This window comes from Lissotriton helveticus (genome assembly GCF_964261635.1).
Source record: "Lissotriton helveticus chromosome 1_1 unlocalized genomic scaffold, aLisHel1.1 SUPER_1_unloc_31, whole genome shotgun sequence".
Classification (NCBI taxonomy): Eukaryota; Metazoa; Chordata; class Amphibia; order Caudata; family Salamandridae; genus Lissotriton; species Lissotriton helveticus.
In genome coordinates this window covers 2,124,544-2,267,786 of record NW_027611672.1, presented here as the reverse complement: position 1 = coordinate 2,267,786, position 143,243 = coordinate 2,124,544, and the positions used below count along the sequence as shown (strand labels likewise).

The following is a 143,243-nucleotide window of genomic DNA, read 5'->3' as shown; positions in this document are numbered from 1 at the left end:
GCTCTTTGAGAGAGGGGAACAGGTTGTCAAGTAGTTCCAAGTTCCTGTCTGTCGCTTGAATTAGGACAATCCCGTTGTTGTAAATAGTGATGGTGGCTCTGCCTGGGAGGAGTTGGGACGATGTGATGGCGAGTGTTAGTCCATGTGCGGATTTCCTGGTGGTGGAGACGGTAAATAGGGTGAGGAACACTTTTTTCCATTGAGCTCTGCGTGTGGTGTGGAAAATGATGTCGGTGTTCAAGGGTCCATTGACCGATGAGAAGTAGGTGTCGGCAAAGGGTGTTTCTGGGTGGGACCTAAGGAAGTCGTGTTTAAAGCGTTTAGCAGCTTTTTTGGTGAGCACGGAAGGGTAGTTTATTTTATATGTGTGTTTGCCGATGAGCTCCATGTTGGTATGGTAGCAATGTAGCGTGAGGGGGGGTGAACAATAATGATATGCAGGAGCAAGATGCACATGCAAACACAACACGTGCTGGATGCATGCTGCCAATGCCAACCCCAGGTTACGCGGATCAGAAATGACCCTAGGGAGCAGAGGTATCACTAGTGAGCGACTGCATTATATATATGAGGTAGGTAGCAGTCAGTAAATTACAGGAGAGAAAAACTGAGAAATGGGTGCAGGTTGCAGAATTGTGTAGAGTAGTAGTGCAGAGTACAATTGGAGGAATAGTTCTGAAAAACTATAGACCTAAAATAAATGCGGTAGCATAACAGGAGATATTGTGCAGAGTAGTGCAGTGTAGAATTGGGGGAAAAGTTCTGTTAACAAGTAAACCTATAAATAATATATAATGAATATAATACTTGTAAAGCAGAATGCAAATGCAGGCAGTCGGTTACATGACACAGATAGGTGTGCATCAGAGTACAGTAGATCGAAGATCCGTAGTTCAAAGTACAGTAGTGGTAGTAGTAGTTGGGCTTAGCCTAAAGAGGTGAGATCTTAGTGCAGCTCCGATAGTGAAATAATTGATAGCCCAGCAACAATGACTAGTCCAAGATGGTGGTCCGAGAGAGAGACTGTACAAAAATGGCCGCCACATAGGGGGAAAGAGACATTAGTCCTCTCTTTATTGTTCATGCTTTGTGAGCAGGGAGAGCAGTTTCGTTTTCACACTGTGAGGGAGTCTCATCCCGAGGGAGCCTCGTGGGCACCGAAGGTGATTTATGGCCTTAGTTTTTTGTTTTTCAGACCCCCGCCATTTTGTACAATACAGTTTTTGGAATGACAACCGGGAAATGCACATAAATACCTTCTTTTGTTGTTAAGGCTGTGCTTAGCTCTCGCGGGTCCGCTGCACGCTAATGTGACTCCCCAGTGTCTGCATCTGATTAACAAGCCGGCGTCCCCAGCCCCTCTCAGCCCTCCAGTCCGCTAGGGTTCCTCTACTGTGGAGCGGGCGGGAGAGGGGGGGTGTTCCAATGTCATGGCCTCGTCCCGGTGCTGCGACCGGTGTCTTCTGAGGGGGGGGGGGTCGCTGCTTCAACTCGTGAGTGGAGGCGGGGTCCGGAGTTCGTCCTGGTGCCGGCTATCCCGCGGTGCTCCGCTGCTGCGAGTGTTGTCCGTTGTTGTTGCCTCGTTCCCGAGTAGCGGCCAGCATCTGCCTTTGTTCGGGAGTGGGGGAGGGGTCCGGTGCTCGTTCCGCTTTGGTCCCGGTGCTGCTGGGGTGATCTGTTGATTGCTGGTCCCAGAGCTTCCACTGCGCCGCGAAGGGGGTGTCTGGAGTCCTCTGCTGAGGAGGTGCGAGCCGAGCGCGGGACAATCTGCAGAGCCGACTCAGCAGGCTCCCCGGAGCTTCAGCTGCGCCGCGATGGGGTGTCTGGAGGCACGCATCCAGTGGCAGGTTGCGGGGCTCCGCAGTCGACAATCACCGATGAAGAGTGCCGGCTCAGCGGGCTCCCAGTTCCTCAGGGTCTGACCTCCTTCATCAGGTCAGTCTCTGTCACGGTGGGTGCGCGAGGGCTTGTGTCCAGTGGCGGTTCAGCCGGCTCCCGCAGCATCAGGCTCCAACCTCCGTGAGCGGACCCCTCGGGCAATCCAGTTACTTGCGAATCCAATTACTTTTGCTCCAGTTACTTTTCTGCTTCTCGTTCCAGCGAGCTGGTGTGTGCTAACAGGGATAAAGCCCAGTATGGGATCCCCAGCACTAGGAGATCTTCACGGGAGCTCCGTCCAGGCGGCCATCTTGCCACACTATAATCACCATAATGGCTACACTGAAGACTTGGAAGTTTGGTAACAAACTTCTCAGCACATTAAACCCACACTGATGCCAGTGTGGGATTTGATGTAAAAGGCACAACAGAAGGCATCTTAGAGATGCCCCCTGAAACTCGACCAACTCCTAGTGACTTGACTGAGTGGCTGCTTAGGCTGCCACCACTAGACATGTTTCTGGACCCCTGGGTCGAGAGCTTGCTGCTCTCGGGGGCCTGAAACAATGCACATCCTGGGAAGAGGTGCCAAGCCTCCTCCCCCAGGATAGGCAGGGTTCACGAAGGGGAAGCTTCAAAGGCATGCCGCCTTTGTGAGATTCTCCAGACCATTTGCCGCTTTCAGCAATGGGTCCCCACTGGTTCTACCCCCCACTTTGGGTGGGAGAACCGGCGGGAAAAATAAGTGCGGAAGAGACGTGTGCCCACCTCTGCCAACTCCACCCCTACGGTGGGGGAGGTGAGGTGAAGCACAACCTCGAATCCCCACCATCTTGAGGATGGGGTACCCAGCCAACCAGGGACAGGCTCCTGCCCCCTCCCACTGGAGAGTGACAGAATAGGGAGTGTACCCACCCCAGGGAAGCGACCCATTGGTCCCTGCCCTTTACCTACCTCTAACGCCCCTAAATTTAGTATTTAGTGGCAACCTGAACCTTCCTTCCTCAGATCCAGCAACAACAAGAAAAGAAGAGGACGAGAAGCCGTGCAGAGCTAATAAGAGGACGACGCCCACTGACTTGGCCTCAGCCCTACCGGCCTGTCTCCCCTCGAACCTGCTCCTGCGAAAACCCCGGCCTTTCCAGCAGCCAGCAACCTCACAAACCCCGGAGGACCTGCCTGCCTTCATTTTCAAGACTGTTTCTCCTGTGAACACCGGACATGTTTAAACTGCAGCTTCTGGTGCCAGCCAGAAATCGAGAATCCAGCCCACTCCACACCCGCCGCACCCGACCCGAGCTCGAGTGGAAAAACACCACAAGGAGGTCCCCCCGGTGATCCTGACCCGAGATCCGGCGACCCATGACTTGCCTCAAGCCTCCAGAAGATGTCTGTAGCCTCAATCCAGAGGACCCGACGTCCAAAGGCACCCCTACATCCGACGCCCCACGGCCATGTGTGCCCAACCCAGCGGTGCCTAACCAACCTACAAGATCCCAACTTACCACTCGCAGTGGTGGTCGCTCCTGGAAGATCCTCGTCCACAAGTCTGCAGTGTTTCTTTGTCCCTGGGAATATCCATTGAAATCAACAGGGCACCCGACCTCAAAACAGCCCCTGCGCCCGTCCGCCCTAGTGCCGCTGAGGGTGCACCTTTGGTCCCCAACTTTCCCAGAGCTAAACCCTAGGAGCTGTGCTCCCACAATCCTGTGGCCTGCTTGCCAGCCGCCACCAAACGAATCCCCCCTATCCTCCTTTTTTTTATTTGCAAGCTGATGAGGAAGACATAACAAAATACATAAAATGAGATACAAAGTATAGGTAGCATGGTCATGACAAAAGCTATTTTCATTTTCCACTTGGAACACATTGCAAAGTAATTCATCTTGTACATATATGAATGATAATAACGGAGCCACAAAAAAAATGTATATCAGTAAATCAAAAAAAAAACATTTTTTTTTTTTAATTGTCCGCTGAAGAAAAGAGAAAAGAGACATGTATATCCCTTTTCTCCTCTTCTCCGCCTTTAAGCAAACACAGGGCCTTCGATAAAGTCGCCCCATATTTTCTCAAATTTTTTTTGTGAGCGAGCACCTCTAAGGTTAGCTAACCCGAGTTCCAAGGAGCGAATTTCGGCAACTAATGACCACCATTCCAAGATGTTAGGAGGTTTGGGACAGATCCAAGCTCTAGCCAATGTAAGTTTAGCACAGGATATAAGAATTGGTATCAGAGCAGGTTGGGGTAGGGAAATAGGATATAAATCAAGTAGTACAGTTGATGCGGTAAGAGTAGGTAGAGATATCTTTTTGATTTTTAAAACTTTAATTATTTCCCCCCAAAAGTCCTTTAGCATTGGACAGGAAAACAGCATATGTTCTAGGTCTGCTGCGTAAGCAAGGCATTTGGGACATTTAGTGCGGTCCCCTTGAATGTTGTTGTGGTACCACTTTGAGATCTTTTCCGGTGTATAATATAGCATACAAACTGTGCGAAACTGTTGTAGTCTTAAGCTAGATGAACGTACAGCATTGTTGATGTTAGCTAAAGAGCATATAATTTGCTTAGACGTTATGTTTAAGCCAATTTTACTGCTCCATTTTTGAGCTAATTTTGAGCAATTGTCAATTTTAACAGCACAGAAGTATTTGTATGCCTCGCTTATCACTGATTTGTTTTTAGTGGAGTATAAACAGTTCCAAATATCAGAGTCTAGGATATTAAGTAGCTGTTTCTTTCTGATTAGGAAATCGTATATTTGTATATATTTGAACCTCATGTTTTCCGTCAGATTGTAAAGGGTTTGTAGAGTATGAAAGTCTAGAAACCCTTGTACACCATATAAGTCCCCCAAAGTATTAATAACATGGGTTGACCATCTGCAGGCCATTCCATCGTTGAATATTCCCAGAAGACCAGGATTGTCCCAAAGCTGTAGTTTCGGATGGTAAAAAGAAGTCTTGCAGTAGACCAGAATGTTAGCCCATATCCTGATACTGTCTTTGGCGGTCTTAAATTTCACCCTTTTATAATAATTAGGGTCGTTAGCTCGCAGTAAAAACATATTAGACTCATATTTTATCATAAATACATGAAAAAAGGAAGTGTCTTCCCTATATAGCAGAGATCGAAGGCGCCTAATAAATGAGGACCAAAAGTATAATTTAACATCTGGAAAGTTTAAGCCGCCTTTGTCTGTGCTATTTTTAAGGAGCTTCAGCGATCTTCTGGCTTTTTTGTATCCCCAAATGAAACTACTAAAAATCCCGTCAAGCTGTTTAAAAAAGGAGTTGTTTAGAGCAAGTGGGATAGAACGAAATAAGTACAAGAATTTGGGAAGTATCTTCATTTTAATGAGGTTAATTCTGCCGATTAAGTTCAAAGGTAATCTATGCCACTTTTTTAATGTGGCGGTGGTATATTTAATTAGTTCATTGCAGTTAAGATTGTTTATTTCTCGTATTTTCGAGGTAATTTTTACACCTAAATAAGTAGCAGTCTTACATATCTCAGGGACATTTGCTGTTGGTGAGTAATTAGCTATAATTTGTGTTTTGTTTGAGTTTAATTTATACCCAGATACTTTGCAAAATTTAAGAGCCTCTGTGTTAATTCCTTCTAGAGTCTGGATAATGTCAGAAGAATATATGGCAATGTCGTCAGCATATGCCGTTATTTTTAACACCTGTTCATTAGATTTAAACGGTATAATTTTGGGTTGTATTTGAAGGGAGTGTAAAAATGGTTCAAGTGAAAGGGCAAATAATAACGGTGATAGAGGGTAGCCTTGACGGGTACCCCGCAATATCAGAAAATCTGTAGAGGTCAATCCCCCATAGCTAATACAGACTGAGGGGTTATCATATAGCGCCTTTATCCATTTTAGAAAATGTCCATTAAACCCCATTTAAGTCATAACACGCCATAAGTAGTCCCACCCCACTCGGTCAAAGGCCTTCTCGGCATCCAGTAATATCATACCGAGTGGGGTGGACTCGATCTCAGCCACGTCAAACGCTGTGATAGCCATATTGACGTGTGTGGTAGTGTCCCTCCCAGTAACAAACCCTTGTTGCTGTGGGTTAACCATTTTGGGCATAAGGGGAGCCAGCCTGGTAGCTAAAATTTTGGCAAATATTCTTGCGTCCGTATTGATCAGGGAAATGGGTCTATATGACCCTCTTTCCTCTTTTGGTTTGCCTTTTTTAAGAAAGAATATTATTTTGGCTCTGTTCCAAGACTTGGGGGCCTTTCCGGTTTCCCCAATCAATTGCATTACCCGTAATAGTAGAGGTGCGATTTCCTCTAAGCAGATTTTGTAAATCTCTAAAGGGATTGTGTCTTCTCCTGAAGCCTTTCCTGAGGGTAGAGCAGCGATAGCTTGACATAGTTCTTGTCCAGTAATGTTTTCCGACAAGAGACCTGATTCTGATTGACTAAGTAGGGCTAAAGGGAGCTCATCTAGGTAATTCTGTATTATAATTTCGTTTGGAGTGGATTCTGGAGTATATAAAGTCCTATAAAAATCTGCAAATTGTTCCAGTATGTCATAAGGTTGATCATGTAATAGATTGTCAGAGCCCCGAATGTTAGCAATTATAGTACAGGCTCTATCGTCCGCTGCTTTATATGCCAAGATTTTCCCAATTTTGTCCCCGCCCTCATATTGTTCGATCTTATATTTGTGTATGGTAATACTGTTTTTTTTAATAAGTTTTGCTTTTATTTCTGATTTCAATTGATTTAATTTAAGGCCTATTTCTACTGCCGTTGGCAAATTGAGCTGTAGTGCAGTAGACAGCTGTGCTTCTTGAGCAGAGATACTAAAGATCAAAGACTCGTTAAGTTTTTGACGTTCAAAATTTTGTCTGAGCACATATCCCTGCGTGAATCCCCTGATGCTTGCCTTACAGGCGTCCCAAACTGTGTTACATGAAGCAGAATCTTGGTTGATTTCTATAAAATCAGTAAAATGGGTTCTTAGCTGTGAAATATAAGCAAGATCTGTTGTCAGATGTCTAGGAAAAGAAAATGATCTGGGGCAATTGTTTATATGTGAAGTGTCAAAAGTCAGCATTATAGGATTATGGTCGGATGAGATTCGGGGGCAGACCTCCATTAGACAAGTGTTTAAAAAATTTGAGTTTGCGAAAGCCATGTCCAGCCGGGAGCAGAGTTTATGAGGTGAAGAGTAATATGTATAGCCTGGAGAGTTTGAGTGTAAATATCGCCATGCATCTTTGATGTTATGAGTGCGGAATAGGTCTAAAATTGAGGGTCTAGTTTTGCGCATCCGTTGGAAACTTCCTGGCCTAGTAGTGTCTAATTGGTAATCCATGATGCAATTAAAATCCCCCATTATAATAAGTTCCCCATCCCAGTCCAAGAGTTTTATATTCAAGTCTTCAAAGACCCTAGGTTCATCTTGGTTCGAAGCATACACCGCGCAAATGACATGTTTGTGATTTTCAATATTTATTTGAGCTATAACCCATCTGCCATCTTTGTCGTAGGCAGTTTGTAGAATTTCGGCCTTAAATCGTTTGTCTTTGAGAATCGCAACCCCTCTTATTGATGCCCCAAATGTGGTACAACAAACACTATCATAGCCTAGTTGACAAAGTAGTTTTTTATCTTTGCCAGCTATGTGCGTTTCAGAAAGCAGTGTGAGATGGGGATTGTGTATTCTTAGTTCTTCAGACACCAGACGTCGCTTATTTTTGCTATTTAGCCCCGCAACATTCCAGGCAAGACATTTTATTTTATACATTGTGAATAAAACAAACCAACATAATAGTAAACCAAGTGGTATTTTCCAGTTCTAAAGCCATGCATGAGTGAATATTTACTTAGATTTTTGACATCTGTAGCAAGTCTCCCTCTCAGGTTGCAAACACATTTTTTCAGTTTTTTACCCCCCGACCCCTCGGAGAGTCGAAGAATCCCACCCTCCACCCCCCTGTCGCCCACCCGCAACGGGAAGGGACCACCCTTCAGGTTCTGCTGCCGTTGAAGAGGCAGCTTCTGCGGCAGACTGCCTGAAGAGTCCTACCACCACCCCCTCCGAAAAACATTACATCTCCTAGAGCTTAATTTCCTTAACTATAGTCTATTAAATCAACAAAATCAGAACAAGAAAAACAAGTATAGACATAGTATTTTTAGCTGAGTAGTTAGGTCTCTAAGGTTTTAAGGTTTTAACTTTTACTTAGCTTTTACTTAGTCCAGAAAGATAATGTTCAACTTCTCTAGGATCGTTAAAGAAATGAGTAAGCCCGCCTTTCATGACTTTCAGGCGCGCTGGTTCGTGAAGAAAAACTTGCCCCCCCACAGATTTGATTGGGTCAATCAATTTGCGCAGTTCCCAGCGTCTATCCATTGTAGCTTTGCTAAGATCAGACCTGACAAATAGGGATTGGTTGCCTATAGCCATGGGAGTACTAGGACGAGCTTTCTGCCATATGGCCTGTCTCAGCAAAAAGTTACCAAAAAAAATAAGAAAAGGACGTGGGAATTTGCTCTCTTTGTTTTTTTGAATTAGGGGTAAACGGTGTGCTTGTTGGATTTGGGAATCCCAGTCCCAATCGGCTAAGTCCGGGAAAGCTTTTTGTAGTAGGCCAACAAGAAACGCTCTGGAGTCTGACCCCTCTGAACCTTCCGGCACCCCAAAGAGTCTAAAATTTGATCTTCTCTGTCTATTTTCTAAATCCTCAACTTTGAATTGAAGTGCAGTTATCTGAGTGTCATGTTGGTTTACTACTGAGTGTGTACATGTTGTCGCTTCTTCTACCCCTGCTACTCTGTGCTGCAGCTCTTCGATGTCCTGCGAAACCCCACAGAACTTGGAGGTTAGTTCTGATAAAGAAGACCGGAGTTTATTGTTATCTTCACGCAATTGTAGATATTGCTCTTGTGCTTCAGCGTGTTGATTAGTTAGTATTTGAAGTATTGTGTCAAGCTGGGTGTCTTCCTCTTCTGGGTTTTTAGAGAGGATATTATTTGTGGTCGTGGAGAGGGGTGCAGTGGCCGAGGTTGAGGCGGTAAACAGAGCTAGGGTGTTGTCATCAGTTAAGTCTGTAGTGTTACCTCTCCTCTCTCCATCTGTAGCTGGCAACCTTTCCTTGGTAGATGTCAGAATAGCTAATATAGTTGCTGGAGTAGGTTGTAACAGAGATGGACACGTATCTTGTTCAGCTATGACCTTAGCAGAAGCGTTGAGTGGTTCACTTATAGTATTGTTATCTAAGAGAATTGATCCACCTAACAGACCGGTGGTTGGATCAGGGTCCGTGGGGCTTGTCCCCGATAGTCTTAATGTCATATTTTTTACCAGCCCCTTAGCCTCTATCCATTTCCTAAGAGGGCTTTTGTCGACGGAATTTTCTTGGCAGACGCTATGTTGTTAATAACAGTTCGGTTTAAGGTGGTACTAGCTTTCACCCCTTTCTTAGTCTTGAATTTGCTTTTTGTTTTACGTCTTCTAGTCGCCAAGGGTTTTGTTGCGTTTTCAGATGGGTCAGCCGATTCTTCTTCCGTCTCAATTTCATATTCGTCGTGGGAGCCCAAGTCTGCACTTTCTTCACCTGTCACCACTAAAGAATTATTGTTTTCCTTTTGTTGTAATCTTATACTGCTGTGTCCTGTATCAGCTAAGTCAAGTGTTGGCTCGGTATCAAAAATTAGTGGTAGTTCTGTGAATTGCGTGAGGTTAGGGTTAGATACCTTAGCCTCATCAATAGTTTGTATGTTTAAATTAGTATTTTCCTTTGTAGTTTCCTTTAGTGATTTGTTTGCTGCTGTCTCTTGATCTTTTGGTGATGTATCATTTAGGCCACTATTTACATCTGTGACTTCCGGGGTTATTTTTCCAGACAAATTAGACACATCAGCTGGGCTAGCGGGGGTGTTTGTATTATTAGGTACATCAGTTTTGACCCCATCGTTTCCTATCAAAGACCCCACTAGAGCCCCCATCTTAGCTTTTTGTTTGGCAGCATTTTTAACGGTTTTTTTTAATGGGGAAGTGTTCATATCAGTCATATCAGTCTGCATTGGGGGACATATTGAAGGCTTACCGGGAGCTGGTTTTTCAATGCCTTTACGCCGCCGCCGTAGAGAAGGTTTCTTTGAAGCTGTGAAGCGCTGTCTCTCCCCCTGAAGTCTTAGAGACCGGGAAAACTGCAAAATCCAGAGGCTTGGATGGCGGGTCCGTGGCTCCCTTTGTCAGTATGAGGTTAGAAATTGAAGGCGCCAAAGCGTCATTTGGTGCGGTTGCTGCAATTGCGGTCCCCGCCCCGTACCCGTTCCTGTTGGAGGTAGGGACGGTGCTGCCGTGGCTGCCGAGGTTATTGTGCTTGCAGCCCCCGTATCCGTGGAGGAAAGAGCGGCGGTAGCTTTGGTGTTCCGCGTGATACGCGGCGGGTTCTTAGGAGACATTTCGTGTAACCACCAGGTGCGGACAGGTTGAAGACCTATCCAGCCGACCTCCGATCCGGAGAGCAGGCTATGGATCTGTGTGATTGAATGCCTAACGGTCCGGGAGAGATTCGAGAGCCAGTGCATCGGTGAGCGTTTTCTTTTTTTAAGAAGCCGATTTACTATCCGCAGTGCAATCTGTATTTCTTGTTCATACTCTGTAGTTTTAATTCAGAAACAGCTGTTTTTCTATCTCATTCGGAGGGGGTGAGGAGCTCCAGGATTAGCTGCCGCCGGCTCGCGTCCTCACTCCGCCATCTTGGACCGAAATCCGCCCCCCTATCCTCCATAGGATAACATTGGGCCTCAACACTATGCACCCGGCCGTCCTAGTGCTGCTGAGGGTGCAACAACAGTGCATCACTGACCCTAGGAGATCCCCTGAGTCTAACCCCAGAACCTTAACTCCCACAGTCAATTACTTACCTGAGAACCGTTAACCTGTTTTCCCTCCATAGGATAACATGGACACTTTTTCTCCAAAATGTTTCGAAGTGTGGAGTTTTGAAATCTAAAAATATTACTTTAAATTGCACAAATAACCAAAACGTGTTTACTTACCTGTTTCAAGGGAATGTCCCAGTGATGAATCTAGGTATCCAAAGCGATACAAAAGGGGATGATGGACGGAGCGTTTGAGCAAATCAAGCACTCACCCCCAGTCATTTGATGTGGGTTTTATCCATCACCATTCTTTTGCTCACTACGTCACCCCAGTTCAGACATGGCCATATGCAAATCAGTCTGAACCTGTGCCTCATGGGAACAGTCCAGCCCAAACTGCCAAGCCATGTCTTCCCTGGACCGAAAAACAAGCATCCTGGGACGGGATTCGGGTTCATAACCCTCATCAGCCAGGCTATCTTGAATCCAGTGGCAAAGTGAGAAAGGGATTCACGTCTGAGCATACCCTGCCAACTTAGGGCGAACAAAGCGATACAAAAGGGGATGATGGACGGAATCTAGGTATCCAGCAATGAGTTAGAAAAGTTACACGAAAAGTAACTTACCTGCAATTTATTGTAGAAGCCCATTCATTTCAATGTACTGCTCCAAAAAGTTTACAAGTGTGGAGTTTTGAAAACTGAAAATATTCTTTAACCCCTTCCATGCTCATGACAAGGTCAGCTCGTCATGAGGCACACTGGAGCTGTGCTAATGACGAGCTGACCTTGTCATGAACAAGGCAAATCTGGAGAGTTCAGCACCCAGCGGGAATTGCCTTAGCACCCATGTCGTTAAAAATCATGCGAATAACCAAAACTTAATTACATAGCTGTTTCTAGGAAATGTACCAGTGCTGAATCTAGGTATCCAGCACTGAGTTAGAAAAGTAAAGCAAAAAGTAACTTGCCTGCAATTTAGTGAAAAAGCCTATTCATATCAATGTACTGTGTTGCATACTACTTCTCCCCTGTAAATCAAACAAAGTACAATTTCTACTGCATAATTGAACTGTGTTCATACAAGTAAATGATTACCGCAAAGTATTTTTATGCTTACCTGTACCAGGCTTGCTTGGTTCTAGAAATAAAACAACAGTACATTTTGTTATACAAAAACAATTGGCCTAGAGTTCAGTTCTTGAGTGTGTGAATTCATTTGCTGACTGAGTGTGTACATCAAGTGTACATCAAATGCTTAACACTGTCCTCTTATACTGCCCTACTGCTCGACCAAGCTACCACTTTAGAGAGTAAGGTTCTATCTAACTTTAACCTCTGCCTACCTCTGGAGACCCTTGGACTCTATACACACTATACCTCACTTTGGTGCAGTATACAGAGCCAGTTTCGTACAATACCTCACTGTATGTCTCTCTCAATTTACATGTGATGTTGCCCAGTGGAAGGAGCAAGCTGCTCTGGTAACTTTGTCAACTCTGGAGTCACACACCCGGATGAGGGAAATATAACTCTGCCGGGGTCTGTACTTCAGCATAGCATCTTGAAAGGTCAGAGTTATCACTACATTTTTTTAACAGGGGATTTTAACACTCATGTGTAGGGACATCATGCAAGGAGGAGTGGAAGCTATGGGCTGTGCACGACAAGCAGGCTTACACACGAAACATACTCCCAAGGGTATTGAGCTTAACTCCATCTTGCTTGAATTTGATCTAACATCTGTAATAAATAAGCTGCCTCCGGGGAAAACAGACATTATTCCCACTTTTATTGCGAGAGGGTGTGAGGCCGTTATTGATTTCACCTTTGTATATATCCCCTTTTACTCTCTGGTTACCGATTTTTCTGTGCAGGCGAGTGAATGCAGTGACCACAACCCATGTGTGTCTCAACTGGCTGGACCCGAACATTCGGATTCACCAAGGTGGGCGGGGGGGCTGGTGTCCCCCTTAAAGAGGTGGAAGCGGGAAGGAGTGTAAAGTGGGGGTGTATTGTCCCAGAGCTACTTCACGAGTCACTTTTAACTCGGTGTCGCAGCGAGTTTGCCACCTGTCTCGACGATGAGGCAAGTGCTCCGGACATCATGGGTGCATTTGGATCCATGTCTACTGTCATAAGGAAGTTACTACGGGCCCCGGGTGGGGGCCGTAAGCAACCAGGTCCACGATGGCTTTACTCACGTGCTCCCAGGCTTCCAGGAACCTGAGACAGGCCTTAGGTGTTAAGCCCCGAGACCGGGTGGCGGTCAACGGACTACGAAGAGCATATAAGGCTGCTCTAGCAACTCGCGAGTCTGTCCTGAAGGAGGAGGCCTGGATCAATTTAGTGGAGGCTAGTACACTGTGTAATAGCTCATATCTGGGGCAATATTAACAGCCCATTTATATCTCGAAATAATGCTAATTTACTGGATGCCTAAATCACAGAGGACGATTGGGTAAATAATTTCGAGGGTATCTTCCAGTCGGATACTCCTCCAATTGAGGGGCAGGAAAGGGTAGAAGGCAAGTCGGAACGTATTTTCACCACGCAAGAGGTGAGAGCCAGTATTCTGGGTCTATCTAAAAACAAGGCCCCCGCGCCAGATGGGATCCCACCAGATCTCTACATCGCCCACGTAGAAACCTGGGTGCCTGTCCTCACAGCTGTTATCAATGCTGCAGTCCAGGTTGGCCGGACAGATTCTTGGGCTTTATCGATTATAGTCCCGGCATTTAAAAAGGGATAACGGGACAGTGCCTATTGTTATAGGCCCATTTCTCTGCTGGACTCTGTGGTGAAGGTGGTGGGCCGCATGGTACTTGACACACTTGTATCATGGGTTGAGGAAAACAACTTTTTGTCTGATATCCAAAACGGCATTCACCCAGGTCGTTCCACTGTGGAAGTGTTTAAACCTGTACATGGTTCTGAACAAATACACTGTGGCTCGTTCCAGCCCCATATACCTAGCCTTCATGGACCAGTTCTCAGCATTCGACTGTATCAATAGGTCCAAGCTGTGGCAGGTGATGTCCTCCATTGGCATTGACAGTAACATAATTTTATTCACCGTGATTAAACTGTGGTTGTCCGCTATTCAAAGGACCTGAAAGTGTCCAGTCAGCTTGACATCAAGAGAGGGGTGTGTCAGGGGTGGATTTTAGCATCCTTTCTTTTTAACCTATTTATTAATTCTTTAGAGAAGGCCCTCTTGGTCACAAATGCGGATTGTCCCCAGGTAGGCAAGCGTAGCCTGCCAGTCCTCCTAAACACGGACGACGCAATCCTCTTGGCGATAGCTAGGTGCCTACATCTTCTTCTGAATTCTTTTAACCTGTTTATGAAGGACTTGGACCTTTCGTTTAATCATTCCAAGTCGTTCATTATGCAGGTGGGACCTCGTAAAGCTAAGCAGTTCACTTTTAAACTCTGACTTTCATCAATACCGAAGACCAATGTTTTCTCTTATTTGGGAGTTGTGTTTGACAATTCCTTGAGTTGGTGTCCTTTGCTTACTTGGAAAGGGGATATAGTGAACGCTTTTGCAGCTGTTTTTAACTTTGCCAGCAGAGTGGGAGAGAAGCCAATAGCGGCTCTTTTGAAGATATATGAAGCCAAATATATTTCAAAGGTTAGTTATGAGAGTGAGATATGGGGCCACATTGGGGTAGGGGCAGTGCAAAGTGCTGAAAACTCTTTACTGCGATGGGCTCTTCCTGTCCCACAAAGCACCCCGTTATATGTCGTGCAGGATGAGTTGGGGATGCCTTTCCTCTCAGATGTACTGGCTTTCCGTCCCCTGGCGTTGTGGCTTAATATTTGGGCTAATTAAGAAAATATACTTAGCAAAGATGTCCTACGGGAATGCCTTTCACTTGACCATGTTTCAAGCATCCGATGGCTCCAGTATATAAGAGTTGGTCTCTCCAGGGTAGGTAGGAACTATTCGCTAACCCTGAGAGCATATGTAAGAGAGACCTTTCTCTGGTCAAAGAGTGTTTTTTAAGAATGAGCTGCTGTGACAGAGAGGGAAATGAGCTGTGTAAGCCTAGTGTGCGTAAGTACATTGTGTTAAAAACTGTACCAACCAACAAACCTTATCTTCTAGGGCTTAAAAGCATCCATGATCTTTTTCTATTGACCCGGTTTCGGCTCAACCTCTTCCATTACCTCATGGCACACCCTCGCGGCTTCCACAGAGGCCTGTGTCTCATGCCTTGTGGCTGCAACGGTGAGTGGCCTCAGGACATGATGCACTTTATAATGTTTTGTAGTTTTTCTGCTGTCCCTAGATAGTTATTTATTATTCCCATTCTCAAAAAAGCGGGTGTTAGGAGGGTGAGACCAGCTCTTATCTTTTTACAACTCCTCTCTAAAGACACTGGTTTGCATACGCTTAACTTTTTACGGGTCGCTGTTCAGGTCAAGCTGCGATTAACTTCTGTACTGTAATTCATGAATTTTTATCTTGTGTTCTGATTAACTTGGACATAAATATATTTGTCAATCTGTAACTTGGAAGATGTTTTTCTTTTATAAAACCGAATAAAGTTTGTTGATAATAATCACTAGGGGATTCATTTACAGGGTAGCATGGTATCCCTCACAATAACTCCAGGAGTCACAGTCCACACAATGTACATGCGTTGTTCCCCCTACTTCCAACCTTACATGTACCCCTAATCACCTGTTCAAACCTCTCCCTGCTGATGCCAATGTGGTCCTCCGTCATCCCACAGACCATATTTTTGGCCCCTTTGAAACTGCCCATACAATAAAAATACTGCAGTTGTAAATACATATCAACTACCATTTGTTGTGTTTGAAACATTTTATTGAATAATAAAACCTAATAAACATAAGCTGATTATTAAAGCAAAACAAAACATCAGTTGCCATACACATAATAGACAAAAGTTGTACATAAAGATCAACATACTGTAACACAGCAAAGTTATCTAGAGCATAATTCCTAATTTCGGGAAATCTTTAAAGTTCAACAATAGAAACGTTCATAAAGAACAGGAAAGGAAACAAAGAAGGTGGGTTACAGTGATTTCATTAATGGAATACTTCCTACATATAGAAAAATAAATACAAATTATTTTCCTTAAGAAATAACGTCCTCACATTAAGATACTAAGAGATATATATTGAACAATTAACATTTCATATGTAATTCAAATTCAATTTGAATATTTTAACCTCCTCAGCATTATTTGACTCATGATTACAACCTGAATGCTTTCTGGAAAGGAACCACCTCATGGCGTTCAAAATCACATCTTTTCCAACAATAGGATTCAAATGATTAACATGAATTTCAATTCAATTTATTGATTCAAGCCATTTTGGAGATCAACAATTTTAAATATATACAAAATCCATACACTTTTGTAAAATTGTCAGCTAAACTTGAATTCAATCCACCTTTTGATTAAACACTTCCTATTCCAGCAAGCATCATAGGACCACTTGTTGTTATCTTCGCAATTAGTGATAATGTTTCGGTTGGCAACAACAATAAATATGTTTAGAATTTTACCTCCAAAAGCAAACACATGCCATTTCTGAATCATGGTGCACAATAAAATGTAGGAACAGAAGGGCATCTTTAGGTATAGCATTCATTACGGTTTGACCAGGCTTGAAACTAGAGTTCCTGAACTTTTGGACATTTAAATGTCATATTTTAAAAGAGTTCAAACACCCAGCACGAGCTCCATGAAAAATAGAAGACGAGTGAAAATGTTATGATAAGTAATCTATTGATGTAAAATACAGTGGTCAGGCAATGCTTGTTGATCTACTCTATTCAGATTTTAACTCCATGGTTTGTTCAATAAATTGACTGAGCATAATACTTGAAGGTCCATCTCTCAGATCAGTTCTATTACAGTTTTAGTTTCGATAACACTAATGGAGATCAATGATAAATAGATTTTAAAAGCCATGGGTGAAATTGATCCTTGGTCTAAATCTAGATGTGAAATAATTTCTATTAAAAAAAAGACTATAAACTAACTAAGCTAGACGTGACTTTATAACTGGTTAATTAAAAGTTTCTGGAGGTTTAGTATATATAAACAACTCCTTTTTTCTATGGTGTGTCATAAAATTGATTCTCAAAATTTGGGTAAGAGTACACAACGTCAACAAATTCAATACTGCTTTTAGATCAATTTATTTTTGAAAGCTTGAAGTGAAAGACAATTCTAAGTGGCATTTGCTTATGAGTAGGCGATAATGACTATTGCTGGATGACAATGTAATTAGCATTTTTTGTATAAGATGTGTTAAAAGTATGGGTAGGGAAAATGGCTATTTTGGCCAAAGGCTGCCCTTTCTATATGCATGCTAGTTTTAATTTGTAAACAGAATCACAATTTTTTATGTGGTACACTGTACTGTTAGATTAATCTATTTTACCCTTCTGATAAGCAAGGGATGACGATGAACCGTTTTTTCGTCCCTGGTTTTAAATGGATTCAGGTTGGAACAGACGAGGTGTTGGTTGACTTCACCTCAAAAAATGGTTGTTTCCCGCATGCTGCTTTCATGTGACTTAAATCCCTTCAGAGGAAGAGGCGGCTGCATGCCTGCATATGGTTCTCCAGTGGGGCTAGAATAGAAGCTGTTAAGGGCAGGGGCTTAGCTTCCCATTGGTGCAGCAGGTGCAGTGGCACCAGGTCCCAGATGCCTTAAAGGCCCACTGAACACTGATAACTGCTGTTTGTCACAGTTCAAACAGAGGCCTGAGGGGCCCACAGAACAATGATTATTGCTGTTTTCCACAGTCCAAATAAATGGCAGAGGTCACATTTCCTTTCTTGCCTTGGGGCCCAAGGCACACAGGCTAGGCCACTGGTTAAGGATGCAGTGGGGAAGAAGTGGCGAGACAGGTGGATTATCTAAACAGCTCGACGATGACTTCATGCCTGGGTATTAAAGTATTCATTACAATTAAAGACTTAAGCAGGAATAGATATCATAATATAGGACGGCTTATGTACAAATGCAGCTCGATTAGCGGCTGCCTTTAACTTCTCAGTTATCACCTCTCCTAATTTACAGTTTTATATTAGATGCAGACATAAATCGTGACCTATGAATATGTTTATCTATCTTTAGGTTCAAATGACCCATCTTTTCCATATGCAAGTATCAGACAGGTCGGAAACGCCTAATGGCTTTAAACTTGATAAAGCCACATTAATCACTGGCCTTGAAATACAAATGGCAGCATTAGGCACGCAGAGGTGTATTCTACGTAATCTCATTATGTTCAGGGTACGGGAGAGTATTTAGGGCATAAAGCACATTGACAAAAACATTTCTGCCACCATAGAAATTCAATCTTCCTTGTCCTGCCCTAGTATACAAGTAGCACCCCATTCTTTGTATACCTGAATTAAATAGGCACACAAAATAGTACCGTATTTAAAGGCCCAGTTCAGAATTACATGGAAGGTGCACTGTCCCAGACCACACAACGGTGCAGTTTTCAGTGGGTGCTATCATCCCACACAGGGGCGAGCACACCAGATTATGCTGGAAAAAACATGTGGTGCCCCAACGTAGGCGCAGTTGTAAACCACCAGTCTGCTTACATAGTAAAGCGTCTAGCAGCTATTAAGTTAGGTGGCACGTTTCCCCTGCAGGTGGTTGGGGTCTGTCACCATCCTGTCAGGTGGGGGGTATACAATCAGTGCGCCTCCTGACTGCTTGTTTGCCTTTTCGCCCGTGTCAATAATACAGTGCAGTCCTTGGAGGAGTAGTCAATTTGTATTCATGAAAGACACTTGTGTTTCTCGGATGTGTAATCCCCAGATGATGCCTAAACTGTTCCCCAATGGGCTATTTGTACATGGTATTGAATTGTATGGTCTTATGAGCACTGTTAATAATAAAAAAAAATTAGTGGAGAGTTTATTGCCCTCTATGTCACTCTACTTCTAAGCACCTAATACAGCTTGTACAGTGCTTACTGTCATCTGCTCACTTGTATTATGCTTATTATGCTTAATATAAATAGTGCACAATTTAGGCGTTTGTGTCTGCCTACAACGTGGACCTGATATAAATAGCAGTACCTACAAGGTGGATGGTACAATTCAACAAGAGTCTAAGATACTCCAGCACAGATGACTTTGCATCAACATTACGGGGCATCAGTCTTGATGGCAAGCCAACTTAAAACTTATCAGTATTGTATACATTATTATCAGAGACTATACTTGCCTCTTGGATACAACTTTACAACGGAATTTTATTAATTTGTGTACAGTTGTGTGTATACAATAAAACAACCTCCCCACCATAATTGATCTGTCTATTCATCTATGTGGGATCTGGAGTAGCATGCTACTCGCCGAAAAGCACTTCAACACTTCATCAGGGGTAGCAAGCGCTATATAAATGCAAAACCTTCCCTCTTCCATCCCCCCACAATCTTTTTTAACCCAACTAACAGATCAACATGTCCAGCTCTCATATACATTTTATATTTCCCTATACTAATTCACCACTAATCATTTTTGGATCCTAGAGTAGTGCGCTACTCGCCGAAAAAGCGCTTCAAAGTTCGTATGGGGTAGTAAGTGTTATGTAAATCTAAATACATTAAAATTACTGTTTACATCGGGCTGCACTAACACGAGGATAGAATTAGAGTGGGGATTAGAGTTTATCTGCCCAGAACGAAGCATACTACAGAAAGTGTGTGAATAGTCTATATGTTATGCGCCTGGCAGAGAAAAACACAGCAGAGGTGGGAAGAAGGTAGGTAATGTGATGGTCAGACCTATGTGGAAAGAGGCAATCACTTTGGGCAGAAAAGAGGGCTTACACGGAGGACTACTTTGTTCGGATGGACAGCAAGAAAGGGAGGTCTGGAAGATAAGCCTGAAGCTCACTCATCCTGCAAGCAGAGGTGATGGCAAGCAAAAAAGCAGTCTTCTAAGGAGGCGAAGATAACAATTATGTAGGTGCTCAAAGGGAGCACACATAAGAATAAGTGAGGTCAACTTCCACTAGGGCATTACGAAAGGAGAAGGAGGAAAGAGATGAGTAATGCACTTCAGAAATCTGTTAACAATAGGATCGATGGCCATGCTCAAGAGCTCGCGGTACCAGACTTGGGACTGACCGCGTTTGATCTTCTTCAGCAATCTTTGCAGAAGTGGTACAGGAGGCCACAACTCCACTCGCAACGAAAAGGGTCGCCGAGCGAGAGCCGCTTTGGAAACTCTAACACACAGAACTGCTGACATTGAGCGTTCTCTTCGGTGGCGAATAGATCTAACCAAGGCTCTCCCCACTACTGAAAGAGACCTAGCACGACCTTCGAGTGAAGATGGCATTTGTGATCCATCATGCACTGGCGGCTGAGTTTGTCCGTCCTTGCGTTCAGTGAACCTGTTAAGTGTTGAACCACCAGAGATATGCCCTGATGTTCCAGCCATGTCCAAAGGCGAAGAGCCTCTTGACATAGGGTCCACGACCCCACCCTGCCCTGTTTGTTGCAGTACTACATGGCGGTGGTGTTGTCGGTGAACACCTGCACCACTCTTCCTTTGACAGAAGGAAGGAATGCCTTCAGTGCAAGACGAATCGCCCAGAGCTCCAGAGGGTTGATGTGGTGCCTGGACTTCGCCGGAGACCAGAGGCCTCTGATCTCCGCCTCTCCCATATGGCCGCCCCATCCCAGGAGCGACGCATCCGTCACTACTGTGAACTCAGGTTGGGGAAGGTAGAGGGATCTGCTGTAGACCCAATCCTGATTCGTGAACCACCACTGCAACTGACTTGCAGTCCCCTCCGAAATCTGAACGTCATCGGAAAGATTCCCCTGGTGCTGCGCCCACTTAAACTTCAGGTCCCACTGCAGAGCACGTATATGCCATCTGGCATGATGCACCAGCAGGATGCAGGAGGCCATGAGGCCCAGCAGCCTCAGGGTCATTCTCACAGAACACCGGGATGGAGGCTGAAACATCGGTATCATAGCCCCAATATCCTGGACTTGCTGCTAGGGAGGATAGACCCAAAACTGTGCTGTGTCCAGAACCGCTCTGATGAAAAGGAGCTTATCGGTTGGAATCAGGTGCGACTTCAGCACGTTAACTGAGAACCCCAGCAAATGCAGGAAGTCCGTTGTAGTCTGGAGGTGGGAGCCTTCAACAGCCAGTCGTCAAGATAGGGGAAGACTGGAACCCCTGATCTGCGCAGATGAGCTGCGACCACCACCATCACTTTCGTGAACACCCGGGGGAGGGGGGACTGGTAAGGTCAAAGGGGAGCGTGGTAAACTGAAAATGTGTGTGGCCTACCGTGAACCGTAGGTATTGCCGGTGGGCAGGCAAGACGGGGATGTGAAAGTAAGTGTCCTGCAAGTCCAACGCTACCATCAAATCTCCAGGGTCGAAGGCAGACAAGACCTGAGCCAAGGTTAACATCTTGAACTTCTTCTTTCGGAGGAAGCAGTTGATGTCCCTGAGGACTAAGCTAGGATGCAGGCCTTTGTCCTTCTTGGGTACCAAGAAGTAGTGGGAGTAGCAACCCCGACCTACTTCTGGCACAGGGACGCTTTTGACAAAGAGATCCATAACTTCCTGGAAGAGAAGGGCCAAATGATCCTCCGACATGGGATGAAATCACCACAAACTGCATGACCCTTATGCACTCCGCTGCTTGCGGAACTCCGCGTAGACCCAAGAGTTTTTTTGTCACTTTGCGGAGTTCTTCACTGAGGAACTCCCCATAGGCTTAATCTTATCATGAAAAAATAGATATCAGTCATTTGTTAAGAAACAAGGGTGAGTAGAAACCTTTTGGGTGGAGTAAAATTTAAGACATTATTATTGTGATTTTTTGGGCAATTAGTTGATCCTGGTGTGGATGTATTTCTCATATTTAGTGATATCTCCTTTCTGAGTATAACGTTTCTGGCTTTCCCCTCCTGTATATGGCTTTAGTCCAGTGTGAATTCTCTCATGTGAAATGACATTGTATTCAAGACTAAACCTTATCTGACATTCAGAACACACATAAGGCTTTTTTCCCCCGTGTGAGTTCGCTCATGTCAAGTGAGAAGTGATTTGTACCCAAAACATTGCTTGCATTTCGAGCACTCATAAGGTTTTTCCCCAGAGTGAGATCGCTCATGAAGCATAACACTGTCTTTCAGATTCAACCTTTTTTGGCATAAGGATTTTCTCTAGTGTGGAGTTTCTCATGGTGAAATAGCGTTTTTTTCTGCAGCTTTTCTGCCATTCAGAGCACTCATCAGTATGGAGTCGCTTATGGTTAGTGAGGCTGTGCCTATCAAATAGGAATTTCTGGCATTCACAGAAATTGGTAATGTTTTCCCCCTGTGTGCGTCTGCCCATGTAGAGTGAGATTGAGTTTAAAATGTATGCTTTTCTGGCATTCGGAGAACTGATTATTTTGATGGTGTGTTTTCTTATGGCACTTGTAACCATCTCTACCTCTGAATCTTTTCTGACATTTAGAGCACTGATCATTTTATTCACCAGTGTGGATTCTCATATGTTCAGTGAGATGAGATTTTTGTCTGAAACATTTTTGGCATTCGGAGCACTGATAAGGTTTTTCCCCAGTGTGGGTTCTTATATGCTGAGTGAGACGGCTTTTTACTCTGAAACATATCTGGCATTCGGAGCACTGATAAGGTTTTTCCCCAGTGTGGATTCTTATATGCTTAGTGAGACTGCTTTTTTGAATGAAACATATCTGGCATTCAGGGCACTGATAAGGTTTTTCCCCAGTGTGGGTTCTTATATGCTGAGTGAGACTGCTTTTTTCACTGAAACATATGTGGCATTCAGAGCACTGATAAGGTTTTTCCCCAGTGTGGATTCTTATATGCTCAGTGAGATTGCTTTTTTGACTGAAACATAGCTGGCATTCAGAGCACTGATAAGGTTTTTCCCCAGTGTGGATTCTTATATGCTCAGTGAGATTGCTTTTTTGACTGAAACATTTGTGGCATTCAGAGCACTGATAAGGTTTTTCCCCAGTGTGGAATCTCACATGTGCAGTTAGAAGTGATTTAAGTTTGAAATGTTTTGGGCATTCGGAGCACTGATAAGGTTTTTCCCCAGTGTGGGTTCTTATATGCAGCGTGAGATGTCTTTTTTCATTGAAACATTTCTGGCATTCAGAGCACTGATAAGGTTTTTCCCCAGTGTGTAATCTCACATGTGCAATTATAAGTGATTTAAGTTTGAAATGTTTTGGGCATTCAGAGCACTGATAACGTTTTTCCACAGAGTGGGTTAATTCATGTCGATATAGACTCGGTTTGATACTAAACCTTTTCTGACATTCAGAGCACTGAAAAGGTTTTTCCCCAGTGTGGATTCTCATATGCTCAGTGAGATAAGATTTACGCCTGAAACTTTTTTGGCATACTTTGCACGGAGAGTGTTTTCCCCCAGTGTGGATTTTCATATGCTCAGTGAGATAAGATTTACGCTTGAAACTTTTTTGGCATACTTTGCACTGAGAGTGGTTTCCCCCTGTGTGCATTCTGTCAAATTCTGTGAGATAAGATTTATAGCTGTATCTTTTTGGGCACAGGTAACTTTTTTCCCTAACTTCGGTTATTTTGCCTCGATTTTAGAGTCAGGCTTGTTTAGATAATGTTCAGCACTTATCTCTAAAAGAAATTGTGTGTAATCTTCTCAACACTTGAATTGAGCAAAAAATGTCGGGAAGCAGTCCTGTAACACCTGTTGAAATGTTTCTAACAGATAATAGTCTTTAGGTAATAACCTCTCCGGCAGCAACTTAATTTGTGACTGAAGTTTTTCTCAAATCTATTTGTATAGGATCTTAGCAATGCAGTAATAAGGTGTTAGTCTGATATTTAATGATTAAACTGATAAGTACCTTTTTGCACTGGTGTAATGGCAGTAACTGAGGGCGTTAGAACGTGCACAGTACTATTGTGGATCACGAGTCTCAGAACATCAGTTCCTTCTACCCTTTCTATGTTTGGTGTAAGGTTAAGGTTTGTAGTTCTGAGGATGAGGATATTATTTACATTAGATATAGCGCAACGGTGCTCCTTTAACCCATTTTTATATTTAACAGTTTTACATATCACTCCTGCACAACAGATAATGTTGAGGCGATTTACATAGAATTACAGAACAGTACACAATAAAAAGGAAACAATCTGAGATGGTCATGAACACAATATAGTGGTGAATTTTTAAGGTTTTCGCAAGAGTGAGCAGAGTGGGTCAAGGTGCCATATCCCGAGGCAGATAGTCTCAAACTTGGGTAACTGGTTAAAAATGGTTGTTGCACAAAGGTGATTTTCCAATCTTTTGGTTGTTAACGTGTCAGCTTCGGAGTCTTCTTTCAGCGTCTTTTCTTTGATGGTATCCAAAAGAAACCTTTAGTTGTAACTTTCTTTTATGTAGTGTGTGCTTCCTCTCTAGAATTACATGATGCTTTAGATTAACGTTATTCTGTCATGCTGAGGCAATTTGTCTTTCTGATAATATTTCAGAAGAGGATGCTGAAGTGGTCTTTCTACATTATTTCTGATGCTGTGTGCACAGATATGGCTTTGCTCTGGGTTAATGAAATGCAAAATTAGAGACTTCACTTACAAGTATAGTACTTTCCTCGCCACACTTAGATTTTTGGAAATTGTTTAAACGTAGAATGCTGGATGTCCTTCAGTTTTTCAAAATAATCCTTCTTATGGTGCTGACATTCAGTTGCTTAGTGCTAAATCTTGCTTTCTTCATCCGTAATTTCAATCACCTATAGTATTAAAATTAAATAGTTAATACATGTACATTTCCAAAAATATAATTTACAAGCCAAATCAATGCAGAATTTTGAAAATGTTGAGCTGTTTTTCAGACAGAGCAGAGTGTAGAATGGTAGCATGAGAGTACTTGGATGGAAGAAAACAAGTTACTTACCTGTAACTTTGGTTCCCCAGTATTGGTAACTTTCATAGAGTCCCATGCTTTGTATCATTCCCCGTCGTCGGAATGGGAGTCTCGGTAACAAAAATACCATAGCTGTAGGTACAAAAGACCAAGGAAAAAGGCCTAGGCCTCATTCCCTTTTGTAGCATATCACCCTCTTTGTGTAAAAGAGACCAAACTCAGGCCTCAGCCAATCAGAAGTGCCTCACCCCCTAGAACCTTCCTGAAGGAACCTCAGAGCCTCAGATTTTCGTAGCCGTTGTGTACTTAGACACCATATCTGTTGTAGGCTGAGCTTTCCTCGGGGAGGTGGGCGGGTGCATGGGTATTTATGAAAGTTACCAATACTGGGGAACCAAAGTTACAGGTAAGTAACTTGTTTTCTTACCCCAGTATTGGAACTTTCATAGATTCCCATGCTTTGTATCAGAGTAGCAAGCAGTTAGTAACAGAACCACATTTTGCATCATCACAATATAGCAATAGGCAACATGACAAAGATACAAAATGTGAAAGACGGAAGGTGGGAAAGAATGGAAAGCTCACAACTCATTGGAAGAGGTTCCTCAGGACAGCCTGTCCTACTGCCACATCACCTTGTTGTAGGGACTCCAAGCTGTAATGCCTGGTAAATGTGTGAACTCTGCTCCAGGTAGCAGCTCTGCAAATGTCTTTGATCTGTACCCCTGCGAAGAGGGCTGTAGAAGAAGCCACAGATCTCGTGGAATGCGCTCGAACCTTTCCAGTCAGAGGTTTTCCTGCAGCAGTGTGACAATGCAGAATGGCACTCGTGATCCACCTGGAAATGCCCTGCTTGGAAAGAGGAAGGCCCTTGCTTGGACCTCCGAAGGCAACAAATAACTGAGAGGTTTTCCGAAAACTCTTAGTACGCTCCAAGTAGAATTTCAAACACCGTTGCACATCGAGGGAATGTAATGCCCTCTCTGCTGGTGTAGCCGGTTGAGGAAAGAACGCCTTCAGAATGACCGGCTCATTCAAATGGAAGTCTGAGGGGACTTTAGGCATAAACCTCGGGTTAGTTCTCATGATGACAGTGTTTCTCTTGAATTGAAGGAAAGGTTATTGGATAGTCAAGGCTTGTAATTCACCAACACGCCTAGCCGACGTGAGAGCGAGGAGGAGAGCCAATTTCCATAAAAGGTATTTCATGTCAGAACGATGGATTGGTTCAAACGGGCCCTTCATGAGTTGAGAAAGGACTAGATTCAGATGCCATGTTGGAGGCGGTGGTCTCACTGATGGATAAACTCTGAACAATCCCTTTAGAAATTGTTTGACAATTCTGGATGACCACAAGGAGGGTCCAGAGCCAGTCCTCCTGAACCTCGACATTGCCGCCAAGTGGACCTTAATTGATGAATCGGCTAGTCCCGATTTGGCCAAGGACAGCAGATAAGGAAGGATCTGATGAGGCTTGGAAGCGAAAGGATCAATGCCTTCTTTCTTGCACCAGCAACAGAATCTCTTCCACTTAAGACGGTCAAGTCAAGTCAAGTCAAGTCAAGTCAAGTCCTGTTCGTAGAAGGAGCTCTTGCCTGAGAAAGGACCTCCTTAATCTCACTAGAAATGGGTAGGTTCATAAATTCTCGCTGCTCAGGAGTCATGCAGTCAGGTGTAGGGACTGCGGATCCGGGTGCCAAACTTGTCCCTCGGACATCGTGAGCAGATGGAGTTCCGTGAACCAGAACTGCCTCGGCCAAGATGAGGGTTATAAGGATCATCCTGCACGGCTCCACCTTGATCTTCCTGATGAGTGGGATCAGAGGTATGGGAGGAAAAGTGTAGACAAATGTCCTCAACCATGCTATCGAAAGCGCACTCCCCAGAGAACCTCGATAGGGAAGCCTGCTTACATAAGACCGGCATTTCTTGTTGGTCGGAGTGGCAAAAAGATCGATCTCTGGTCTGCCCCACTGGCTGAAGACCTCCTCCAAGACTCTCTGATTCAATTCCCATTCGTGGCTGACTGAGGATGACCTGCTCAGTCTGTCGGCGTTTTCGTTGAGGACGCCTGGTAAGTGTTCTGCTCTCAGCGAAACCCTCTGAAGGATCGCCCATTCCCAGATCTGCTGCGCTTCTTGCGACAATGAACGAGATCTGGTTCCCCCTTCCTTGTTCACATAGTGCATGGCCGTGGTGTTGTCCGTCCTGATAAGCACATGTGAACCTTGCAGGCGAGGAAGAAAAGCTTGCAGAGCCAGTCGTATTGCCCGTAGTTCTAACAGGTTGATGTGGAGGCGTTTCTCCTGGGGCGACCAATGACCGCTGACATGCAGGTCTTGCATCACTGCCCCCCAACCCTCCAATGACGCGTCCGTTGTTATCACTTGCGGAGACGGGTCGCTTGCGAAGGATAGACCTTGGGACAAGTTGTCTTGATTTGCCCACCATAAAGCTGCTTCCTTCATGCTTGGAGTGATCATCACTCTGTCTTCGAATGAACCGTGAACCTGCTGCTACTGGTTGTCTAGTTGCTCCTGCAGAGGACGCATCCTTAGTCTGCAATGGGGAATTAGTGGGATACACGATGAAATCACCCCCACCAGAGACTTGTAGCGGCGATCTGAAAGACACTTTTTTGTGCGCAAGTCCTGAGCCAGGGTTTGTAATTTGTCTCTCCTTTCCTGAGTAGGGAAGGCTCTTGAGAGCTTGGAATCTATGATGGCTCCCAGGAACCGAGCCTTCCTGGACGGGAGCAGGGAAGACTTCTCGTTGTTCAGAGTGAGCCCCAGATTCTGAAACAAATTGGTACAAGCTTGAACAGCCTCCAGCGCTGCCTCTCTGGACGGAGCTTTCAGTAACCAGTCGTCCAGGTAGGGGAAGACCTGGAAATGGTTCCTTCGCAGGAAAGCTGCTACTGGCGCCAGCACCTTTGTGAAAATTCTTGGGGCTGAACGGAGTCCAAGGGGTAAGACCCTGAACTGAAAATGTCTCTTGGCTATTGTGAATCGCAGAAACCTTCTGTGTGCTGGGTGAATCGGAACGTGGAAATACGCATCTTCGAGATCGAGCGTGGCCATGAAATCCCCCGGGTTGATGAGCTTCAAGATGTCCTGGAGAGAGACCATCCGGAAGAACAGGGAGATGAGATAGGTGTTTAGCTCCCTGAGGTCTAAAATGGGGCGCCACTTTCCTTGCGTCTTCTTCACCAGGAAAAACCTGGAATAAAATCCTTGTCCTCTTTGGTTTGCAGGGACCGGCTCTATCGCTCCTTTCCGGAGCATCTGTTGGACCTCGAGCCGCAGGAGACGCTGGTGTTGCGATGGAATGGCTGCCGGGGGCTTGGGTGGAGGGACTTGCGTGAATTCCAGGGTATGCCCTTTCCGAATGATGTTGAGCACCCAACAGTCCGATGTTATCCTGGACCAGTTGTGAAGGTATTTGGTGACCCTGCCTCCAACTGATGATCTCTTGAAGGAGGGTCCAGTAGGAAGAGCCAGGAGGCCGCTATTGGCGTTTGGACGAATCTCGTCCTCGTCCAGCCTGTTTCCCCTCATTGTAAGGCCTGGAGTAGTTGGTAGACTGGCCTTGCCGCTGTTTATTTATTTATTTATTTATTTTTTAAGACGTTTATTAAAGTTTCACAATGTAGTACACGTGGCGCAGCCTACAACCCATAGGGCCGGCCGCAACTGGAGGAGGCAATTATAAGACAGTGAAGCACAATTAACATGTATGTAGTCGCGTACCGGTTACCAAGCATTACTTGTCGTGAGCAATAACCTTCACGCTATAGTTGCCCCTGTGCACAATATATTCATAAATGACGTCATTTTTATTTTTTAAGTAAACATGAGAAAAAAATTAAAAAAGAACATTTCAACTCTGTAAACTGGACAGTTCTCATCGGTATGTCCCATTTGGCAGGTGTGTCATCAGAGAACCATTCCGCAACCTTGTTTTTGAGCCCAGGGAGAGCACTCGCTGACCTCAGTTACGTGACAAGAATGTGGGTGTAAATGTGACACGTGTGTGGCCTGCGTATGCTACGAATCGCTCCACCCACTGAGGGACAGTTCAATCTCACTTCCCATCTCTGCATCCTGTAGCGATTCGTACGGGTGGTTCTATATATCTACAGTGAGCTGGAGATAGAGACGTGGCCTGTGCCAGTCTCCTCGCCCAAGTTGGTATTCGTGTGTGCTTCCTGGTGGACAAGCCACTTGTGGGAGAGAAGAATCCAGAACTTATAAACGGGGGTGGTGGTATTGGGGGGAGGGGGTTCGCCGGGGGGGAGAGTGCATCGAAGGAGTCAATCTTCGGAGGGCAGGCGGCTAGACACCAGAACAGGCCCGTGTGTTTCCATGTCTGGGGGTGAATGCCTATCGTCGGGGGGGGGCACCATTCATTCACCTAACGCACCTTCCTCCATTTTGGTCGTGTCATTGCATGTGTTGTGGACCCTATATGAGTCCCCTGCTCGCACCTTCTCTCTGGAGGGATCTCACAAAGCCGTCCCAGAGCTGCGCAATGGGGAACTGTCGTAGGCCCGCGACCTCCTCCCGGTGTAAAGCAGTGCTTTCTGCCCTGGCCCAGTTGGTGAAGGAAGCGCACCAGTACTTAGGGACTGGCGGCTCCCTCCTCTTCCAATGTTTGGTGATCAGCCGTTTGGCCGTGATGAGGCCTAAATCCCAGAACCTGGCGTGTGCCTTGTTTAGTTTGGTCCTCCTATATAAACCTAGCATGCATGCCTCCCAAGTGTGTGGTAGTCCCGGGCCAGCGCTGCGCGTTAGGAGGGACGTCACCTCCCTCCAGTATGTGTCTAGTGAGGGGCAATTCCAGAGCATGTGTAAAATGTCCGCGCCTATCAGGTTGCATCTGGGGCAGGCCGCGGTGTTGGTCATGAAGTACTTGTTGATCCTATCTGGCGACAAGTATGCCTGGTGAATTATATACAATTGGATGGTGCGGAAGCGAGTATTGCGCGGGATGTTCATAGGGCAGGCTAGGATCATGGACCATTCCTTATCCGTCCATTCCCTCTGTCGATGGGCCGGCCACTTGTCCCGCGCCGGCTGTGTGGATCGTTGTGTGTGTAGGAGGAGAGCCTGTGCCAGCCAGTGGATGATGTGTGTACCGTTGCCCATTACATGGAGGTATTGCATTACATGGTGCATCTGCGGCTCCTCCCTAATGTCTCCCCAAGAGTCCGTATAGGCCCTTAGTATGGACGCATGAGTCAGGAACTGCCCCGCCGGTAGGCCCGTGCTCTCCACCAGCTCCCCATATGGAAGCATTGCGCCTTCCGCATACAGGTCTCCCATTGTCTCCACTCCAGCCTCCGACCAACACTCCAGAATGCGCTCTGTTACTGGTCCGTTTCTCCTGGGTGTGCCCAATAATGGAATCGCAGGGGCATACGGCTTGACTTCCCGCGTCAGTTTTAAACAGCGGAGGAAACACTTGCGGGCCACTGCCACATGCAGGGGCAGCGGGCGCGGGCCTTTGGTCAAGGGATGGAACAGTGCGCATATCTGCACGTGCGTCCATGTGTGCGTAGTGGTGGCCGTATCATCCAGGTGCGCGCCACTTAGCCAGTGCGTCACCCATTGCAGCTGCGCAGCTAGATAGTACAGTTCCATATTAGGAACTGCCAGTCCACCCTCTGTTGCTGGGGAGTATAGTTTTGCCAGGGCCACACGGGGCCGCCCCCCATTCCATATCAGGCTGCGGGCCATTGTTTCTAGGTCTCGGAAGAATTTAGCTGGGACGTATGACGGGATGTTGGCAAAGTGATAGAGCAGTCTGGGCAGCGCTATCATTTTGATTAGAGCAATCCTGCTCGGTACGTTTAGGGGCAACGTCTTCCAGAAAGCCATCTGTGCTCGTAAAGGCACGTCCCAGGTTGCCTTCCAATATGCTCTCCAAGTCCCTATATACGTGCATTCCAAGGTACTTAAAGGAGGTGGGGTACCAGGTCAGTCGGACACCTCCAAGGGTCACATCACATTCCTGTGTTTCATGACTGAAAGAGTACACTCCGGACTTTGCCCAGTTGACCCTAAGTCCTGATACTGTTTCGAATGTCTGGAAAATATCCGACAATTCATCTGGCACTGCTGCGAGGTCTCGGACGTACAGAAGCAGATCGTCTGCGTACAGTGAGATCACGTGTGTACCATCAGCCAGTGGGATTCCCCATCTCTCTCCCCGCGACCGTAGTAGTGCTGCTAGGGGTTCAATTGCCAGAGAAAAGAGTAGGGGCGATAGTGGGCAACCCTGTCTGGTGCCTCTGCGCACCCGCACCGCCTCAGAGAGTAGCCCGCCCGTTCGTATTCTGACACTCGGCTGTTGGTAAATGAGGTCCACCATCTCCTCGAACGCACCTCCCAGGTCAAATTTTTCTAGCACTGCCCCCAAGTAGGGCCACTCCACCGAGTCGAAGGCCTTCTCGAGGTCTAAGACCAGACAGCCCGATCTCGGCCATCGTGACACCGCTTCTGCCTGTACCCGGAAGAGACGGCGGATATTGCGCGAGGTGCTCCTCGCTGGCACAAAACCGTTTTGGTCAGTGTGGACCAAGGCAGGGACCTCCGTGGCTAGGCGACGAGCCAGCAGTGAGGTGAAGATTTTATAGTCAGTGTTCAACATAGCCAGAGGCCTGTAGGAGCCCATGTTGGTACCGTCTCTGCCTGGTTTCAGAAGAGAGACCAGGTTAGCTTCGTTGAGCGTGGCGGGAAGTGCAGAGTCCTCTATCGCTGCGTTATACAGTTTGAGCAGTTCCGGGATCAGTATATCGGAACAGGTTTTAAAGAATTCGGCAGGGAGGCCATCTGGGCCCGGAGACTTACCATTGGAGAGTGCGAAGATAGCTTCACGCAACTCCTCCCGCGTGAAAGGCGCTCCCAGGTTTCCCCGAGGCGCTTCCGTTAGAGACGGTAGTGGGATGTTTGCTAAGTAATCTGTGATGGTCGCCGACGAAACCCTTAGCTGTGACCTGTATAGGGCCCGATAATGCTGTACAAAGGCCTGATGTATTTTGCTCTGTGTGTGCACTACTTCCCCTATGGGCGTCTGGATGGCTGATATCGGTTCAGTACGATTCTCCTGTCTGACTAGCCAGGCCAGCAGTTTTCCGGGTTTGTCGCTGTGTTGGTGTGTCCGCGCCGAGTGCGCCGCATAATTAACGTGGCGCAGTCTCTCCAGCAGCGCCTCATGCTCCACTCGGGCCTCATCTAGTCCGGCGTCCGTCCCCTCAACCGCCTCCTGTTCCCGGCGGAGTAAGTCAGTCTCCACCCGGCGCAATTCAGTTTCTAACTGTTTCTGTATACCGCCCTGTGTCCCCAAGCAGTGACCTCGCATTACCACTTTGAAGGCGTCCCACTCGACCTGCGGGGAGGACGCCGTGCCTGAGTTGTCAGTGAAGTAATCTGCTACGCGTGCCTGCAGGGAGGCTCGGAATGGGGCGTCCAGTAGTAGGGCTGGCTGCAAGCGCCACGTGGGGATGGGCGGGTGGGGGCGTTCCCAAGCTATCAGTAGCGTGTGTGGGTTGTGGTCAGAGTGTGTTCGGCCAAGGTACTGCGAATCTGTTATGTGCAGTAACAATTCCGATTACACCATATATCTATCCAGACGGACATGTAACGAGTGTGCCCCTGAGTAATAGGAGTATATTTTGGTGTTAGGGTTATGCTCGCGCCATGCATCCTTCAAGTCCCACTGTGTCGCCCATTGGGTGAGCGCTTTAACTGCTCCCAGAGACGCGGCATCAGGCCTGGGTGGGGCCGAGCGGTCTAGTGCGGGATCCAGTACTGTGTTGTAATCCCCTCCCAGTACCCAGGGGACTCCATGCCAGGGTGCCAGTTTTTCCGAGACGTGTGCCAGGAAGCCCCCCTGTTCCGTGTTTGGAGAGTATATGGATGCTAGTACTATAGATTGCCCATCCATGCGTCCCTTTACCAACACATATCTGCCCTCCGGATCAGTCAGTGCTTCAATCATCGCGAAGGGAGTGCCTGGCTTCACCCATATGAGCGCTGCCCGGGCAAACGAGGAGTACTCAGTAGCATATAATTGTCCCCTCCATCTACGCCTCAGTGCAACCACCTCCGCCTTGTTCAAGTGTGTTTCCTGCAGAAGTGCGATTTGTACCTGGTGCCTTTTCAAGTATGAGAATATCTGATAACGGCGTGCTGGTGTGTGCATACCCCGTATATTCCAGGTACATATCTTAGTCGCCGTCATCATATATCAGCATTTTCTTCCCTCCCACCCCCACAACCACAGCCCAGCACCCATCCACAAAGTCTCCACCGCCAACTCTCCCCCGGCCACTCCCCCCATTGCACTCATGATTAATCAGGAAGACATTGAAAAGGGGGGAAAAAACATGGAATAACAATAACCAACTGTAGGGAGACTTCCCTGAAATACCAAAAGGGCAGCAGCGTAACGGGCCACTGTCCATACTCTTTAGAGAAGAGGGACAACGATTCAAGTCTAGGGGGATCGTGTGCTACCCACGGTCCTGGCGAGTCAATTAGGTGTACAGTAAGGAAGATCAAAGCCCTTCCTCGGGCCGTATGAACAACATCAGTACCCAGAAAGGCAACCCGTTTGCGCGCTGCAGAGTAACCTGCCCACCGCATCCAGCAGTGGGGAGTCAGGAGCGCCGTTACCACCATGTCTCTGGCGCCAGACAATCCCCAAGCTATGCGGGCAGTTGGTGGGTGGGAGAGAATGTACAGTGTTGCGGCGTGTTCTCGCATCCCATCCACCCCGACAGTGGCTTTATAGCCGGATAGGTACTCATTGCGCAGGTTCATGCCTCATGTCCTCAGGTCTGCGGTGGACATTACGGGCAGCGGCTGGTAGGTTCATTTGCGCAGCAGCTGCCCGGACAATGTTCACATTCCTGCCGCCTGGGCTGGGTCTGGAATGGTGTTCCGTGTGCGTTTTCAATGTAGCATGTCCGCTGTTTGAGGCGTGACCAACGGTAATTCCACCGACTGTTGGGAGTCTGGTATCCCGTAGATTGCCTCGTCATCGCTGGGTTCCACTCTTGGGCTGGGGGCTTGGGCCACGTCCGAGGTCGGCGAGGCGCTCAGTTGGGAGACCCTCCGGAGTGCATCACGTTGTTCCTGGATCATCTGTTCCGGTGGTGGGGAGTGCCTCGTCGGCTCTCCTGGACGACCAGTTCCCTGTTCCCTGTTCCTGCGGCGGCGGCGTTGTCCGCGTGGTCGCGGTCTCGTCTCGTAGCCTTGCGCCTGTCTGGGCGTTGAGGTAATACCACTATCAAGCCATTCGTTGACCTCCTCAGGAGTATTAAAGAAGTAGGCCTTGTCTTTCGCTTCTACTCTCAGTTTGGCTGGATAAAGGAGGGAGTACTTGAGGCCCTCGGTGCGGAGACGTCGTTTCACGTCCAGGAAGTCGTGTCTTTGGCGTTGCACCTGGATGGTGTAGCCCGGGGAAAACATCACGGTGGTGTTTTCGATGTGGACTTCCCCAAGTCTCCTGGTTTCTCTCAGGATCGCATCTCTGTCCCGGTAGTTCATGACTCTAAAGAGTAGCGACCTCGGGTTGGCGCCTGTGGTATGAGGTCTCGTGGGCACGTGGTGCGCACGTTCCACCACAAATTGAGCCGATAGCGTGCCCTCAGGTAGAAGTTCTCGCAGCCAGTCCTCAACTCGTTGGGTAGGACGAGGGCCTTCCCATTTTTCCGGGACACCCACGAGCCTGACGTTGTTGCGTCTCGCCCTCCCTTCGGCATCCTCGGAGCGCTCTTCAAGGAATTCCACTCTATCGACAAGGTCCTGTACCTGTTTATCCGTTTGCGTGACTTTGGGTCCAAGGTCCGTCACTGTGCTCTCCAGCGTTTTGGTACGATCAGACAGCTTCTTGTGGTCATCACGTAGGTGAGTCAGGTCTATGGTAACGCTGTCTATTTTGGACTCCAGGGACGTTCTTGTCTGCTGGAGTGATTGTTCCATGCGTTCCATGGCGGCTAGAACGCTGTCCAATCTCGCGGTCACCTGGTCCGCGGCCATCTTGTGAAGTGTTTTGTTCGTTTTTCCCGTCGGCAAAGTTCCCCCGGTGCCAGTGCGGGTTCTCACCCCTCCGGACATGTGCAGGGCGTCTTGTCCACCTGCGCGATGTGTGCGCTCGGGTGCTGGCGAGCAGTGTCCGTGGTGCCCGTACACGTTAGTGTAGTGGTTGTGCAGGGCCAACAACCACCAACAGTTTGGTTGACTCCACACACCTTGTGGGCGGCCGACGACGTTTTTGCCAGATGCCCCGTGTTATTCTATTGTGCAACCAATGCCAGGTCGTCTTCAGCCTCCGAGCGGGGGGTCCGCTGGGGTCCTCGGGTGTTCTGGGCTGGCCAAATGATACTGTGTGGGCGTTGGTGGGTCCAGGAAGACGGGGCCGCAGTTCCAATGCCACTTCCAATGACACCGGGCGGTCGGGCCTTTTCGACGTTCTACTGCGGGGTTGGCCCCCACCGTCCTCTAGGCCGCCGTCAACTCAGTAGCTTGCCCCCCCGGGCGGGGCGAGGTGTTCGCTAGGCTGGGGGTCGCGGTCAGGCCTCAGCACCGCCGACCCACTGGTGAGGAGAGGTGCCTCAGGGCCGCGACCGTGCCCGGTGTGTCCAGGGCCTCCTCCGCAGCTCGGGAGGGGGGTCTCCGTCCGCAGCCACGGCGAACCCACCGGGTCCAGTGTGCAGGGTCAGGCGTTTCAGGGAGCCAATACTGACTGAAGCTGGTTAGTATGATCACTAGTCCCAAGGTGCTACTAATGACTCAAGTTGGCTAGAATGATAACAGGTCCCAGGGGCCAGTACTAACAGGAGCTGGCTAGTAGGCTTACATACAGGTCCAAGGGGCCACTACTGACTGGAGCTGGCTAAAAAAATAACAGGCCCTAGGGTGGTGGGGTGCGAGTGGCACCAGTGACCGGAGTTGGCTAGAAGCATTGATGACCTTTGGTATTGATTAAATGCAGGATTCCAGGTCACAGGAGGCACCGCTGAATACAGCTGGCTAGCAGCAGTGGTGGCCTCAAGGAAGAAGGAATTGAGAAAGCATAACTGGATATACTGGTTTCTTTAATACCTATAATTGGTTACACATGAATGCCACAACGTGCATTGATATATTACATTACCAAATTACAATATTCTTATATTAATTTGATGTGACTGTTCGCCTTAATATGCCTGCAAAGTTACATGAATCTATTAGGGCCCAGAACCATTTTATTTACTGATGTCCATCTGCACACTTTCCTGCATCTTGTAGTAAATTGAATATTGACAAACAAGTGTTATTTTCAGAAACAGTGAATTCTGCAGCTTGTCTTTGAATCTTTTATCTGTCCCTCACGGACTCCTCACATTCCTCTCGAGAGAAGATCCTGTCTCCTACTCATTAGTGTCGTTTCAGTAACTGTTTCTATCACGTGTTCATGTTTCATTGACTTGTATTAGGAGAAAAGTGTATAAAAATACATGGGGAGCATTAGCATTATATACCCCAACTTCCTTTAGGGTGGATGCTCTCATCCATTGCAAAGACAATTGTCACTTGTTAGTTTGCTTGGCCTTTTGCTATTTTTGCATTACATTTATGATAGATTTGTTGGCTTCCCGGTGTGTTGTGTTTTATTTTACATAGGACAAGAGATGACGAGGAAAATGACAGTCCAGTATACACATTCTTCATATAAATCAACTCACAGTATACTGTTCTGGAGGTTCAGTCCTACAGACATTATCTCTAACTGAACGCAGGCACCCTAAGTAGCATGTGCATTTCAAACCAGTTGCCCTCTGATGCGGCGTCCTCGCTATTGGATAAGTCAATATGCCCTGAATTTTAGGAGGGTTACCGTATCTAGTGCACCCTGTTAGGCAGTGCTCACCTGTGGTAGTAAGATGTTAATAGGCACCTTATCACCAATGCACGGTGCAGGGCTTTGAGTTACAGAGCTCCTCACGCTGTGGAGAAGATTAGGTCACATTACCCATTATCCCATATTTGGTCCTGGTGAAATGCCAACAGATTGCTCCATGACTACACAAGGCATGAAAAAGGTTGACCTGAAGTATAGACCCCAGCTTACCAGCAGGTCCATAGGTGATCGACACTTTCACACAGTGATAGGGGCCATTAGTTCCTCAATTTCTCTGCCACTGTTTTTAATCTCAACATGGACCAGGAAGATCACATTAACTATATTGTGGCAACTGGTCGATAGTTGATCTTATATTTAGACTTTCACCAATCTCACATCTTATGACACAACATCCTCTGTCCTGCTAGGCTCATCCGGCGTACTTAATAAAAGATCTACGACAAAGTGCACTCTTGTGGTGCCCGCCAGGCATTGTAGCGTCGGCCTGGAGAGGAGTGTAGCCCAATGATGAAGCATGTCACCTTCAGGTGAGTGAAGGCAACTTGTCTTAAAAGCACTGGGACTGAACCTCCGGAACAGTATAATGTGATTTGACTGTTTTATTTTAACAAATGTACATAGCAGATATTGGCCCTTCCTTGTTTCACAAACATGATCGGATACCTGCCTCGGAGCGCACTTCTTACAGACGAGTATGGGGTTATCATGTTGCTGCTACAAGCACCTTACCTGTGCGAGTTATCGGGAACGATGCAGGGGGCAGACGCAAACCAGCCACACGTGGAGATCAATGACAAGTACTGAAGAATTAACAGAGCCTCCAAGCTGGTGACCATTACTTAATTGACCCTGAAAATAAAAGACGTATTTAGTATTCTGGTGACTCATGACCATAAAAACAAAGGTTATAAATTCAATATTATGTCAAATACTTAAAAAATTGAACTGGATGTGCTGAATCGATGTTGCCCCAGGTCATGTGTGATACCTTCCACCACTATTGCTTATGGGACTTGTAGTTTTGTTTTTCTCATTAAAAGGATGGGTTCTAAAGTCCCAGTGTTCTAAGCGATGTTAGTTAAAATCAGAGGCCTGAGTGAGGGTGAAGCATGACACTGCTCTGCTTAGCAGTGAGATGAATGACAGTTCCTCAGCCCTTCCATTCTTTGACAGACAGAGGCTCGTCAGACGTTCATATTTTCTTGTAACGAGAAAGAAACTTTTATTGCAGCTTGTGTCAACTAAAGAGATAAAACGCCTGGGAGTGTTTCATTAACTACTGACAAACATGAACAATCAAGAACATGAGTTTCTGGAAAACTATCAAGCACCCAATCAGAATCAGCCGCCCTTCACACCCAGGAATTCTTGAGGCTTTGGAGAGGGTGAATTGCACGTGGTATAAGAGGAACACTACATCGAATCAAAGCTCACTTCTCAGGTATGTACTGAAATGCCAGCCTCATGGCACACTTAGCCAGCTCTTCACCTCCTCCTCCTCAAACTGTTGACCAGCTATCAGGGCAAATGAGCCTGCAGCAAAGCATCGCTGGCTTGGTTCCACACCGGACCAGGCAATGTGGTCAACTCCATACTCCTCCAAGTCAGCATGCTCTCTGGTCGAGGCAGTCCTAACCCCACATGGATGTTCCCCATCACAACTATTTTAATGGTACTAAGTTATGTTTCTGCTAAATGTAGGAGTTAAAAAGTGAAAGATTTTACTAGGAAGTACTGAAAGAGAAATCATGAAGTTTTTCAATATTTCTGAGTCTGTCACAGTACACAGGAGCATTATTTCCTACAGCAGCAAATCGTGTATGTGCCCTGTAGAAAGCTTGTTTGAATGAAACATGGAATTTATTGCAGCCTACAATTCATGCAACAACATAGAGTGCAAGATAACTTGTGTTATTATTCCAGCAGAACGAAATGCCATTCCTAATGTGTACGTCATTTTAAAGACAAACCCAGAAAAATGTGTGGTCAGTGTTGTTCTTCTGCCTGTTAAAAGACAATCTCCATTAATGTGTCAGTAATTAAAACACTATGAGAAACCCTACTCTATGGCAGGGTGCTGCCTGCCACTATATTGCAGGTTACTTCCAACATAATCTGATTTATACATACATACTCCAGGGTGCTGCCAGCTATCGGGTCTGCACACAGCAGTCTGGAGCCACTCAGGAAGGAGGTAAGCTCTTCGTTTCATCTTAAGCCCTTAGGTTACATTCACAGCCTGATGGGTCTGGAGAACTTTATCCTCGCTCTAACTGCGCCGACGTAGCCCAACATAGTCTGTGTTGTGTGCTGGGTGATGCCTGGCATCTTATTATCGTTGGCAGATGGATGAAGCTCTGATAAGAGCTACTACAAGAAGAGCAGAGAAACAGGACCATAGATCGCCACAGAGTGATAACTGCCCAGAAGCTGAAGAAAGAACTCTGGAACAGCAAACCTCCTACACCCTGGAGATTCTCCAGAGTAAGCAAATGATGGTAATGAAATGCAAATTGCAGAATTAAGGTCACTGTAACACTGGGCAGGGGACGGGAGGAAAAGAACCGGATAATGTTGAGTGGTGGCGTAGTGAACTGACGTCCTCCCCCTCTCTGCCTCAATATCAGCATTACTGGAACAGGGGAGAAGCCTGTTCCTGGGAACTAGCCGACGAATTGGATGACGGCCCTTTAACTGGAAGACGAACGAGTACGCAGCTCCGCCCCCGGATGCCGGCGCAGGATTCGTAGTGGGTAAAAACGCGGAGGAAGATGTCCTGGCGTGTGACATCACCGACCGAGGATCGAGAGTAGGAGAGCGGCCCGGAGCAGCAGAGAACGGAGCTTTTGGAGGCGAACCAGAGGATGACAGGAGTAAACCAGGAGGCCACTGGATCCATGAATCGCCGTGCCACACTCCCGAGGGAGGAGTGTGGCTACAACAGGTACGGCAGCGTTTGGCGGGCTGGGTAGGAAGACGGGGTTCTTCTAAACCGTAGCCGCGTGTCTGCCAGAAAATCTGCCCAACCTTTCTTTGTCCTCACCGTGTAAATATACCCCTCCTCACCAGTAATCACGCCTCTGCACCCTCGCACATTTAATAAAGTGTTTAGCACCTTAGCATGGGTGTCCCCTGCACTTGTCCGGTTCCCTGTGGGAGAGTCCAGATAGAGTACATATCCTGACGATCTGTACCTGTTTCTTTTCCCTGGCGGAGTCCAACTAGGAGTTAGGAAGAACGGAAAATCCCCTGAAGTCTGCTTCTTAACCATCTGGAAACAAGACCATAACCAGACGCCATCACGGACCCCAGAGCTTTTCAGAGAGACACCTTGACAACCCGACATAAAAAGACGTTTTCCAAAATAAAACTTTACATACCCCGAACTGGTCTTAGGTCTCTTCTTGATCCCACGCCACAACTGGTGTCAGAAGTGGGATATCCCCCTTCCATCCCGCATCAGAAGATGGACCAAATCATACAACAATATAAAGGGACAAGAAAGTTAGTATGGGCGGTAGAAAGACAAATGACGTCGGCTCAAGCAGACAGGGAAGTTTTCAAGAACACCATTACGGCCCAAATCGAAGGCTTAAACAAGGCGGTCCAACAACCCAGTGCTTTACCCGGTGGGAAACGAAGAGCCACCCGATGCATCCCTCGGGAGTATCAATACAAAAATACAACGCAGGGGAGGATCCAGATGCCTTTCTGACTAACTTTGAAAGAGCAGCCCGGGCCTGTGGTTGGGCAGAAGAAAAATGGCCCTTCTTTCTGGCCCCATTGTTAACCGGGGAAGCTCAGGCTGCATACCAGGTGGCCAATGCCAGATGGAAGACGCCATATCAAGAGATCAAAGAAATAATCCTGGACCACTTAGGATTAGATTCAGAGGCCTATCGTGTATGGTTCAGGAAAGAAAAAGGAATTCCTGGTGAAAACCCCAAGACTCTATATCTCTGGTTAAAAATGACAGCCGATGGGGGAGGAGCCTAGCTCGCGGCTGTAATGGTCGCCCTTTAGCTCGGCTCCACCAGCCCTCCGTCCTGATTGCCTATCCTGTCTTTCATCCTGTCCGGGGACGACACATTTTTGGCGCATTGGAAACATAACGGCTTGTTTGTACTTACCATCCGACCCCGGGGTCTCGGTGTGCAGTGGCTCCGGAGTTGTGGCCTCTGAGAGATCGGGGCCTCTGCGAGACTTGGACCGGGACCTGTCCGGTGGGATCCGACGGCTCTCGGCCCCGGCCGAGAGCGAGAACCAGTGTTGGGAGCCGATGTGCGAAGATCCCGGCGATCCTGACCCGGGCCTGCCCTGGTGGCCGCGTGGCCGACGTGGGTGAGAGGGCCGGGGACCTGAGTCTGTGAGGGGGTCTCTCCCCGCCGCTGCTTTGTCCGGCGGCCCTGGTCCTCGGGGCCCGGACTCCGCTTGATTGGGGCACCGGTGCTGGTGCTGGCGGAGACCTGTCTTGGGCGGACATTCATTTGGCATCGAGGCCGCCCTTGCTGGGACCCCCGGAGCTTGTAAAGTCCTACATTTGAGAACTGTTTTTTCCGGGGGTCTTGGTGAGCGGCGATTGGGCTGATTCACGAAATGGCGGCCGACCTTCTGCAACGAGACTCAACCTGTGGCGGCGGGCCCGTGTTGCCTATTGGTGTGGGGAGCGGATCTGGTGGACGTGAGCCGACGGTCAGAGATGTCCTGGAAGCCCTGAGATCCCTACACGCTTCCCTGGCCCTGGGCGTCTCGGTGGATGCCCCACGCTCTGCCGCCATTTTGGGCGGCCATTTCTTCTTGTCGCCTTCTTGTTTCGAAGACTTCATTGCCTCGCCCCCCTCGATTGACTTGAGTGTCTCCGCCACTGATCGCAGATCGTCTATTGTGTCGGTAACTTTGGGGCGCCCTGCTTTTCAAGGTTCGGACCCCGGGGACTTGGATGCTGTGCTGCGACCCTGTTTGACATTGTTGCCTGAAACTATTGGTGGACTGCCGACAGTGCCTGCTTCGACGACTTTGCCTGTGTCTATATTGGGGGCCACCTCGCCTGCTCCAGTGGCGCAACTGAACTCCTGTTTTTCATTGCTCGTGCTGCGATATTTGATGCATCGATACTTTCTGTTTGAACTATTGCTCCCTTGTGGACCTATCTATCCCCCAAGTAACTATGCAAGTCACCATTCCACTCGATTACATGCTGATTTAGTACTTAGTATGTGGTTTTACATTGCCGTGTGGTGGGTGGGGTTTGTCGCTCGAAAGGGTTGGGGGTGAAATGTACGACTTCCGTTTGATTCCCGGTATACGATTTAGTAGCATGATTGCTTTTTAATCGTTGAAAGATGGAAGGTCCCCTTCTCCTAATGTTTAGTGGCACGTGATGGGGTGTCGTCCTGGTCTGTGTTTGATTGTGCTTGTTTGGTTGGGCGGAGGGCTGCGGCCGCCCGTTCGGATTATGGTAATTCTGCTCCTCAACAGTGGGGAGAGGTGTGGCGCCGCGGCCAGGGCGACTGACGCTGGAATCTGGGGACCACGGTTCGATCCCCGGCTCCGGCGGCAGGTTAGCCCAGCACCATGTGACTCTGGGCAATAGCTCGCTTAATCTTCCCGACGGCCCCCAGCGCCTAGAGACCCTTACGGGTGATTGTGCGCTTTACAAATGTAGACTTTATCTTTCGCGAAGCCGCGTCTATCCCGACCTCCGGTGGTGTGTTTCGGGTGAGGGGTGTGGCGTCGTTCATCCTCCTGCTATGCCTCGGCTGTTTTTCTCCCCGATTGCCATACCCCCACTTGGGCCGTTACTCCTTTTGTCTCCTGTCTTCCCGCCACGGGGGGCCTGTGTCGGCGTGTCCTCTTCCTTTCGTTTTTTCTTAAGTTTCTTATTTTCCTTTTATTATTTTATTTTGTCTTCCCTCCATTTTCCTCTCCCTTCCTCTTCCCCTTCCCCACTTCGTTCCCCCCCCCCTTTTTTTGTTTTTTCCTTCCTGTGTCCCAGAGGTTCTTATGACGGGCTGGTTTTGATGCATTGTTTTTCCGATCCCGCTGTTCTGGCTTGGTAGTGTCTTGGGTGGCGGGCATGTTACGATGATAGTGCTCAGGGGCTGATTGTGTCTCACGTATCCTGATTTTCTTGAATGCATTGTATTGTCCCCCCGATATTTTGCCCCCTTGCCCCCTTATTAATGTTGGGATTGGTTTGGGTTATCGGATGCCTCCGTATTGAAAGTGAGCCTGTCATATGTCTTCTCCCCATATTATAAAATTAAGCCTTATTTACTCCTGTGTTTTAGCCTTTTGGTTTCTGTAATTTTCCCCTTCTACGCTTATACGGCCTCTAATTTGTGTTGATTGATTATGTAATATTTGCCTGATGACTCCTGGCTATTTTACACATTGCGGCCGGCCGGCTTGGTTGTAGGCCTCGAATTTGTCTTTCCTTTGATGTCAATAAAGGTTTTTCAAAAAAAAAAAAATATGACAGCCGATAAGTGGCTGAAACCCGAAAGTAGGTCCAAAGAAGAGATAATGACTAGTATATACTTGGAACAGTTTCTGGAAGCGTTACCATACGGAAGCCAATGTTGGCTTAAGCAACATTCTGGCCTTACTGCCCAACAAGCCGTAGAGATGGCCACCAATTGTTCCCGAGCACAGCCTAGGTCTCTCCCTTGGGACCAAGAAAAAACTACAAAGATGTCAGCAGTACCAAAACCCATAGTCAAAGTCGGCCCAGAGCAGCCAAAAGTGAAACCCATAAGAAAGGAATCAGTTTTCAAAGGCCCCTAGTGCTTCGAGTGCGGCAAATGGGGCCATATCGCTAGACTGTGTCCCAGAAGAAAGGCCCCTGAAGAACCAATGGAGGTGGGGTACATACCTAAGGCCGTGATGGACACCGCTGAGATGGGACCATCTATGTAAGGGTAACGGTCAATCAACGACAAATAAGGGCGCTGTTGGATTCAGGATGCAGGCAGTCCGTGATCTAAAAGAAACTAGTGCTACCCCAACAGCTCACTGCAAACGGACATTCCTATGCCCTGGTCCTAGTGGATTACACAACTAGGTTTCCGGAGGCCTTTCCCTTAAGAATCCCCAATGCTAAGAACATAGCCGAGACATTGATAAGGGGAGCGTTTCAAGTGATACGGGGGTACCTACCTGGAACTCTTGCTGCCACTTCGCCCTATAGCTTTCTTCTTGGGTTTCCCTCGCCGCCGCAGCCTTCAAAACCTCAGCGCGGCTGCCGAGCAGGGGGAGAACAACAATACCCAGGATCCTCGGCTCCAGGAAGCCGACCGAGGACACGCCCACAATGCGCTGAAAAGACCGAGAGCCTTCCCGCGTCGCGGGAGCGCCGGGAGAAGCCCAGGACAAGGGCGGGGCAGTCTGGGCAGTCTGGGCAGTCTAGGCAGTCTGGGCAGTCTGAGCAGTCTGGGCAGAACGAGGCAGGGCAGGGCCACCCCCCTGAAAAGTAAGACTTTTACGATTATATGGCATATTGTATTACAGTTCATGTTTTTCAACTCTATTAAGGAAGTACATGTAACGTTATAGATTTTGGACCTTGTGTACATAGTCATACCTAGACGTGGTCTAAAAGATACAAGCCTTCCAGGGATCAGTACTTAGTTGCTATTGATGGCAAAGTCCAAAGGAACTATGGATAACTATCTAGTCAAAATGGTGAGTAAAATCAACAACGACAGAAGGAAATCACTGGGACGGGACAATATGCCTGGGATACCAAATACTCCCATTGATGACTGTAGTGATCTAAACCCAGCCCCCTTCTCTTCCACTGATGTCACTATTGATGCCCATATAGTGGAAACGCCTGATATGCTTGTGGTTGATCAGGACATAACAGACGAGGATTCCCCAGATATATCTATGGATGCTTCAATACGACGCTCACCACCTAAGAGAGCGGTGAGGAAATGTAGGAAAATAACGACTAAGCGGGGAGGAACACATCATAAGAAAATGCTCAACATAGCGCAGAAGAGTACTGTTGGCCACAAAGAGACTATGACTATGACTATGATTACAAATAGTGGCATTAATACGGACTCTGATCTTTTGGACATTATTGCTAAGATGCTTGAGGCTAAATTAGAATCTACTGTCAAGCCTCTAGTGGCAAAAATAGATGTCTTGACAGCTGAAGTATCTAGATTAGGTAGCCTTTTAAACCAGCTATCCAACGCTGACAGCCCAAAATTGAGGGTAAAGGATGTTCAACCAGCTAATGTTGCACATAAGATACAGGTGGGAAGGGCAAGTGCGGCTGAACATAGGGAGATGAGCCAATTGGATGGCCAGTGTACACAGATCAAAACGGCTCCAGTAACCACAAGCATTTGCAATGCAATAGGTCTCGCATTTGCAAAAGTTTGAGCTATTGGCATTGTAAATGACAATGCCTTTTATTTATGCGTTTGAAAACCTGCAAGCTGTGAGTAAACAAGAACTTTGTACTTATAGCTCTTGCTTATGAGAAGCAAAGCTGGCATTCTCCTTTACTGACAGCCTTGCTTCTCGTAAGCAAGGACTATACATACAAAGTGCATGTTTATGCACTGCTTGCAGGTTTTCAAAACAAATGAATAAAAGGCATTGTCATTTACAATGCCAATAGCTCCAACTCTATCAAATGTGAGACGTATTGCATTGCACATGCTTGTTGTTGTATATGGCTGGTAATATGGTAAAATGCAACAGGTATCAAAGTAGGAGTGCATGTTTATCTGTTGAATAACATGCTGATTAATTAAATAAATGTGGAACTATACAGTTTTATGACTATTCGCAAAACACAAAATAAATATGGATAACTACCAATAAGATGGCTTAAAAATAAATATGGATGAATACAGAGGGAAATGTTAAAAAACTGAATACCATTAAACCAGGAGCCCTATCCATGACCTGCCTTTCACTTTGGCTCTTGGCTCTAGCAGAAGGCATTATGTCATAACTCAACAGTAATAACTTATTACAGATAAACAGCTACATCATTTCTATATTACAGATGACTAACAAAGTCACAACTTGACTGTAATAAGGAAATTAGAGACAGGTTTTTATAGGAGATTGCACTCTCTTATATATTATAACTGTGATACTGCATGCTTTGAAGATACGTCATGGCTAATAATGAACAAATAATGAACAAATATACTCAGGATTATTATTATTTTTTCAGTGAAATGGAGTTATTGCTTTATCGATGTGCTATAATAGTTTTTTACCTTACAATGCTATAAAGATTTGAATTTAACACGCTTGTACAACGAAATGTAAAAAAACATTGCATTAATAATAACTAACAGGTGACCAGAAGGCATATATTGCTTGGTATTTTTTTTTTAAACGTGAGGGGGGCACGTAATGCAATCTGCCATGTGAGAAGGTGGCCCACGGTTCCCATACAGTAAAAGAAGTTCCAGACCTCATATTTAATTAAAATCGAAATGTTAAGATTTGCCACACACATTAGCAGTTTTTGGTTTTGTTTTGCAAATTTCTTTACATTTACCAGGAACATCAATGTAAAGTTCTTATGAAAAGACCTCTGAATAGAAACTCACACTCTGTTTGACCCATCCCTGGCAGTATTAACAGTTCAAGTGGTGGACCCAAAGGCAACCATCTGAACAGGACCAAAGACTTCAGACTCCTACTCCCAAAGTTTGATCTCAGAAGTAAACAGTAAATCAGGGTATAAAGAAAGGATAACAAGCTGGAAAGGATCAAGCTTGCTAAAAATCAAAGCTGCTAAAACAAACTATCCTATACCCTATCACTTTCCACCAGACAAACTAACTTCAGAATCCAAGCTTACCACCATCAAGGGACAATCCAGCTTTGGCATGCAGTTCAAACACTCCTAGGAATTCACGTCAAAGATCAATCCAACGGAGCAGCCTGGACACCCAGAAAGCTATAAATGCCATTTCAGACGAATATGTAGTTTGGAAATCCAAAAGAATATTACAAAAAGAGATAAACAAGCAACTCTTCCTCAAGTGCCAATTGAGGCAGACAACTTTACTCCCAGTTAAAATGAAGCAGTTGTTTAGTTGTGAAAAGCAAGAATGCTGCAGCTTTCAAGTGAGGACAGGGTGTCCTGTGCAGGAACGAACTTGGTTCGGAATGCTCTGCGAAACTCACCCTTGTATTCCACAGCAGCTACAGCGAGCAATAACCTGCCACCAATCTCCAACTCAACAATAGTTCTGTCAAAAGCAGCATGCACCAATTACATGCTGATGGTCAATAAGTAGATTTACGGTACCTGAACAAAACTTAAACCAGTAGCTATGGATAACAATACTTAATCAATTTTTTACACTAACCGCAAAGTTGTGGAAGTTGCTAAGGCCAGATTTTTCCACCAGCAACCAGCAATAAAAGAACTTTCCTGGCATCACCTTCCTACATTAGCTACTATCATAGTCATATCTAGAAAATATTATTTTGTGGCCTTCCAAATTACTGCTTGAAGAGGCTAGATATTCCAGAGTGTAGCACTTCGTTTGCAGAGTTAAACAACTCCAAACAACAATATGGACAAAGTGTCACTGAGTGCAAGTTGAAAGTAGTGAGCAAATAGCACCAATCCAGACATTCTTCATTAGCTGCACACGGAGAAAAAGCAAGCCTTTTTTTCACCTGTGTTTTCATTATCGAAGTCAGTGCCAAGGACGCCCAAGTTTGACATGTGCAATCAACACATAACTTGTCAAAAGTAAATGCTGCTTGCAGAAAATTATACAATGCACGAGAGGTATTTTACACAGGGAGAAGACATTCTCTGAAACAAAGGTGGTTAATATTTACCAAATGCGAGCATCCTACTCCTAGATAAGACTCTAACATAGTGTCACACAGGGCCTAAAGATTGCTTGAATAGCTCTTCACAACCCAACAAAACCTCGTCGCAGGGTCAGCTCGCCTCCTGCTCCATTACTAATGAAGTGACCAACTCAACCACCAGGAACTAGCAGTCAAAGCACCTGAGGCGTAGGTGAGGCATAGGCGTTGTTCCCTCCACCAATCTATACACTACTCTATTTAGCTGAGTTAATAAGGTTGTTCTCTCAAGAGCTTTGCATCACTCCAACTCCCCAGGAGTCTCCATAAGTTATGCATAGCTCACTACCGCTTTTGCATTTAACTGAATTTTAAAAAGGAAAAACAACGGGAACTCCGATTCAAGTGGTCTAAGTTACAAATGGGGAACACTGAACAGATAATCTTAAAAATGTTGTCGCTTTTGTTACAAATGGTTTATCATAGTCTAAACGACCCGTCTTGATACTTAACATGGGATACATTCTCCAGTCTACACAAGTCCTCTGGGTTTCCCGGGCTGACGAACAGGGAATCCTTTACCAGTTTCCATAAGGCGTTCTCGGACTTTCACTTTCCCAGAAGTAAAAAAACACACACAGACATACGTGTCTCAGCATACTCAAGTGGCATTGACTCTGCTCCACACGACATGTAAGTCACCCTTTGAACGACAGGTTACCTAGGGTCAGTTTACAGCCATGCAGCCCCAGCTTAGGTATGTATTTATAACCCTTGCTGTTCTCGGACTGTTGAGATGTTCTCCCTGCAGGGCTAAGTTTCCGTCATTGCTCTTAACTTTAGACCTATCCGGCTACCCGTGAACTCTGCTAACCGATCGGTAACTCCAGGAGGTGTGCTATTAACATGCCATTGTAAACGTTTTTTCCAGATGAAAAGCATCCGCAAACTTAAATCATCTCCCAAAATGCAAGTAAAACTGTGTTGGAAGCAGTAATGGGAGTTGGTTCCTGAGCGCAGTCTGTATATATACTTATATATGTTTACTGCCTGTGTGGCTGAAGACATGCACGCATTGTAGACAGCTGAAGCTTTGGAGTGAGTGCGAGGGCGGGGTGTGTGTGTGTATGGAGGGGGGTTTCTTTGCCCGCTTTTTCCTACGTGCTGCTAGCCGGGATTGTAGCTTCCATTGGTGCAGCGGGCGCAGTGGCACCGGGATCTTGGGTCCTGAGGGGCCCCATGACTGTGGTAGGTCATCAACTAGGAGCCCCCTCATTGCAGGCTCTTTAAACCACAGCTGCTACGCCGGGATACCAAAGAGGCTGTGCGTGCTCCTAGCAAGGGCTCCCCAAATATTCATAAACCTGCTATTGTTCTCGACGTAGGCAAGGAAACAAAGTTTTCACCTACATGAGTATTGATAAAAACGTTTTAAGTCTTCGTCAGATGTTCTCTAGGCCTTTCATAAAAAGTTAACTATTCCTGACAAACCCAAAATACTTTGTGTAAAGAAGGTTAAAGTTCCACAGCTGAAGCCATGTTTAACACAGATAAGAGCAGCCTCATGCTTATCGTCTTATCGAAGCGGTGAGCGCCCCAGGAATGTACAGTGACCAACATCCTCCTTCAAACAGGCAGCGGGTTCTTCCTTATTATGAAGCATCAGGAAATAACGGCGAAGTATCATATTTCGAGAGAGACTACGGAAACAGTGGAGGTCAAACTTGTTACAATGCTTCTGGACGATTTATTTATTTATTTAATACCTTACGGGTAAATTGTTTCAGGCGCAGCCTGTAACGACCTTTTTGTAGCCATTAGCGGATAATTTACGTTCAAATGAATATGAAATATGTTATGAAATTGAATGCTCCTACTTAAATCACCAATCACTACAACATTCTACAAAAAAGTAAGAAACCAGGGACAACCCACCTTAAATAATTGCTGGCTGCAGCCAGGACCACCCAGTGGCAACAGAATTCCTTGCTCTCCACACAGAGTACCACATCCGTGAGTGAGTTCTCCAACCGAAGGTTCTCCAGGCCATTCTGAAGAAGCAACGACAGGCCGGCGTCATCAAAAGACAGTCTATCCCCTCCTGAGCTCTCTACGACCTCCTGAATGTTCTGGGCGCATTCCTGCGTCATGGACACTGGGGGCTCTTCGGAGCTTTTCTCCACCGTGCCTTCCATGTGAGCAAGGCTGGGGCTTTTCTAGCTGCTCTGCGTTGTGCCTCTAGTGAAAGAACTCATCGGTTTCTGTTGGGTTGCATTGCAGAAGTGATGCGAGTTTCCTGTCGCTGACACTCAAAGTTATCTGCAGCTATCACAGGCAAAACAGGAAACCTTGCACTTTCTCACTCAGTAATCGTAAAAACAACAAGCACTAGATCTATTAGTGTGGAAGAGGTGTGGCGCCGCGGCCAGGGCGACTGACGCTGGAATCTGGGGACCAGGGTTCGATCCCCGGCTCCGGCGGCAGGTTAGCCCAGCACCATGTGACTCTGGGCAATAGCTTGCTTAATCTTCCCGACGGCCCCCAGCGCCTAGAGACCCTTACGGGTGATTGTGCGCTTTACAAATGTGGACTTTACTTTTACTTTATTTGGTGTCCACCATTAGCCGCCCACTGTTAGCGCAGAGGAGAACCGTCATTGCATTAGCGGATTCTTTCCGTAAGCTTTCTGACTTGTTGAATCACAAGTTTCATAATCTGCGGACTTAAGTTTGGAAATGCCAAAACATGGCTGCCACCTCTGTTTGGACTTGATTATTTAAACCAAGCGAGGGTTGTTTAGAAAAGGGTTTATTTAATTTATGACTCGGAGTGACTACAGTAAACCTTTTCAACAGGAACTTCTGGGGTACAAGTTCACAAGAAAAGCTCTACTCTAAAGATTAACTGATGGAAGGGTGTAGAGACAAAGACATAAAAGAAGGACTAGACAAAGGTAAACATGACGCACCGTGCAGTTAAAATGATAGCGGGCCAGAGAGGGAGCATGTCTGAAAGGAGTTCTGCCTCCTGATTGGCTGTTTAAATAAACACGGAATAGAAACCTGTGGTGCGCGCGCACCACAGAGGAGCCGACGCGGGAATCGAAACTAGTGGTGCGCGCGCACCAGAGGAGCGGGGGCAAGGGAGTGCGAAGACGCCGAGACGAGGTAGGGGATGTGTGTGTAAGCGCCGGGGGTTCTCTGTGTATGTGTGTGCGTGCGTGTGTGTATGCTGGGGGGGGGTTCTGTGTGTATGTGTGTGTGTATATGCGTGGGGGGGGGCTGTATGTGTGTTGTGCATGTGTTGTGAAGAGCCTGCCGGAATGGAGCGCGCGTTGACGCGCGAAACCTGATCCCGGCAGGCTGCTGCGTGTGTGCGCGTGCCAGTCTCTTGTCCTCTCCCTTTCAGTCCTTGAAAGCCAGAATGATTACAATAGTCTCGCTCTGCGACAGCAGGCCTTTGGCCTGCAATCGCAGGGCGAGACCTAAAAAGGGGCCTACCGATCCCAGTAAAGAAAATCCGCCCAATTAATCTCCCACCAGATTGTGAACCATATGTGGTGGTACTCTCCAATGTCCCACCTCTAGACCCTATAGAGTCCATTTCCCGCCAGGAATCTCACGATTCACTTAAACATAAAACTGTCTCCTGGCTGAACAAGAATTGTGGATTTCCGATAAACTACTCGGACCAGATATTGACAACTAGACGGGTTCCGTGGATCGGAAATGCCAGGAAAACCTGTAGGGGTGATTGTGTCATCATTAATTTTAGGCACCCACAGCATGTTGCGACTGTGCTTCTTAGAGCAGCATCTTTGAGGCAGAGTGAGAATAGTGTGGGCGTGCACCCTTTGGAATACTTTTATAGCCATCTAGCTAAGGTCCCTCAATATAACACACCATCTAGGCCTTTTAGCTTTGACAAAAGTCCAGTCTTTGAGATCACAACGCACAACAGGTATCAGGCACTGAGTGCGTTGGATCAGAATGATTGACTTGCATTGACCGAGAGCTCTGGGTTGGGACCACCTTTAATTACACAAGTAGATAAACCTAATACAATTAATTTAGAGCTCGAGTTTGCACAGATAGTAGTGCCCTTATTGAATCATGATGATAAGTCTGTATTAGGCTGTATTACAATGGCTTTAGCAAGGGAAAAGTTTCTTAATTGTGCTAGTGATAATATTGGTACCTTAGGAGAGGCCAGTACATGTCGTATTGATAGGACTGTGTCTGAGAGACCAATTTCCAGAAACACCTCACTGGAAGTACTAAATATCGCATCTGTTTCACTGGATGATAATTCCACACAAGAGGAACTACTGAATGTATTCCTATCTGGTCCCAAAGATAATTTATCAGTAAGACTAATATCATGGAACATAGCAGGGCTAGCTAGGAATCTTCGTGATCTAGTTTGGTGTACCTACATTGAGGACTACGATATTATCCTCCATCTAGAGACCTGGGCTCTAGAAACCCCCCACAGACTTGGGTACAAAACCTTCTATTGTGACGCAATTCCCTCAGTAAGAGGGAGGGCGTCAGGGGGTCTGGTGATCTGGGTTAGAATAAATTTAGAAATAGAAATTACCCCATTGATAACCCATTCCCCTGATCTACTGGGGTTAAAAGTGGTGACAAGAGAAAAAGAAATTCTATATTTAATAAACATTTACAATAGGCCGTACCCAGTAATTAAAGAATCTAAGGTTATAGAACATCTAGATTCCCTCTTAGATTCTCTAGGTCCAAATGCCCAAGTAGTAGTAGGAGGGGATTTTAATTGCAAATATGAACCTGTGTTGGGCTTTGACAACTTACTTGAAGAACAAGATATGGCTAATGATATTCCAAATCTGGATTCTACTGGGTCTGTTAAATGTACTGTAGCTGTAACCCAAATTTTGCAGTTGACAATAGGTCATGATCTTAGGGCATGTAATGGCCGCTTGCAGTCCGATAGACCAGCAGCCCCGACATTTCTTAAAGGCAACTGTAAGTCACATATAGACTTTATATTGGTCTCCTTGAGTCTATGGTATTTACTCATTGATCTCAAAATAGATGTTAGGACAGAGAGTGACCATCTTCCACTCCAATTATGGCTACATCCTCAACCGTTTTTAGTTAAACAGGACGAAGAGGTTACAACAAATAGTTCACTTGGAGAGCTGCAGATAACTAACAATAGACGTGCACCGAGATGGCCTTATATCCTAGCTAAGGATGAGACAATGTTAAATATTTATAATACCTTTTCCGACACTATTGGGTCGTGTAAGGAGCCCCTAATAGGCAGCCAGGGTGTTCTAGATCTACATTATAAATTGGTTGACGCTTTAATTCCCTTTCTGAGCAAAAATTGCAAAAGGAACAAGAACCCAAGCGAAGGCCATCTACAGTTGGCTAACCCTTGGTATAATAAAGAATGCCGTTTAGCGAAGCACCATCTGATCCAGACTGTCAAATCTAAAAACTTCCATTCTATAAAAGAAAGTAGACATGCATATAATAAAATCTTGACCCAGGCGAAAAAAGCATGGGATGATGCACTATGGGACGACTTATTAACAGCAGACAAATTGAGAGATCAGGGTACCTTTTGGAGTTTAATAGCCAAAGGCAACAGAAAGGGTAGATCATCCAAGGAGCTTTATCTAGACGAACAAACTTGGTGCGACCATTTTACCAAACTCTATTCCTATGATGAACAGGGGTCGCCCTTACATAATAAAGAGAGTAATCTAGAATTGAGTATTACACCACTATGTTTTAGTAGAGAGGAAACTACCCAGGCACTACAAGCAATCAAAGTGGGTAACGCCCCAGGACCGGACAAGATTCCTGGAGATTTAGTTAAACATGATGTAGAAGTATGGGGGCCATACATTAATTTTCTATGTAATTCTATAGTGGCTGGAACACCAATCCCCGACAGTTGGAAAGGGGCAGAAATTGTAACGATTTTCAAAAAAGGGGATCGTTATGATCCGGGCAATTACCGCCCAATTAGTTTAATTGACCTTTTACAGAAGGTTTTTGCCAGGCACATTTTAAATAGACTCACAGAATGGATGGAGGGGACGCAGATATTGTCTAAATTCCAAGCAGGGTTTAGACCAAAAACTAGTACAGTGGACAAAGTGTTCAGGTTCACGTGCATTTGCTGGAAGTATATCAATATAAGAAAGGGCAGTTTGTACGTGGCATTTATAGACTTGAGGGCTGCCTTTGATCTCGTTCCACGGAATCTTCTGTGGATCACATTAAGAGATATGGGGGTCCCCGGCGAGCTACTTAAAGAACTTATTAGATTACACACAGGGAATGATGCCAAAGTTAGATGGGGGAAGGGAGGTGAACTTTCAAAGCCCATTCCGGTGAGTCGTGGCGTGCGTCAAGGCTGTGTGCTGGCGCCCACGCTCTTCTCACTATATGTTAATGATATACCTGTTTACCTAAGGGACTGTGATCATGACTCCCCGAAGCTAGGAGATGAGGTGATTACGGCATTACTTTTTGCCGATGATACAATCCTCATCCACAGACTCCGAGGGGTCTTCAAAACCTGGAGAATTCATTTTATGGTTACTGTGTAAAGAAGGGGTTAGAAATAAACTCATCTAAAACGAAATATATGTCCATAAATCCGCAAAAGTCCTTTAGAAAGAATTTGGTTCTAAATAACCAAAAATTGGAATATGTGGGGAGCTTTAATTACTTAGGCATTATGTTGGATAGTAATCTCTCATGGAAGGGACATCTAGCAAAGAGTGAGCTATCTTTTAAGCAGAATTCGATGCCCATCCTAAAAGTGCACGGAGCTAGTTATTCTAAAGCCATTACACCGGCACTTGAAGTATTTAAGGCAAAGGCCCAATCAGCGACACTTTACGGTGCCGAGGTTTGGGGACATCATTGTAAACGCAATTTTGAAAAGGAAGAGAACCATTTTTTGCGTAGATTACTTAAACTACCAACTAGAACTCCCTTAGTTCCAATGCTTTTAGATTTGGATCTTAAAAGGACGGATTATCAAGCAGCTCTTAGATCTTTGCTGTACTGGATAAGATTGTGGACAACCCCGGAGTTGTGTAACTATAAAAGTGGTCTGATAGAAATTATTCAGATTGATGAATACAAGAAAATCGCCTGGCTAAAACATGTTTCCCTTTGGTGTACCAGGTTAGGGCTGTCCCATTTTTGGAACGAACCCCAGAATATGACACCGGTGTGTAAAAAGCTCCTTAAGTCAACTTACTGGTCCAACGTCAATGATGAGCTATTTTATAGCCCATCTACTGGCATATTGACCCAGGAATTTATGATTATAAAAGATAATGCTGCATTCGAACCATTTACAGATGAAATAGGACCACCAATAGCAAAAACCTTATATTTGCAATTTAGATATGGGGTATTACAGATAAATGCTAAAACATGTAATTGGGGAGGTAACAACGATAATGGCCTCTGTTCCCTTTGCTCATTAAAGGCAAAGGAAGATGATGTCCATTTACTGCTTTTTTGTCCAGCATATAAATCACCTAGGTACCGCTGGATTAGACCCCTTTGTAAAAACATGGGTGTCAGATCATACAAAGAGGCAGAGCGCATCATTAAGTCTAATACCTCACAACTGGTTGTCTTTTGCATAAGTAGGTTTCTGTTTAATGTGTATCTCATCAGGAAACGGCTTGGATACAAGCTGTAATGTAACAATGGCGTACATAGCCACCCAGTATTAGCCAATGCAGAATGCACTGAGTTCATCCCTTGCAAGACGTGTGGTTCTAGTGGTTTTAAAGGTTTTAAATTTTGGTTTTTAGTCTGGCTTTTTAATCGTGGAGAAAACCTTTTTTACTTAAATTATTTAGATTTTTAACGTAGTATTGTGAATTTACCCGTTTTGAATTAATTGTTACCTAGTCCCATTTTTACCAACTGCCATCTGTGTATGTGATAAATTGTTGATGAGGGCGCTGCAAATAATTGTCTGTAAATGTTTTTTATGTCTGTAAATGTTTTTTTCTTGTCTCTGTACTCTTGCTTTTATGGCTATATTAGCCGAAATAAAGTTGAACTGAACTGATAGAATTATTCTCGAGGGTGGGATTTCCAAAGGAAATCTTAACAGACCAGGGGACCCCGTTCGTCTCCAGACTGATGAAGGAAGTCTGTAAATTGCTAGATTTGTCTCACATAAAAACCTCAGCCTACCACCCCCAAATAGATGGGTTGGTAGAAAGGTACAACAGGACCTTGAAAACAACCCTAAAAAAATGCTCTCCATTGAACACACAGACTGGGACCAAGTCCTACCGTTAGCACTATATGTACTGAGGGCCCAGGTACAAAGTAGTTTAGGTTGCTCAGCCTTTGAACTGCTGTACGGCCGACAACCTCGGTCAATCTTGGAAATAACGAAGGACACTTGGGAACAAGAGAAACACTACAAACAGAAAACCCTACTAGAGTATACTCAACAGCTGTAGTACTAGCTCAGCAAACTGAGAGATTTGGCATACTCTTCCTTAGAAAATAGCCAGAACAGGCAAAAGAAATATTATGACAAAGGCAAGAAATGGAGAACCCTAGAAAAGGGAGACTGGGTTTTAGTGTTGTTACCCTCCTCCACTAATAAATTCAGGAGTGAATGGCTGGGTCCCTATCCCACAGTAGACACCATAGGGAGAACCACTTACAGGGTCCAGATCTCCCCTTCGAGGAGGCAGACCTTTCACATCAAGCTATTGAAAAAATGGATAGGTCCGATACCCAAGGTAGCTCAATTCGGAATCCCTACTGGGTCAGAGCAGAGCACCTTAGAACAACTGCCTGTTAATGAAGAACTTACATACGCTCAGAAAACAAACTGAGCTCCAAAACACCTTACATCCCTTCTCTCCAATGTTTTCGGACCTGCCAGGATGAACACATTTGATAGAGCACAAAATAGAAACAGAACCATGGAAATGTGTTAAACAAAAACCCTACAGGGTGCCGGCAGCATGACGACTGGATATAAAAAGGGAAGTACAGGACATGCTCAAGTTGGGAGTTATCCGTCCATCAAGAAGTATCTGGTCGTCCCCTATTGTAATGATTCCTAAACCGGACGGGACGACCCGGTTCTGTATGGACATTAGAGCTTTAAATAACATCTCCTCCTTTGATGCCTATCCCATTCCCCGGGTGGGTGATTTAATAGAAAGGATAGTCGAAGCCAAGTTTATTACCATGCTAGACTTCACTAAGGGGTACTGCCAGGTACCCCTTAGGGAAGAAAATAAACAAAAGACAGCCTTTGCAACAAAGGAGGGCCTATATGAGTTCAACGTCTTGCCCTTTGGGCTGCATGGGGCACCTGCGACCTCCCAGAGGTTGATGAATACCATCCTACACCCCTATTCCTCCTTCTGTTCCGTCTATCTTGACGACATTGTAATTTTCAGCAATACCTGGTCAGACCACTTAACACACTTAACAGCTATTCTGGAAGCCCTACACAAGGTAGGGTTACACATTAACCCAAAAAAATCTAGACAGGCATACTCCAAGGTTAAATACCTGGGGTATATGTTGAGGGAAGGTGTTGTAGCCCCTCAAGAGGAAAAAGTAAAAGCCATCAGGAATACTCCCTTCCCCAAAACAAAGAGAGAGATACGAGCCTTTCTAGGCCTTGTCGGCCATTCGCAGGAGATTTATAGACAACTTTGCGGTGACAGCAGCTCCGCTCACAGACCTTTTAAGAAAGGATATTAAACCCTCCTCCATTCTAAATACTTCGGAGGAGGCTAAACAAGCCTTTAAGACCCTTACAGTGGCCATCACTACAAGCCCAATTTTGATACCTCCCAACTTCAGTAAACCTTTCTCTTTAGCCACGGATGCTTCGGACATGGGCTTAGGAGCTGTATTGTCCCAAATAGGAGAGGACGGATTAGAACATCCGATCCTCTACATTAGCCGGACACTAAATCCGAGGGAGTGCAAATATCCCACGATCGAAAGAGAATGCCTGGCGATAAGGTGGGCGGTGGAGAAATTAAAGTACTACCTAGAAGGCAAGCCTTTTGTACTTTATACAGATCACGCCCCGCTACAATGGATGAACAGGACCAAAGCCCATAACCCTAGAGTACTCAGGTGGTTCCTTTTTCTACAACCTTTTTCTTTTTCAATACAACATCGAAAGGGCACTGAGAATGGAAACGCTGATTTCCTATCCAGGCAATTCATTCTTCCCAATCGGCAGAAACCAGGGGGGGGAGGAATGTAACACTGGGCAGGGGAGGGGAGGAAAAGAACCGGATAATGTTGAGTGGTGGCGTAGTGAACTGACGTCCTCCCCCTCTCTGCTTCATTATCAGCATGACTGGAACAGGGGAGAAGCCTGTTCCTGGGAACTAGCCGACGAATTGGATGACGGCCCCTTTAACTGGAAGACACATGAGTATGCAGCTCCGGCCCCTGATGACGACGCGGGATTCCTAATGGGTAAAAACGCGGAAGAAGATGTCCTGGCGTGTGATGCCACCGACCGAGGATCGAGAGTGGGAGAGCGGCACAGAGGAGCAGAGAACGGAGCTTTTGGAGGCAAACCCGAGGACGACAGGAGTAAGCCAGCAGGCCACAGGATCCGTGGAAGACGGGGTTCTTGTAAACCGTAGCCGCGTGTCTGCCACAATATATGCCCAACCTTTCTTTGTCCTCACCGTGTAAATATACCCCTTCTCACCAGTAATCACGCCTCTGCACCTTTGCACGTTTAATAAAGTGGTTAGCACCTTAGCACGGGTGTCCCCTGCACTTGCCCGGTTCCCTGTGGGAGAGTCCAGATAGAGTACATATCCTGACAATCTGTACCTTTTTCTTTTCCCTGGCGGAGTCCAACGAGGAGGTAGGAAGAACGGAAAATCCCCTGAAGCCTGCTTCTTAACCATCTGGAAACAAGACCATAACCAGACGCCATCACAGACCCCAGAGCTTTTCAGAGAGACATCTTGACAACCTGACATAAAAAGACATTTTCCAAAATAAAACCTTACCTGCCCCGAACTGGTCTTAGGTCTCTTCTTGATCCCACGCCACAGTCACACACTACAACATCTTTCCCTTTAAACCGAAGATAACAGCCTACAATAAAAAACTAACCAAAAAGCAACAAAACTAGAAAATGCATTTCCAAAAGCTGCAAAAGAGAAACTGTTAATACAAATGAACAATATTACACTTTGTTGTTACCTTAGTAATGTTCTTACTTCTGGGCTTCACTCCATCTGCAGCAATAACGCTCTGAAAGGAGAAATTACTGCTGTGAGTCTCAGAGTCTTCAGTATTACTGGTCTCAGTCACGAAGACTGTGGTGTCGGAAGATAACTTTCTCTTATTTGGCTTCATAGATCCTCCAGTCACGCCATCGCTATTAGCAGACAGGCCACTGTCAGCAGCATCATAACTTCAGGCAGACCAGCAAAGCGGATCTCACCACTCACATTGGGTGAACAGACTCGCCTCTGCTACATACATTCACTCTGTTCTCAAATTTGCTTGGGGCTGCCAAAATGCAAAGAGCTGCAATATATTCCCCACATTTTCCTGACTACCTTGTTTTAAAAAGTTGTGACATTCAGGCGTGATTCTTGGTTCATCTCCAAGCTGAATTTTTTTAGAGGTTCTATTGCCACACAATACTGTTCCCATATTCCAGTTTGTCCACAGGGTGCTTCAAGCCTGGTAGGTTATCACCTGCCATTTCAGATAGTTTCTGTAAGAAACTGAATTATTATTTACGGTAGATGAGGAACAATCACAACCGTTGTCAGAATGAACTTTCAAAGCCATTCAATTTACCTAGGATCAACCCCCTGGTACCTAAGCACGGAACAGGCAGGCTTAACTTAAGGTAATATGTCAAATATTTATGCAGAAACCAAAAAAGTAAAAGTCAAAATGCAAAACAATAAAAAACCCAAACCAAAATAGAAAAAAAAAGGTAAAATGTATTGAATAAAATGACACTAAAATGACAAAATCCAATAGGGGGAATGAGATATGAACTGTAACGCTGTAAGAATCACAAGGTGCCAATGGATGAGGGGCCCGGGCATGGATTAGTCTCTCTGGAGCTGACTGCCAAGTCTGAGTGAACTTGTTCTCCCAGTTCAGCAGGAAGTCACTATACCGGAGAAAGGGCTTTCAGTGGAATGAAAAACCTTGTGATGGTCGATGTAATGAAGGGCGTGGCTTAAAAACCCAAACTGAAAATACATGCTCGGCATAGTGTGTCGCCCACTGGTATTTTGCTGCTTCGCCATTCCATCCATATATAACAAGTAACATTACATCTACTACAAGCCAGGACTATTGGCTTTGTCAATGGCTGTTAGTTGCATAAGATAAATATGCAACAGCGATGGCTTCAAAGCTTGAGGGGGGCTGCTAAGGGTGAGAGGGGGCTGCGAGTGGTGAGAGAACTGTAGCTGGTGTGAGAGCGGCGCTGCAAGGGTGTGATGGGCACTGCGAGGGTGTGATGGGCGCTGCAAGGGTGTGATGGGCGCTGCGAGGTTGTGATGTGCGCTGTGAGGGTGTGAGAGGCGCTGTGGGGTGGTGAGAGGACGCTGTGAGGGGTGCTGCTGGGGATGAGAGTGGCGCTACTAAGGGTGAGAGGGGCTCTGCTGGAGGTGAGAAAGAACTCCAGGTGGTGTGAAAGCTGCACTGCTTGAGCGAGAGAGGGCCTGGTGGGGGTAACAGATGTGCTGAAGAGGGAGCAAAAAGGCACTGTAGTAGACAAGCAGTAATTCAGGGGTTAGAAGGGTAACACAGGGTTCGGGGACGGGGGCTGCAGGGGGCAAGAGATGCCCTGCAAGGGGGGGAGGGGACATTGCTGGTGGGAGAAGAACACTGACGTGTACCTGGGAGCTGTGCACGAGAGGGGATCGCTGCAGACTTCATCGAGGGCATTGAAGAGGGGAGGCTGGGGGCACTACTACAGTGAGGAGTGCCATGGCAGTGGCTAACAACAACAAAAGGATGGAGCAGATAGTGTGATAAGTGTGTAAACGGGAGCTCCCCTGGTGTGAGATTGGATGCCCCACGGAGGGAGGCCGATCAGCGCGTCACTGGATGAAGGTGTAACTCGGGGAGTGATCAGAGGTGCGCGTCTGGTAGTGAGCCGTCACAGGGAGATCTTGAAAGGAGTGAGTTTGTATGGGAGGGGAAGTCCCTGTCTACCGGGACTGAGTGTGCACGTGTGTGGTTGAGGTGTGAATAGGGCGCACACTGCAAGAAGTCACTGTGGGGAGAGTGGATGTGTGCACGGGTGATAGTGAGTGTATGGAATCACTGAGTGAAGGTTGCATCCGTGCAGGTGGTGAGGAAGCAAGGAGAGGGTGAACCAGTGTGTGTAATGACTGTCTGCTGGAGGGCTGTGTGCAGCGATGAAGGGCTGCTCGTTGAAGGTGTGTGCAGCGTGATTGTGAGGGGACTGTGAGTGCAGGTAGTATCTGAGAACAACTGTCTGCCAGCAGTGCGTGATACGTCCCCGATGCCCTGAAAACGCGCTGGCGGTATATATATCGCTGTGACACCCCTCATGGAAAGTGCGTGCAAGGCGCGTGTCTTCAGAGAAATGTGTGCACCGGGAACCATTGTGCAGACGTTATATCAGAGGGAGTGTGTCAGTGAGATTGTGCATAGAGAGGCTTCTTGCAGAAAGTCACTACAACAAAGTGTGTGCAGGGGGAGTGCGTGTATGGGGGTCACCAGTTAGGAAGTCACCACAGCCGATTAGGAAGTCACTGCAACAAAAATGTGTGCAAAGGGGATCACCAGCTAGGTAGCCACTAGCCACTGCAGGGAGAGTGCGTGCAGGGTGAGTGCGTGCATGGTGAATACCAGCTAGGAAGTCACCGCAAGGAAAGTGTGTGCAAGGTAAGTGCGTGCATGGGGGGTCACTGGCTAGGAAGTTATTGCAACAAAAGTGTGTGCAGGGTGAAGGTATGCATGGGGGTCACCAGCTAGGAAGTCGCTTTAAGGAAAGTGTTTGCAGGGTGAGTGCATGCATGCGGGTCACCAGCTAGGAAGTTGCTTTAAGGAAAGTGTGTGCAAGATGAGTGCATGCATGGGGGTGTTACTGACTTGAAAGTTATGTGGCCTACACTGTCATCCACTCGAAAGGGTGCTCTGTTCTGTATTATTATATGTGTGGTATACGAGGCTCCTTGTCCACCACCACCACCATGTCCACCACCACCACATCCACCACCACTACATCCACCACCACAATGTCCACCACATCCACCAATACCACCATGTCCACCACCACCACCACGGCCACCACCACATCCACCACCACCACATCTACGTCCACAACCACGTCCACCACCACATCCACCACCGCATCCACCACCACCGCGTTCAACACCACTGCGTCCATCACCACGTCCACCACCACCACATCCACCACTACCAACTCCACCCCAACCACCACGTCCACAACCACCACCATGTCCATCACCACCACATCCATCACCACCACGTCCACATCGTCCACCCCCACCATGTCCACCACCACCACCTCCACCACCACCTTGTCCACCACCATCACCACGTCCACCACTAACACGTCCACCACCACCATGTCCACCACCACCATGTCCACCACGTCCACCACCATCACCATGTCCACCACCACCACGTCCACCACCATCACCACGTCCACCACCATGTCCACCACCACCACATCCACCAACACCCCATCCTCCACCCCGTTCACCACCACCCCCATGTCCACCACCACCGCATCCACCACCACGTCCATCACCACCACTACATCCACCACCACCATTTCCACCACCACCTCGTGCACCACCACCACATCCACCACGTTCACCACCACCATGTCCACCACCACCACCACGACACCCACCTCCACCACCACGTCAACCAGCACCACACCCACCACCACCACGTCCACCACCACTACCACCACCACCACGTCCACCACCACTACCACCACCACCACATCCACCACCACCACGTCCTTCATCACATCCACTACCACCACATCCACTACCACCACCTCGTCCACCACCACATCCACCACTACCACGTCCACCACTACCACGTCCACCACCATGTCCACCACCATCACGTCCACCACCACCACGTCCACCACCACCACCACGTCCATCACCACTACGTCCACCACAACCACGTCCACCACCACCACCACATCTACCACCACCACGTCCACCACCACCATGTCCACCACATCCACCACCACGTCCACCACCATCACATCCACCACCATAACATCCACCACCACGTCCACAACAACCACATACACCACCACCACATCCACCACCACCACATCCACCACCACCACGTTCACCACGAGGCCACCACCAAGTCCATCACCACCACATCCACCACCACCACCTCGTGCACCACCACCACATCCACCACGTTCACCACCACCATGTCCACCACCACCACCACGACACCCACCTCCACCACCACGTCAACCAGCACCACACCCACCACCACCACGTCCACCACCACTACCACCACCACCACGTCCACCACCACTACCACCACCACCACATCCACCACCACCACGTCCTTCATCACATCCACTACCACCACATCCACTACCACCACCTCGTCCACCACCACATACACCACTACCACGTCCACCACTACCACGTCCACCACCATGTCCACCACCATCACGTCCACCACCACCACGTCCACCACCACCACCACGTCCATCACCACTACGTCCACCACAACCACGTCCACCACCACCACCACATCTACCACCACCACGTCCACCACCACCATGTCCACCACATCCACCACCACGTCCACCACCATCACATCCACCACCATAACATCCACCACCACCACATCCACCACCACGTCCACAACAACCACATACACCACCACCACATCCACCACCACCACATCCACCACCACCACGTTCACCACGAGGCCACCACCACATCTACCACCACCAAGTCCATCACCACCACATCCACCATGTCCACCACCATGTCCACCACCACGTCCACCACCACGTCCACCCCCACATCCACCGCCACCATGCCACCACCACTACGCCCATCACCGCGTCCACCACCACTGTGTCCAACACCACCGCGTCCATCACCACCTCGTCAATCACCACTACGTCCACCACCACCATGTCCACCACAATGTCCACCGCCACCCCCACCACCAGCATATCCACCACCACCAAGTCTACCACCACCACTATGTCCACCACCACATCCACCACCACCACCATGTCCACCACCACCGCATCCACCACCACCATGTCCACCACCTTAAGTTCCTATGCAATGAATAACGTTAAAAGATTTTTCAGTGGCGCATCTGCAGAAAAGTCCTCTTCCTGTTGGAAATTAAGAGGAACTTAACCCCTCACCCAAACAATACATTTACGGAAAAAAATTGACTGAATGAGAGCCGTGGCCTGCGGCCTTGGTGCTACAGTAATATTACACCTGGAGGCCAAGAAACCAAGCGCGTAGAAGCCCTGAGAGCACGGCCGCCACGCCGCAGATGCACGCACCGCGGTGGCCATCTGTGGGTTCTGCCCCGGTAGCTCGCGTGGTTTAATGTAACAGGCCATTGGCTTTAAATAGATCCCACGGGCTTCCCAGGGGCGGGATACACTTACAGGGGCAGATTTAATCTTCCATGAAAAATCAGTGGGATGCCGGTGGAGCATGGGACAAAGAGGCGCGAGTGGTTTATAGCCGCTGCCAAAAGGACCACTGGACATAACTTCTTCAAACAGTATATGTCCATCTTCACCATTGACCCAGTAATGCACACCAGAACCGGAGTCCTCAAGGACAACTGTGGCAATCAAACCACACACACAGGTATCTAGGTAATCCATAGGATTGCTTCTGTTGTGGGGTGGGAAGGGGGAATTCCATAAATCTAATGCCATTTGAATATAATTAAATTGGGGACTTTACTGTTAAGGAAAATAGTACTTCAAGGAAGTAAGCGGCCACTAAGGCATTTATGCCACACACATGTTTATTTGTTGACAGGAAAATACACTATGCAAAATGTTTCAGTAACTGACAGCTTTTGGTTAAACCTGGGCAGAATCATTCAAATTCAAACTTTGTTGACAACGAATTAGAAATGTATGGTTGTGTGTACAGCGCCCTAGGCCATAAGAGCCCACACAAAAGCTTCAAATTTAAGTTTTCTAATGTTACTAAAAAGACCATGAGACTGAAGATAACAAGTATTTGCAATGCAACAGGTAGCGCATTTACACGAGTTTAAGCTATTGGGATTGTAAATGACAAAGCATTTTATTTATGTTTTGAAACCCAAAACATAAATAAAAGGCATTGTCATTTACAATGCCAATAGCTCAAACTTGCGTAAATGTGAGACCAATTGTATTGCAAATGCTTGTTCCAGTTTGTTGTGTGTCCAAACACCCATTTGGTAGCAAGTAGCAGGTTTACCCCAACTGCCTGGTATTTAGTAAACATCAAATGAATCGCTAGTGGGCTGCCAACTATCAGGGTCGCACTGAGATAGAGAATATTTACGGGCACCAAAATAAAAATGCTCACCATTAGTGAATAGCTGAAGAAGTGGCATCTATACGCTAACTGTAATGCACGCTATCATGCAAAAGGAAAATAATAATAGACTACTGCATAGAATATCTGTGCAATGCTGTAAAAAAAAGTACATAGATATGCAAGTCAGATTCAGAGAGCACTATATTCATTCTATATCATGCATTACAATATTTTAGCTTTCTCCCACTGGAAACTTGCTCTGCCCAATGAAAGTCAATGTTAACATGTTCCCCCACGTTTCATTAAAATTCTCCCACATTGTTGTACCAAAATACATTTAAGACTTCTTTATTCATGTACATGAGGGTATACGCTGCTCATGTGCGTGCTTATATTACGTGAATGACGGTTCATTACCATTAAAGAGAGGCATAATAGATTTGCAATGTCCCTCTCTGTGACATTACTGCACACTGCCTATGCTAATTAACAAACCCTGCCCCTCTGAAACCAATTTTTTGTTTTGTTTAGGGCTCTTGCCCCCTGTACTTTTCATTTTTGTACTTGCGGTTTGCTGTTTTCAGTATCTGTATGGACTTAAATATACAAAAGTGATGTTATTACAATCCTTAAAATAGCAAATGTGTCACAAATTGTGGCTTACGTGAGGACGGAGGGACAGGAGACTGATTAGTTAAGTGGTGAATAAATACACCAGCCTCGTCACACTCACACTTCCTTGAAGACTTGACAAGCCTCTCTGCTCAACTGCGACCCCTTTTTGAAGAACATGGAAATACACATGTAGCTGGGGTGGTCGCCGGGAGGATTTAGATCAGTGATACTCAAAGTACGGCCCGGGGGCCGCATAAGGCCCTCCAGGTGTTTACATGCGGACCCCTGGGCAGCAGCAGCACGGGGCTGCCGTTTACTCGAGTCAGAACTAACATGAACAAGAAACGTACGTATACAGCAAACACTTATTTAAAGGTTAATTGCAGTTAGGAAAAGGAGGTAACTAGGCCTTTAACTTAGGAACACCTTCATTCTTAAAGGCAGCCACTAGATATACATGCTTTGTTTCCCTACCCCGACTTTACACCCCGCTGGCATCAGTGCGGCCCTCGGTCACACCACAGACCAAACTTTGCGGGCCCCGAGAAAATGTTTGTGAGTACCCATGACCTAGATCAACAAAAGGCGGGAGTAGTTAGACACGAGGACGAAACAGAAGCATGCATCTCTAAAAGGCACGAACAGGAACCAATTATAACAAGCATTGGCATAGCCAATAGGTCTTGCCTTTGGGACGTTATAAGTGTTAACCATGCAACAGTTGATGTTGTTGCACCAAGGATATTGTGCTGGATAACTAAACACGTATAAGGTCCCAAAGGCGAGACCTACTGGCGATGCCAATGCTTGTTTACCTGAAGGGCATTGGCTGACCGCTGCCTGGTTACTGAGGCCCTAGTGAGGTTGAGACATATTTGGGGGAGTTTTATCCTCATCAGATGATGCTGTGCAGGCCCAGGTGCAATGAGGCGCAGTCGGTGCTGCCTGGGAGTGCGTTGCCAATGCTTGTTTACCTGATGGGCATTGGCTGACCGCTGCCTGGTTACTGAGGCCCTAGTGAGGTTGAGTCATATTTGGGGGAGTTTTAGCCTCATCAGTGATGCTGTGCAGGCCCAGCCTAGGTGCAATGAGGCGCAGACGGTGCTGCCTGGTCACTGAGGCCCTAGTGAGGTTGAGACATATTTGGGGGTGTTTTATCCTCATCAGATGATGCTGTGCAGGCCCAGGTGCAATGAGGCGCAGTCGGTGCTGCCTGGTTACTGAGGCCCTAGTGAGGTGGAGTCATATTTGGGGGTGTTTTATCCTCATCAGATGATGCTTTGCAGGCCCAGGCCCAGGTGCAATGAGGCGCAGTCGGTGCTGGCTGGTTACTGAGGCCCTAGTGAGGTTGAGTCATATTTGGGGGTGTTTTATCCTCATCAGATGATGCTGTGCAGGCCCAGGTGCAATGAGGTGCAGTTGGTGCTGACTGGGAGTGCGTTGCCAATGCTTGTTTACCTGATGGGCATCAGCTGACCGCTGCCTGGTTACTGAGGCCCTGGTGAGGTTGAGTCATATTTGGGGGAGTTTTATCCTCATCAGATGATGCTGTGCAGGCCCAGGTGCAATGAGGCGCAGTCGGTGCTGCCTGGTTACTGAGGCCCTGGTGAGGTTGAGTCATATTTGGGGGAGTTTTATCCTCATCAGATGATGCTGTGCAGGCCCAGGTGCAATGAGGCGCAGTCGGTGCTGACTGGTTACTGAGGCCCTAGTGAGGTTGAGTCATATTTGGGGGAGTTTTAGCCTCATCAGGTGATGCTGTGCAGGCCCAGGCCCAGGTGCAATGAGGCGCAGTCGGTGCTGCCTGGTTACTGAGGCCCTAGTGAGGTGGAGTCATATTTGGGGGTGTTTTATCCTCATCAGATGATGCTGTGCAGGCCCAGGCCCAGGTGCAATGAGGCGCAGTCGGTGCTGGCTGGTTACTGAGGCCCTAGTGAGGTTGAGTCATATTTGGGGGAGTTTTATCCTCATCAGTGAGGCTGTGCAGGCCCAGGTGCAATGAGGTGCAGTTGGTGCTGACTGGGAGTGCGTTGCCAATGCTTGTTTACCTGATGGGCATCAGCTGACCGCTGCCTGGTTACTGAGGCCCTGGTGAGGTTGAGTCATATTTGGGGGAGTTTTATCCTCATCAGATGATGCTGTGCAGGCCCAGGTGCAATGAGGCGCAGTCGGTGCTGCCTGGTTACTGAGGCCCTGGTGAGGTTGAGTCATATTTGGGGGAGTTTTATCCTCATCAGATGATGCTGTGCAGGCCCAGGTGCAATGAGGCGCAGTCGGTGCTGCCTGGTTACTGAGGCCCTAGTGAGGTTGAGTCATATTTGGGGGAGTTTTATCCTCATCAGATGATGCTGTGCAGGCCCAGGTGCAATGAGGCGCAGTCGGTGCTGCCTGGTTACTGAGGCCCTGGTGAGGTTGAGTCATATTTGGGGGAGTTTTATCCTCATCAGATGATGCTGTGCAGGCCCAGGTGCAATGAGGCGCAGTCGGTGCTGCCTGGTTACTGAGGCCCTGGTGAGGTTGAGTCATATTTGGGGGAGTTTTATCCTCATCAGATGATGCTGTGCAGGCCCAGGTGCAATGAGGCGCAGTCGGTGCTGACTGGTTACTGAGGCCCTAGTGAGGTTGAGTCATATTTGGGGGACTTTTAGCCTCATCAGGTGATGCTGTGCAGGCCCAGGCCCAGGTGCAATGAGGCGCAGTCGGTGCTGCCTGGTTACTGAGGCCCTAGTGAGGTGGAGTCATATTTGGGGGTGTTTTATCCTCATCAGATGATGCTGTGCAGGCCCAGGCCCAGGTGCAATGAGGCGCAGTCGGTGCTGGCTGGTTACTGAGGCCCTAGTGAGGTTGAGTCATATTTGGGGGAGTTTTATCCTCATCAGTGAGGCTGTGCAGGCCCAGGTGCAATGAGGCGCAGTCGGTGCTGACTGGGAGTGCGTTGCCAATGCTTGTTTACCTGATGGGCATCAGCTGACCGCTGCCTGGTGACTGAGGCCCTAGTGAGGTGGAGTCATATTTGGGGGGGTTTTATCCTCTTCAGATGATGCTGTGCAGGCCCAGGTGCAATGAGGTGCAGTTGGTGCTGACTGGGAGTGCGTTGCCAATGCTTGTTTACCTGATGGGCATCAGCTGACCGCTGCCTGGTTACTGAGGCCCTGGTGAGGTTGAGTCATATTTGGGGGAGTTTTATCCTCATCAGATGATGCTGTGCAGGCCCAGGTGCAATGAGGCGCAGTCGGTGCTGCCTGGTTACTGAGGCCCTGGTGAGGTTGAGTCATATTTGGGGGAGTTTTATCCTCATCAGATGATGCTGTGCAGGCCCAGCCCAGGTACAATGAGGCGCAGTCGGTGCTGCCTGGTTACTGAGGCCCTAGTGAGGTTGAGTCATATTTGGGGGAGTTTTATCCTCATCAGATGATGCTATGCAGGCCCAGGCCCCGGTACAATGAGGCGCAGTCGGTGCTGACTGGTTACTGAGGCCCTGGTGAGGTTGAGTCATATTTGGGGGAGTTTTATCCTCATCAGATGATGCTGTGCAGGCCCAGGTGCAATGAGGCGCAGTCGGTGCTGCCTGGTTACTGAGGCCCTAGTGAGGTTGAGTCATATTTGGGGGAGTTTTATCCTCATCAGATGATGCTGTGCACGCCCAGCCCAGGTACAATGAGGCGCAGTCGGTGCTGCCTGGTTACTGAGGCCCTAGTGAGGTTGAGTCATATTAGGGGGTATTTTAGCCTCATCAGATGATGCTGTGCACGCCCAGCCCAGGTGCAATGAGGCGCAGTCGGTGCTGCCTGGTTACTGAGGCCCTGGTGAGGTGGAGTCATATTTGGGGGTGTTTTATCCTCATCAGATGATGCTGTGCAGGCGCAGGTGCAATGAGGCGCAGTCGGTGCTGCCTGGGAGTGCGTTCTTTCACTTTCGATTGGGGGGGCGGCCCCCCTTTACTCTGGGGAAAGCCACAAACGGGATTCAAGTCGATCTTCTCATCACAGAGATAAAATGTCCCCGTTTGCTGAGGCCTTGAAAAGAGCGACCCAACTCCAGCAACGAGGGCCAATGAGCATTGTTGAGACAAAATAATCATCCATCGATGCAACAACAACAACAACAAATGAATCCCGGAGAGCAGGCTCGAGACCCTCCAGCAGCAGATAGTCTTTGTATCTCTGGACCTCACCTGGGGTTCATGTGGGTGCTGTGCTCCCTGCTGTGGGTCGAGTTTAAATAGGGGCCTCGGGTGAACAACTGCGCATGCGCGGCGGACAGATACTGCCTTCCGCCGCGGAGCGTGAGTTAAAGGGGGGGGCCTGATGGATGAACAAGTACGCATGCGCGGAGGACGGACACCGCTGTTAAGACAATCCAACTCCAGAAGTCTCTTTAGTTGACAGCACGAAGCGCAGTAAAGGATACAGCTCTGGGCCAGCACCGGGGGGACGGGGTCCTCTCAGGGACACAAAGAAGCACAAGAATGACGGTGTCCGCGCGGGGACACAAAGAATGAGAAACAACAGCTGACTCGCGCCACAGCACCCGCTGAGTTGTATTAAAGTGCAAAGCACCTCGGTTCTGCTCCTCTAGGGGAGTGTCTTTACTCTGCGCAGCCGCAGTGAGACTGAGCGTCCTCTGTCCAGGGCAGTTCTCTACTCAGTTGAGGTCCTAACTCGATAGGAAGTAAGGTCTTCTATCTGCGCGTGCGCAGCTATGGCGCGCGTTCCTGCGCGTGCGCAGCCGTGAGATGTTTGTAATTTTTCGTGCGCGATGGTGGCTCCTGCAGGGGCGTGAGATTGCGCGTCACTCGGGGGTCAATAACACACCGGGACACACTCCTCACTGGCAGCCGGGCCCCCGGCGTGCCCCCACCTCTCCCCTAGGCCCTGCAGCCTCCACTGAGCGGTGCACAAGGAGGGGCGAGGCACTCCAATCCCAGTTTCCAAGCTCCATTGGTACTGTCATCTTTGCGCGTGCTGGAGACAGTGTCTGTTCTCCGCGCATGCGCAGTTGCACGGCTCGTGAGCCTGACTACTTTAAGCCTGGCTGCAGCATCCCGGTTTCTAAGGTGCGTTGGTCGCTCTGTATCTGGGACATTTAAACAGCCGCGGGGGCTGGGGGGAGCTTGGAGCTGCTGCTGCTGCGCCCCCAGTGCGGTGATGGGACGGGCGGGGGAAGCATTGCAGTGTTGAAGAAGCTGAGTCAGTCACCGGTCACTGCTTGTAAAGACCCTCCGAGTGATCATGAGAGGGTCAGTCATTTGATGGGTTTGTAGATTCTGTTTTCTGAGGAAACCAAAGCCCCCTGCAAGATGCCGCATTTGTCAGACACCAACAGAGCTGCCAGGGTTTCAGATGTGCGACATTTTCTTAATTTCAGTGTAATTGTGAGTGACATTTAAACCACTATGAGTGACACTTTCTCACAAGCAAAATCAAGCAATGAAGACGAGGGAAACAAACAATTATAAGAAATGACACCCATTTGAGCAAGGAGAAACTCCTAAAAAGATCTTAAAATATATCTGCAAAGCACCAGAAATTGAAGGGCACAACCTAGTAATAATCGTAATAATCGTAATCATACGCTCTTGTATAGCGCCTTATCACAGTAAGGTCTCAAGGCGCTTGCTTTGGGAACCCGTCCTGGCCTTTCCCTGCGAGATTACCCCTACTGGGCATCCCCAAGGTGAAGACCAGGCATCCCGCCGCGGGGGGCCATAGTGGAGATAGAGCAAGCTATTGCCCAGAGTTGCCGAGTGTGAACCCATGATTCGAGTAGGCACCGAGGCGAGAATTATCGAGTCCGTGGACATTATGAGCTCAAGACCCTGCCGCGTCGGGAATTGAACCCTGGTCCCGGGTCTGACCTCTGCATCAGGGTCTGCCTCCTCTAACCGGTGTGCCACACTTCTTCTAGTGCCCTTGTAATCTGTTCGGTCAGCGGTCAAAGACTCTCCGCATCAGGCAAGCCACAGGCGAGTGAGACTGAGGCACACATAAGTTACAGTCAGCCAGGCTCACAAGCCTGATAATACTGGACGAACGCTTAGTCAACAGTGGAGTCACTAAGATAGGTGGTAATTCAATTCAGTTGTATGACTTTGGCCATTGCAGAAGAGCACTCGCCTTGTTGTCAGCTGTACGTATATTATTATATCCAGGGCCGGCTTGTTTGTTTGCTGGACCCCCAATCACCATCTTTGCTGCGGATTCCCTTACTACCACCCCTTTAACAGTCCCCTCAATTCTCTATAACCACTGTACCTCGGATGCATTTAACTAGGTTTATAGTGCCACTCATACCAGTGTAGGGTGTTAGAGCACTTTACATCACACACATACACTCATTCAAAATGTGTAAATCAGTGTATAGGAATGTTACTTAAGACAGAGAACTACAAGTATCCATACTGATAGACAGTATAGTTTAGGAGGACTTGGTCTGGAGAAGCAACAAACTCATAATTCAACATCTTACTCCGTGGTTGGGGGTTCTCTTTAATAATAACTGTTTATTTTTGTATCGAAATTACCCCTTTCTGCAACATTAGAGTAATGAAAGACTGAGGGAGGGATCATAGCGCCCTAATCTGTGCCTTCCAGTTTATTTCCAGCTCTTTTATGACAGTTATTAGTTCCCTGTTCTAAACTGGGATTTTAACTTTTACACTTCAAGTAAAAAATGACCTCTCTAACTAAAGCACTGACCTATTTTCCATATATGCACTCCCTGATCCGCATGGATCGCGTATTTTGCAGTAGGAATATTAACCTGCTGTGCTACTTTGTAATCAGTCAAAACTTACACTGGAGAAAATGATCGTACTCCAAGAAGAACATTAATCAGAGTTATCGTGCCATTTTTATTGTTGAATGAACATTTCAGGAGGAAATGAAAGCGACAGCAGGTGCTTCTTAAACTTAAATACTTACAAACATGGTGAACACTACTTGTAGTTATCATTAAGATATTTGCTCAGAATAGACTGTAATCGTGCTCCATTGACCAAGTGCTGCCATCCACAGTTACCGTCTTAGAGCTCGAGTCTTGGAAACACTAGAGTAAAAGTCTCATACATTAATGGATATTTAGATATGGCTCTGAAGGCGCCCCGAGGGTATCTTCCAGAGGCCAAGAGACCGGAAAAGAGGAACAGAGTGCCCTCAGGAAAAAGCAGAGACTAGACAATTCAAAGCTTTATTGGACACACGAGCTGTTCGCTTGAAGCTGGTACTGTCAGATATGTGCGTTTCTAAACAAAAGTGTTCGCTCCAATGATACCAGGCATGTTTAGTAAAGTAGCAATAAATACCCCAACACTATGCAGGACATTTGGTAAAACATTCTTATCACTAAATAAGACACTGCTGGCAGGCAGAGGCTCTAAATTATGGGAGCCTCAACATTTGTAACTTTCAATTAAAGTTCTTCATGGAATTTATGTTATGCGTCCAGGAATTGCCTTCCGCATATACTTACTTAATTATGCAGTGATGGCCGAGAGAGCACAGCTGCATTTTCCATGTCGGCCTCGCTTGTGTGATGCCTGACTGCCCGAGCTCGCTTGGGCCGGCTCAGTGTCAGCTGAGAGCTACAGACAGGGGTGCCGGGCCGGTTTGCTCGGACGGCATCAAGATCACGGTGCCCCCCGTGGTGTCGTCCATGGGGGTCGGACTCATGCTTCATTGCAGAACCACAGCAGTCCTCATTTCACAGCGAGCGGGCTCAGTGGAGAATTAACTGCTGCCCGCCCGGTGTCTACCAATGATTGGCGGAAGTATCTGTGACGTCAGGAAAGTGCGGAATGCGCGCGGCTAAGCAGTGATTATTTCAACAATCGAATGCATGATGTGGGCTTACCCAGGCCGCCCTCTAAGTGTGTGGAGCTGCACGTGCTGCGCAGCCGGCTGCTATACCTTATTAGTAATTAAACCGGCCAGGGCTCGACCGCAGCGCTTGACAGCTGAGGACCACGATCCCTAATATGCGTGACCTCGTATTTCAGTGCGATGATGCGGATCACCACACTGAAATGCGTTAGAATCACGCCTGATGCGTGATACTTGGCAGAACTGCACCAGATACTCCTGCCGTGCAAATAGGATGATGATACTAAGATATGGGCTTGATCTGTGCCTATACCTGCGTAAAATTAGCGTCATTTAAGCAATACATATTCGGAGGGCACAAATGTGTGTTTGTCGACATGGCCGAACATACTATTAAGTGGACTAATAATTACTGTATTGAGATACTCTTTCTCTTAACTATAATAACCTTGCACCGATTATATGGGGCCTCGGACTAAAAGCTGGGTATTTCCGGTTATCATACCAGATTTGGGCACACATACTCATCCAATATGGCTGAGTTTACTAAACCGTCTAATCGGGCGAAACGGTCTAGCTATTGCACGGTTGGCACTCTTTTACAGTGCTTCTGGCATCCGGCTCTGAAATCTCGACCATACTGAGTTGCCGGGTGATGAGTGAGGATCACGGAGAATGCCGCATACAGGTTAGAAGTGACGCCAGTTAGAGTTACCTCGCACCACGCACCCTTTTTCTTCCTAGATATGGATGTTTGCTCGGATACTAATGGTAGTCCCCGTTTGTCCTTTGTATTTGCCTTGTAGCATCCAAGCACGGACTATAATACAATTCGCGAAGCAGCACGCATACCAAACCGTGCTTTTTGAAAATAGAAGGATCTTTACAGCGCGCACACATATCGTGCTCTGATTTTGGGGTAATCAATCAATCATCAATCATAGCATTTGTATAGCGCGCTACTCACCCGGAGGGTCTCAAGGCGCTTGGGGGGGGGGGCTGCTATTGCTCGAAGAGCCAGGTCTTGAGTTGCTTCCTGAAGGAAAGGTGGTCCTGGGTCAGTCGGAGGTGTATGGGGAGGGAGTTCCATGTCTTGGCTGCCAGGTAGGAGAAGGATCTTCCTCCGGTGGTGGCTCTGCGGATAGGTGGAACGGCGGCGAGGGCGAGGCTGGTGGAACGTAGCTGGCGGGTGGGAGTGTAGAAGGTCAGGCGGTTTTGAGGTACCTGGGTCCCAGGTCGTGGAGAGACTTGTGTGCGTGGGTGAGGAGTCTGAACGTGATCCTCTTGCTGACGAGGAGCCAGTGCAGGTCTCTCAGGTGTCCGGAGATGTGGCTGTGTCGGGGGATGTCCAGGATGAGTCGTGCGGAGGCATTCTGGATGCGTTGGAGTCTTTTCTGAAGTTTGGCTGTTGTTCCGGCGTAGAGGGTGTTCCCGTAGTCCAGTCGGCTAGTGACGAGTGCCCGGGTGACCGTCTTCCTGGTTTCGGTGGTGATCCACCGGAGGATCTTTCGGAGCATACGCAGGGTGTTGAAGCATGACGACGAGACGGCGTTGACTTGTCTGGTCATCGAGAGGGAGGAGTCCAGGATGAAGCCCAGGTTACGAGCGTGGTCCGTTGGCTTGGGAGTGGTGCCCAGGGCAGGGGGCCACCAGGAGTCATCCCAGGCGGAGGGTGATGATCCCAGGATGAGGACTTCTGTCTTGTCTGAGTTCAGTTTCAGGCGGCTGTTCTTCATCCATTCAGCGACGTCTTCCATCCCTTCGTGTAGGTTGGTTCTGGCGGTGGCGGGGTCGTTTGTGAGGGAGAGGATCAGCCGGGTGTCGTCGGCGTAGGAGATGATGTTGAGGTTTTGTTGGCGTGCGATGGCTGCGAGGGGGTTCATGTAGACATTGAAGAGGGTGGGGCTGAGTGATGATCCTTGTGGTACGCCGCAGATGACTTCGGTGGCCTCGGATCTGAATGGGGGAGGCAGACTCTCTGGGTTCTTCCGGTGAGGAATGAGATGATCCACTCCAGTGCCTTCTCTTGGATTCCGATGTTGTTGAGGCGCTGCACTAGGGTGCGGTGTCAGACCGTGTCGAACGCTGCGTAGAGGTCCAGGAGGATGAGGGCTGCTGTTTCCCCGTTGTCGAGCAGGGATCTGATGTCGTCTGTGGCTGCGATGAGGGCGGTTTCGGTGCTGTGGTTGGCACGGAAGCCGAACTGCGAGTGGTCGAGGGATCCGTTCGTCTCGAGGAAGGTGGCCAGCTGACTGTTGACGGTCTTCTCGATGACCTTGGCAGGAAAAGGGAGGAGCGAGATGGGACGGTAGTTCTTGAGATCGGTGGGGTCCGCTGTAGGTTTCTTCAGGAAGGCGCTGAGCTCGGCGTGCTTCCAGCTCTCCGGGAAGGTGGCGGTGTTGAAGGAGGTGTTGATGATGTCCCGGAGTTGGGGTGCGATGATGGAGTCGGCTTTGTTGAAGACGTGGTGGGGGCAGGGGTCGATAGGCGATCCGGAGTGGATGGTGCTCATCACGCGGGTGGTGTTCTCGGTGCTGACCGGAGTCCAGGCGCAGAGGGTGGTGGTGGGGGGCGTTGGCTCAGTGGTAGGGTGCGTGGTCTGTGCGTCGAAGCTGTTGTGTATGTCGGCGATCTTGCTGTGGAAAAACGAGGCGAGGGAGTCGCAGAGGTCTTGCGGGTAAGCCTCATTTCTGCTTCTAATCAATACACACGGTATAAATAGGGAAGGTGAAACCCTCTGTAGACTAATGATTGCCGAGCACGTAATTAACGCCACAAACCCCAACACTAGAAGTTGATGTATGTCACCGGATATGAGCACTTACCATATACTCACATAATAGATGCTATATAAGTAAGATGCAAGGGCTGAATTTACACTTGTATGATAATGATGGTACCCATCATCTTTGTACAGAGAATTTAACAAGATTGACGTTCAAGATTACATTTATTACCCAGCCGATCTTAGGCTGGGTCGGAACTATAACTAGCCAGAAGGTATGTTTCTTACCTCCTGGTACTAAATAAATTCACAATCTTGGGATAATGAGCAATTACTAAATATGGTCACATCTGGCTACCCTCTTTGGGTATACAAAGAGAAGTTGTACTTTACAAGGTAGGCCTGAGCTTTTCTGCTCAGTGTGTGTTTGGGAGAGGACACAGATGAGTGTATTTTCACTGACGTATATTATTAAGTATAGTAATGCGCTTGACCCTTCCTACACTTTCCACCATGAGCACCATGGTTTTTCTTTGTGATGTTCTTGATCTGTTGCTTATACTTCAACCTTTAACCCTTTATCCCAGGATATTGGGGGCTTTTGTCTCTTCCTGTCCCTCACCCTTTTTTTCCCCATCTACTACCTCCAAGTGCTGGTGGGATTTGTGATGTTGTATCACAACTTTGGAAATGTCATAGCATGGATTCTGCTAAAGTGATTTTAATGTTACAATGCCCGAGGAATTGCGGGATTACATGATGTTTTCTGTTTTTCTTTCCCAGCCCTGAGGAAGTCGTGGGCCCTTCCCCATACGACGAAACACATGTTGCCTGGATTCTGAGCAAGATACTAATATTAAAAGCATCTTGTCTAACTATTGTGCTCATTCTGTAACTTGAAAGTAATTTAACTTGAAAAAATCTGTACTTTGGTGTGATAGGGCTTTACATGTACGTTTGAGATCTGCGGATCTATTTTAGGGGATTTTGGATGATTGCCCCTCCCTAAGCACCCACTAAAACAAATAATCTCCAGTAACCCAATATTGCCGAAAGACCTGAGAGTGCCATAATCCATCCAGGATAAAATAATCCCAGCTTTTCTCATAGAAAGTAGTAGTCTACTTTTGTGTGTGGAAGTGGTAGGTCACTCACCAAAGATTAAAGCCACAGGTTTGGATTCGGGCAGCGCTCTTTCAATGACGAGGCTTCTAATTTGTTACTGTGTCAAATCCATTGGGTCTGGGAACGAAACTAGAATATCTGCAAGAAATGTGAAATACATTGATTGCAACTGTTGTATGTATTCAGGAATTGCTGCGCCCCATCGGAATTGAGACACACATGTACATTAAATAATGCGGCTGGTGATACTAATGTTTCTGCGGAGAGATTGGACTTTTGTTGAGTAGTAGCTCTGATTGTAAATTATCCAGCTCCAAAGAATGCGTACCACACTTTTATCACAGAAATGACTGTATTTTATGAGGATTATAGCAATGAGTTACTGGTTTTGTCATAGAGATCCTTCTGCTATTCGTGCAATGTCTGGTGCACTACAGCACCTAGCACTGAGCTGGGAGAGTGGAGGGTCAGGTGCTGTATATTCAGAAATAACATGGGTTTAAAACCACCTGCTGACGAATTCCTTGTGTGTCCAAGAGTTCTCAGGCAACAATGAAAATGTAAATATGCCTCCTGTGAATAATGTTCCTGCTGGAGAGAGAGAGGCATTTTGTCTAGTGCCTGTTTTTCCTCGTCATGAAGTAGCGGAAAGGGTTAATGTGACTACTGCAAAGAACGTGTACTATGCAGACCACTTAAGAGCATTTTATGTGGCTAGCTCAATGAGTTACAGCTTGTCGCAGAGGTCCTTTTGTTACTTGCATTTCATTAGTTACAATCCTAAAATGGCACAGTTAGGTATGAACTGTCTTCAAGAACTGCATTCAAACTGTGTGTTATAGGTTAGAACATTCTTTTCTCCCCCAGTTTTTCATTATCCTAATGCTGCTAAAAAGGGTTAGTTCGCGTAGATGAGCATTCTTTTTACTTACGCCAATTACTGTGGTATGTTTTAAATCCTGAGTTTACACTTCTCCAGACCATATACTCTTAAAATATACTGCACACTTATATCTATGACGTGATTCCTACAACTTGCAATCCTCACCGTCATATGTAACATTTCCTATAGACTACATTTACACAGATATGATTAATTGTCTCTGTATAATGTGTGTGTGATGTATCGATCTCTGACACTCCATATTGTTATGAGCAGCTCTATAAAACAAATAAAACGTATATGAGAAGGTAAGTACCCTTCCATTTTCATAACTTAATTTTGATAGCAAGAAAGTGTCACTCTAAGTGTCACACATTTGGTCGTTGGAAGTCATTCATAAGTACACTGAAACTATGAAAATGTCACACATAAGCAATCTGAAACCTTGGCAGCTATGGAGATTTAGTGTGCCTCACTCACATAACCGTCCTGACCCAGTCAGCCACGGTCGCTCCACTCGCTCCCTGAACCCTTTTGCGCCTGATTGTGCTCCGATCTCGCCTGGAGACGGATATTGCCCTCAGCCCTGCTGCTTGCTTGCTAATTGTGCCCCCGAGATCGCCTGTGGTCATATTGTTGTGCCTGGTATCGTATTTGTATAGATATTGGTATCGTATTTTGTAGCTATTTATTTGTTCTGCCTTGCATTGTGCCTGGTTGTGCCCCCGATCCCCCCACTACATTTTGGACATTTTGGACCGTGCCATTTGGTCCTAGCACCCTACCGCTGCTCCCCCGCGGCCCCACCCCCGTTCCCTCAAGCTTTCCCTGGACATCGCCTCCCCGCTCCCGCCTCCCAGCTGCTCCTCCCTCCCACTACCAACAAATAGATAGTCCCGCGAGCGGAAGCGCTGTGACCGTCCTGACCCAGTCTGCCACGGTCGATCCACTCGCTCCCTGAACCCTTTTGCGCCTGATTGTGCCCCCGATCTCGCCTGGAGACGGATATTGCCCTCAGCCCTGCTGCTTGCTTGCTGATTGTGCCCCCGAGATCACCTGTGGTCATATTGCTGTGCCTGGTATCGTATTTGTATAGATATTGGTATCGTATTTTGTAGCTATTTATTTGTTCTGCCTTGCATTGTGCCTGGTTGTGCCCCCGATCCCCCCACTACATTTTGGACCGTGCCATTTGGTCCTAGCACCCGGCCGCTGCTCCCCCGCGGCCCCACCCCGTTCCCTCAAGCTTTCCCTGGACATCGCCTCCCCGCTCCCGCCTCCCAGCTGCTCCTCCCTCCCACTACCAACAAATAGATAGTCCCGCGAGCGGAAGCGCTGTGACCGTCCTGACCCAGTCAGCCACGGTCGCTCCACTCGCTCCCTGAACCTTTTTGCGCCTGATTGTGCCCCCGATCTCGCCTGGAGACGGATATTGCCCTCAGCCCTGCTGCTTGCTTGCTGATTGTGCCCCCGAGATCGCCTGTGGTCATATTGCTGTGCCTGGTATCGTATTTGTATAGATATTGGTATCGTATTTTGTAGCTATTTATTTGTTCTGCCTTGCATTGTGCCTGGTTGTGCCCCCGATCCCCCCCACTACATTTCGGACATTTTGGACCGTGCCATTTGGTCCTAGCACCCTGCCGCTGCTCCCCCGCGGCCCCACCCCCGTTCCCTCAAGCTTTCCCTGGACATCGCCTCCCCGCTCCCGCCTCCCAGCTGCTCCTCCCTCGCTCCGCCCCCTCCGCTCTCCACTTATGACAGATGCATTCGCGCGCAGCGTTCATGCGCAGCGGACGCGCCCCATACGCGCCGAAGTCGCGCCAAAAGTAAGCCCGTCTACACCCGTCCGCGCCTGGACCGCGCTCAGCGCCAGACCCCCTGGCCCCCGCTAAAACCTCTCCACCCGCCTAACGTACGATGCCGCAACCCTCTCTGCACTCAACACCGGCCGACTCCCCGACTGCCACCAAGCCGCCCCAGGACGTACCCATGGACCCTTCACCTGCCAATCCTGCAAGCTCTGCTGCATCAGGACCAACACTACAACCACTAACGCCAAACTGAGCTCAAACAACAACCACCTGAAGTGCATCCTGCTCAACACCCGGTCGGTCCACAGACCGGGTGTTCCATTGAATTATGGAACCTACTCGACACCATAACACCGAACGTCGCCTTTCTTACAGAAACCTGGATGAACGCCTCATCTGCGCCCGACATCGCCATAGCCATCCCGGACGGTTACAAGATCGTCCGAAAAGACCGCATCAACCAAACAGGAGGAGGCATCGCCATCGTCCACAAGACACCATCCGCATCTCGACCAGCTCCGACGACACCCTCAAAGCAGCCGAACACCTTCACTTCCAGATACACACCGACCCCAAGACCACACTTAGAGGCACCCTCATTTACAAACCCCCAGGACCCCGCACACAATTCAGCAAAGACATCGCTGACTTTATCAGCCCACACGCCCTCCCCTCCGAGGACTACATTCTCCTAGGAGACCTCAACTTCCACCTGGAAATGGACAACGATAGCAACACCACCTCCCTTCTGGACAACCTCGCCAATCTGGGACTCAAACAACTGGTAAACACCCCCACCCACTACGCAGGACACACGTTCAACGCAATCTTCTCCTCCAGTAAGCACGTCTCCTTCAATCACGCCACAGAACTCCACTGGACGGACCACAGCTGCGTCCACTTTCAACTTCAGAAAGACCACGACCCACCACCACCCACAACAAGTCTCCCGCAGAAACTGGAACAAAATCACCACCAACCAGCGCACCACATTGCTAAACCAAAATCCTCCCGCCAGATCATCGGACCCAAATCAAGCAGCCATCAATCTCGCACAATGGATCACCCACTGCGCTGACGAATTAGCACCCTTGAAAAACCATCACAACAAGCCAGGAAGAAAAAAAGCCCCCTGGTTCAACGATGACCTCAAGAACTCCAAAAAGAACTGCCGATCCCTCGAGAAAGCCTGGCGAAGAAACCCAACCACAGACAACATGACCGCCCTCAAGGACGCCACCTGCAAACACCACCAGCTGATCCGATCCACCAAGAAATCAGCATTCAAGGATCGACTCGACAACAACGCCCACAGCAGCAAGGAACTCTTCAACATCGTCAAAGAGCTTACCAATCCCAGCGCCGGCACCAACGACATCACTCCCTCTCAAGACCTCTGCGACTCTCTAGCATCGTTCTTCCACAGCAAAATCACTGACATGCATAACAGCTTCGGCGACCAGCCCACTCCCCTTACCTCCGAACTGAAGCCCCCCACCACCACCCTCAGCGCCTGGAACCCGATCAACACCGAGGACACCATCCGCTTGATGAACTCCATCCACTCCGGATCGCCAACCGACCCATGCCCCCACCACATATTCAACAAGGCCGACTCCATCATCGCACCCCAACTCCGAGATATCATCAACTGCTCCCTAAACACCGCTACCTTCCCGGAAAGCTGGAAACATGCCGAACTCAGCGCCCTCCTGAAAAAACCTACAGCAGACCCCACTGAACTTAAGAACTACCGCCCCATCTCGCTCCTCCCATTCCCTGCCAAAGTCATAGAGAAAACCGTCAACAGTCAGCTCGCCGCCTTCCTCGAATCAAACGGCTCCCTCGACCCCTCACAGTCCGGCTTCCGAGCCAAACACAGCACGGAGTCCGCCCTCATCGCAGCAACAGACGACATCCGAACACTACTCGACAACGGGGAAACAGTTGCCCTCATCCTCCTGGACCTCTCCGCAGCGTTTGACACGGTCTGTCATAGCACCCTTGTACAACGCCTCAGCAACGTCGGGATACAAGGAAAAGCATTGGATTGGATCATCTCGTTCCTCGCCGGAAGAACCCAGAGAGTACGCCTCCCCCCTTTCAGATCAGAGGCCACCGAAGTCATCTGCGGCGTACCACAAGGATCATCACTCAGCCCCACCCTCTTCAACGTCTACATGAGCCCCCTCGCGACCTTCGCACGCCAACACAACCTCAACATCATCTCATACGCTGATGACACACAGCTGATCCTCTCCCTCACCAAAGACCCAAACACCGCCAAAACCAACTTACACGAAGGGATGAAAGACGAAGCCGAGTGGATGAAGAACAGCCGTTTAAAACTGAATTCAGACAAGACGGAAGTCCTCATCCTAGGATCATCCCCCTCTGCATGGGACGACTCATGGTGGCCGCCGGCCCTGGGCAGTGCACCCAAACCAACGGACCATGCTCGCAACCTGGGATTCATCCTAGACTCCTCCCTCTCGATGACCAGACAAGTCAACGCCATCTCATCATCATGCTTTAACATCTTACGCATGCTCCGAAAGAGCTTCCGATGGATCCCCGCCGAAACAAGAAAGACGGTCACCTAAGCACTCGTCACAAGCCGACTGGACTACGGAAACACTCTCTACGCCGGAATCACAGCCAAATTACAGAAAAAACTCCAACGCATTCAAAACGCCTCCGCCCGAATCATCCTAGACATACCCCGCCACAATCACTTATCCGGTCACCTGAGAGACCTTCACTGGCTCCCCGTCAACAAGACCCACGCACACAAGGCCCTCTATGACCTAGGACCCAGATACCTCAACACGCGCCTGACCTTTTACAACCCCACCCGCCAACTACGATCGTCCAATCAAGCCCTCGCCGCGATTCCACGCATCCGAAAAGCCACCATGGGAGGAAGATCATTCTCCTACTTAGCGGCCAAGACCTGGAATTCGCTCCCCACCCATCTCTGCCTCACACAGAACCACCTCTCCTTCAGAAACCAGCTCAAAACATGGCTATTTGATAAGTAGCGAACCCCCCTCCCTCAAGCGCCTTGAGACCCTCTGGGTGAGTAGTCGCTATATAAATTTTCGACTTGACTTGACATAAATGCACGTTTTGCATCAGAGAGTGATTGACACTGCCAGGATTCTGTTCCAGTGTTAGCCAGCTAGGTGTTCGCTTGGGAACATTTAGGGGATGCTACTACTATTATGATAGTAGTATACCAGGGGTGTTAGCGTCTTCCTTGTGGCTTTATGTAGCTCATACAGTCCTAATCTCCCTGATGTACGTACTGTACTATGCAAAGGGAGACCAACTTGGCCCATCAAAAGAGGTTGGAGTACCAAAGATCATTCATGGAAATGAATTAATAGTTCAAAATGTAATTTTAGATTAGGAATCTAGGAATAGGTTATCTGATTTAAAATAATCAATACTGTGTCTGTCAAACTGTTTTTTGTAAAGAGAGTACCACCAATCATTGTTCTTTTTATCTTTATTCCTTTCATAAGCACCCAAGGGCAAGAGGGCACCTTCATAAGCAGCTGCCACCAGCGCCGCGGAACGTTTGAAGACAACCACAACCAGGTTGACTCCCACCACCAGCTCTGCAGCCTTGGCAGATGGTTCTGCCGACCCCAGTAAATCATGTTTATTATTATTTCTAACGTGTAACTATTCCCACTAGTAAAAGTATGGCCTTGTACATTTATACTATTTACTTTTCTTCAACTTTACTATCAAAGGTTTTTTATCCCTTCATTTTCCAGTGTTTTTCTATCTTGTGCGGCTGACTTTCTCCTGGCTGTAACTTTTTTTCTGGTCCCCTGTTAGGTTTTGCATGGACATTGATTCACCAAAATGCCAGGGGTATCAGAAGTGACATCACACAGCCTTTGACCTTAATGAATCATAGCATTTGTAAAGCGCACTACTTACTCTGGTTTATAGACGAGGGTTCCTCTGAGAGTGGTATTGGGGTCGGTGTGGATCTGGAAGTGGAGATGTTCGGTGGTGCTGAGGGCTTCGTCGGTGCTGGGCGATTCCTCCTCCTACTCTGTTGGTGCGGATCCTGCTGGTGATCTTGTAGCCTTCCGGGATGGCTATGGCGATGTCGGGTGCCGAGGAGGGGTACAGCTTGGTCTCCGTCAGGAAGGTAACGTCTGGGGTGGTTGAGTCGAGTAGGTCTCAGAGTTTAACGACGTGTTTGCGGGCAGAGTGGGTGTTGAGAATCAGAGGAAGTTATATCATATGACCTTTAATCCTGAGTCTTTCTAGGAGGTGAAGTCATATAACCTTAATACTTAGGACATCGCAATAATTGACATCACTAACATTCTATAATAACTGCATCATTATTATGAAAATACAAGTTAAACAAATGTCTGTTTAATTTCCACCTGTATTATGGTGCTGATATGATCTTCGAAAGGGGTGGGAAATAATACTAGCTCTGAATTGTAGAAAGTGAAGCAAATGAGCCAAACCTCCTCTACGGAGTGTGCAGAGAGGTTCAGAAACTGAGGAAATGTTTTTAAGTATTGGGTCAAATAGTGCATTGTAAAGCACATTTTTCAAATAGATTAGCTAAAAATGTCTCTCATTAAATATTCATGTCTTTTGCTATTATGCCAAGCCAATCAACCCCATTGTTTCAAAATGTGATCTAGGGCCCCTATATGTTAAAAAATATCTCTAGCATGTCAGGACCAGCATTTGATCATGGCTGCCCTGCTCCAATATCCCACTGTTGTGCTCCCATATGCAAAGACTTACCGCCAATGTGCAGTAATCATATCTACAAAAACATCAGCGAACACATACAGAGGAAAAACCCTTTAAGTGCAGCTAGTCAATCATCAGTCTTACACAGGCATCAGCAAACACACACTGGGGAAAAACCATACCATTGTAATGAATGTGGAAGTAGTTTTCATGACTCTTCCGCATTAAGGATTCATCAGCAAAATCGCACAGGGGAAAAGCCTTTCCAGTGCAGTGAATGTGTGAAAAGCTTTAGTCAGCTATCAATCCTGCAGAGTCATCAGAGAACACACACGGGCAAAACCATACCATTGCAGTGAATGCGGAAGTAGTTTTAGTAACTGCTAAAACCTAAGGATGCATCAGAGGACACACACGGAGGAAAGCCATAAGTGCACTGAATGCAGGAAAGGCTTTAGTCGCTCATCAGTTCTACACAGCCATAAGCAAAAACACACCTTCATTGAACACACATGGAAATAATCCAAGAGATGCAGAGAATCTGGCAAGACCCTAAACGCATCAACAATAATACTGACCCATTTGTGGACACACACAGGAACATAAAAGTGCAGTTAGTGTGATGGAAGACTTGACTAGAAGGAAAGAAATAAAACAGAGATATTTGTGGTATTATGAAAGTGTCTATTCTCAGCAAATGTTCATTTCTCTACATGTAGGAAAAACCAAGAAGTACCAGGAAGTTTATTGGGAGACTAGCATAATGTGGAATAAAAGAAAAGAAACATTGTATCTTTTCGAGTGAAACAGACAGAAAGAAAAGCATCCAAGCACAACTGATCACGCTACTGGTTAAAGCAACACTATGAACAATACTTGGACTCATGGGTATTTTCAGCTAAATTTAGGGATTACTGAGAAAACCCGTTAAGCCATGAACCCAAAACAAATGTACTCCCATGGAATGCTCATCCAAAAGTCAAAGGCAGTTCCTAATAGTGAACAGTGCAGTATACACGTCATCCACTCAGCAGGATGGTAAAGAGGCTTTACTCCAGGGGAGTGACAAGCACAAGAAGAGCCAACACAGGCTGACGCACAACATGCAAAATAGGCAAGCTACTGACAACATTTATCAAATAATATCCTAGGATAAAAGCTAGATATGAGCATAGTTTTTGTCTCTGCACTAAATAATACAAACAACCACTTACTTAGTACATGCCGTTCACTCATGTCTCTCTTCAATGAAGAGTGCTGTTACCACCAAATTTCCTGATACTCATTATACGAAACATAGATGGAAGAAAGGCTGAGTCAATCATACCGAGCTGACTGGTGTTCTGCCAGTTTATATTTCTATAAACCCTACCTTGGGAAGGCAAGAATAACACTATAACGCTATAAACTCTAAAGTAGAAAATCACTTGTGGGAGGGAGGCAGCAACTCGAGTCAGTCACACGTAATAAAAGAGGCACATATTTCCCCTATTGGAATTTATATCATAAGACAAACATATATGTTCAAAATCTGACTCAATGCCAATGAATATAAAAGATATTTGAAAACTGAAGACTGTATGAAGTGCTTTTTTAGTGTCATCACTGCCAGACGTTCATGGGCATGTGGCATTATTAAGAAATCGTTTTGGTGTAATAGTGGAGGAAGAAGGTGTTAGACAGATGCTGATAACATAACATATAACAAATCGAAATTGATCAGAGTGTGGGGGCCATCGGTATATGTATTACACTGAAAGCGGGACTACCTGATCAGGATTTTAGTTTTTTGTCCTCATCTTGCCAACTCTCTTGCTAGGGTTGATCTTACCCCACAAATGTCCGGGAGGGGACGGAGTACATCTCTGCAGAAGAATACTGCTGGTTCCACTTCCAACTCCTTTACGAAAAGGGGACCACAACACAGGAGAGGCCAGGACCCACATCATGTTTGGCTTAATCATTGGACCCACTGATGTTTTCTCTCCAATTTACCAACATTGTCCAGATCTTATCCTGACTCCTTGGGTCTCAGGCCATATCAGACTGGCTCGTATAGATGAGAATTTTGAGGCACTCAGAAAAAGATGGGGGACTTTCAGACTTCCAAAGCCTACTTATCTCCCGCCTCGCCACCAAAACCACATAGAAAATAAACTTGGTAACAGCAGAATTTATTTGTACATCTTCCTCTTGGTTGAGTCCAAAGAAAACAAGACGAGGGCTTACCTTAATCTGTTTACCTATTACTTCCCCAAGAAAATCACACACAGGACGGTAGAGTGGTAGAGTGAGGGCAGTAGCATGAGGGCGGTAGAGATGTAGAGTGAGGGCGAGATGGTGGGAGAGTGAGGGCGGTAGAGTGAGGGCGGTAGAGTGAGGGCGGTAGCGGGTAGAGTGGTGAGGGTGTGTGTGTGAGGGTGAGGGAGTGTGTGAGGGTGAGGATGTGTGTGAGGGTGAGGGGGTGTGTGAGGGTGAGGGGGTGTGTGAGGGTGAGGGTGTGTGTGAGGGTGAGTGGGTGTGGTGGTGTGAGGGGGTGGGGGGGTGAGGGTGTGGGTGAACGGGCACTATCAGCGGAGCAGAAGGCAAGAAAAACTAGTGCAATCCGGGGAGCAGAAGGCAAGAGGACGGGCACAATCAGGGGAGCAGAAGGCAAGAAAAACGAGTGCAATCAGGGGAGCTGAAGGCAAGAGAACGAGTACAATCTGGGGAGCAGAGGCATAAAGAACGAATGCAATCAGGGGAGCAGAAGGCAAAAGAACGAGTACAAGTAGGGGAGCAGAAGGCAAGAGAACGGGCACAATCAGGAGAGCAGAAGGCAAGAAAAATGAGTGCAATCAGGGGAGCAGAAGGCAAGCGAACCGACACAATCAGGGGGGCAGAGGCAAGAAAAACGAGTACAATCAGGGGAGCAGAAGGCAAGAAAAAGAAACTGTCTCACACCACTGCGGTTTTGTGTTTTAAACGCAACTAGTACATAGATTGCATGACCAGAGTTTTCCTAATGCAGACTGCATAAATGAAACCAGCGGCACCGTTCACTTTTGTAAAACAAGCTCTTGGCATTGCTGTGGGGGGGCGGGGCGGGAGCGCATTCCTTTGAAGTCTGATGGCGGGGGAGCAGCTTGGGAGGCAACATTCCATTGCGGTGCGAGGCTGATGGGTTTGCCGTGCACACGCGTCTCACACGACTGGTCCACATGAACTGGACGTAATCCGCGCTTGGTCAAGAGTTTGTTTCGCCTACTATATACTCTCGCTATTAATCCCTGCGGGATATAATAGCGAGACCTAACAATGTACATATGCAAACATATAAAAACTGTATATAGCGTTTTCCTACTATGCTTTCCCGTATGTGTCTGTCTGTGTGTGTCTGTTGGTCTCTGTGTTTCTGTCTCCCATTCCCTGTAGGGAAAGTACGTAGCTCCTCATGTAAAAGAGTCGGTCAAGAAGGAGCTGTCTGCATTGAATAATTTCTTGGTATGCACTTTTTATTAGTATTACAGGAAATCACAATGATTGATTGTCACTATTCTTCAGTCCCTTAGGTGTGCCTTGGCCGCCACCGTCCCTCGGACAGAAGGAAAAGACTCAGGTAAGTGTTTTTGCTTTATGGTTTAGTTAAGGGTCTGTGACAAAGAGGAAAAAATGTTGCTTTCATTCTTAAATCTTTTTTATATTTTCCTGTATTGGTGGTGCCCAGGTGCGCAGCGCCCCTACCCACTCACTCCCCCGCACTCCTCCATGCCCAAGGCTCACACGGGCATTCTCCATTGAACTGAATTGTTTATGTTTTTGTTTTCGTAAGGTCACAAGCCGCAGCGTGCAGAATGATGTAAATGTGAAAGCTTCTATAGGGCTTCTTGGCCGCTTTTCTTCCCAATGCACCGCGATCCCGGGGCTGCCCCAAACCCCAGGCCAACCCCCTGGACCCAATAACCCACCGTATTCACTCATTGAAGGGCCCTTTGCCAAATGGACTATCCACAAATGAAGACCATTTAACGTGCTAATAAGGCTTTGTTGTTATTCATATAAGAGCCCCTGCAGCGCCACTCTGCCTGTTGCTGGAAGGCCCGCGATCTAAACAGCATACTAAAACCGGGACATTTGGATGTTTTACCCGGACACTGTTGTAAAACCCGGACATTTCTCTACTTTGGAGAAAAGTGTCGGGACACTGGGACACTCCGCCAAAAACGGTGGTCACCCTACTTCAGTACCCCCTCCCCCCGCCCCGTCGTGTGTGACAGCCCGGGACCGCTCACAGCCGCACCCGAGCACTTCACAGGTCTTTAAGACCTTGTGCATGTTAATAGGGCTTTGTTGTTGCTTCGCCCCTTCTAAGAGCCCCTGCAGCTCGACTCTGCCGATGCGACACACCTACATATGGGTCGCGCAACATAGTTTGGAAAGCTGTGGTGTAGAGGTTGGAGCAACCAAAAGAAAAAGAGTATCCAATGATTTCTGCTCTTGTCTTTGTTTCCGTCTTACTTATTTCCTTTTCCCTGGGTCCCTTTCACCCCTCAGCCTCCCCTCCCGTCCCTCTCTTACTCAGCCCCTTTCCAAAAACCCCGTAGACGCCCACGCACCTGGAAGAGCCACATCCCTCTGGGGCCATGGCGTGGTGACTCCGCGTCCTTCAGTGAGGTCTGGTCATCTGCTTCAGCTTTCCCTCTTCCGCCAGGTTCGGGTGTTCTGCTCGCTGACAAGCTGTGACCTCCCCTGGGCTCCGGTTCTCTCTCCCATAAGGCTGTTAGTCCTTCTCTGTCTTTCCAGTCTTCCCCCGCTGGTTTCTCCGCCTCGCCTTCCCATGCCGCGTGTAGCTGAACCAACTACTGACCAACCTGACGCGCTCTCCACCGCCTTCTTCAAGCGTTTATTCTCTGATGTCCGTCCTCAGCTCCGGCTTAAAGGGGCCGCCTGCCGATTCCCCTCTCTCCACTTCTTGATGACAGCAAAGCGGACAACTGGTAAAAGGGGACTGTGAATATAGGAGGGGAGAAATATATGAAGGGATGGCTGGCACTCCTTATCCTCTATCCCATTGTCTACCACAGGGGCTACCTGACACACCCCACCGCCAGACGCACCCAAAAATAGCTTATCCTAAAAACCCACCTCCCAAAAACAAGATACCAAACAAAAGGAAAATCTTAGGAGCTTCAGGTGATGTCCCTAGTGTCTGATTACTGGCGTTTGTTTAGGTTTACAGGAGTCCAGATGTTACATAGCAAACCTTGTCTATGCATGCCGTGTATTTTTCATTCATTATTGTCGTATTTATGTAATCCACTCATCGCGTGCCAGAAGGGAGATGTGGGTGGCTACAGTTGTTTATATAGCGCCAGACTAGATCTGGTCTGTGTCTCCTGCTCCACAGCTTGTACCTGTAAAAGTGCATCAATGTCTCCTTCCCTTGGAAGCAAATCCACCTGTATTCCAGTTTAAGCATATTTATTCTCATAGAATCACTTTTAAAGTTCACTGTTCCGCAAGTAAATTCAAATTCAGTCTGTCCCAATTCATTTTGGGGGTTCTGCCTTCATCAGGGTATGCATATGAGGAATCTATCTTGTATGTTGTATGCAGAAAATAGTGACATAAGAATTAACTTGCAATGCAATCTAATCCTACAGATACATAAATTATTAGTTTACAACATGTCCTGGTAGAGCCTAACCGCATGTCTGCGCTTGTGTTATACCAGGGTCTTCATCTTTTCGATAGTGAGAGCTACTTTTGATCGAGGAGAATCATTCTGATCTACTGCCTATATTACGTGGCTTTGCTAAGGGTCGATGAATGCCAAGCAACTTAATTGCTGCCCTAGAGCGCTCAGTCCTGCTGCAGTGAGCACATAGCATTTGTAGCACTGGGTTAGGACAGGTGTACTTGTAGGGCCCCTACGCCTTTGTAGCACTGTTAGGTTTACCTGCGGGACCCCAAGCATTTATAGTACTGGTAGGAACGGTGTATCTTTGGGGTCCCCAGGGACCTGTTATGTTCATTTTATTCTTATTAACGAATCACATCTGAGAGGTGAGTGTTTCACTGAGGGTTGTGGCCTCTTTGTCATGCAATACATGGGATGGCATTGTACTCTCTAGGTGAGTGTGAAGACAGAAGACTTCTATTATCTGGTGAGTTGCCCTCCTGTTCATTGGCTCCTGTCCAGATCCTGGCCCTGCTTTAACAATTCAAGATTAATGTTCAGTAGTGGCAGTCACAGTATAAGGACCATGAGCAAGACCTGCTGTAGAGTTTTCGATGTCCTAGGAAAAATGTCTCAATGTAGGAAAGGGCCTGTTTTGGACATGGTAGCCTTCACTTTTTACCCGGAAAATGATATTGTTTTTACTGGAAGTGCACAGGGTCCCTGCCAACCAGGTCCCCTGAGCCCGATCTCCTTCCCTTAAGTGTACCTGTCGTTTCCACGAGGTTCTCCCCATTAGCTCATTTATAAGTCCCTTGTAAAAGATACCTCTGGTACCAAGGGCCTTGTTGTTGAAGAGGGTCTCTAAAAGCTGCAGCACAAATTATGCCACCCTAAGGGACCCCTCACCAAGCACATACATACATACATACATATATACTGCCACTGCAGCCGTGTGTCTTGGTGCAGACACAACTGAAGAGTCGACGTGGCACACATCCCTGTATGCGATGCCCATAGGGACTGTCTGAGATATCGGTAAGACGCCCCTCTAGCAGGCCTTATAGTGAACGCTGCTTTAGGGATATCTCCTGTGAGTGCATATCTGCATGAGCAGATATGCCCCAGCAATATCCTTGTCGATTCCTGGATTTTGCAAGTGACCAGGGAAGCTCTATAGTACGTACATTGGCTGCACACTTGTCATTACGAGTTCCACAGCTCTATGAAGGTTTCACTGAAATATGGGATATTTGATGCCAAACATCTCAGCATAATAAACCTGTGCCGATTGCAGTGTCCGATTTATTAAAAATTGCACACAGAGGGTGCCCCTTAGAGGGGTCCCCAAGGATCTATCAATCCTTAGTGTGGTCACCGACTGGCCTGAGTCAGCCTGCTACCACCAGACAGTGTCCTGACCTCATGGGTAGAGTGCCTGTGCACTTTGAGGTAGATAACAATGCCTTTCCTGGGTGGAGGTGTTCACACCTCCCCCTGGTCAGGCAGAGCCATCTGTGGCAGGGATTTTCAAAGGCCTTGCCGCCTTTGTAATGCGACCCCAGCCTCTCCTGTTAGAGCGAGCAAACGCTTTTCCGGTCCTCATCCCCTTTTAGGCGTGAGGACAGGTGGGAAAACTTAGATAGAATAGGAGGTGTGCCCCCGCCCCCTCTGTCAACTCCACCCCTCAGGTGCTGGAGGCGAGGTGAAGTACAGTTTTCAGTGCCCACCATCTTGAAGATGATGGGACCTATCCAACCAGGGCTAGGACTATGTCTCCTTCCTACAGGAGGTGGGCATGATAGAGGGTTTAGACACCCCAGGAAAGCGGCCCATTAGCCTCTACCTGTCACTCCCTTGTAACACCCTTAAATCAAGATTTTAGGTGGCATCCCCAGACCCTGAATTTCAGTTCTTGGCGACCTAAGAAGAGCCGGGCACTGCGGCCTTCTCTGCGGGTGAGGCTCTGTAGAGAACTATGGACTTGGTCCCAGTCCTACTGGCCTGTCTGCATCCTTGGATGATCCTGAACCAAAAGGCAAGTCGTCTTGCAGCCCAGCGACCTCCAGAACCTTGGGAGGACTACCTGCCTTCGATAAAGGGCAATCTAGTTTTATGTAGTGGGATTTGGCCAGGGAGTGTCAAGACAAGCCAAGCTATGTTACTCACTCTATATTTGCAGACGTTTTGTTTTTGGTCTAATCACTTTCACTAATGTGCCCCGTATTTTCGGTGTCAACACTATCGATTGAGCACTTGTTCAATAAAAAGAGTTTTACAAAGTACCTGTGTCTTGGCAAGATAAGCAGTGTGTAGGTCATTTATTCAATCGAGTCTGTTGTTGAGCTCTGAGTTCAAGCTGCCCTTTAATGTAAACAGGGTCATTGATTTGGCAGTATCAGTATCTGTAGTTAAATTAGACAAAAATGAATTCTAATTGCCAACTCCCTGACACCCTGAATGGCCGTAACCCAATCACCATCGCCAAGCGTGCCTAGATCCCTCTCCCACACAGCCTTCCACGTCCCCAAGGGATCCAGGGAATTGTAGATCAACTTCTTAAAGATGGGTGAGATTGCTTTTTCAGTTGAGGGATTAGTTAGCAGCTGGTCCTCCAGTGGGGATGCATCCGGCAACTTCCCCCCTTCCCAGACGTGACCTTGCAGAGCGTGGCCCACCTGCAAATGTCTGAACCGTTTTTATTCACCTAATGTATACTTTTGTTGTAGGGTCGTGAAGGACACAAGCGCCTGTCCCCCCACACATCGCCCGGCCGCTCTAAGCTAATCAATCCCCATTTTGTGAAGCCCTGCCATCCTCCCACTGCACTTAAGAGATCACCATCATACAGTGGAGTAATTTCAGTCAGCTTACCTTCTCAGCCTAAATACTTGGTAGCCTCTCTCCACACCCTTACCAATGTTTGGGTATGGGTAGGTAGGGTGCCCTCAAGCTTTCTTCGATAGAGCATCGGGGTGGGGTAACCTCTCTTGCCCATGGCCGATCTATCTACCCGGTAAGCGGGATCATCACGGTCCACAAAAACCCAGTTGTTGACAGCCACCAGCTGCGTGGCCCAATAATACTTGAGAATGCTCCGGACCGCCAGTCCACCTTAATAAACTCCCCTCTGCACCTTACTCAGCGCAAAGCGCCACCATCCCGCAACAGGAGCCAAAGTTCTCAGTTTACCTTTTGAAAAAATAGTCTGGTGGGATCTTAAAGGAAGTTTTTTACACGATGTGCAGGAGGCCTTGGAGGGTCATCACTTTAATCAGGGCCAACCGGCCCAGTAAGGAAAGCGGGAGCGCCCGCAAGTGTGGGGGATCCCAGCGAAGACGGTCTAATTTTGGGACTACGTTCCTGCCTGTGGCGCTCTTCTAAGGAACACGCCCAAATATTTGAAGTCATGTATTGCCACCCGAACTGTTCACCTAGAGTGCAGCCGCAGAGTCCCTGGCGCCAGCAGGCATATTAAGGACTTCTTCCAGTTGATCTCCTGAATGATCTCCAAATATGTGAAAAATTTGTAGAATTTGTTTACTCAAGAAGACTTGTTACGTGTCATATAGCAAAACGTCAGCGTAGAGGGAGATTCTCTCATCCCACTCCTGATCAACTGGAATACCTCATATGAGAGGTCCTGGCGAACCCATGCACGTGTGAAGAGCATAGGAGACAAGGAGCATGCCTGTCGGAGGGCAAAGACTCGGGAGACTGTATTATTGACGCGCATGCACGCTAGAGGGACCACATACAAGAGCTTGACAGCAGCACCACTGGTTCAGCAAAGGAATCCCCTGTTGCATGCGATACTCCATTAAGGTGTCGGAGATTTAAACGTGTTCCCTGGTGTGGCATAAAGCCCGATTGATCAGGATGAACCACTGTTGCAATTACTGTCCGCAGGCAGATCGCCAGGGCCTATGCAAGGACCTTAGTCTCAAAATTAGGCAGGGAGATAGGTCTATAAGACCCCCACTCAGTTGCTGGTTCGTCCTTTTTTGGGACGACCACCACCTCAGACGTTCTTTGGTTCTCTGGGAGACACCCTTATTTTCAGGCAGTCTTAAACCTCCTCCAAAGGCATTCCCTGATTTTATCCATCATGAATTTATATAATTCTAAGGGGAGCTCACCAGGCCCTGTCGCTTGCCCTGTTTGCAAGGTTCTTATTGTCTTATTTATTTAGTCTACTGTCTGTTCTTGGTCTAGTGCGTCTCGGTCCTCATTCGTTGGCATTGGCGAGGTCAGGTCTTTCAGGAAGTATTTCCGTCCCCTTGTTGTCAGTGTCCTCAAGGATCCAGTTCCGTCCTTTGTCTTGTCTCTCTAACCATGCAAGCAACTCATTGGCTTTATCACCGACATCATAGAGACAATGCTGGGTAGCCAGCGCATGAGTGCACGCTATTTTTCATTAGTGCGTAATGTGTGCTGCTTCAGTAGACGGTGTAATGAGGTAGAAACTGATTCCCCACTTGCCAAGCGAGCCTCCAGGAAAGCACATTCCCTGTCCTGAGCCTCGCAATTCAATTTACGTTCCTTCTGCATTCCCCCAATCAAGGCTTGTGTCTGGCCTCGAATCACTGCCTTGAATTCATCCTATAGCACGCAAGCTGATTCAACAGGCCGCCCATTCTCCTTCAAGTAGAAGTCTGCTCCATCTCTCATACGAGCTTTGAACGTGTTGTCTTTTAAATATCACGGATCAACCCTTGGGGGTAGCATGAAGGCCACAACCGGACCATCGAGTTGCACCTCCACCAGCGAATGGTCTGAGATCGACCCTGCTATGTGTGTAGCGGAGCTAAAATCATCTTTATGGACAGTCTGGGTGAAAGGATAGTCAGACTACCAGACTACCATGTGCTGCAGACAGGTGCATCCGGTTCTGATACCCTCTTCCCCTCTAGGGGCATTTAGGAGTATCCTGAATATAGTATAGGTGCAGTTCTGGCACCCCAGTCACCCCAATGCGTGTATGCTCTGCCGTAAGCGTCTTACCCTTTCACAGGATGAGTCAATCATGTCTGGGTTTCTTTCCTGTTTCCTGACACTTGAATGGACTCGAGAGAGCAGTGACCCACCAGCAGGCTTTTGTCCTGGATGTAGGGCTGCATTCAGTAGGGCACCCACTCTGTCTTTTCTTTGCAGTTGCATGAAGATCAGCAGTCCCAAGGTAGCAGTCACACCTGGCCTGTCTGTAAGTGCAGCCCCCTCTGGAGGCTTGACCATCAGCAGTTGAGCCCACACTGTGGCCGGCTGGACCACAGGCGTAAGCTCAGACAGGGTGTTCGACACTGGAGTAGTTGTCGTCCCTCATGGGCCTTTGACACAGAGTAGTCAGAAATTCAGCAGCTAAAAGCCCAACACAGGCTCTCCTGGAAGTCAGTAAATTCAGACCCCGTTGTGTTAGGAATTTGGCTAATGCAACCATGAATGGCCGGTTGGCAGCACACAAATGTCCAACTGGCCCTCAACAATCATGTTGTCGTAGAGTTTTATTTTCTGCCTTGAACTGTTGGGAGAGTCTTGGTGGGGGAGGGCAGGGGGGTTGTCCCTCAGATTAGCTGGCCCTGCTGGATGGCTTTCCGGCCCGCCCTACAGATACCGGGGATGTGTCGGACCTTGCTTCTTCCAGGACAGTCTTGTACTCCGGATGGATAGTCACCCTCTGTAGGAGAGTAGGGTCTGCTATCCTATGGTCACCCCAAATTTTTGCTTTTTGCTTCACTGGTTTCTGACTTAATGTGGCTGTGGGCCTGCTAATCAGACCCACAGCCTGCTGTTCTCTCTCTAAATTGTAACCCAAGCACTTTAGGTGCATAACGAAATTGGAACTGGTTCACCTTATTGGCCCCTGTAACAGTGTACCCAGGTACCAAGGGCATAGGTGCTTCCAAGGCCTACCAGGGGCTGCAGCACGTATTGTGCCACCCCTGGCCTGGCCTCCATATTTGACACAACTGGCTGATCACTCAGCTGGGGTGAGTCGGTGTAACCACCCCTTACTTAGGTGTAGTATGCCTATACCTAACCTAAAAGGGACACATATGTTCCCATCAGCCACTCCTATGGAAGGCCTCATCAATCCTGGAGGCAGAGTGCTTGGAAATATGTGAGATGGTGCTCTGGCATGAGCTGAGCCTGTCTGCAGCGTTCGGAACCAAGTCCTTTAGCTGTTTCATGATACTGCCATACCATATACCCTTCTAGAGGGACACGACATGTACCTAACCTGAACCCCGGTTAAAGTTAAACAGAGCCTTAGCATCGCAAAATGGATGCTGCCAACACAGACACAAGTCTGACCTCCTGTTGCTGGGAGTCCTTCCAGCGAGGGCAGCTTGGACAAAGGGTTTCCTGCCTTGGGAGGTGTTAGCACCACCCCAGACGGGATTTTGTGTATTGGGTAGGACAGGGCTGAATAGAATCAGACATGCCTGGGGCACACAAGGTGTCCCCGTGAATAGGCCAGTTCAAACCGGTGCTGGGGCTTCCCTGCCCCAGTCCTGGCGCGAAACTGGACAAAGGAAAGGGGGTGTAACCACCCCCCTTCCTGGTTCCACCCAGAGGAGGGACCTAGTAGGTGATCCGGCCCCCCAGATTCGAATAAGAGTGGGAGCTGTGTCCTGAGACTTCAGATCATCCTGAATCAACTTGAAATACAGAAGAAGACTGGACTTCGACATTCTGCTGCTCAGAAGACGGAAGAGAATCTCCCTTGTGGCCAAGGAGTGACCACCCTGTGAACACAGGCACCAACCAGCAACTCGACGTCTGCTTTGCCGCCGCCTCCCGCCGGAGCCCGAGCCCAGAGCCTGACAAGACCCAGACTCCCAGACTTCTCACCGCCCGATCCACAGTCCTTGCAAAGAAGGGACCCGTGGAGGCACCGAGAGACGTGGGACCGGACATCTTGGAAGACCCCCGAAAAGCTGACTGCGCAGCATCAGAGGCACCCTCGACGCTGTGCTTTGGGTTTTGAGAAGCCCTAAACTCGAGCAGCCCTTGCACCAAAGATCAGCCCCCCAGCATCTCCACGATCTGCGTGGGGCCCTTTTGCACCGTGCCACTTGACGCGCCATCCCGGCCACTTGCCACGTGGCTAGCGGCCATCTTGGCGACGAAACCTACAACTTTCACTGCAGGTCTGGTTGCTCCAGACTTGCCCTTGCTCCTGTAAAAAGGAGCACCCGCTCTGACCTTGCTGGTCCGAGTGACAAGCCTTTCTTGATTCCTGCGTGGCTTGCATTAGCCAAGGCCTGTTTGCTTCCATCCGGTTGCCGACACCGCCAACAGCGAGAAGCCTGCGTGGGACAGCTCGTGACCGACTCCTGGACGTCTTCGACCCCTCGTGTCCACGTGGCTGCAGAGAGAAGCTACACCTCGACGCCTGTTTGCACCCGACATCGCCTGGTTCCACTCTGGTTCCACGGTAGTCACTGGCTAGTGACTTTGAACATTGTCCCCTCTGCTTTCAGGTCTTCACGACTTCAGATCCACCCTTGGATCCACCGGAACTCTTCACATCGAGCCGCCTGCAGCATCTTCAGCTCCAAGCACCATCGACCTGCGTGACGAAACGCCACACTACTTCGACCCTGTGCACCCGCTTCCTGTGGGTGAGGTAACTCAGCTCCGCCGGTGTTCCCACACTGGTACAGACCTCTAGGGTCTGTGTCTAAAGTTTCATTCCTCTAGGTCACTCGGAAGGTTCCTTTTTAACTAACTTTGTAACTTTTACGCACCATTGACATTGCATTGGTATTGCGTGCACTTTCCGCACTGCACTCGAGTCCCGCGGGCCTTTCCCGAATTCATCACTGTTAGTCCTGAACAGCTCCAGCGATTCCCCAGGCCCTAGGCCTCTTCACTTTCCCCATAGTGGTCCTTATACCACTATTTTAGTATATGGTTTAGGTGGCCCCTAGGGCTCATCCATATTCGTGCAACGTTTGTGTATTTTAACTGTGTTTTGTTTTAACGCTTGTGCTTCTGTGCTCATAAAGAGTATAGGGTATCTTTTGAGAAATAAATCTATATATATTTTCAATATATATCTGTGTGGTGTCCTTTCATTTGGTATTCAAGGGATTGTGTATGGTAAAACAGCTTGCTTCACATGCCTTTACAGAGTTTAGCCTAAGACTGCTTAGTCCATGCTACCCCTAGGATAGCTTGTCTATAAGGTTGACTTTACAACCTGCACCATAAGGGTTGCTTGGCATGGTACAAGGTGATCACTAGAACTAGTGAGCAGCGTATACCAGGCCAACTTCTCACATTGGTGAGCAGCGGATTGGGATTTGAGCTTGCTGTTGTTTTACCATTACAATCTTTGAGAGTATCATTTGAAAGATCATACAGGTACCTGATAGGTACACTAAAACAAGACTAGATTTACTTAAGTTCTACTGAACTTAGTTGTTGTAGAGTATAGGGAGTAGCACACCCTGACTACAACTACTAGATAGGTTTTGTAGGAAAACACAAGTGTAGGTAGATTGCAACACATCCACCACACTAGAGCAATGTCTGGAGCAGAGGGATCCACTGGACCCATCTCTGTTGAGAGTGACCCTCCAAAGGCACCATCCAAATTTGCTATCTTTCCATTTAAGGAACTGAGGCAACTGTGTTCCATGAGAGGAATCAACACAGGTCCTACTCCTACAGCAGGACACCTCAGAGAGCTATTAGACCAGTCTGAAGCTCTAAAAGCCACCAAACCAGGCCCCTCAGGGACTGGAGATGGAGGCTCTCCCACTGAAGATGATAGTTCTGATGCCCCTGCCCCTGTCATCCAGATAGATGAGGAAGACCAGACCCCTGGGAATACTCAGCCTGAGGAAGAGGAAGAGGAGGAGGAGGAGGAAGACAGTGATTCTGATGATGTTAGAAATAGCCAGGTGTTAGTCAGCAGGCTTAACCAGGCTAACTTAAGCTTATTTGGGACTGAAGGTGGGTCCAACCCATTTAGACCCCCAAATGGACTTAACCAGGAGCATAGGAGGAGTAGGAATCACTCAGGTGAATCTAATACTTTCCATGTTTCTAGAGGTTCTCATGGCAACTCCAGAAGGGAGTTGGCTAGCCCTCAGAGAAGGGAACATGAGGCCAAAATGAGAGAGGCTGAACTTAGGATCCAGAAGCAAGAATTAGAAGTTGCCCTGGCCAAAGAGAAACTTGCTAGAGCAAGGCAGCCTAGAGAGAGTGAATTAGGATCCGCTGGTGGCAGCACTATCCCTAAGGATAAAGACAGGTCCTATGACAATAGAAACCTGAGTAAGATTGTGCCCCCCTACAAGAGTGGGGATGATATCCACAAGTGGATGACTGCACTTGAGAGAGCTTGCAAAGTACAGCAGGTCCCTCAGGAGCAGTGGGCAGCAATCTTGTGGCTCTCCTTTGAAGGTAGAGGCCGAGACAGACTCCTCACAGTTAGTGATGGGGATTCTAGAAACTACCTGGTCCTGAAGAGTGCTCTGATTGATGGGTTAGGCTTAACCACTGAACAGTACAGGTTAATGTTCAGAGATACCCAGAAGACACAGACTCAGGACTGGTCTGAATTTGTTGAATGTGCCACTAAGGCTCTGGAGGGCTGGTTGCTGGGAAGTAAGGTTACAGACTATGAAGGATTGTACAATTTGCTTATGAGAGAACAGATTTTAAATAACTGTTAGAACCAGCAGTTGCATCAACATTTGGTTGACTCAGATCTAACCTCTCCCCAAGAATTGGGAAAGAGGGCAGACAAATGGGTTAGAACCAGAGTTAAGCAAAAGAACCAGAACCAGAACCAGGGTGGTGACCAAAAGAAAACAGACCAGAAGGGTGGGGAGCAGAAAGCTAAAGACCAGAAGTCTTCAACAGGGCGCCAAACTAATACTGAGGGTGGGTCCCAAACTTCCAAGAAGAAGAAGAAAGAAGGTCAAAGAAAACCCTGGTGTAGCTTTTGCAAAAACACCACTCACTGGACAAGTGATTGTAAAAAGGGTGGAGCCCCCAACACTGCAGCCCCTGAGGCACCTGCACCCACTAGTACAGTTAGCAGTGTTGGTCCACAGACTAAGGGGGTAGTGGGTATCACCTTGGGAACTGAGGGAGATTCTGACCTAGTCAGAATCCCCACACAGGCTGTTCTGATTTGTGATGGGGAGATTGATTTTTCCCCTACTATAAGTCCCAATAATCTGGGCAAGTACAGACAGACACCTCTGATTAACAAGAAAGTGGGTCAAGCATACAGGGACGCATGTGCCAGTGTCACCATGGTGACGCCTAGCTTTGTGGACCCTGGACAGTACCTACCAGGTGACAATTACCTGGTGACCAATGCCAGCAATGTCACTACTACACATAGTGTGGCAATTGTGAACTTTTCCTGGGGAAGGGTAACTGACCTGAAAAGAGTTGTGGTTAGTGCTGATCTCCCAGTAGAATGTTTGTTGGGCAATGACCTGGAGAACTCTCTATGGTCAGAAGTTGAGTACAGGACTCATGCAGAGATGTTAGGGATATCATCACATGTCCTTGCTGTGACCAGGTCACAGGCCAAAAAGTGCCTCTCTGAACCTCAGGTCTTGGATCCTGGAACAATGGACCAAGTACCTCCCAAGACAAGGAACAGGAGGGTAAAGGCTGTGCCTTCCCAAATGCCTACAAGTGAGGATCAGCCTTCACAGGAAGATAATTCTGAGACCCCTGAAGGAACTGTCCCTATAGAGCTTGAACCTGATCAGGTTGAGTTTCTGGGGACAGGGGGACCTTCTAGGCCAGACTTGGGGCAGGCTCAGTTATCCTGTCCTTCTCTTGAACCCCTCAGACAGCAGGCTGCTGCTGAGGCTGCTGGGAATGCTCAAGGTACCCATAATGTCTATTGGGATGATGGGCTCCTTTATTCAGAGGGTCGAGACCCCAAGCCTGGTGCAACCAGGAGGTTGGTCATACCTCTGCAATTTAGGGGCTTCCTTCTTACCTTAGCACACGATATTCCCTTAGCAGGACACCTAGGCCAGAACAAAACATGGGACAGACTTGTCTGTCACTTTCACTGGCCTCATATGTCAGAAGATACAAAGGAGTTTTGTCGCTCCTGTGTAACCTGCCAAGCAAGTGGCAAAGCAGGTAGTACCACAAAGGCCCCCCTGATACCACTACCTGTGGTGGGGGTGCCCTTTGAAAGGGTAGGGATTGACATTGTTGGACCAATGGATCCCCCTACAGCATCTGGGCACAGATTCATACTGGTGGTGGTGGACCATGCCACCAGGTACCCAGAGGCAATTCCACTTAGGACCACAACAGCTCCTGTTGTGGCCAGGGCCTTACTTGGAGTTTTCTCCAGAGTGGGGTTTCCTAAGGAGGTAGTATCTGACAGAGGTGCAAACTTCATGTCAGGATACTTGACAGCAATGTGGAAGGAGTGTGGTGTCAACTATAAGTTCACCACTCCCTACCATCCACAGTGCAATGGGCTTGTTGAGAGATTTAACAAGACCCTAAAGGGCATGATCAAGGGATTACCTGAAAAGCTCAGGCGAAGATGGGATATCCTTCTGCCCTGCCTTCTGTTTGCTTACAGAGAGGTCCCACAAAAGGGGGTTGGCTTCAGCCCCTTTGAATTGTTGTTTGGGCACCCTGTAAGAGGACCCCTATGTCTGGTGAGGGAAGGATGGGAGTTACCTCTCAAAAAGCCCAAGCAAGACATAGTGGACTATGTACTTGGTCTCCGCTCCAGGATGGCTGAGTATATGGAGAAGGCCTCCAAAAACCTTGAGGCTAGCCAGGTCTTACAGAAAGCCTGGCATGACCAAAAGGCTGTCCTGACTGAGTACAGCTCCAGCGATTCCCCAGGCCCTAGGCCTCTTCACTTTCCCCATAGTGGTCCTTATACCACTATTTTAGTATATGGTTTAGGTGACCCCTAGGGCTCATCCATATTCGTGCAACTTTTGTGTATTTTAACTGTGTTTTGTTTTAACGCTTGTGCTTCTGTGCTCATAAAGAGTATAGGGTATCTTTTGAGAAATAAATCTATATATATTTTCAATATATATCTGTGTGGTGTCCTTTTATTTGGTATTCAAGGGATTGTGTATGGTAAAACAGCTTGCTTCACATGCCTTTACAGAGTTTAGCCTAAGACTGCTTAGTCCATGCTACCCCTAGGATAGCTTGTCTATAAGGTTGACTTTACAACCTGCACCATAAGGGTTGCTTGGCATGGTACAAGGTGATCACTAGAACTAGTGAGCAGCATATACCAGGCCAACTTCTCACACCCTCCCTTCCCTTTCTTACCAGACAGGCAGGCTTCTAGGCAGACTTCAAGGCTCTTCAGGACAGGTACACAGCTTCTCCATTAAGTAATTCAGCCTGCAGGTGATGTCCCTTCAACTTAGATAGACTGTCAGGCTGACACCATCCCTGGTGGCACAGCAGGCACCTGAGTACTTTGTAGAGCACATTATTCCTTGGTAACAGAGGACTTTGAATGAGGATATAAAAGAGGGCTAGATGGTCGCACTTGTATACACAACTGGCAGGCAGGAGATGCAGTTTACTCTGTCGCACTCGCACATTACATTTATGCTACGCACACCAACACCTTAAACACGCACTTGATGTTAACGAAAAGTCTGGGCACAGGCATAGAAATGGAGCATTACATGGGTGTGTCAGTAGGACGCCACTCCATTGACCATGATGCAAAGATCTCATCAGGCTATTGATCCTTAGAACAGGGTGCATTGCCGCCACCGCTGTAGCTGTTAAACCCATGACAGTCCTCTCCCTTAAATAAGGGCACACTTGGTGTGACCCTCCAGGTCACAGGACCGGTCAAAGACCTCTCATAGTCCCTTGTTAGAAGTTGCACAGAACTGGGGTGGCAGAACAATCTCACGTAATTTTTTTTTTAACTTTGTGATAGATTTACCCCAGTAACGTGCAGTCACAAGTTTGATGCTATGAACTGGGTAGTTGCCACGAGGAACAGATTCTTCTGCCTGTCAAACCACATGCCATTCACTATTTCATAGTGTGTTTCTGCTTTTATTAACTAAGTGTTTTAAGCAGGTGGTAGATATATGCATGTGGTTGGTTGGGGGAGAATGGTGAAGCAAGGGAGGGAAGGGGAAATAATTTTCTAACAGAGGGAAGAATTGTGTGTTTCCCCCAGTTAGTAAAAAAAACAGCATAGGTCTTGGCTGCTTCTGCTGCACCCAGAGTCTTGTGGGTCTTTTCAGTCTAATTTTCCGGTCTGGAAAACAATGGTGTCCTGTTTTTCTGCACCCAGTAAATCCAGGAGCAGAAAAACCTAACAACTGATAATCAGGTGGAATAAAGTGAACACATGAAAGTACACCTTAATTTCATTTCCCTTGATTCATACTCTGGACCATAGTTGAGGGAATGGTCTAGGCATAGTCCTCGCAGCACACAATAGATTGGCCTCTGCCGCACGCAAAAACTCAAAAGTCAGGATACCAGATACAAGTAGGTGGTAACTCAGGACAGGGGAAAATGACTGTTGCCCGTGGAGGGAAATTCCCGTACCAGAAATCTACATTAAAAATTCATTAATAGTATTCTTTTTTAAATATCTGTTTGGTACCCGTCCATATGACTTTCATTTCTGCCTTTGGGATTCTATGTTACAAGTCCATAGGGTGCATGTATCCTTTGTGAGCTTAATAAAATGTTGAAAATTCTACAAATCCTCACTCCTACATCCAAGTACTCTCATGCTACCATTCTACACACTGCTCTGTCTGAAAAACAGCTCAACATTTTCAAAATTCTGCATTGATTTGGCTTGTAAATATTATTTTTGGAAATGTACATGTATTAACTATTTAATTTTAATACTATAGGTGATTGAAATTACGGACGAAGAAAGCAGGATTTAGCACCGGGCAACTGAATGTCAATGCCATAAGAAGGGTTATTTTGAAAAACTGAAGGACATCCATCATTCTACGTTTAAACAATTTCCAAAATCTAAGTGTGGTGAGGAAGTGGGAGCTGAGGAAAGTACTATACCTGTAAGCCAAGTCTCTCATTTTGCATTTCATTAACCCAGAGCAAAGTCATATCTGTGCACAGAATAACGTTCATCTAAAGCGTCGTGTAATTCCAGAGAGGAAGCACACACTGCATAAAAGAAAGTTATAAGAAAAGGTTTCTTCTGCGTACCATCAAAGAAAAGACACTGAAAGAAGACTCCGAAGCTGAAAATCACCTTTGTTCGACAACCGTTTTTAACCAGTTACGCAAGTTTGAGACTATTTGACTCTAGATAGAACACCACGACCCACTCTGCTCACTCTTGCAAAAACCTTAAAAATACACCACTTCATTGTGTCTATGACCATCTCAGATTGTTTCCTTTTTATTGTGTACTGTTCTGTAATCCTATATAAATTGCCTCAACATTATCTGTTGTGCAGGAGTGATATGTTAAACTGTTAAATATAAAAATGGATTAAATGAGCACCATTGCGCTATAGCTGATGTAAATAAATCCTCGTCGGGTAAAAGGAAATGATGTTCTGTGACTGGTGATCCACAAAAGTACTGTGCACGTTCTAACTCCCTCAGTTACTGCCATTACACCAGTGCAAAAAGGTGCTTATCAGTTTAATCATGAAATATCAGACTAACACATTATCACTTCATTGCTAAGAACCTATACAAATAGATTTGAGAAAAACTTCAGTCACAAAATAAGTTGCTGCCATCGAGACTATAACCTAAAGACTATTATCTGCTAGAAACATTTCAACAGGTGTTATAGGGCTGCTTCCCCACATTTCTTGCTCAATTCAAGTGTTGAGAAGATTACACACAATTTCTTTTAGAGATAAATGCTGAACATTATCTAAACAAGCCTGACTGTAAAATCGGGTTAACTTTTACCGTGGCATATAAGCAAGAGAAAACTAAACATAGAGATATTAACTCTAGGAATACACCTTATAAAAACACGGGCTGTGAGAACAAATTCAGTGTTCAAGCCCGCCTCAATCAAGGCAAAATAACCGAAGTTGGGGAATAAAGATACCTGTGCCAAAAAAGATACAGGCATAAATCTCATCTCACAGAATTTGACAGAATGCACCCTGGGAAAAAACTCTCTCAGTGCTTTGTATGCCAAAAAAGTTTCCGGCGTAAATCTTATCTCACTGAGCATATGAGAATCCACACTGGGGAAAAACCTTATCAGTGCTCTGAATGCCAGAAAAGGTTTAGTGTCAAAGCGAGTCTATATCGACATGCATTAACCCACTCTGTGGAAAAACCTTACCAGTGCTCTGAATGCCCAAAAAGTTTCAGCCGTAAATCTTATTTCACTGAACATATGAGAGTCCACTCTGGGGAAAAACCTTATCAGTGCTCTGAATGCCAGGAAAGTTTTTGTAACAAACAAAGTCTTTCTCGACATGTAATAACCCACGCTGTGGAAAAACCTTATCAGTGCTCTGAATGCCAGAAATATTTCAGTGATCAAAGCACTCTCGCACGGCATACAAGAACCCACACTGGGGAAAAACCTTATCAGTGTACGGATTGCCAGAAATGTTTCATTGACAAAAACAGTCTCACTCGGCATAGAAGAACCCACACTGGGGATAAACCTTTTCAGTGCTCTGAATGCCAGAAATGTTTCAGTTACAAAATCAGACTCACTGAACATACAAGAATTCACTCTGGGGAAAACCCTTATCAGTGCTCTGAATGCCCAAAACATTTCAAAGTTAAATCACTTCTAACTGCACATTTGAGATTCCACACTGGAGAAAAACCTTATCAGTGCTCTAAATGCCAGGAAAGGTTTTATAACACACAAAGTCTTTCTCGACATGCAATAACCCATTCTGTGGAACAACCTTATCAGTGCTCTGAATGCCAGATATGTTACAGTGTAAAAAGTAGTCTCACACGGCATACAAAGATCCACGCTGGGGAAAACCGTTATCAGTGCACTGAATGCCACAAATGTTTCAGTGAAAAAAGCTGTCTCAATCGGCATACAAGAACCCACACTGGGGAAAAACCTTATCAGTGCCCTGAATGTCAGAAATGTTTCAGTGAAAAAAGCCATCTCATGCTGCATATGAAAACTCACACTGGGGAAAAACCTTATCAGTGTACGGATTGCCAGAAATGTTTCATTGACAAAAACAGTCTCACTCGGCATAGAAGAACCCACACTGGGGATAAACCTTTTCAGTGCTCTGAATGCCAGAAATGTTTCAGTTACAAAATCAGACTCACTGAACATACAAGAATTCACTCTGGGGAAAACCCTTATCAGTGCTCTGAATGCCCAAAACATTTCAAACTTAAATCACTTCTAACTGCACATTTGAGATTCCACACTGGAGAAAAACCTTATCAGTGCTCTAAATGCCAGGAAAGGTTTTATAACACACAAAGTCTTTCTCGACATACAATAACCCATTCTGTGGAACAACCTTATCAGTGCTCTGAATGCCAGATATGTTTCAGTGTAAAAAGTAGTCTCACACGGCATACAAAGATCCACGCTGGGGAAAAACGTTATCAGTGCACTGAATGCCACAAATGTTTCAGTGAAAAAAGCTGTCTCAATCGGCATACAAGAACCCACACTGGGGAAAAACCTTATCAGTGCTCTGAATGCCAAAAAAATTTCAGAGACAAAAGAAGTCTTTCTCAACATACAATAACCCACACTGGGGAAAAACCTTATCCATGCTCTGAATGTCAGAAATATTTCAGAAACAAACTCAGTCTCACTCAACATATAAGAACCCACACTGGGGAAAAACCTTATCAGTGCTCTGAATGCCCAAAAGATTTCAGACTTAAATCACTTCTAACTGTACATTTGAGATTCCACACTGGGGAAAAACCTTATCAGTGCTCTGAATGCCAGAGATGTTTCAGTGACAAAAGAAGACTCACTAAACATACAAGGACCCACACTGGGGTAAAACGTTATCAGTGCATTGAATGCGACAAATGTTTCAGTGAAAAAAGCCGTCTCACTCAGCATATAAGAACCCACACTGGGGAAAAACCTTATCAGTGCTCTGAATGCCAGAAATGTTTCAGTGAAAAAAGCATTCTCACTCAGCACATAAGAATCCACACTGGGGAAAAGCCTTATCAGTGCTCCGAATGCCAAAAGTGTTTCAGCCGTAAATCTAATCTCACCGAACATGTGAGAATCCACACTGGGGAAAAAAATTATTAGTGCTTTAAATGTCAGAAAAGATTCAGAGGTAGAGATGGTTACAAGTGCAGCACTGAGGTCTCTCCTGAAAACAGTTCCTAAACTCCACACTTAGAAGAATTTCCAAGTGAAACCAGTCAATTCTAGCCTAAGGAAGAAAAGTGAGTTATCGGCTTTTAGGTAAGTACTCGACTGGCAGAGTTAAGGTTCTGGGGATAGATTCAGGGGTCTCCCCGGGTCAGGTAGGTACAGTTGGTACACCCTCAGCGGCACAGGGTAGCCAGGTGCAGAGGTAGGTAGGCCCAATGTTATCCAATGAGAGGCAGGGGGCCTTCGGTTGATGGCTGCTGGCTAGCAGGCCATGCGGCTGTGAGAGCTATGCTCCTGGTCACTTGCTTAGGTCAAATGGGGAAGTAGGATAGGACAAAGGTTGCACTGCCAGGGACACTCAGGCGGCTGGGTGCAGGGTGCTTTTGAGCCGTCGAGCGCTCAATGTTATTCAATGGAGATCTTCAAAAAGGGAACAATGGCTGCAGGCTCGGGGACGGAGGATCTTCTGGAGTGACCAGAACTTCGGGGGGTAAGTTGGGATTTTGGAGGGCTCATGGTGCAGGGGTGTCTTTGGATGTTGGGAAACCTTACCCTCTGGTGGTCGCAGTTGGAGAGGCCCCTGGTTCTGAGTCAGCAGGCGTTGTCCGGGCCATCGAGGAGGGTCCTTGGGCACTGGATTCCAGGTCAGAATCGCCGGGGGGACGTCCTCAGGGTCTTTGCCCACTCAGGCACGGGCCGGGCTCGGCGGGTGCAGAGGGGGCTGGATTAGCGGTTCCTGGCTGGCACCAGGGGTATTGCTGTTTGAGCAGAGCCCCTGCTCCTGGGAGTCCCAGTCTCTAAGAGGGTCAAGGCAGGCAGGTCCTCCGGGGTACTTGGGGTTGCTGTCCACAGGAGATGCCGGGATTTAGCAGGAGCAGGTTCAAGGATCAACAGGCCTGTAGGACTGGGGCCAAGTCAGTTGGTACTGTCCTCTTGTTAGCACCTGCACGGCAGGTCTTCTTCTTCTTGGTCTTCTTTCTTGTTTCGAAATCGGGATCTGAGGAAGGAAGGTTCAGGGCGCCCCTAAATTCTACATTTAGGGTCATTACAGGTAGAGGAAGGGCGGGGACCAATAGGTCCCTGTCCTTGGGTGAGTACACCCCCTGTGGGAGGGGGGCAGGAGCCTATCTCTAACTGGACAGGGCTCCCCATCCTCAAGATGGCCGGAGCCCGGAGTTGTGCTTCACCTCGCCTCTCCCACTTGAGGGGTGGAGTTGGCACAGGCTGACACACCCCTTTCCTCTCGTAGGTTTTCCCGCCAGTCTTCCTGCCAGAGTGGGGGTCAGAACCGGTGGGGGACAGTTGCTGAGTACAGCGAGGAGGCCTAGCACCTCGCCCAGGATGTGCAGTGTAAATGTGTAAATGTATGTGTAAATGTAGTTGAGCTTATATAGCGCACAGCTACCCGTAGTGGGTTTCCCGGCGCTTGCTTAGGGAACCCTTCCTGGTATTCCCCTGTGAGATAGCAGGGTATCCACAAGGTGAAAGTCAGGCATCCCGCCGCGAGGGGCCGTTGTGGAGATTAAGCAAGCTATTGCCCAGAGTCGCAGAGTGTGAACCCGTGAGTCGAGGAGGCACCGGGGCGAGAATTATCGAGTCCGTGGAATTTTTAGCCCAAGACCCCACCGAGGCAGGGAATTGAACCCTGGTCCAGGACCGATCTCAGCTTCCGGGTCTGCTGCCTCTAACCCCTGAGCCACACTTCTCCACCCCTGAGCCACACTTCTCCAGTGTTGCAGGCCCAGGAGAGCGGGGGCTTTCCACCCAGGGGTCCAGCAACATGTCTGCTTTGTGGCAGCCTAGGCAGACAAGACGTGGATTGTATGTTAGGTTTCAGGGGGCCCTCTGTAGTGCATTTTACATTAAATCCCACACTGGCATCAGTGTGGGTTTAATGTGCTGAGAAGTTTGATATCAAACTTGTCAGTCTTCCTCCAACCTTCAAAATATCTCTACAATTGACTATATTTTCCTCTCACCGTTTTTAGGAAACAAACTAACTAGGATGGAAATCCCTTACCGTCACGAGAGTGACCACAACCCCTTAACGGTAACAATTGAATTGTTAGTGCCAGCCGCCGCAGAAATAACAGCTGCGGGCACACAACGCAAGCTGAATTCCACACTTTAGTCAGGAAAATCAAAGGGGATTCATCAGGTTCTATCAAGGTGAGCACTTGGCTTATAGGAGAGACTCCAAATTTTAGGCATAGCTCTTCAACGGACTTACATCTTCGGTGGGACAGCGCAATTAGAAAATTGCAAATTCTCTTAACGGGAACTGAGGCCCAACAAAAGTCTTACGAGCTATGCCCGAAGCGGATGTATGACCCAGAGCTAACCACCAAAAGAAAAGCCCTCAGGAGGGCTGTGCGTCTGCACAAATTGAATGGCCTACAATATGGCATTACTGCGCAAGTCCATCAGAAAATGAGTATGGGCTGCAAAGAGATTAAAAGAACAAAAAGAGTGGATAAAAATATTCGCACTGTTACAGGGCAAGAACCTATCCCAGTTCTGGAATTATATGAACAAGCTCCGCTCGTCGAATCACAACAGAGGGAACGCAGTCTGTGAAGAAGTCTGGGCCCAGCATGTAATTCAACTATACGGCAGAGACACGTCGGACTTCGTGGCGACCGATTTAATAGATAATGTCGATCCAATTCTGACTGAACCCCATGAGCTAACCTCTGCAGCCAAAGTCTCCAAATTTCTGAAGGCAATGAAAAACGACGGGGCCCCCGGGCCTAATGACCTTCCAGCAGGGGTTTTTAAATGTGCGTTGGCAGAGTGGGCCGAACTTCTTGCCTCATTATTTAACAACGTGTTTATGACCGGCCAGCTACCAGACTCTTTGCTCGGCTCGATTTTATGCCCCATTTTTAAGAAAGAAAACCCTATGCTCCCAGCAAACTACCGACTTATTGCCTTACTAGATTTTGAGGCGAAGGCATATGCCCGGTGTCTTCTCAAGCTCTTAGAAGACTGGGTAGCCGAAAACAATATTCTACCTTACTTTCAAACAGGGTTTCGCTCCTCAGCATCCACCATAGACAACATCACAATTTTGGCTTTCCTGAGTCAGCAGGCGGCACACAAAAATCATCTTCCACTATATTGATGCTTTATTGACTACAGCGCAGCCTTCGATAAAGTGTCTCGCGACATTCTATGGAGGAAACTGGACAAATCGGGATTCCACAGAACCTGCTAGGAGCCCTTATCTCCCTGCACAAGAACACCTGGGTGCGAATTAAAACTGGCCCCAAGACAGTCTCCAGAAAAATTGCCATCGGAGACGGTTTGAAGCAGGGCTGTGTTCTCGCCCCGCTTTTCTTCAATCTCTATACTGCCGATCTGGGAACATATGTGAAGAAAAGCAATTTACTCCCGCCAAAGCTGGGTCCTGCAAAACGGGATCTGCATATTTTACAATATGCTGACGATATTGTCATAATGGACCAGACAAAAAACGGGGCTCCAACGAGCATTAAGTAAGCTTCATACATATAATACGGCCAACGTGCTAAAAATAAACTAAGAAAAGACCAAGGTGATGATATTCGGCCGTTGTAAGAACAAGAGAAGTTTAAGGTGGCACATTGGGCCCGCAACGATCAACTCAACAGCAAAATACAATTACTTAGGAGTATGGTTCTGCGAGACCTCAAGATCAACAGCTCATTTAGCTGCCATGAAAAAAAGAGCATGTAATGTAATGTAATGTATGTATACTTGTAAAGCGCACTGTTACCTCGTTATGTGGCATCCTGGCGCTGTATACAGCTGGGGAACCCGTCCTGGCTTTCCCTGTGAGAGGGCACCCCAAGGTGAAGCCAGGCATCTCCGGCGTTGCTAGGGCCGTTGTGGAGATTAAGCAAGCTATTGCCCAGAGTTGCAGAGTGGGGCCCATGGTTAGCGTAGGCACCTAAGTGAGAATTATCGAGTCCGCGGATATTGACCCAAGACCCTGCCGCGTCGGGAATTGAACCCTGGTCCTGGGCCGACCTCTGCTTCAGGGTATGCCGCTTCTAACCAGGGAGCCACACTTCTCCACTTCTGCAATAACATACTCCCTGACTCGTTTGAATCAGTCTCTGAGCAGCCCCTCTGCAGAACCTATCTTGAAAGTGATCAAAGCCACACTACTCCCCGCCTTGAACTATGGACATCAGGCCATTCCAGGTGCATGCTGTGTCTGCCTTGACCATGCCCAAGTTTCCATTTACAAAAAAATCTTTCATCGCCTGAAATTCATTCAGAGAACAAGACTACGTCTGGAGCTGGGACTACAAAGGCAGTCCATCTACTGCGAGGCAGATACATTGAAATATTTTATAAGGTCATCAAAAGCAGCAGATACCACCCTAAAATTCTGCCTAAAAGAGATCTTTACCAGCCCTGGAAACCCATGGAACCGTCAAACGACAAAGGCCATTAAATCATTAGAGATTGACAGCTCCCTGCTAATCTCAGACACAATTCCATACTCAGTGTGGAAAAAAGTCATAAATAAGCAGGCGAAACTAATTTCCCATTGGATGGACCTTCAGGCTTTAAACACACCAACTGTCTTGCTTCCCTTGAATGTCTCATACCAGCCTGGGGTACCGCAATTCTATATACTGGAAAACCTGAACGCAGTGGCACGGAAGAACATATTGTCTATGTGCCTTCTAGGCCTGTGCTCTACGGCGTCCTACAGATGAGCTCCTTCAAAGGAGGGGGGGGCCCTGCAGACTGTGCTCATATCACAAAGAATCATGGCCGCACCTACTGTGTTGTTGCCCCGCTATGGATGACCCCAGAAGGCATTTATTAAAACCTTTTTTTCTTAAATGGGGCACTAGGTCATGCTGTGAGGCGACGGCTCTGTGTTTTACCTCCACAGATATTCAAGCGCTTGCCAGGGTTGGAAAGTTTGTGAGACTCTTGGCAAACTTCTTTTCACCCTCCTCGGCTCCTACGCTTCCTGCCCCCCTCCCCCAAAAACGTATTACTGACTTTTTTCGTCCCCTTGTCTAGCACCAGGCCACTCAGTCTGCAAAGGCAGTGTGTGGGTGTCAGAGTGCAGGGCCCCTAAGGGTGGCACAAGAAGTGCTGCAGCCCTTAAAGGGTCTTCTCTGGTCACAATGCCTAGGGTACCATTTACCATGGGCTGACATGTGACCAGAGATGCCAATTGTGTTTCAGCTTCAATACAGTTTTAGGGAAGGAACACAGACCCGGGACACCTGATTGGCAGGAGTCCAGGGCACACTCAGTCAAAGCACATCAGCAATTCAGCAAAAAGTGGGGGCATACCAATGCAAGAAAGATGGCACTTTCTCACAATAAGCGACTCCATACTGATGAAAAACCTCATGAGTGTTCTATGCCAGAAAAACTGCCGAGAAAAACGCTATCTCACCATGAGAAACTCCACACTGGAGAAAATCCTTATGCCATAAAAGCTTGAATCTGAAAGACAGTGTTATGCTTCATGATAGACCCCACTCTGGGGAAAAACCTTACGAATGCTCGAAATGCAAGCAAAGATTTGGTTGCAAATTACTTGTCATGAGCAAACTCACACGGGGGAAAAAGAGCCGTATGAGTGTTCTGAATGTCAGATACAATGTCACTTCACAAGAGAGAATTCACACTGGACTAAAGCCTAATACAGGAGGGGAAAGCCAGAAACAAACAGAATAGGTACATTTCATGACAATATTGAAATGGGAAATAACAGGAACAAATATTTACACCACATGACAAAAATATTAGAGACTAAATTTCAGCAATATAGGAAATACTGAGGTTCATGTTCTAATTCCGGGTAGGTGGCAGCTTCCCGACGCCATTTGGAGGGTCTATATGCACAAGGGCAGCTATTTAGAACAATCTCAGCGCAATTTTGTTGTGTGATTTTAACTGTGGCATCCTGATTTACTAGGCTGCTAGCGGTGACTCTTTTAATTGTATTATTTTCCTGCGCTGCACTTTCAGAGCTTTTTCTTGCATTTCTTCTGCACTCTGCGAATTCAGGCAGACGCATAGCGGTGACACGCTTTTCAACACATGTATTGCAATTTGACAATTATTTTAATTTCCTACCTGTAGCAATCGGCCCCCCCGCCCCGGTCCACCGCGGCTCCTCTGCCGTTTGAGTGGAGGGCAGCTCTCCTACCGCGGCTCCCTGTGCCGGTCTGGTGGCGAGAACGGGCGCCATATTGGGAGGAGCCGTAGAGCACTGGGACCAGAGTCAGCGGTCCAGTTGCTCGAGGCTCCCATAAAACGCGATGTGTCAGAGGGAGCGCAGCAGGCGTGACTTAGGCGCGCCGCAGTTGCGCTTGAATTAAGCTCGTCTGCGCTCGTCCGCGAGCGTTTGGGACCAGGGGCCATGGACTGTGCCCGTTCCTACTCTTACTCATCCGCTGAGCTATTAGATTTAAGACCTACTTCCACAACGTGCCCCCCCTTGCCCTCCAACACGATAAAACGATAATCTCAGCTTGGGATCATTAACACCAGCACTCTTACTGCTGATCCCTTACCTAAGCACTTAATACATACCACCATTTCCGGCACAACATGCAACTTCAGTTGCATCTATCTAAACACCCGATCTCTGACTAAAAACTAGATCGATATATTTTTACTGTTAACTGATAAAAAACCGGACATGTTGCTGTTGACAGAAACATGGCTTACTCCAGATTCCCTACCGGACATTTTGTCCGCACTACCAGCTGACTATTACATCGTTTCAGCAATCCGTCCATCAGGGAAAATTGGGGGAGGAGTGGCCATTATCATCCACAAAACACACCAACTACCATCCTTACTTTTGCCGAACTCAGAAAACATTGTTGTTAAGTTAGATACCGTTAATGGAGCATTAGTAGTGGTCTTACTTTATCGCCCACCACAAACGATGGCCACATTCCCTTCCATTTTAGCAGAGCAGCTTGCCCTTCTTGCTACAAACCATTCTAAATTACTCCTGATTGGAGATCTAAATTATTGGTTTGACAATGTAACACTGGATCCTCAAGCAGCCGAGCTGAGAGACCTATTAAATGATATTAACCTGACCCAACACATTAACACATCGACCCATCAGAAGGGTCACAGTCTCGACCAAATTTGGACCTTGAACTTACCTGTCCACTCTATTAGTATAAACCCTTGTAGCTGGTCAGACCATTTTAGTATAGTCTTCTCTTTTCATACGGAGAAAGTCACTCAATTCAGGCTACAAACAAGCAGGACCATTCGGAAATGGAAAACAGCGGACATGTCTGCATTCTTAAACTCACTGAGCACATCTCTCCCTTCGCAGAGCACTGATGTGGAGGTTGCAGATTCTAGGCTTAAACAATGGCTGAACAAAGCCGCTGATGATTATGCTCCCTCTATCAGCTTTAGCAATTCGAGAAGCATTAGTGGTTTACACCCGATCTAAAAAAAATTAAAATTGGAAGTACGACAGAAAGAGAGAGCATGGAGATCCAATTATCACCCACAAGACAGGGTGGCTTATTGCTCGGCTAAGAAAATTTATCAAAAAATTCTTCTTCATCACAAGGCCGAATATTTCTCGACAAAAATTTTAAACTCTACAAACAGGTCGAAGGAGATATTCAGCATTGTGAACGAGCTGTGCAACGATGACAGAACTTCCCCCCCGGTAGTCCCCACACAAACACTCTGTGACTCCTTGAATAACTTCTTCAGTGAAAAAATAGCCGCCATAAAACAAAATATATCTCAATCCCCTGTCTGTGCCATCCTGGACTCCTCTTTTTATAACTCCTCTACATTACACTCCTTCCCCCTTATTGACCTAAAAACTTTCTCAGCTTTGTTGACACGAGTAAAATCAGGATCCCCTGAGGATATAGGCCCACCTCACATTATGAGGGAAATTGGACGTGCCATCCCTCATGGCATGATACCACTGCTTAACGAATCCCTTATTTCTGGCATGGTCCCTCGCAGTTTTAAACAGGCTTTACTAATTCCACTCACAAAAAAGCCCGGTATAGATCCTCTCGACCTCACAAATTATCGGCCTATTTCTCTCCTGCCCTACCTCTCTAAAATTTTGGAGGCTCATGTTACCAACTGCCTCTCGAAATTTATTGAAAACACTGAGTACCTGCAGGCAGGCTTTCGGCCTTGTCACTCCACCGAGGCAGTGATACTCGCCGTCCAGAACACCCTAAGGTCCAATGCTGACAAAAATCTCCATCAGGCTTTGGTGCTTCTCAATTTGTCTGCAGCGTTCGACACGGTTGACTATTCCATTCTGGTCAACCGTGTCGAGCAGGCCGGCCTTAGAGATTCTGCTTTGAGCTGGCTGCAATCTTTCATATCGGAGCGCACCCAGTCTGTCCGGCTAGGGTCTTTTATAGCCCCCAAAATCAATTCTTTCTGCGGAGTCCCTCAAGGCTCCTCTTTGTCCCCATTATTATTTAATTTGTATATGCGGCCCCTATTGTTTTCCTTGAGAGATTATAAAGTCACCGCATATAATTATGCTGATGACTTACAGCTTGTTTTCACCCTGAACTCCTCCAATGCTGCTGGTGACTTCCAGGCTACTATGACCCATATCCAGAGGTGGATGACCTTGAACCATCCCAAGCTGAACCCGGGCAAGACCGAGTTGATCTTTCCCGGGAAGAGTGAGATCAGCTGGGGCCCCCATTTCTGGCCCCTGGATATGGGCCTTCCTCCTAAAAAATCTCACTCAGTAAAAAGCTTGGGAGTGACCATCAGCGAGGATCTCTCTCTGAAAACACGGATTGGAACAGTAGTCTCCTCGGGGTTCTTCCAACTGAGAAAAATTTAGAAAATTGCTCACCTTCTTACTCCTTCTGCCCTGATCCAAGCAGTTATCGCCTTAGTTCTGTCCCGCATTGATTTCTCCAACAGCCTATACTTGGGCCTGCCTGCAGATCAACTTAAAAGACTGCAATATCTTCAAAATCAAGCAGCCAGGCTGATTTGCAAGTTACCCAAGTGGGAATCCATCAAACTAGGACTAGAGAGACTGCACTGGCTACCTGTGGCCCAGAGAGCCGCATTTAAAGCCGGTTGCATTATTTTTAAGGCCTTACAAGGCAAGGGCCCCCTGTTTATAAGACAGCTGATAGGGACATACACCCCCTCGCGTAGTCTGCGCTCAGCCCATAAAGATCTATTGGTGGTGCCCCGGTTTAAGAAGAAGCGACAAGGAGGCAGCTGTTTCCACTTCTTGGCAGCCTCCTTATGGAACTCCTTGCCTCTGACTCTTAGACAGAGTAAGGATCTCCTTACCTTTAGACGGGCATTTAAAGCCTTGCTCTTCACACAGGCTTTCACTGTATAGATTGTTGTTAACACTTTTCCCTTGTTATGTTGTTTATCTGATCTTTCCAATAGCGCCATGAAGCCCATGGGCGTACGTGCGCTGTACAAATAATAATTAACATAACATAACATAACAATAATCCATTTGGTAAAAGTGGTTGCTTGTGGAGTCAGCACACTACTGTGTCTGTGATTGCTATTAAATTAAGGCATTTTAATGCACCCCATTTTACTTTCAGATTCACAAATGTCCTCTTGAGCTACTACCTCCTGTTACTGTTTGTCAGCCCACATATGGTTTCAAAGCTTAATACATACCTGAAGGATGTTTTAAATGTGTATTAAATATTCAGAAGGGACACTAACATTCCTCTTTCGAAATCCGAATTGTTAAATTGGCTTAGTACATTTTAAAAAGGGGTTTAACATTTGCAAACTCTGTGAAATACTGAACCAGTGGATTTTTCAACAATAAAACCCTTGGTACATGAGGCCATGTTTCTCAATTCCCTCCATATTAAGTTTGCTAATAATGTTAGTTTAATGATAACCGGTGCATGTACCTATTTAGTGTTAGTGTTGCTTCAGATCAAATAAAAACCATTATGCATAACTCTTACACAATACTTAAAGACAGAATTTCTGACATCCAGCTTTAATGTTTTGTTAAATATATTTGCAAATGTCATTTAAACAGGAAAGCAGCTAAAGCAGTCTATGGACATAAAATAGGATGTAATCATAATTTTTAGATACCTTTTCTGAGTTTCAGGAACAACGAGTGTCTTCTGGGTTTACTCTAAACCACTATAATAAACATATTCAATCCTTTTAGATTTAATCTGTTTGTACTGGTTTCTATTGCAGACAATAATCTAGATTTAGACCAAGGATCAATTCCACCCATGGCTTTTAAAATCTTTTTATCTCTATTAGTGTTATCACAACTAAAACTGTAATAGAACTGATCTGAGAGATGGACCTTCAAGTATTCTAATGTAGTAAACTATGGAGTTAAATCTGAATAGATTAGATCCACAAGCATTGCCTGACCACTGTATTTTACATCAATAGATTACTTATCAGCACATTTTCTCTAAGTACAATTCACTTATCTTCTATTTTTCGTAGAGCTGGTGCTGGGTCTGTTTCAACTCTTTTAAAATATGACATTTACATTTTACAAAAGTGTGTGGATTTTGTATATATCTAAAATTGCTGATCTCCAAAAAAGGCCTAAGTCAATAAATTGAATTGAAATTCAAGTGTATCATTTGAATCCTATTGTTGGAAAATATGTGATTTTGAACCCCATGAGGTGGTTCCTTTCCACACAGCATTCAGGTTGTAATCATGAGTCAAATAATGCTGAGGAGGTTAAAATATTCAAATTGAATTCTAATTACACATGAAATGTTCATTGTTTAATATATTTCTCTTAGTATTTTAGTGTGCGGACTTTATTCCTTAAGGAAAATAATTAGTATTTGTTTTTCTATATGTAGGAAGCATTACATTAATGAAACCACTGTATCCCACCTTCTTTCTTTTTTTTCCTGTTCTTTATGCACGTTTCTATCGTTGAACTTTAAAGATTGCCCGAAATTAAGAATTGTGCTTGTTGGAACTGGGGTCACCAGTCCCCTAGGGTAGCATGGCACGAGCGGGTAGGCATCCGAAAGCACATGTGTTAAGCGATCATGCAGCACACACTCACACTGAGACAGAAACCTGGGCACGCAATAAATGACTCCACTCCAGAGCTTGTATAAAAACAAGTGATTTGTATTAAGATAAATAATCAGATAGATAGAGCAGGATCAGGGAAATCATAAATTCATTTAAAATACATGTGTCTCAAAACTTGCGATCAATATTAGATGAATAAATATCCGTTCTGCAATAAATATTAAATATTGGATCAATAAATAGTTAAATACATTTTTAGTGGGACACCGGCCCGACCTACGCCTTGCTTCTTGGTCAGTACCTGAAAGGAATACATCTCAAAGTCATAAGAACAACACTGCATTAAGCATCAATATCCATTTCCTCAGGTAAACAAAGGGACAGTTCCATAACAGAAACATCTCCCCGCTGTAGGAATAAACAATTCGTTAAGTGTAGTTCAAACATTTCCTTAAATATGAAACATTTCATTTGCCACAAAAGTATGTGGACGTAACTCTCCTCCTGTAATAGGAATTAAACATTTCATTAAGAATAATTATTCCATATAACAAGGTTGGGCATCCCTTTGGGAGAACTTCTCATTGGGCCCAGCTAACCATTGCATTAGCCAGCACTAACTAGGAGAAAACATTGCAATCTAGGTAACCATCCCCTTGTGCAGGTTTAACTGTATCAGGGCTACACCAACATTCCACCAGGGAAGTAGAAATCCCTACATTGAGCAGGTGTAAGTAGATCTCCGTTATAGCAGGGGTATGAGACCCTTCCCTGGGCAGGAGTAAACATTGCCTCAAATGAGGTCAACACCTTTCATTAGGCATAAAGTATTCCTTTAGGCATCACACACCATCCTATTACCTGATGCCTGAACAGGCAGGGCCTTCCCCCTATTAATCAGGAGCTTACAGGTAAAACATTTCCTGCAATAGAGATAATCAGTTTAGCAGAAGTAAAACACTTCACTGAGGGTAAAACATTTCATTAACCATTTCCTTAGGCAGGAATGAAACTCCTATGGCAGGAATAAAAACACGCCACTGCGGATAAAACATCTCATTAGGCAGTGTAACTATATCCTTATAGCATTAACGTTCCCCTACTCAGCAATCAACAGTTAACAACTCTTCAAGGCAGAGATAACCATTTTTAACAGGCAAGCCTGAGCTTAGAAGACTTGGTTTATGCATGTAAAGCCTTTTAGTAAATGTAAACATTTCTTTAAAGCAAGGAGCACCTCACTCCATAACTGTAGGCATGTGCTCCACCTTTCAACCAACATGAATAAATGTTTCATTAGTCAGCAGACACAGTTCATTATGCAGCTGTTGGCGTTTCCACCCCCAGGCCAGGATCAACATTCTAATTCCTACATTAAGCAGGCATAAACCTCTCAGCACCCAAGAGTAATCCTGTAAATAAGTAGAGGTTATAACACTGGGGCAGGGGTGTAATAAAACTTCTATAGTTCAGAATAATCCTGGTTCCAAGCAGGAATAACCACTTCAAAACTCTTCCCCAATCATAGGTAACATCCCCTAATCAGGAGTAAACATTACAGGGAAGGAATCAGGCATAGGCATTTCATTAAGTAACTTATAAATAGAACATTACTCATTGCTAGAGAGCAACATCTCATTAAGCAAGCACAAACCTTGCTTTAGATTAGTAAAACATTTCTGTTAATTAAGGTGAACATTTCAATAAGCAATTCAGTAAAGCATTCTCAATGAGCATTTTACTATGCCTTGGACTCCCCTATGCAGGGCTAAGCCATCGCAGATGAACTCAGTATGTCTTTAGGCCTACGCCGGAACCAGGGCCCAAACAGTTAATGAATGGCAAGCCTGTCCTCAGGCATAAACAGTAACTTAATGGCCTCCACGTCACTAGAGGCACCTAGGGGCCAACAGGTGGGCACTTAAGGTCAAAAATACAGCGTTTCTCTGGGGCCTACAAGAGAGCGCTTGGAGGCACAATTACAGCGCTTCTATGGGACATTCAAGAAAGCGCTTGGAGTGAAATTACAGCGCTTCCCTGGGCACTACCTCAGTTCCTCACATGACAGCGCTTGGCCACAGGCAATGCTGGGGACAGCGCTTCAGCAGGCAATCAGGTTTAGATAATAGCACCCTGCAGGTACAGCACTTCACAAGGCAGCAACCCCCTTCAGTACCTCAGCACTCTTCACAGGGACAGCAAAGGAGCGTTGGGGGAGCAGGGAGTCAGCGCTTCAGAAGGCAGCAACTTCTAGAGCCACAGAAGTTCTTGGTGACACAGCGCTTCAGGGGGATAGCGCTTTTCAGGATTCACAGCGCTACGATATAGCAGGCAATTCACAGCAGAGGTAGCGCTCAGCAGACAGTTCATTCCAGGTAGCGCTGCTGAAGGGCACCACAGAATATAGCGCTTCAGGCAGGAATCACGCCCAGGATTCTAGCGCTTCACAGACAGCAGGGTGCAGGGCTATAGCGCTTTGGCCCACACGAGGTGGGGGCAAGACCAGCAGGTCTAATAACATTCAGTTCAGGGTGCTGCAGTTCAGGCAAATATAGCGCTTCAGAAGGCAGCAACCCCCTCCATTACTTCAGCGCTCTTCACAGGGTCAGCAAGGGCAGCGCTAGATATACAGGACAGGTGACACCCCAGTAGCAGGTTAGCATGGGAGACCCCAGGTGACATCAGGAAACGCAGGGTCAGTACCGCGCCAATACCTGTTTGCTTCTTCAAAAGTCCTGTGATGATTTAATTTCTTCTTAGCGCTTTAGGTTTCTTGCGCCCTTGTAAATAGAGGCTTAGTTTCTTGTTGGCGTGATGTTTCTTGCGCCCTTGTAAATAGAAGTTTAGTTTCTTGTTGGCGTGATGTTCCTTACGCCCTTAGTTTTGTTGCTTGGTTTCTTGTTCCTTGAAGGGGGGAATAGTTTGGTGGCTGGTGTTCCAAGTTCTTCTCAGCCAATCCCTTCAAGTGGTCCCTGGGGGTTCCCTGCCGCGGGGTTAGGTCAGTGGGGGGGGTACAGGATGCCTCAATACTTGTAAAGCAGCACACTAGGCCCTGTCATTCCAGCATCATAAGACCCTGCCCTGACCCCCACTGCCTATCCTCCTGCGTAGGTACTTCCCCAGGTCTCCCCTTAGTCCCTCTGACAGGAAAATTTACCTTCCTTTCCTTATACAGTGCCAGTTGACAGTTGGCAGTGGCAGTTGGTGTCACCTCACCTGTTCCAGAAGGTTCCAGGGGGTTCTAGGAGGTTCCACCATTCTACCTGTGGGCAGGCTGGCAGGCTATGTTGATATATTGTTTGGAGGGTTCCAGCCAGGCCCTAGCCACTAGAATGCGCCCACTAAACCCCGCTGCAGCAGCAGTGGTCAGTGGCAGCCATGTTAGGGGTATAAGACACCTGCATCTTAACATCAGTTTCACAGTACACAGGGCTTTCCTCACTACACAAGGCCTATACATTGTTGTTACCATGAGGGCATTCTGATTTAAAAGGGAAATAAAAAGGCAAACAATTTTTGGGGAAAGGGCCAAGTCTCACACATCTCCCCCCCAGCCAAAAGCCAGGGTAGACCGATCATTCCCTTGATGGGCTTCCCTGCTTGGGGCGGAAAAAGGTGGACGCAGGCCCAATACCACCATGACATTCTCGCTAATCCAACCACCCCACTGGTGTTCCTAGTGGGATGCGGCCAGGACAGACCTCCAATCCAGATGTCTCTGGCCCTTACTCTCTCTCAGAGTGGGGGGCAGTCGCCCCAGGCCCGTGGTACCTTTTTCCACTCTCCTCCTCAACCTAGGGTCTAAACCCTTAAGTTGAATTGGTGACAGGGGCGAGACCTACCTCTCCCTGCACCCCCTCCCAGGGTTCCGCACCCTCCCACCTGGAGTAGTACCCCTGAGAGTCACAACCGGGGGAACTCTGAATACAGAGATTCCTCCCGCCAGGTCAGGCAACCCCTGAACCTGGCCACCCAACCCAGGATCTTTAACCCCGTGGCTGGACCGGTGCCAGAGGAGAGTCCTTCCTCCCTCTGCACCCCCTTCCAGGGTTCCGCACCCTCCTCCCCGGATAGGTACCCCTGGAAGTCACACTGGTAGGGTCCATAGTTACTGGTACCCCCCCCTCCAAGTCAGGCAATCCCTGCACCTGAAACCCCAGTCCAGGTTCTACACCCCGTGACTGGTCCAATCCCCGAACCTCGGGTACGCTGCCACCATGGAAGTACCTGGCACACATGATTTCAAGGTCTTCAGCTCTGTCTCTGTTTAGCTGAAGCCTGTGCACCAGCTTCCCTTCCTTCATTGCAAGGCTCACACTCTCCCTTTTCTGCTCTAACCTCTTTGACGACACACCCCCCCTTCCAAGGTTCTCTGGTGTGACCGCCTCCCTGGGTGTGACCTGCCCCTCCTGTCCCCATCCCCTCTCCCCTCTGGGTGGGCTCCTACCCGTGCCCCAAAGTGGTACGGAGTTCCTTCTTCCCTCCGCCCAACAGGCACCCCCATCCCCTGACACAACACTCCAGTGCCAGGTGAGGACTCAGATAATTCAGGAAAAAGGTTCTAGGATGTGGCGACAGAATGAGGTCCAACAGGCCCTGATACACTCACAGGCTAGACAGTGGAGGGGTCAATTCCTAAGGCTTGCACACACAATAATTGTGCAGCCCAATTGCTGTGCACCCTGTCCCAATGGAGGGTGCTGCATGGTCACAGGTCCTGGATCCCACCGCTCGACACCAATATGTTGGAACTGGGGTCACCAGTCCCCTAGGGTAGCATGGCACGAGCGGGTAGGCATCCGAAAGCACATGTGTTAAGCGATCATGCAGCACACACTCACACTGAGACAGAAACCTGGGCACGCAATAAATGACTCCACTCCAGAGCTTGTATAAAACCAAGTGATTTGTATTAAGATAAATAATCAGATAGATAGAGCAGGATCAGGGAAATCATAAATTCATTTAAAATACATGTGTCTCAAAACTTGCGATCAATATTAGATGAATAAATATCCGTTCTGCAATAAATATTAAATATTGGATCAATAAATAGTTAAATACATTTTTAGTGGGACACCGGCCCGACCTACGCCTTGCTTCTTGGTCAGTACCTGAAAGGAATACATCTCAAAGTCATAAGAACAACACTGCATTAAGCATCAATATCCATTTCCTCAGGTAAACAAAGGGACAGTTCCATAACAGAAACATCTCCCCGCTGTAGGAATAAACAATTCGTTAAGTGTAGTTCAAACATTTCCTTAAATATGAAACATTTCATTTGCCACAAAAGTATGTGGACGTAACTCTCCTCCTGTAATAGGAATTAAACATTTCATTAAGAATAATTATTCCATATAACAAGGTTGGGCATCCCTTTGGGAGAACTTCTCATTGGGCCCAGCTAACCATTGCATTAGCCAGCACTAACTAGGAGAAAACATTGCAATCTAGGTAACCATCCCCTTGTGCAGGTTTAACTGTATCAGGGCTACACCAACATTCCACCAGGGAAGTAGAAATCCCTACATTGAGCAGGTGTAAGTAGATCTCCGTTATAGCAGGGGTATGAGACCCTTCCCTGGGCAGGAGTAAACATTGCCTCAAATGAGGTCAACACCTTTCATTAGGCATAAAGTATTCCTTTAGGCATCACACACCATCCTATTACCTGATGCCTGAACAGGCAGGGCCTTCCCCCTATTAATCAGGAGCTTACAGGTAAAACATTTCCTGCAATAGAGATAATCAGTTTAGCAGAAGTAAAACACTTCACTGAGGGTAAAACATTTCATTAACCATTTCCTTAGGCAGGAATGAAACTCCTATGGCAGGAATAAAAACACGCCACTGCGGATAAAACATCTCATTAGGCAGTGTAACTATATCCTTATAGCATTAACGTTCCCCTACTCAGCAATCAACAGTTAACAACTCTTCAAGGCAGAGATAACCATTTTTAACAGGCAAGCCTGAGCTTAGAAGACTTGGTTTATGCATGTAAAGCCTTTTAGTAAATGTAAACATTTCTTTAAAGCAAGGAGCACCTCACTCCATAACTGTAGGCATGTGCTCCACCTTTCAACCAACATGAATAAATGTTTCATTAGTCAGCAGACACAGTTCATTATGCAGCTGTTGGCGTTTCCACCCCCAGGCCAGGATCAACATTCTAATTCCTACATTAAGCAGGCATAAACCTCTCAGCACCCAAGAGTAATCCTGTAAATAAGTAGAGGTTATAACACTGGGGCAGGGGTGTAATAAAACTTCTATAGTTCAGAATTATCCTGGTTCCAAGCAGGAATAACCACTTCAAAACTCTTCCCCAATCATAGGTAACATCCCCTAATCAGGAGTAAACATTACAGGGAAGGAATCAGGCATAGGCATTTCATTAAGTAACTTATAAATAGAACATTACTCATTGCTAGAGAGCAACATCTCATTAAGCAAGCACAAACCTTGCTTTAGATTAGTAAAACATTTCTGTTAATTAAGGTGAACATTTCAATAAGCAATTCAGTAAAGCATTCTCAATGAGCATTTTACTATGCCTTGGACTCCCCTATGCAGGGCTAAGCCATCGCAGATGAACTCAGTATGTCTTTAGGCCTACGCCGGAACCAGGGCCCAAACAGTTAATGAATGGCAAGCCTGTCCTCAGGCATAAACAGTAACTTAATGGCCTCCACGTCACTAGAGGCACCTAGGGGCCAACAGGTGGGCACTTAAGGTCAAAAATACAGCGTTTCTCTGGGGCCTACAAGAGAGCGCTTGGAGGCACAATTACAGCGCTTCTATGGGACATTCAAGAAAGCGCTTGGAGTGAAATTACAGCGCTTCCCTGGGCACTACCTCAGTTCCTCACATGACAGCGCTTGGCCACAGGCAATGCTGGGGACAGCGCTTCAGCAGGCAATCAGGTTTAGATAATAGCACCCTGAAGGTACAGCACTTCACAAGGCAGCAACCCCCTTCAGTACCTCAGCACTCTTCACAGGGACAGCAAAGGAGCGTTGGGGGAGCAGGGAGTCAGCGCTTCAGAAGACAGCAACTTCTAGAGCCACAGAAGTTCTTGGTGACACAGCGCTTCAGGGGGATAGCGCTTTTCAGGATTCACAGCGCTACGATATAGCAGGCAATTCACAGCAGAGGTAGCGCTCAGCAGACAGTTCATTCCAGGTAGCGCTGCTGAAGGGCACCACAGAATATAGCGCTTCAGGCAGGAATCACGCCCAGGATTCTAGCGCTTCACAGACAGCAGGGTGCAGGGCTATAGCGCTTTGGCCCACACGAGGTGGGGGCAAGACCAGCAGGTCTAATAACATTCAGTTCAGGGTGCTGCAGTTCAGGCAAATATAGCGCTTCAGAAGGCAGCAACCCCCTCCATTACTTCAGCGCTCTTCACAGGGTCAGCAAGGGCAGCGCTAGATATACAGGACAGGTGACACCCCAGTAGCAGGTTAGCAAGGGAGACCCCAGGTGACATCAGGAAACGCAGGGTCAGTACCGCGCCAATACCTGTTTGCTTCTTCAAAAGTCCTGTGATGATTTAATTTCTTCTTAGCGCTTTAGGTTTCTTGCGCCCTTGTAAATAGAGGCTTAGTTTCTTGTTGGCGTGATGTTTCTTGCGCCCTTGTAAATAGAAGCTTAGTTTCTTGTTGGCGTGATGTTCCTTACGCCCTTAGTTTTGTTGCTTGGTTTCTTGTTCCTTGAAGGGGGGAATAGTTTGGTGGCTGGTGTTCCAAGTTCTTCTCAGCCAATCCCTTCAAGTGGTCCCTGGGGGTTCCCTGCCGCGGGGTTAGGTCAGTGGGGGGGGTACAGGATGCCTCAATACTTGTAAAGCAGCACACTAGGCCCTGTCATTCCAGCATCATAAGACCCTGCCCTGACCCCCACTGCCTATCCTCCTGCGTAGGTACTTCCCCAGGTCTCCCCTTAGTCCCTCTGACAGGAAAATTTACCTTCCTTTCCTTATACAGTGCCAGTTGACAGTTGGCAGTGGCAGTTGGTGTCACCTCACCTGTTCCAGAAGGTTCCAGGGGGTTCTAGGAGGTTCCACCATTCTACCTGTGGGCAGGCTGGCAGGCTATGTTGATACATTGTTTGGAGGGTTCCAGCCAGGCCCTAGCCACTAGAATGCGCCCACTAACCCCGCTGCAGCAGCAGTGGTCAGTGGCAGCCATGTTAGGGGTATAAGACACCTGCATCTTAACATCAGTTTCACAGTACACAGGGCTTTCCTCACTACACAAGGCCTATACATTGTTGTTACCATGAGGGCATTCTGATTTAAAAGGGAAATAAAAAGGCAAAAAATTTTTGGGGAAAGGGCCAAGTCTCACAGTGCTCTACATAACTTTGTTGTGTTATAGTATGTTGATTTTTATGTACAACTTTTGTCTCTTGTGTGTATGGCAACTGATGTTTTGTTTTGCTTTAATAATCAGCTTATGTTTATTAGGTGTTATTATTCAATAAAATGTTTCAAACACAACAAATGGTAGTTGATATGTATTTACAACTGCAGCATTTTTATTGTATGGGCGCGTTCAAAGGGGCCAAAAATATGGTCTGCGGTTTGACGGAGGACCACATTACCATCAGCAGGGAGAGGTTTGGCAGGTGATTAGGGGTACATGTAAGGTTGGAGTAGGGGTAACAAAGCATGTACATTGTGTGGACTGTGACTCCTGGAGTTATTGTGAGGGATACCATGCTACCCTGTAAATGAATCCCCTAGTGATTATTATCAACAAACTTTATTCAGTTTTTTAAAAGAAAACCATAAAAGTCAAACTACACAAAAATTATCAGAGGGTCTAGTGAGAGAACTAATGTGTACGCAAAATGTAACCTGACAGAAAAACCTAGATCTCCCTATCATGTATGTATCTATCTAGGGTCATCCCTTCAACAAATCCACATGTGGTCAGGCAAGGATGCCCATCAGTCACCACACGGATTCGCCCTTCATCATTTGGGATTCCTTCAAGACCACCACTAGGAGTGCCACTTAGCTTTCACGGAAGAGGGCCCAGATGTTGGAAAGGAGCCCTCAACTCGTCAGATAGGTCTTACTGAGGTCTTGCTACTCAATTATGAGGATATTGGCACACAAAAAAGGGGGGGACTGATGTCGCAGTGCACAAGTTCTTCCGTGAAAGCTAAGTGGCACTCCTAGTGGTGGTCTTGAAGGAATCCCAAATGATGAAGGGCGGTTCCGTGTGGTGACTGATGGGCATCCTTGCCTGACCACCATGTGGATTTGTTGAAGGGATGACCCTAGATAGATACACACATGATAGGGACATCTAGGTTTTTCTGTCAGGTTACATTTTGCGTACACATTAGTTCTCTCACTAGACCCTCTGATAATTTTTGTGTAGTTTAATATATGTAGGGAACCTATCGGAGCTCGGTCTTAAAAATTCCCTTTGGTTCTAACCAAGTGTTTTTGTTCGTTTCAACCATAAAAGTCAAACAAAAAATGATACAACATCTTCCAAGTTACAGATCGACAAATATAATATGTCCAAGTTAATCAGAACACAAGATAAAAATTCATGAATTTAATCAGAAGTTAATCGCAGCTTGACCTGAGTCTAACAGCGACCCGTAAAAAGTTAAGCGTATGCAAAACAGTGTCTTTAGAGAGGAGTTGTAAAAATATAAGAGCTGGTCTCACCCGCCTAAACCCTACTTTTTTGTGAATGGGAATAACCAATAACTTTCTAGGGACAGCATAAAAACTACAAAACATTATAAAGTGCATCATGTCCTGAGGAGACTCACCGTTGCAGCCACAGAACATGAAGCACTGGCCTCTGTGGGAGCCACGAGGGTGTGCCATGAGGTAATGGAAGAGGTTGAGCCGTAACCGGGTCAATAGAAAACGATAATGGATGCTTTTAAGCCCTAGAAGATAAGGTTTGGTGGTTGGTACAGTTTTTAACACTATGTACTTACGCACACTAGGCTTACACAGCAGCTCATTCTTAAAAAACACTCTTTGACCAGAGAAAGGTCCCTCTTACATATGCACTCAGGGTTAGCAAATAGTTTCTACCTACCCTGGAGAGGCCAACTCTTATATACTGGAGCCATCGGATGCTTGAGACATGGTCAAGTGAAAGGCTTTCCCGTAGGACGTCTTTGCTAAGTGTATTTTCTTAATTAGCCCAAATAATAAGCCACAACGCCAGGGGACGGAAAGCCAGTACATCTGAGAGGAAAGGTATCCCAAACTCTTCGTGCAAGACATAAAATGGGGTGCTTTGTGGGACAGAAGGGGCCCATTGCAGTAAAGAGTTTTCAGCACTTTGCACTGCCCCATCCCCAATGTGGCCCCATATCTCACTCCCATAACTAACCTTTGAAATATATATTTGGCTTCATATATCTTCAAAAGAGCCACTCTGCTGACAAAGTTAAAAACAGCTGTAAAACCTTTCACTACATCGCCTAATGGTAACCCCAGAGTTAAGCCATTATGTATCAGCTTTCCTTGATGTTGTGAATTTTGACCGTTTTCACTGTATTACTTGGCTAAAAGAGCTCCGGGGTACACTAGAGAAATTGGGCCTAGACCATTTGTGGGGTAACACGGATGTTGCCTCATTTCCAACAAAAAAGCAACTGAAGGACATTTATTGGGACTCGGTGTATGCCACAATGTACCGTAAAGACCTGCAATCCACCCTGTCATCTCGCTTCTTGGACTTCAAACAACTTCCATCATATGAAAAATATTGGGATTTAATAGAACGTCCATTTGACAGGAAATTATATTTCCATTTTCGTGTGGGAACACTCCCAGTGAAAGCTTTTAGACAAAACTGGTCCCCATCGCAGGATGCTTACTGCGACTATTGCAAAAATCAAATAGAAGACATTGCACACTTGTTTTTTGTCTGCCCCCTATATGTTACCCCCCGGCGAACATGGTTAAAACCAATTTGTAAAAACCTGGGCACTCGCTGTTCTTCGCAAGCCCTTAGAATCTTAACATCTGATTCTTCTGCACTACCGGCAATAGGCGTAGCAACATTTTTGGCCTGGGCGTGGGTAATAAGATTACGTGCTGCTAAAGCCCATTAGTTAATATGTATTAACAACTGCCTTTTTTAATGACGTATGTTTTTAAAATTCCTTTTTAAATGATTTTTAATTCATGTTCTTAGATCTCATCAGCATCGACTTCTCTTGTTTAATATGTTTTTTAATCAAGTGTTTTTTATGCTTAGTATTTATTGTACTATGGTTAGGAAGCATGCTTTTATGACTAAAGTCGAATAAAGCTTTGAAATGAAAAATGAATGATTTCAATATGTTTGACAAAAAGAATAGGTACATTTCATGACAATATTGAAATGGGAAATAAAATAATAGAAAGAAATATTTACACCACATGACAAAAATATTAGAGACTACATTTCAGCAATATAGGAAATACTGAGGTTCATGTATTAATAATCCATTTAGTAAAAAGTGGTTGCTTGTAGAGTCAGCACACTACTGTGTCTGTGATTGCTTTTAAATAAAGGCATTTTTAATGCACCCCATTTTACTTTCAGATTCACAAATGTCCCCTTGGGTTACTACCTCCTGTTACTGTTTTTCAGCCCACGTATGGTTTCAAAGCTTAATACATACCTTAAGGATGTATTACGTATTGAGAAGGGACACTATTAACATTCCCCTTCCAAATTCTTAATTGTTAAATGGGCTTAGTACATTTCAAAAAGGGTTTTAGCATTTGCAAACTCAGGGAATTAGCAAACCAGTGGATTTGTGAACAATAAAACCCTTGGTACATGAGTCAATTTTTCTCAATTCCCTCCAAATTAAGTTTGCTAATAATGTTAGTTGAATGATAACCGGTGCACGTACCTATTTAGTGTTAGTGTTACTTCAGATCAAATAAAAAACATCAAACATGACTCTTACACAATGCTTAAAGACAGAATTTCTGACATCCAGCTTTAATCTTTTGTTAAATATATTTGCAAATGTTGTCACTTAAACAGGAAAGCAGCTAAAGCAGTCTCTGGACATAAAATAGGATGTAATCATTATTTTTAGATACATTTTCTGAGTTTCAGGAACAATGTGTGTCATCCATGTTTACTCTAAACCACTATAATAAACATATTCAATGCTTTTAGATTTGATCTGTTTGTACTGGTTTCTATTACAGACAATAATCTAGATTTAGACCAAGGATCAATTCCACCCATGGCTTTTAAAATCTATTTATCATTGATCTCTGTTAGTGTTATCGCAAATAAAACTGTAATAGAACTGATTTGAGAGATGGACCTTCAAATATTATGCCTGGTCAATTTATTGAACAAACTATGGAGTTAAAATCTGAATAGATTAGATCTACAAGCATTGCCTGACCACTGTATTTTACATCAATAAATTACTTATCAGCACATTTTCTCTAAGTACAATTCACTCATCTTCAATTTTTCACGGAGCTCGTGCTGGGTCTGTTTGAACTCTCTTAAAATATGACATTTAAATGTCCAAAAGTTCAGGAACTCTAGTTTCAAGCCTGGTCAAACCTTAATGAATGCTATACCTAAAAATGCCCTTCTGTTCTTACATTTTATTGTGCACCATGATTCAGAAATGGCATGTTTTTGCTTTCGGAGGTAAAATACTAAACATATTTATTGTTGTTGCCATCTGAAACATTATCACTAATTGGGAAGATAACAACAAGTGGTCCTGTTATGCTTGCTGGAATGGGAAGTGTTTAATCAAAAGGTGGATTGAATTCAAGTTTAGGAGACAAATTTACAAAAGTGTATGGATTTTGTATATATTTAAAATTGTTGATCTCCAAAAAGGTCTAAATCAATAAATCGAATAGAAATTTAAGTTTATCATTTGAATCCTATTGTTGGAAAATATGTGATTTTGAACCCCATGAGGCGGTTCCTTTCCAGAAAGCATTCAGGTTGTAATCATGAGTCAAATAATGCGGAGGAGGTTAAAATATTCAAATTCCAATTACGCATGAAATGTTCATTGTTCAATATATTTCTCTTAGTATTTTAATGTGAGGACTTTATTGCTTAAGGAAAATAATTAGTATTTGTTTTTCTATATGTAGGAAGCATTACATAAATGAAACCACTGTATCCCACCTTCTTTCTCTCCTTTCCTGTTCTTTATTAATGTTTCTATTGTTAAACTTTAAAGACTGCCCGAAATTAAGAATTGTGCTTTACATAACTTTGCTGTATTACAGTATGTTTATTTTTATGTACAACTTATGTCTCTTATGTGTATGGCAACTGTGTTCTGTTTGGCTTTAATAATCAGCTTAAGTTTATTAGGTTTTATTATTCAATAAAATGTTTCAAACACAACAAATGGTAGTTGATATGTATTTACAACTGCAGCATTTTTATTGTATGGGCACTTTCAAAGGGGCCAAAAATATGGTCTGCGGTTGACCGAGGACCACATTGGCATCAGCAGGGAGAGGTTTGGGCAGGTGATTGGGGGTATATGTAAAGTTGGAAGTAGGGGAAACAACGCATGTACATTGTGTGGACTGTGACTCCTGGAGTTATTGTGAGGGATATCATGCTACCCTGTAAACGAATCCCCTAGTGATTATTATCAACAAACTTTATTCGGTATTATAAAAGAAAACCATAAAAGTCATACATAAAATGATAAAACACCTTCCAAGTTACAGATTGACAAATATAATATGTCCAAGTTAATCAGAACACAAGATAAAAATTCATAAATTACAGTACAGAAGTACCTGAGTCTAACAGCGACCCGAAAAAAGTTAAGTGTATGCAAAACAGTGTCATTAGAGACGAGTTGTATAAAGATAAGAGCTGGTCCCACCCGCCTAAAACCCACTTTTTTGAGAATGGGAATAATAAATAACTTTGTAGGGACAGCATAAAAACTGCAAAACATTATAAAGTGCATCATGTCCTGAGGCCACTCACCGTTGCAGCCACAGGGCATGAGGCACAGGCCTCTCTGGGAGCCAGGAGGGTGTGCCAAGAGGTAATTGAAGAGGCTGAGCCGAAACCGGGTCAATAGAAAACGATCATGGATGCTTTTAAGCCCTAGAAGATAAGGTTCGGTGGTTGGTACAGTTTTTAACACAATGTACTTACGCACACTAGGCTTACACAGCTCATTTCCCTCTCTATCACAGCGGCTCATTCTTAAAATACACTCTTTGACCAGAGAAAGGTCCCTCTTACATCTGCGCTCAGGGTTAGCGAATAGTTCCTACCTACCCTGGAGAGGCCAACTCTTATATACTGGAGCCATCGGATGCTTGAGACATGGTCAAGTGAAAGGCAGTCATGTAGGACGTCTTTACTAAGTGTATTTTCTTGCTTAGCCCAAATATTAAGCCACAAAACCAGGGGACGGAAAGCCAGTAAATCTGATAGGAAAGGCCTCCCCAATTCTTCGTGCACAACATAAAATGGGGTGCTTTGTGGGACAGAAAGGGCTGCCGCAGGAAAGAGTTTTCAGCACTTTGTACTGCCCCTACCTTAATGTGGCCCAATATCTCACGCCCATAGCTAACCTTTGAGATATTTTTGGCTTCATATATCTTCAAAAGAGCCCCTATTGGCTTCCCTCCGACTCTGTTGGCAAACTTAAAAACAGCTGCAAAAGCTTTCCCTAGATCCCCTTTCTTTCAAGTAAGCAAAGGGCACCAACTGAGGGAATCGTCAAACACAACTCCCAAATAGGAGAAAACATTGGTCTTCGGCATTGATGAAAGTCCGAGTTTAAAAGTGAACTGCTTAGCTTTACGATCTCCCACCTGCATAATGAACGACTTGGCATGATTAAACGAAAGGTCCAAGTCCTCCATAAAAAGGGCAAAATAATTCAGAAGAAGTTGTAGGCCCCTAGTTGCCCTCCTATAGGACTGTCAGGCTATGCTCGGTTACCTGGGGACAATCAGTATTTGTGGCCAAAAGGGCCTTCTCTAAGGAATTAATATATAGGTTAAAAAGAAAGGGTGCTAAAATGCACCCCTGACACACCCCTCTCTTGATGTCAAGCTGACTGGACACTTTCAGATCCTTTGAATAGCAGACAACCGCAGTTGAATCGCGGTGAAGATCCCTCAGAATTAAAACAATATTACTGTCAATGCCAATGGAGGACATTAACTGCCACAGCTTGGACCTATTGACACAGTCGAATGCTGAGAACTGGTCCATGAAGGCTAGGTATATGGGGCTGGAACTAGCCACAGTGTAATTGTTCAGAACCATGTACAGGTTTAAACACTGTTCCACAGTGGAACGACCTGATCGAAAGCCATTTTGGATATCAGATAAAAAGTTGTTTTCATCAACCCAGGATACAAGTGTGTCAAGTGCCATGCGGCCCACCACCTTCACCACAGAGTCAAGAAGAGAAATGGGCCTATAACAATAGGTACTATCCCAATCTCCCAATTTAAATACTGGGACTATAGTCGATAAAGCCCAAGAATCTGGGCGGCCAACTCGGACTGCAGCATTGCTAACAGCTGTGAGGACTGGCACCCAGGTTTCTACGTGGGAGATGTAGAGATCTGTTGGGATCTCACCTGGCGCGTGGGCCTTGTTTTTAGACAGACCTTGCGTGGTGAAAATAAGTTCTTACTTGCATTCCACCCTTTCCTGCCCCTCAGTTGGCGGGGTTTCCGACTGGAAGATACCCTTGAAATTATGTACCCAATCATCCTCTGTTATATGGGCATCCAGTAAATTAGCATTATTTCCAGATAAAAATGGGCTGGTAATAATGCCCCAGAACTTTGAGCTATTACGCAGTGTACTAGCCTCCACTAAATCGATCCAGGCCTCCTCCCTCAGGACAGACTTGCGAGTTGCTAGAGCAGCCTTATATGCTCTTTGTAGGCCTTTGACAGCCACTCGGTCTCAGGGCTTAACACCCAAGGCCTGTCTCAGGTTCCTGGAAGCCTGGGAGCACGCTAACGGCCACTACCTGGGTCCCGTAGTAACCTCCTTATGACAGTAGACATGGATGCAAATGCATCCATGATGTCCGGAGCACTTGCCTCATCGTCGAAACAGGTGGCAATCTCGCTGCAACACTGAGTTAAAAGGGACTTGTGGAGTAGCTCTGGGACAATACACCCCCCCTTTACGCTCCTTCCCACTTCCACTGCTTTAAGGGGGACACCAGCCCCCCCCCGCCCACCTTGGTGTGTCCGAGTGTTCGGGTACAGCCTGTTAAGACACAAATGGGGTTGTGGTCACTACATTCACTCGCATGCACAGAAAATTCGGTAACCAGAGAATAAGGGCGTATATACAAAGGTGAATTCAATAACGATCTCACACCCTCTCCCAATAAAGGTGGGAGTAATGTCTGTTTTCCCCGGAGGCAGCTTATTCATTACAGATGTTAGATCAAATTCAAGCAAGATGGAGTTAAGCTCAATACCCTTGGGAGTATGTTCCATGTGTAAGCCTGCTTGTCGTGCACAGCCCATAGCTTCCACTCCTCCTTGCCTGATGTCCCCACACATGAGTGTTAAAATCCCCTGTTAGAAAAATGTAGTGATAACTCTGACCCTTCAAGATGCTATCCTGAAGTACAGACCCCAGCAGAGGTATATAGCCCTCATCCAGGTGTGTAACACCAGCGTTGCAAAAGTTTACCAGAAGTAACTTGCTCTTTCCACTGGGAAACAACATCACATGCAAATTGGGAGAGACATATAGTGAGGTAGTGTAAGAAACTGACTCTGTATACTGCACCAAAGTGAGGTACAGTGTCTTTAGAGTCCAAGGGTCTCCAGAGGTAGGCAGAGGTTAAAGTTAGATAGAACCTTATTCTCTAAAGTGGTAGCTTGGTCGAGCAGTAAGGCAGTATCAGAGGACAGTGTTAAGCATTTGATGTACACACTCAGTCAGCAAATGAATTCACACACTCAAGAACTGAACTCTAGGCCAATTGTTTTTGTATAAAAACATATACTGTTGTTTTATTTCTAGAACTAAGCAAGCCTGGCACAGGTAAGCATAAAAATACTTAGCAGTAATAATTTACTTGTATGAACACAGTTCAAGTAGGCAGTAGAAATTGTACTTTGTTTGATTTACCGGGGAGCAGTAGTATGCAACACTTAGCAAATACAGTACATTGAAATGAATAGGCTTTTTCAGTAAATTGCAGGTAAGTTACTTTTTACGTTACTTTTCTAACTCAGTGCTGTATACCTAGATTCAGCACTGGTACATTTCCTAGAAACAGGTAAGTAATTACGTTTTGGTTATTCGCATCATTTCTAAAGAATATTTTCAGTTTTCAAAAGTCCACACTTGGAAACTTTTTGGAGCAGGTAAGGTAAGGTAAAGTTTATTATTTGTAAATGGTTAATTAAAACCTTTACAAAATTGTAAAAACACCAATATATACGTTTTAAAAGACGTGTGTACTTAGGCATATCAAGTTAAATTAGATTAAAAAAAGAAGAATTAATTGAGATCAGTTCGTGCTTATCATCGGAGCCGTGTAATTTTCGTCAAGCACTGTTTAGTCTTTTCTTTGTCGAATCAAAGAACCTCACGACCTGGCAGTTCAATTTAATGTTATTGGTGTTAAAACACAGTTTGACTGCCTGCCTGCAGGACCGAACGGCATGTGGTTTAAAGAATGGTTGTAAAAAGTTATGCCTCAGGTCCTTTAGTCTAGGACAGATGCAGATTACATGGACAATGTCCTCCTTGGCGGTTTTACACAGGCGACACTGCTGTGAAGAGTTATTTCTTTCCCAGGGTTGGAGGTGGGGAAGTATGGGGATCACCCCTAGGCAAAGTTTTAGCAGCTTTTCTTTGAGTTCCCTTTTCATACCGATGTTAAGGTATGCTTTCGGTTGTATTTTCCCATAGTCACCCAACGTTATCCAGCCGTGCGCCCTGTTTGCTAGATCATGCTTGTCTTCGATCACAGAGACAATACGCGCCGATGTTGTGGTGATTTTCTTTAAGGACATAAGGTCTATTGATGTTTCCCAGATGTCGGTCAGGCCAAGAACTTGAAGTGATTCAAATAGGTAGTCTCTAGGCGAGGATTTGCGGTGCCGAAGTAGCTCTTCCCATACGTTGGAGCTTAAGGAGCCCGTCTCTGCTATGCGGATCTTGTGCCAGCTGGCTATGCACACACTTCGGCTTTTCTAGGGTTCGTTTGAGGATGCCAAACTCTAGTCGAATTTGGGCTGGAGAGACGTATTTTGGAATATTGAAAAGCGTCCTTTTTGTGTTGGCTATGACTGTGTCCAGTAATGCGGCATCCTTCCCGTTGAGCGATTCGCTGCTGTATGTGAGAGTAGGCTGTAGTTTTGCACGCAAGATTTCAAGGAGAGGTTTAAAGGTGAGATTAGGTAGTTTGGCCTTTAATGGATTTAATGCCAGGTAGATCCTCATTGCCTTGCCTCGTTAGGAGTCAAGTTGCGTCCTAGACGTGTTTTTGGAGTCCAGGATAACTCCCAGATATTTATAAGAGGTCACCCATTCAAGCTGCTCTCCATTCAGATGCCAACAGAGATTCCTTTTTTTCCTGTAATTTACGGCCATGACCTTTGATTTACTGAAGTTAATTTGGAGGGAGTTTTTACTGAAAAAGTGTGGGTTACGTTCAAGAGGTGCTGGAGGCCCATTGGTGCCCGACTTATCAGCACCAGGTCGTCAGCAAACAGGAGGTTAGAGAGGATGATTTTTCCCAATTTGGGTGCGTGGTTAGGGCATTTGTCAAGGACCCCAGGTAGGTCGGCTAGAAAAAGATTAAATAGTAGTGGTGCTAATACGCACCCCGGTTGTAGCCCTTTTGTTGTCCTGATGGCGTGCCTGCCCCAAGTTTAATTTTGATCCAGGTTTTTGAATGGAGCATTATTAGCGCATCTAGGAGGCGTTTCAGTATTCCCCAGTGGTCCAGTTCCTGCCATAGTTTGTTGTGGTCCACATGGTCGAATGCCGCGGTATAGTCGATAAACGAGAGGTATAAAGATGACTTGATCTCTTTTGCTGCTCCCATCAGCAAGGACAATGCCATGATGTTGGTTGTGGTCCCTTGGCCTTTGGAGAAACCCGTTTGATTAATTGGGATAATTTAGTTTTCGGATACCCATGAAGTTAGTTCCTCCAGGATGACTCCAGCGAAGTATTTAGCCTCCACGTCTAGTAGGGCAATGAGCCGGTAGCTGCTGGGATACTTCTTGCTAACGCGTTTGTAAATCGGGCTGATGACTGACCCGTGCCAAGACTCTGGGAGAGTCTGAGTGTGTTCAATATTATTAAATATTGGCAACAACGATTCACTCCAGAACTCCACGTCTGTTTTATACAATATCGGTGGTATGCCTTTCGGCCCTGGTGCCCCAGAGGGTCGACCCCTCGATATTTTTCGTTTGATGTCTACTGGCAGGATTTCGTGCGATGGGCCAAGCTCGATAGCCTTTGCAGAGCCTTCATCCGTATTGGGTTTAGAAAATATTATTGAGTTAGTGGCTCCGTGGGCACACTTTCCCTTGATTTCTATGCCCGTGCGGTTCGAATTTCCTTTTGTTTTTGACCTTATGGCTTTTGGGCAAGAATTGTGTATAGCGACGTCCTCCATGGTGTCGTCATTATTAAAATGCGTTGATAGGTAATTTGTCCATACCTCCTCTGAGATATTTGAGTTTTGACCTAAGTAATCAGGGTTCTGTAGTCTTTTGTTCATTTGCCAAAACTTGGAGCTGTTTTTCTGTTTCCCTTCGTAGAGGAGTTTTACCCACAGGTCTTCATTTCTTAGTTTCTGCCTTTCCCATTTCAACCGTTTGAGTTTGCTTTTTGCTGCCCGTAGATCACTTTGTAGGCACTGGTTTGTCTGATCCTTCCGCAATTGCCTCAGTTTTTGATTTATTAGTCGTTTTTGTATTTTCATTGTTGAAGTTAGTTTATTCGAATTTCCCTTCCCTCGACGTGGGCTTTTAGGCATAATTTCTTCCATTTTCTCTCTGATGGCATGAATACATTTTTGCCAAACATCGGACACCTTGGTTGAGGAGCTAGCAATTTCATTGAAGAGGGTTTTCGCTTTGCAGCTTACTGAGTCAATATTGCCGGCGTTGCACCGTAGCCGCTTTAAGTTGGAGCTGACTTCTGTGTCAGGGCCTATAAATGGTGCTGTTACCAGTTGGCAGTTTGATCTTAATTTGGCTTCTAGAGGCAGGTGGTCACTCAGGTCGCTCGTCCCTATTCTAAAGGTTGTTACCCAGAAAAACATGTTTAAAGATATGAACATGTAATCGAGATGAGTAGATTGTTTGTTGGAGTGGAAGGTAGCTACTGGTGGATCATCCTCAGCATAGCGACCGTTTAAGGCCCTTAAATTAAGTTGCTCCAAAGATCGTAGTAAGTTTTTTGAGTGCTTTGTTGATTTCTGTTTTTTTGTTGGGCCTTGTGTTGGTACGCCGCATGCTGCATTCAAATCTTGGATGAGGTCATTGTCTTCGTCTTTGTTTATGAGGTGCATATTAAAGTCGCCGGCCAAGATGATGGAGTCGAACTCCCTTGATTCCATTATTTTTACCAGCGTTTTTGCCAAGTCTTCAACCGCTTTTTGTTTCTGCTTGGGGTGGATGTATGTGTTAATTACGATTACTCCCTTGACCTGCTTTTTTAACCGGAACAGGATCTTTACCACTTGTATAGCACTTGGGGGAGTTATGTGGAAATCCATTATCTCAAATTCGCCTATTGTAGGTATTGAGGCAAAGAACATTAAGCCTCCTGACCTTCGCCCAAAGATGGCGTTTTTGTATGCCGGAATGCAGAACGAAGTAAACCCTTGAAGCTCGAATGCTTTTTCTTCCCAAGTTTCTTGGAGAAATAGAAGGTCGAATGCACTCAGGTATTGAAGAAACTCACGGTCGTTGCTTTTACTAGCTAAGCCGTTGATGTTCCAGGAGCAGATTCTGAGTTCCCTGGGCTTGCCTGGATGGGTGGTGAATTCTTCCCTTTTTTGTCAATTGTCGACAGTCATTGTAATGAATGTACCTTGTATTGATTTCCAGTTATGGATGGTTTTTGGCGAAAAATAGCTACCTTGAGTTTGTTTTGCCCAGGCCGAGGACTTTTTGTGTCTAGTGGTAGCAACTTTGGCGAACTGCTCCTTGCTCCCTTGAGTATGGAGTTAGTGATTTTTTTAACCAAGGGTCTTGCCGATGGTAAGAGAGGTGTCGGATAGCGTGGTCGCTGTTCGAACCTCAGTTCAATCCCCCATTGCTGGAATGTTGCTCCTTCTTCCATAATTTTGTGTGCTATTTCTTGTGAGTGCCCTGTTGCTTTTGTTATGTCTGGGCGATAGGGCTCAGTATTTGGCTGAAACGTTATTAGCATAAGGTCGTTTGAGCTGATGGTTGCTAGGTTGGTCACTGAACGTAGGAGTCTTAGTATATTGCTCCTATTTAGTATGTCATCCCTACCTCGAGATGTATATTCAGCGATGAATAAAATTGATGTTGGGCTATTCACATGCTCTGGTGTTGGTGAGTTGGTTTGAGGTCTCTCGTAGCCCTGTTGAGTTGGTTGAGGGGAGTGACTTGGGTGTACCATATCCAGATAATTTGGTTGTTCATTTTGATCGCGGTCAATCCTTGATCCCCAGGTTTTAGTGTTCAACTTGTGTACAGATTGCTGAGTTGGCTCCGCATTGTTAGCCATGGCGTTTTCATCTCTTCCTGTTGTTGGAACACTTTCGGTTGGAGTTGGTTCAGCATTAGAAGCGTTATGTACTATTTGAGTTGGTTTGAATTGTAAGAGTTTCTGTTTTACACGATGTGGTGGGGACTCTGGTGAAGTATTTTCAGCGACCTTGCACGTGGGAGGCGATTGTTCGTTGTAATTTGGTGACCTGCTGTAGGTGGCTGGTAAAGGAGAAGAATTTGATTGTATTTCAATTGTGTTTAATCTTGCGTCCGTTAGTAATCGATTTCTTCCTTTCCTTTGTGGTCATTACCTCTGTTTCCGTAGGTCTGGATGATGGTGTTCGGACTGAGGGCAGGGCAGTTGCTGAGCTCTGCTCAGCCCGCTGCTCCGTCGCTAGGCCTGCTGACGCCACTGGGAGCTCTAGAAGTAGATCCGAGGTTTGCGGGATCCTGGTTTGTTGAACTGTTGATTTTAGGTCGAATATCAAATCGCCTAACATAGATGGTAAGAATGATAGTTTATCTAAGATTGGATCACAGGGTAGTAATTGTGATGGTGCTAGTTGAGCAGCAGAAACGGCGTCTTGATCCCTCCTTATCAGACCGTTCAGTTCGGAAATTTTCCAGTCGATTCCTGAGATGGAATCGGCCATTGTCTGCAGAACTGAAAGCTGCAGGTCCATTTTATGAGACTGAAATTCCAAGGCTGTGGCCGAGTGTTGCAGGGTGTTCAAGATTGTTAGCCATATAGACTCGGGGGCGGGCTTCCCTGGGTTACTACTCCTCTTTAATGTTGGAGATGCGTCGATGGATGGTTTCCCTTCCGATGGTTTGAGGGTATAAGTAGCAACTAGTTCCTCCCACTCCAGTGCTGCTATGGAAGACATGTCATTGTTTATGGAGTTCTTGATTGATTGAGAATCATTGTATGGAAGTAAGGTACGGCGTTGGGATGGATTTGGCGTTGCTAACTTGTTGCTTGAGACTGTTTGTTCAGGAGTGTTACACAGGTTTAATTGAAGTGACTTGATTTCGGACAAGGGTGTGTTTAAGAATGGAAGAGATTGAGTGCCACTTCCTTGCTCTTCAATTACTGTAAATGGTTTTGGTCGTGGGTCTCTAGTTCCCTTCGTTGAATTGAATGAACTGCTAAGTAGTTGAGAAGAAGATATGCCTTCTCTCCGCTCCTCGTTGTGGATCAGTACCTTGACTTTCACTGATGCGTCCTGATTTCCTATGGGGGGCGAGTTGAACTTCCCAGGATGAGCCTCGCCCTGATCCATTGAGTGTGCATCAGTTACTGTCTCTAAAGGCTCAGCTTTCTTTGATATACTCCATTCAGTGATGGAAATTTTTCTAGTGGACGCCATTTCTGAATTATTGTAATTAGTGGGGTCTAGGTCTGCTATGTGAGTGTCCGCTGCCGTTTATCTAGAAGCAGGAGGAACTGGTGTTGGTGCGACAGTGGCAGTATCATTTCTGGGTGAGGGGGGACCATGGCTAGACGGGAGTCGACTATTTGATCACTAGAAGTCCGGCTACAGTCGAATTCGCTTTGTAAGAGCGATGTGTGGAGTCCACTTATGTTTCCTATCTTGGAATAAATAGTTGTTCCAGGATCTTTTAGGAACGAGAACTTAGTGTAAATCTTTGGTTGGTAGGAACATGTCCTTTTCTTAGCTGGCATTCCATCAATGCTTTCTAGATTATCTGAAACCGTTGGTGCTGGCTTTGATGCTGAACGTAATGAGGTTTGTGAAGTTCTCTGCGATTGCTGAAGGGCTGTAACTAGACAAGGGGATGCAGCAGAGGACTTGGTTTGAGCGTTTTCGTTTGTTAATTGAATTGAGGTTGAATTTTGGTTTACTGTTAGTATTGGCATTTCCACTAGTGCGAGGGTTGTAGCCTCTTTTATTTTGTTGCAGGCGGAATGGCTGTCTTTCTGCGAATTGTTTGGATGTAGTGTAGATCTTGTGTCCAATTTCCCCAGTTTCCTTTTCCGTGGTTTAGATTTAGGTTTGGGGTTGGATTTTGGTTTTGGTATCTGTCTAATTCTTCCTGATCTAATTTTTCTGCTTTTTCCTGCTTTCTCCCTTCCCTCTTCCCTTCTTTTTTTGGCTTGTTGTGTCCTTGTTGTGTCTTGTTGCTGGCGCTTTGTTAGAGTTAGACAAGCAGGGCAAAGCAGGTCAAATGGGATCAGCTGCGGGGTTCCTGCTTAGGTATCCCGGTTTTTTCCCAGATGGTGCTCCGACTATTGCGAATTAGTGCCTACTGGAGAATAGTTGGCGCTGATTGCTAGCAGGTAGCTGATGTTGAATTTGATTTGGGGGGTGAGCGCAGAGAGAGTGCAGAGAGGGTACAGTGGAGGGTTCAGTAGAGGCAAGGGGTGCTCACGGGGAGGATCGCGGTTCAAATCAACCTAGTCAAGCTGTCTTACTGTCCCTCCCCGGGTTCTTACTTAGCAGCTGCCTCTATCGGCAGCCACGCTCACACTCTCCCACCCTGCAGCCCTGTAGCCCTGTGGCACAACCCCCCTCCTGGTCCCCCTTCCTGTTCCAGCTCCTGGCGCGGTCACATTCACGCAACTCCCACGCCTCGCTAACAGTGGCTGAGAACCGAGTCCGGGAACAGAGATTCTTCTTTCTCCCTGGCACAAAGAGTGTCAAATCACCACAGACCTGCAGCCCGGCAAGTGAAGGACCGGGTGTGCAGGCGGGGATATAGGGGGACAGATAGACAAGAGCTCACCGGGTGTGCAGAACCAATGGTCTCCTC

The 143,243-nt window shown here is 46.7% G+C and overlaps 1 protein-coding gene and 2 long non-coding RNA genes across 3 annotated transcripts; 2 read left to right on the top strand and 1 right to left on the bottom strand.

Moving 5' to 3' along the window:
- Positions 1-22,841: 22,841 nt before the first annotated feature.
- Positions 22,842-69,847, bottom strand: LOC144805884 (uncharacterized). The gene is made up of 4 exons (XR_013605620.1): positions 69,799-69,847; positions 58,666-58,716; positions 37,325-37,444; positions 22,842-24,548 (listed from the first exon to the last, which is right to left on the bottom strand). It is a non-coding gene; the product is annotated as an uncharacterized LOC144805884 (long non-coding RNA).
- An 875-nt stretch (positions 69,848-70,722) lies between these two features.
- LOC144805878 (uncharacterized) lies at positions 70,723-104,908 on the top strand. Its single transcript, XR_013605618.1, has 4 exons — positions 70,723-70,863; positions 83,519-83,647; positions 88,275-88,329; positions 104,274-104,908. It is a non-coding gene; the product is annotated as an uncharacterized LOC144805878 (long non-coding RNA).
- A 239-nt stretch (positions 104,909-105,147) lies between these two features.
- On the top strand, positions 105,148-107,674 carry LOC144805885 (uncharacterized). Its single transcript, XM_078672367.1, has one exon. It carries the CDS (start codon positions 105,515-105,517, stop codon positions 107,639-107,641), a length of 2,127 nt encoding a protein of 708 aa, XP_078528493.1. The 5' UTR covers positions 105,148-105,514; the 3' UTR covers positions 107,642-107,674.
- Positions 107,675-143,243: the final 35,569 nt, after the last annotated feature.

Excerpts from the sequence above, each read along its gene's own strand:
- LOC144805885 (XM_078672367.1), top strand. The coding sequence starts at position 105,515 with ATGCACCCTGGGAAAAAACTCTCTCAGTGCTTTGTATGCCAAAAAAGT.